The 115,169-nt window shown below is 37.9% G+C and overlaps 3 protein-coding genes across 3 annotated transcripts; 2 read left to right on the top strand and 1 right to left on the bottom strand.

Moving 5' to 3' along the window:
- Positions 1 to 4,287: 4,287 nt before the first annotated feature.
- LOC139143423 (interferon-induced protein with tetratricopeptide repeats 5-like) lies at positions 4,288 to 10,308 on the top strand. Its single transcript, XM_070713726.1, has 3 exons — positions 4,288 to 4,404; positions 6,472 to 6,575; positions 7,191 to 10,308. Exons 2-3 carry the CDS (start codon positions 6,492 to 6,494, stop codon positions 9,423 to 9,425), a joined length of 2,319 nt encoding a protein of 772 aa, XP_070569827.1. The 5' UTR covers positions 4,288 to 4,404; positions 6,472 to 6,491; the 3' UTR covers positions 9,426 to 10,308.
- Positions 10,309 to 11,355: 1,047 nt separating this feature from the next.
- Positions 11,356 to 86,704, bottom strand: LOC139143422 (uncharacterized). Its single transcript, XM_070713725.1, has 6 exons — positions 86,614 to 86,704; positions 86,392 to 86,484; positions 86,035 to 86,137; positions 27,061 to 27,319; positions 24,401 to 26,382; positions 11,356 to 23,626 (listed from the first exon to the last, which is right to left on the bottom strand). The coding sequence occupies exons 2-6, from the start codon at positions 86,424 to 86,426 to the stop codon at positions 22,322 to 22,324; spliced, it is 3,684 nt and encodes a 1,227-aa protein (XP_070569826.1). The 5' UTR covers positions 86,427 to 86,484; positions 86,614 to 86,704; the 3' UTR covers positions 11,356 to 22,321.
- A 16,174-nt stretch (positions 86,705 to 102,878) lies between these two features.
- Positions 102,879 to 112,241, top strand: LOC139143421 (uncharacterized). Its single transcript, XM_070713724.1, has 4 exons — positions 102,879 to 103,062; positions 105,629 to 108,525; positions 108,865 to 108,925; positions 109,722 to 112,241. The coding sequence occupies exons 2-4, from the start codon at positions 105,637 to 105,639 to the stop codon at positions 110,150 to 110,152; spliced, it is 3,381 nt and encodes a 1,126-aa protein (XP_070569825.1). The 5' UTR covers positions 102,879 to 103,062; positions 105,629 to 105,636; the 3' UTR covers positions 110,153 to 112,241.
- The last annotated feature ends 2,928 nt before the right edge of the window (positions 112,242 to 115,169 follow it).

Below are 115,169 nucleotides of genomic sequence, written 5' to 3'. Positions count from 1 at the left end.
GTTTGCCGCACATGACTGGACGAATTGCTCTGTACGCGCTCAATTTATGTATGGTATGGATCTAAGAATATTTTACAATGTATGTTATGTACCGATACTTCATACACGGGCTGTGCGGTGTCGTGTGTTACAGAGACTGTACTTGAGTGAATTTACGGCAAATTATAGTAAAAGTACCGGGATCCATACACACAATTTGGTAACATCTTGGTTAGAATGTTACGTCGATAAGTCGATTTTTTTAAATACTGAAGGTGATCTTATATACAACAACATCATATCAGACACATCATAGAACTCACGGTTTAGGGACATGAGGTAGGCTGACAAATTTCAATACTGCCACATACTTTAAACATTATAATGTATCTTGTCATGACTTAAACATTTCTTATATCTATGGTATTGCATTAACCCTTTGAGTGCTGTAATTTTTCCAATCAAAACTTCCGTGCAAGTTTTTCCAATTTTTATGAATTTTTCTGTAATTTTTGTGACAGTTTTGGACCAAATGGACACCACATTTCATTAATTTCAGTTTCTTTTAAAAATTTTGCAAAAATCTGGAGTAAATTTTACAAAGGCGGCACATATTGACTTTGGCGCTCAAAGAGTTAAACTGAAAAAAAAAAACACAACCCCGCAAAAAACCCCCAAAACGGCATCTTCAAAACATTTCAAAAATTTGGTCTTCAGTAATTTGCAATATTTTGAAAAAAATATTTCTGAGAACGACAAAACTGAATGCTACCTTTAACCGCTTCTATTTCCTCAAAACAACGGCTGCAATACATTTCTCCTTTGTTTCACATGTGTTTTTGTGCAATATTTCACAATCAATGAAACGCAAAGTCTTTCTAAATATCTGTATATTTAGGTCAAAACTTGCTACTTTTAGCTGTTTTTGTCAATTTCTAAAATCGTCATAATATCAGACTGTCAGACATGTCAGATAATAATATTGTCAATGCTATTTCAGACGCAATTTTATCAAGCTATACTGAATTACTCTCCAAGCTGGTTATTTTATAAATTACCGTTAGGATAAAAAGTATAATTAATATTGTCGCAAAACACTTACCTGAGAGAAACCCTGATGTTTGTCAAAGCATCTTCGCAAATATTGTACTTTTCAAGATTTTGACATAAGTAGGTACCAGTATGGCGAAATATAATGTCTTTCATTATTTGGTTCCCTACATGTGCCGTGATCTTTTATGGCGGTTCAACCATAGAGGAACATAGTACACAAATATTGGAGAAATTGTTTTAATTAGTCCCCGCGGACGAAGTCCGGCGGGGACTTATAGATTGGGTCCCGTCCGTCCGTCCGTCCGTCCGTCCGTCCGTCCGTCCGTCCGTCCGTCCATCCGTCCGTCCGTCATCAACAGTTTCTCAGACACTGCTTAACTGATTTTGTTCAAACTTGGCACAAAGGCATAGCACTATGACCTACAGATGCACGTCGATTTATTTGTGATACGATCCAATATGGGCGCGAGGCAGCCATTTTATTGCGATTTTTCATGTCTTTGGACCATAACTCACACATCCTTGAGCACATTCTGCTCAAACTGGGCACAAAGGCATAACATTATGGCTTTCATATCCATGTCAAATTAATTCGCGATATGTTCAATATGGGCGCGTGGCGGCCATTTTGTTGCGATTTTTCATGTCTTTGGACCATAACTCAAACATCCTTGAGCAAATTCTGCTCAAACTTGGCACAAAGGCATAACACTATGGCTTTCATATCCATGTCAAATTATTTCGCGATATGTTTCAATATGGGCGCGTGGCGGCCATTTTGTTGCGATTTTTCATGTCTTTGGACCATAACTCAGACATCCTTGAACAGATTCTGTTCAAACTTGACACAAAGGCATAACACTATGTCCTACATATGCATGTCGAATTATATTGCGATACGATCCAATATGGGCGTGAGGCGGCCATTTTGTTGCGATTTTTCATGTCTTTGAACCATAACTCAGACATCCTTGAACCGATTCTGTTCAAATTTGGCACAAAAGCAAAACATTATGCCCTTCATATGAACACCAATTTATTTCGTGATATGATCCAATATGGCCAACAGGCGGCCATTTTTTTGCGATTTTTTCATGTCTTTGAACCATAACTCAAACATCCTTGAACCGATTTGGTTCAAACTTGGCACAAAGGCAGAGCACTATGGCATACATATGCATGTATCAATTAAGCTTAGGATAGGATCCAATATGGCTGCAGAACTGCCATTTTGTTGGAATTTTGCATGTCTTTGAATCATAATTCAAAGGTCATTACACCGATTTTGTCCAAACTTGGCACAAAGATCGCACATGTCAATTTACTTCGTGACATGTTCCAATATGGCTGCCAGATTGTCATTTTTTTCCAATATCGCTGTCAGATGGTCATTTTTGGATTTTTTCATGTCTTTGAGGCTTAATCATATGCAAATATTCTTTACCCAATGTTGTTGAGACTTGGTACAAAGATAAAGTGCTATGGCATACATATGCATGTCTACTAATTTTGTACTATGATCCATATGGTCAATAAACAGCCATTTGATTTAAATTTTGGTGTGATTTTTTATGTCTTTGAAATATAAACATAAGTCACTGTCCCTCGATGGACTGATTTTGTTCAAACGTGATACGAAGATAAAGTACTATGGCTGCATCTTGTGCACATTAAATTGTTTCATTATATGATCCGAAATGGCTGATTACAACAACATACCCGATCCCATACCATTTCGAAAATTCCTGGAATCCACCAAACCATGTGTATAGTATGTGCCAATCACGACACTGGAGGCAGTAAGGGCATCGTTATGTGTGATGTAATCAAAAGTTCGTTGAGTGGTCATTACCGGCAGAGATGAGTTATTTATTGAACGTTCCTCAGATTACTTTATTATGCAAGTCACAGGCCTGATGCACCCGTTGCATCAATGTCATTCCACAGCTACCTAGACTACAGCTACCTAGACACCAAAGATTATAACAAAATGGACAAGCGGGGACTGTGTCATCAACGATGACTTGTTTTGTATGTTTCTGGTTTTAGTCTTTTATGTTCGTTATAATTTTAAGAATTCATTTGTTGCTTCCTTTCTTTAACATTATCCTATTACCACATTTGATAATATGCATAATAAATGCCCCTATAAACACTGCTCTGAGAGCGTTTCTGTTGACGTTATCAATATTAAGATAGCCCCTGTCAGCATCACGCGTCATGCATCCGCCGTGATCTCGCGCGTGTATCTCGCGTGATATTGACAGGCTGAATTAATTCACCGAAAAAGTCAACATATGAACAGAGCAGATGGAAGATGTAGGAAGAAGAAAGATGATGACCAAAGGTCACAATATGGTGACTAGAGATGAAACTGTTTGGAACAAATAGTTTCCATCGTGGAAGAAAAAAGGATGATTGTAACATATTACACACAACTTTTCGGCCTGATGATGTCCTACGTTCTCGTATTCTCAAATCCTCAACCAATGTCACCTCCAGCGACTAGCTACGTTTGAAATTGTCGTCTGTTACATGTAATTTGTATTACCAAACACAAAAACTGTAGTGAGAAAAATAGAAGTTAGAACGAACAACGACATAGATGCTATTGCACACTTTAGAAACATCAAAAGAATCATGAACGGTATTTTTTGTCGATTGTCGCTGTCTGTACTTGAAATTGGTAATTTAATTAAGATACTTCGCGCCTCGAAAAGCAAATACTTAAACTTTTGCTCCAACTTTCCTCGAGCAAACTTTCAACAATTTTCTTTCAAAATCAAGATAAAAATCGAGTGTCACCGTGTAAATCTTCTTACTTGAGAAACAAATTACCCAATTCTTACCGATATTTGAAATTCAAAATGGCCGCCATCTCTACATGTTGTCTGCATGGGGAAAAATCAATTTCCGATTTCCACAAAACGAATTCAGTGAAAACTTTAACTCCATAAATTTCAAAATGAGCACCCATATGCTAGGCCAGACATTTTTTAAAAGTGTTTGAGATTCCGAATATCTGTCCCCGAGGCGCATTCTACCTTAATTGATATTGGACAAGGAAATGAAACTTTTGTTGCCCTAGTGTACGATTTTGGAGGTATCGGTTGTAGACGCTGAAATGTCCATAGAAACAAATTACGTTCTCGGTAAACTGCCAGTAACGAGATAAATACATCTATCGTAGATGGCGCTATGAGAAGCATCGATAAGCCACTGAAACGTACACTGTTTGTTCTAAATAAAGAATATTGCACGTTAGGCTTGGTGGGGAAGTCCCCCGTTGCTGACGTCAGTGCCTCGTCTGGAAATACACCGTACGTAAGAAAGCAGTAGCCAAATGGTTATATGTAGAGGTCATTTACAAGGGTAAGTTCTGTGGTTTCAGTTGCGGTATCCCCATGTTACGTAGTTCAAATTCATCGCGCGGAGATCGCGATTCACATTAAGGTTGCTAGTGACGTCATTTAAACACAAATGTACTATAACCATGCTCCGTACTACCTAAACTGTGGTCACCAAATGGCGTCAATATGACGCCGTTATTGAGATATCGTATTTAATCTGAGACATCGAGATCAACTTGGCCTTACTCTGAGAATCATCTCGTCAGCGTATATGCCGCTATGTCTTCGTCAATTTTACTAAAAGTGTGATGAAGAGATCTCGGTGCGTGTCAGTACGGCAATGTCGCCATCGACCTTGTCATAGTATGCAGAAATTCCGAGAATGAACGAAACGAAAGTGGACAAATTCTGAAGAATATTTGAAGAGATAATGAATGAGAAGTTGTCACCGACATGTACACTTGGGTTAGCTGCAATAATTGTAGTCCTGGCCATGGTGGGGCTGGGCCGTGCGACTTGGGTTTTTGTCGTGCGGCTCGCGCTATGCCCCAACCTGGTTGGGGCATAGCGAGCCGCACGACCCTGCCCCACCAGGGCTACAATAATTGCAGCTATGGTTGAGTATGCTGAATTTGTGTGATTCAATTTCTATGATTTGTAAGTAACACACTGTAAAAACACGGCAGGTGAACGAAGTCACAAAGAAGCATGTGTGTATATACTACTTCACTAAACATCAGCGTCATAGCTAGCACTTTGAACAGGTCGTATTGTATGTGTGTGATATACCGAACTACAGCCATTCTGTAGCTGTCGCGGGTGCGGAATCACACGATACCGTGTTTGCTGTAATGTTGAGGACAAGGTCACATCAGGTCATCGTTTCGAAGCGTTTATATACAAGCAATCCAACGACACCAAATCCAATGCATTGTAAATACCAAGTACCTATTATCCTCTTATGCCAAATAGAAAATGGTTGTCGGATGTACACTATGTATGCTTATGTATGTATGTATGTATGTATGTATGTATGTATGTATGTATGTATGTATGTATGTATGTATGTATGTATGTATGTATGTATGTATGTGTTATAGTCGTACTCGCCGGTCTGGGGAGCGTACTCACTGCTGAGAGGTACTTCGAGATCTTTGACAGAGTAGAGACTCACAGAGTTGTTGGATATCAACGATGGTGGTTTATTACTGAAGTGTAAAGTTTACACATCAGATGCCCAGCTATCTCCGACTGAAAATAGTGGGCGATCATCCCTTTTTAACAAGAAATTCTAACATATTAATTAGATTAAAAGAGTCAATCCTCCAATCACTAATCAACTAATATTTCTTGATTGGTTATTGATCATATAAAATCATACATAATCTGCATAAGTGACATCATCGTTATACAACATTCCTTAACTTACGTAATCGTCCCAGGGTCTTGTCTGGAATTTTAAATATTGACTATAAGAATTTACTTTACTGCCTTGACACTGGTTGTCACAAACAAAAGTGTCTATTTTTGTCCTTGATAATTAGGTGTCACTAGATGTCACTAATAAAAGTGTCCATCTTTATCCTTGATAATTAGGTGTCAATGACGTCTATACATTAAATGTTCATAACAACGAAGTTTGTATTAAGATGTGTGAAAATTCATAATGATCATTAACCCTTACACAGATTTGAAAAGTTCAGCCCTTTCGTTCACTGACCTTTGTACAGATGCCGAAATTACACAAAAACTATATCAGTAAGTCAAAGAAAATTAGTCTGTAACATATGTATGTATGTATGTATGTATGTATGTATGTATGTATGTATGTATGTATGTATGTATGTATGTATGTATGTATGTATGTATGTATGTATGTATGTATGTATGTATGTATGTGTGTGCTCATATGCATATTTACTTTAATATGACACACAATGTTACACTCAAGATACAACTATCATAATATTAGAGAAAAATTGTTTACACATAATGCTTTTTGTCTGTCATGGCAAAGTATTCCTTCCGTTTTCATGTATTCGATTGATAAACTTTCAGGTAACTTTGTTTCGTTTCTTCCACCCAATAGCTCAGTGACATAAAGGCCACATGGACAGACTCGAAGTGAAGTTGAAGGAACTGCCGTGCCACTTTACCTGGAACTTTGAATCGAAGACAGAGAGAGATATTGAGGTGATCAGTTTGATAACATTGTCACGTTAAACCGACATGATGGTACACGGCCATTCAAAGAGCAATGTACACGCCTAAACCAGTGAAAGATGTTCACCACGTAACAATATGTCTATGACCGACGGTATGCTAACGTAGTGTTCGTGGTAGAATATGCCTACGGGACAGATATTCGATCTCTCAACTTGCCATATAATTTTATTCTAAATTGTATTCTGAATGATTAGTTTTACTCGTAGTTCTATTATTTTTTCCTGGCACACACTTCTTCAAAGAATTGCAGTTGAGCTTTATCCATGGAACAATTACGTTGTGGGTTTCGTTCAGTGTGACCCAAACAACACCAAGTCTGAAAAAAGGGGAAAAATGAATCACGCGCACTTTTTGAAACTGGTTGCAAAATGATTTTACCGTCAAGAGTTTCAAATAGGGTTTGTCAGGTTACCGGATACACTTGTTCTTTCCCTTTACCTTGCAAGTATACCATTGAAACAACATACTATTTTTCCACCTTGCATAGTCAGTATGGCGTACTTTTCCATAAAAATATATATTACAGCCCTACGATCTGACCTCATCACTGACGTCATCGATGTTCTTTCCCCAATGCTTCAGGATTTGAAGGGTCGTGTGTTGGACAGTTTGAGAGATTACCCCGACAAACAGGTGGTTCCTACGAAGACACTGATAGGCTATCTGTATATGTCACCCCTCAACAAGCCGGGCAAGAGGCAACACCACAAGGCCCTGGAATGGCTGGAACAGGCAATCGAGGCTAATGACGCAGATGTGAAGGAGGACCTGGGGGCGGTCGGGGATAAGATTGTCATCTTATCGTGTAAAGCATGGATACTGCGCAAATTGGGGAAGAATCCGGAGGCGCGAAAACTGAACACAGAAATCGGAAAGCTGCAAAAAACAGAGAACGTGACGGCATATCTATCAGCCCACGAGGCCTTTGCAGGCTGGTGGTTCGGACCGAGCCACTACGAGCGCGCCGCTAAACTTTACGACACCGCTTTGAAGGCATATCCCGATAAGGAGCCGTGGTGGTTTGAATTGGCTCTCATTGTAGGTCGGTTGGAACGGAGGGATGGTGCGACCAGAAGCCCGGAGGGTGTTACCAGAGAAGAACTGCTCCTCCGAAAAGTGTTGACGTTGAACCCAAACCGAAGTCTTGCCAGAGTGTTCCTTGGCCGACAGCTTGCCTACAGAGGAAAGAACGACGAAGCGAAGGAACATTTCCGAGAAGCGTTGGAAACCGACCCGCACAATGTAACTGTCGTTCAGAGAATTGGCGAGTTCTATCTGAGGCAGAAGTGGCTTGACACCGCGTTGTCAACGTTTGAGAAAGCGATCAAGCTTGCCCCAAATTCATCGTTTCTGGTGTATGAGCTGTCGTTAGTCTACAAACACAGGTACCAAACTGGAGGGAAAAATCCTAATGATGTCAAACAGGCAATGAAGTTGTGCGAACAAGCAGTAGAACTCTCTGGCAATGGACACTTCCCGGCGAAGTGCGACAGGGCATATTACACGGCGCTACTTGGAGAACCAGAAAAAGCACGTGGATATTACAGCGAGTTGGCAGAGACCCAAGACCCTGTGAACAAATTGAGGGCGCACTTCTATTTTGGTGGTTTTCTTGAACGATTCGCGAAGGAAGAGGACAATGCCATCGACCAGTACAAACTTGCAGTGGACACAAACCCACATAGGTTTCCAGGTACAAAGGCCGTGAGCATTCTAACTTCAAAAATGAACAGAGTTCTTTCGCTTAATGGAAATGACGCGTATGCATTGGAAACGCTTGGTTGGATGAACGAACGGAAGGGAGACTTTGTCAATTCTATCACCTACTATGAAAAGTTGTATGAGGTTGACAAATCCAACGAAACTGTTTTGAAACTTGCACATTTGCTGTTGGAACAGGCAGCGCCCAACAGAGCCGAGAAGTACATCACTCTTCTTGAAAGTGACGAAAATTTCGCGGATGAGCTTCGAGAAGTAAGAGGTAAATATCATTTTCTCAAGGGCCAACAAGTTGAAAACCTGTCAGACAGCAGACGACAATTTTCTAAATCCGCCGAGTACGGCAGTTTTGAAGGGGCCGAAGAATTACTTCGAGTCCTAAGCGAATGTGGCGACGGAGACAAATACCACCGATTGTGGTTCAATGATTTTGTCATACTCAGGCAGCAGATACAACATAGCAAAGACGACGACGATGAACAAATCCGAGGCAAGGCGGTGTCGATGGAATCAAAACTCGAAGACATTGTTGCACCAAAGTGTAAAGTGCTGAAACCTCTGTATAAGAAATATCTCTTGTTCTTATCCGAGCCTGGCGATGAAGATGCTTTGGTCTCTAAGGCCAAAGACGTTCTCCTGGAAGCGAGAAGCTTGCTCGATCGCAGCATGTCCGAGTTTCAAGACGAGGCATATCAGCTGAACTCTGACCAAAATCGATGCAGTTTCTTCTACGTCAAGCGCAAGAAAACTTTAAGCAGCGAAGTTCAACAGAAGTTGGAAAGTGAGTACGGGTGGAAAGACTTCAAATCTAGACATGCGAACTTGTTTAATGCTATATTGGAATTCCAGCCCGGTTCGGACTACACGCAGAAGAAGTGGGTCTGGTATCTATTTGCGATTGTTAATAGTGATAAGCACAAACGAACAACAACGCGACTTGAGAACGTTGGCCGCGATACAGTCGATGTACTTCAATTAGCAGATGCAGCTGTTATAGACGTTGCCAAATTAATTCGTGAATTTTACGTAGAAATTGATATAGTTAAAATGATAAACTCACCTGCAAATAGGTTTGGCCTTTCGTTCTTTGCCGTTTAGAGTTTTACCTCTGTGGTTTGACACATGTGCGTAGTTGCGGAAATGTTAGGGGGGGGGGGTTACTTTAAGGAGAAGTTTGATATTTCAATTGCAACGATGCCGGTTGTGTATGTGCGACAACTCTAGCAAAGTCTACCACTACATCTCCTGAGGGCGCTGTGCTGTCTCCACCACACACAGCATTCAGCACCATGCCCGGGCATACATGTAGTAATCATCTGTTGTGCAAGTCACAGGTGCTCGGAAATGACCGTGTCATGAAGTGACAGCGTTGGGATCTCCCCGTAATATCCAAAAACGCGACTTTTTCGAGGAAGGTACGAGTTGTTTTTCACACAGCCAGAAGAGAGCGCTATTTTAGGCAGAGAATATCAGCCATGGAATGCAAGTCATCGTGCGATATTATGGTATCCATGAATATGTCATAAATATATTTTATATAACAATTTTTCGATCATTGATTACAAATCTACCAAAACCTTGTATTTTTGTACAATTTTTATTTTCCGCTATTCGTAAACATTAAACTGATTTTCAGTGGCCCGTTTGCAACAGATCCATGACGTGTAATTTTTGAAAAACAAAAATAGTGCGAGCGTTACCAGATTGTTCACCGTCATATGTTCAAGAGTCTCGTTAAACTAAGAATTACATTTTTGTTGACAAATATATGAATATATTACTTGCATGTATGTGTGTCTTGCGCCATGATATTGATGACAACCGAATTTGAGTTAGGACTTGAATTAATTTTTAAACTGTTACAACTAAAAATTGTGACAGTTGAAAAATATTGTTATTATAACATTGCTGATGACAGTCATAGCATAGTATACACACATTGGGATGTGTTGACAAGGGCCAGTATCCTTAACTTTAATAATTTGTTCACTATTTTTGTTTTCAATATTAACGACGGTTTCTTGTTCCGCTCCCCACAGCTCGTTGAGATACACAGTGTCGAGCTTGTTAACCATGGAGGTATATAGACTTCCTTCACTAAGCGTGTGCATGTATAGACAGTTTTTATTGTCGAAAAGTGAATCCTGACCCGGAGTATCATTCAAATATAAACAATAACAGTGCATTTTACAGGTATAGGCGCTGTGTTGACCAGCTAAATACCATGGCAGGTATTTCAACATGCTTTGGGGAGTAGAACAGAACTTTCAAATGACATAAAGAGAAAATCAGCTATTGGCCCTTTTAAGTTGCATTTCAACATACTTTACTGGAAGAAGAAAGTGAGCTTGTTTTTCCAAAAAAAACCCAGTGAATTTAAATATCATCAAAAGTTACAGTAAGAGTTCCTTTTAGTGAAGAAACCAATCATGGGGAAAAACCTCAAGTTATAGCTATCAATGCTGACAAATCTACACTGTTAAACAAACGCTCTGAGTTGGTTTAAAAATGTCACCACCAAAACAAATATTATTTATTGAATTTTAGCACCACCTACAAATAGAATGGTTGTCCAAATAATATATGTAAAGAGTGTCAAGCTAGTAATCCTTTCACTTCTATCTGAGGATTGCAGGATGCATGAAACTTAAAGTTAATAGATTTCATTACTTTGTACTTGAAGTAATTTGTTTATTATAATTGCTCTGCTTAGTATCGAACACTGTAATTTCCCACGAGGACATCTGTATACTTCGATATATATATATATATATATATATATATATATATATATATATATATATATATATATATATATATATATATATATATATAGATAGATAGTGTGTGTGTGTGTGTGTGTGTGTGAGGCAAAATGGGAACTCTAGAGAACTATAGCAATAGCATGGAATGGGACATCTTAATTTTTTCTTTATGCAAAATTTCACTCCATACTAAGAAATTAACATGTTCACACTCAAATCACTCACACATACCATAACTCACCAGGGACACAGAAGAGACTTCATTTCTCAAGGAAAAAAAACAACGTCTAATTTATTTCACTCAAATAAATGGCCATGCACAGAAGTCTGCAGAAATTGTCAACAATCAGTTGATCCATTAAAATTGTCTCCTAGGTCTACCTGTTCTCAGTCTAATTCATTAAAACCTTATAAAAATATACACCTCCAAATTAGACTCCAATCTGCATACTAGAAATCTGGTCTCAGTATTATAGAAATGTTTCATTTGTATAAATTCTTTCTTAAATTAGAAATTCATCAACAAGGCAACAGAATTCTATTCTTATTCCTTCAAGGCAAGTGATCAGCACCCCTGATTTTTCAAAATGATTTGTAATGTTCTGAAGATATAAATATGTAGACTGAACCAAATATCTATTGGATAGGTTATGGTAGCATATCTATTATGGGTTAAACACTATAATTGATTTTACTATGTACCAGGGCTTTACATATCTTACTGATCACAGCTAGCTGACAATTTGTGAATATTTCGGTAATTTGAATATTCATTAATTTTTGGTAATCTTAATATTCATTAATTTAGGTAATTTGAATATTCATGAATATTTTACTCATTTGAATATTCATGAATATTTTGGTAAGTTGAATATTTATTAATATTCAATTAACGTTGTAAACTATTGCAGTCCTTTTAAAATGGTTGCTCCAGAGCCCCTCATACAACATGACTGTTTCTGACCATCCCTGACACTTTTATACAATTTTCAAATGACCTTGTGATTTTCTCTGGACTAACACTGTAACAACTGACTGCATTTTACAATCCATACATTTTCCATTTTGCTGGATAGCAAAACACCCTAAAGACCTTAATTGCACACTGCATGTATTACACATTATTTTGTGTAAGGTATACATATAAATATGATATATTACAACTGTGCACAAAATTACATGCTGTGTACTGTCCAGTAATGGTTGGTTTAATTTTCTCTGCTACACATGATGGCCAGATAGACCATAGATATGTTGCACTTTCCAAACATTTTACAGATTGTTTGTGATCTACACATTACAATGCTGAAATGCAAAGAATCATAGACCATGTATAAAGTACTTGATTGGGTGTTTTCACTGTTGGAGCAGGATGCTAGACAGATAATAAATTGCACACTGCATGTGTTTTTATGTGAGCCCAATGCAACTGCTGAAATTTGAACACATTCTTGTAAACCCTCTCTTTTACAACTGCCAAAACACACGGATCACCCTTGAGTGCCTATGGTCAGTGTAAAAACTCAAAGATTTTACAATGCTCCAAATTATTATACTACAACACCCTTTGTTAACACAATTCTTAGCTCATGTCAAATTCAAGCATGGGATACCTTATGGAACTTATCAGTATTACACATCAAAGAAAAATTGAAAATTTCAAAATTACAATGAGGTTGAGCATGTTCTTAAAAAACAAGAAAAATCATGATTGATGCAAAAATCTGAGAGGGCGGCCTGTCACTATAATCCACTGCTAAGCATCGCAACAGTTGACAATGTTCTCCAAGATTAAAGATAAGTTACATGTACTAAATCATCTTCTCATATATTGTGATTTGTAACAATTCCCGAAAAATGCTAAAAAAGCTGTCAATCAATGAAAATTTGCATAATCCAGCTTCATTGACACTTTGACTGAGTGATGTAAATATGGTTGATTTCAATGGCAATCAGTCCTACAGACCTTTAAGATCTCCATGGATACTGACTAATCCATTGAAATAGTATTCCCATTGGTTCTGTAATCACCATGGTTACTGACCTAAAAGTGATTCTCTTAAAGTCGACTTGTCTTGGTAAATTGTTAGATATTAGCTAGCTAGCTCCTTGAAATAGTTTCTTTAAATTTACTGCACATATAGATAAAACAGCGACCACAGTGGCATCTGCAAGGCATCTCTATACGACTTACAAGGTTGTGGAAAACACTCAGGCAAAACAGCAAAGCCCTAATCTGTCCATACAAAAACACTATCTGCCCTGGTGATGCCAGCAAGTGGGCCTGAAACTGATTTCATGGAGCATGGTTTCAAAATATTTCTTGGATCATTTAAATCAGGTCAATCAGAAATTCTCTTCCAACGACTGTGTTTCATTTATTGACTGAGCACTCAGTAAAATGATGTTGACAATGACCTTGATCAAGACCAATACAAGTTTTTAGATAGCTTTGTACGATGATAAAGCTGTCTTGGGATACCAGTATCAAATTTACAAATGAGTGAGATACATGCAGAGATGTCCAAGCTAACATGCTACTCTGGGGGAACAAGACCAGGTTTCTATGATGTTGTTACAAACACTGTCCATGAAATGAAAATCACACATACATGAAAACTTTGACCTTGAATGTTTCTATTGACCTCCAACAATTTTTTCTGTCTGTATAGGTCTGGCTACAAATCAACAAAGACTGATGACATCATTTGGGATATTTGCTGATAAATGCTGAGCTGAGGAAGGGGGAGGGAACATCACACAAAATGACGAATTCACGATGTAGTTCAAATAATATTGGACACTGTGTTGACTTTATAATATCATCACAGCTACATGCTTGTTTTCAAAGCATTAGGCCTACTACTAGCACACTTTCAGTCTAGCAGCCTTGTTAAGACCACATCTTAAATTCCTTTATATTCGTATATCACGATAGGGCAGGGGGTTGATCAATAGAAATTCCTTAATTTTCTTTGAGATGATCCCCAATGATGAACATAAATAATTCTTCGTTTCAATCAGTCAATTTGTACATCTATCATTTCAAACCAAATCCAAAGACAAAGTTTGGTTCACTTAGAAAACAAACAGAAACTTTACAAACACATGATGAGACCAGCATGGTGAAAGAGGGATACAGTGAAATTCAGAATGCTAAATAAGCCAATGGGTACTGAGGGATCCATAGGTATAATATCAGCACAATGATATCTTTAAAAAAATTTTGTACTTTAGCAGAGCTTAAAGGTTGTCACAACTGGATGTGTGTAACTTTCTAGACAATTTGTTTCCCTTAAGCTAAATTTGATGACAAAATAGGTGCAAAATTTTAAAGTTGCAGTGTCCAATACTTAAATAAATTTGCAGTGACTCTCCATTCTCTCAAATGTAAATTTGTGCCTCCCTTCTCTATAGTAGACAGCCACTGAGTGAAGGGCCGTGGTCCTTTGTACAAAAGTGTGTAAACTGCCTGTATCTGAATGGGAGGTTTATTGCAGACTCACTCTATGAATGGCCACCACATGACTTTGTTGTCATACATGGGTCCTCCCCTTCTCTGCAGTTTCTTTGGTGACTGAAATGATTGCTTAAAGTGGAGCACCATTTTGAAAACACATCATCGCCGGAAAGCTTACTCTGCAGCGAGCACTGAGAAAATTGAATAGTTTCTAAAACAGCCTGCAAGTCATGAAATATTTGGAAAAAAGTTTACAAAATAGTGTTAATGTTGGCTATAAATATGCATCATCAGAGTGCAAACATTGCCACCACAGCAAAGCCCCCAAAGCTTGCAAGGCTTGTCAATAACCGCTATATCACCATCGTGTGATCGAGCCAGAGAAGCTTACTGCAAAAACACAAGCAAATCCACCGCCAAGGTACATGCAAACCTTAGAAATACCTCCATTTACGGTGAAATGAACCAACTCCCAACACGGACACTGACAATACTTCTTCAGAAAGAGGTACCCATGTGTTCGACATATACTTGTAGTTTGATCACGCTATCACACAGTAGGGATGCTGTCATGCACACAGACCATTTTGGAAATGCGGCAAATAAGGGCTTTGGTTTGCATCCGTGACTCTCTGCTCTTTAAGCCATACACTACAGATGTACAGCTCTGGCCTAACTAGTGTATTACTATGCTCACAATGCCACACTGCACCTTGTGCAGTTTGTGTACAAACATTTACAAACATGGCACTGCTAAATCCACTTTTTTATCACTTTTCACATGAAATTCTTAACGTTATTCAACATATAGAAATAGCTAAAAATGGACTTTGATCACAATGATGTCGCTGTGATGCATATAACTCTAATGTTGGTTCAGGTTTTAAATTTAAATAAGATTTCTACAGAACTGAAGTCTCCATGGTATTTCTACATTAAATTTTAACAGCTATTGGTCAGCAGTGCACTTTGAATAATGAGAGTTCAATTGTGAATCATGCAAACATGAAAAGTTTTGATAGCTTGTCTCTGCCAAAAAAATAATCATTATTTGCAACTTCACCATTTTTTCTAAGACAATGCTTGCCAAAGCTTTGATGGTATAGATAATAGATTTCCTTGATGTCTTGATGAGTGTATGAAAGTTTGTTTACACAATTTTGGGTGAAACTACAGGTCACCAGGAGATCAATATTTCAGACGAACACATTTTTAACAATCCTTTTCTTTGATTCCTGCAGGATTTGAAACGATTCTGAACCTTTTCCTTGATGATAGACTTAGCGCAATACTACTACAAGTATCAGATTAACTGATTCCTAAATGAAAGTCGACTTATTTCTCTCACTGCAGAAAACAAAGGTACCATGTATGACAACCACACACCATTCAATTAATTTAAATAGATCAAATTTATGCACGACACAAAACATGAGTATTCACAAATTAACATAACATTTATGCAAATCACGTCATGAATATTCATAAATTACCACAAAAATTAAATCACATACACAGTGGCTCACGATCAAATATATACATCTACATCACTGACAAGGCACTCCTGGTACACTAAACTCTTTGATATTAATTTTATACTGGCCATGCCACGCCCTTTGGGCTCCAAAATATTATTTGATTATTAACACAGAACTTGCACAGATAAAAACCCAACATTCCGATTAAAATATAAAACATACTCATTTGGTTGACTGTGATGGGAAAAGTAGAGGGTGGGAACTAGGTTACTGGAGAACTGTACCTTGACAGTTCTAAGGTTGAAATACAATTTCTATTTGACAAACACAGTGGGAAGTCTATATTGGAAAAACCAGATATTTGGAGAAAAATTGAGTAAATATCCATATCTTGAAAATGCAAATACTGTATGATGCGTGTATACATATGTATATATATACCTGTCCACCTCAAAAACTTTGTCAATTATTTGTTAACACGAGGCTGTTTTTTTCCCCCCTGTCTCAGTTATGGAGAACGTGCCAGTGGTAAAGTTCATATTCAGCAAGGTGTACAATATGTCGTCATAGAAATTGCAAGAAAAGTACACATGCTACAAAATTCTTGAATAACTAGTAAAACACTAAAAAGGCTTAGTCTGAAATGATTTTGAAATATGTCAGTTCTCTTTACTTTCGCGATTCTTTTTTCAAGTAACTGGCCCTTTCGTAGCCACTTTGTAAAATCTAAGAAGCATTTAAGGAGTCACATGACAAATATCTGCCTTCTCATTGGTTGAGAGGGATTCTTCATCGTGACCCATGACCCATACTTGCTTTGAAGACAAAAACACCGTGCATAAAATTTGGCTACTACTTGTAAGGAAGAGAAAAAGATGAAAGGAAAAAGAACTTGCATATTTCACACATTTTTACAAGCGAGTAATCAACACTTCAACATCGTTTTTTTTCAATTTTTTTTTAGAAAACAATTCAAAGGTAATGCCCATTTGATGTAAAATCCTTTGATATCAATCTCTGTCTAAGAAATAAACTGACAAGCTAAATGTCTATGGTAATAGGAAATTATACACCTATGAAATGGGAAAAAAAATCAAGCATTTTAATCCCATTATGATATTCCTCCTGCCTTGATGGAAAAAATACCTTCAAACTCCCTACCAAATTACTTGCACGAGTTAAAGTTTTGCACTTTGAAAAAAACATGGAGGTGACTTTCACCTGTATGAGCATACTGCAGTGCAGGACTAAAAAAGTTATCACTGGCATTTTGCTTTAAAGAGACACTGGAGGAAAAAAATCATGGCTGATTCAGATCTGCAACAATGTTGCAGTATGATACAAGTGAGACGTTTCTGGCTAAATTTTGCACTGTGTCAGAATGCATGGACTTATATAAAATCTGTCAAATGCTGAATCTGAACAGATGCAAAAAAATCGCATTGCCATCATACAAAAATCCAATTGCCTTTCATCGACCTGTCATGAAACTCCAGCACTGGATATATGCCACAGAACATCAAATGTTCCAACAATATTGTTCCTTTCAATATTTATCGATATCAAACATGCAAATCTAATAATTTTCACACAAATTTCAATAAATCAAATACTGTTCCCCGCAATAAAGTCCCAAGCAAGTTTCAGATTCAAATTCGTGCTGCAGGATAACCAAATCAGTCACACTGTGACAGGATCTGAAGTATTTTCCACTTTTAAAAACACCGTAACAAGCCTCTCCTATCTACCTAAATCTGATAATGATAATTTACTCGGTAAAACATTGTAGCCAGTACAGATAATGTCTCGTTTCTTTTGAGAAAGAATGTTCTAAATATATATACTTGGTAAAGTTAGCATTCAAATTACATCCATTTCCTGAAAGGATATGTATACAGTCTATTCCCTGAAGTCCAATAAAATGTTTCATTTCAAATGAATCTATGGCTATATTGCCACAGAAAAGAACAAACAACGCTACCACTGAATTGTCTATAGTAATTCAAAAAAAAAATTTTTGTTACTATGATTTGGGAAAAAACAATGATTTCACTATATACATCTTTTTAAATTCTTCTTAACGTTTGAAGAAAAACTAATCAATGAACAGCAGAGTTCGCTATATTTGCATTAATGGAGGAACGTTGTCTCAATATATTCTATATCCTATGCTTTTTTCATTGGGATATTACCGATATTACTGACATACGGAAATAGAGAGTTATAAGGTTTAAGTACATGGCAAACAAGCAGCGTGGTCATTTCCTAGGACGCCTAGTCCTGAATCTACATTTGACATAAAACAGAAATGCTACGGTTAAAAAAAAATGAGTAATAAACTGAGTAATATGGGATTTTCTGACAGTACTGATATTTGATAAATGCACGGTTGCCGGTCTGTGTTAGCATGCATGTTCCACAATTCCTCAATTTTGCTGAACTGTGCCAGTCGCACTTCCTTTCAAAAACCTGCACTGACACCTGCCTCTGGAATGAAAGGGAGATTTTTGTGGAAGAGTACAATATTACCCTGTTGACAAGAAGTTTAAAGTTAATACTTAGTTTTAACTTCTTGTCAAATCCTTTTTTCTACATTTGCTGATTTAAATTCATTTGAATTTTATACCTAGCGCACGTTGACAGATACTGACAATATATATATATGCTATTCATTCATAATGATTATCTGCAAACTTTCTACAACTTCCTACAACTTTCTTAAAATTAGTAATTTTACGACTGCCCCTAGGAAGCAGTCCTAACAACACATATTGCACGTGTTTGTTCAATTTTGTGTATGCAAATCAGCTTATAACAAGTCATCGTTGATGACACAGTCCCCACTTGTTAATGGGTGCTTTGATTACAGGTCCTCAGAGAGGATAGAGTCCTTTTCATTAGGTCTGTGATAAAAATGCTTTTGAATAAATTCGCTTGATACATGTCTGAGTTGTAGTTCAGGAGATGAAAAAATCGTAATAAAATGGCCACATGGTGGCCATATTGGATCGAATCACAAAACAAATCAATGTGCATATGTATGACATAGGTCAATGTCCTTGTACCAAGTTTGAATAAAATTGGTTGAGATATGCCTGAGTTATGGCTCTGTACATGAAAAAATCGTAACAAAATGGCCGCATGGCGGCCATTTTGGATCGTATCACAAAACAAATTGATGTGTATAGCTATGACATTGGTCAATGTCCTTGTACCAACTTTGAATAAAATCTGTAGAAACATGCCTGAGTTATGACTCTGTACATGAAAAAATCGTAATAAAATGGCCGCCTGCTGGCGGCCATATTGGATCGTATCACAAAACAAATCAATGTGCATATGTATGACATAGGTCAATGTCCTTGTACCAATTTTGAATGAAATTGGTTGAGATATGCCTGAGTTATGGCTCTGTACATGAAACAATCGTAACAAAATGGCCGCCTGGCGGCCATATTGGATCGTATCACAAAACAAATTGATGTGCATAGCTATGACATTGGTCAATGTCCTTGTACCAACTTTGAATAAAATCTGTAGAAACATGCCTGAGTTATGGCTCTGTACATGAAACAATCGTAATAAAATGGCCGCCTGGCGGCCATATTGGATCGTATCACAAAACAAATTGACGTGCATATGTATGACATAGGTCAATGTCCTTGTAACAATTTTGAATGAAATTGGTTGAGATATGCCTGAGTTATGGCTCTGTACATGAAACAATCGTAACAAAATGGCCGCCTGGCGGCCATATTGGATCGTATCACAAAACAAATTGATGTGCATAGCTATGACATTGGTCAATATCCTTGTACCAACTTTGAATAAAATCTGTAGAAACATGCCTGAGTTATGACTCTGTACATGAAAAAATCGTAATAAAATGGCCGCCTGGCAGCCATATTGGATCGTATCACAAAACAAATTGATGTGCATATGTATGACATAGGTCAATGTCCTTGTACCAATTTTGAATGAAATTGGTTGAGATATGCCTGAGTTATGGCTCTGTACATGAAAAAATCGTAATAAAATGGCCGCCTGGCAGCCATATTGGATCGTATCACAAAACAAATCGACGTGCATCTGTATGACATATGAAGTAATCCTTGTACCAAGTTTGAATGAAATCGCTTCAGGCATCTCTGAGATATCTGCGTGAACGGACGGACGGACGGACGGACGGACGCACGCACGCACACACGGACGGACATGACCAAACCTATAAGTCCCCCCGGACGGTGTCCGTGGGGACTAATGAGCAATTATAATCAATGGTGAATATTCACCGACCTGAACTCTGTACTATCAAGTTCCGACAATACCTCACAGTAACGTTTTGTAAATTATTTATATAAATCTGTCTTTCTGAAGTTTATTTTTTTATGCGTTTTTACATTACAGATCTGTACATTCCACTTTCACCCCTGTACTGGGTGAGTGGAAACTGGGTATGAAATCAGGTTTAGAGACTGGACAACCAAATGCTGCCCTCACAATGTTCCTGAAACTCTAACTTCTTCACTCAAGCAATTGTGTTGACCCCCCTCTAGGGAACAAACGGTTCAACCTTCCATGCTAACACTGACCTGACAACAGTTAGTACTTGGAATCGTGTAAAAATAATAGCAACAAAACAAAACAAAACAATCATAACTGAATAAAAGCAATGTAAAACAAGAGATTTAATAGTATCACTTACAATCCTCAACAAAAAACAAAAGCAAAATATATATTATAAATTTTGACCAATTATTAAAATCATTGCTTGGTGTGGTTGTACACACTTATTGTCATTCCCCACTTGTTAAAGGTGGGAGAAAGAAAACAAAATTATTGAATTAAATCAAATATTACACGGCAATTCATGTGGCTCCTCAATTCAATTTACATAAATTTGGACTCCCTAAAAACAACATCTACGCTATACACTCTGGATAATCTACACCTTTTTGACATCATTTTTACAAAATAAAACTTCCCTACCTCCATGCTAGCATGGAGAAAATCCAATGCAGTAATTGTACAGAGCTAAGCCAATCAAAATCTCCCTTTAAAAAGTTGACCTTTGACCTGCCGCCAGAGGTCAATTAAACTGGTTGAAGAGAAAGGCAACATGTGTAAAGCAAGGTTTGGTTGATTTACATGTAAATGTTTTTCTGTTGTATGTGAGGTACAAAATTATGTTGTGAACATACTTGACTGGCTCAAAGTCCAAAAATACACGCCAACATAGTGTTTTCATCATTCAAATTACTTCCTTCCAGTTATTTTAATGCCCACAGTATATCAGGCTGTCGTAAATTTTTCCGTTCTCTTACATTGATACATTTCTGCAAGTTTGAAAATGACCTCACATTTTCAAGTTGGTGCAACTGCAGCCTGTACAGTATTGGCTTGCAATCTCTCCTCTGGACTAAAAACTTCTATTCGTCAGCCATGAGAAGTCATAACGTAGCTTTTTCAAAGCTATCGAGACTCCCCAAGGCAAACATAAAATCAATCCAAAACAACTACAAGAAACCAAGCACCATCCAACGTTCTCGTTTTTCAACTGTTCTGCTTTCTGTAAGAATTACAGGTACATATATTCAGTCAATATACCTTTACGTCCAAAACTACTGGAGAAGTGAAGAGACCAACTGAAATAGTCTGATAAATGTTTGGTAATGTTTTGCCCTCCTCATGGGAGTTACAGTGTTACACCTGTTTTCATTCCACCTTTCCAACAACTATGGACCCACTACTTTCAATGACCCAGTTAGACCAACGGGAAAGGGGTTTCGGTATTAAATCCTAACCCTTTCACCCCTCCATTTTATTGGACAGGTCTAACGGAATTCCATTGAAAATGGTTGGGTCAGACCAAAAGTGTAGGTTGAATGGGTAGGGCTGGTTGCACTGTTGGTGGCCATATTCTGATTCTACAGATGTGACTGGACATATTATGTACATACATGTACATAGCAAACTATAGTAAATGATTAAATGGTTTCACCTGTAGGTGCAATATCATGTGAATCTGACATTACCAAACCGACGTCGAACACAACAGTTTTTCTCTTCACATACAAAAACCTAGTCTGGTCATGCTCACCGACATAAATCCTGCCCCTTGCCAGGCACATAGCATCAAAAGCCATGATATTATACAAAACCTGATCTAAATCTCTCAAAATACCTGAATTTGAGATCAGAGTCATAGATTTAATATACAACACATACTCTGCGGTTTGCCTCAGTGGTTATGTCACCGTTATTTTCTCTGCCTTCGGGGTGTCTTGACTGTCAGGTCGCCACAGAGGGTTGTTCCCTGGTTGCTTCAGAGTTGCCACCACTATCTTGCCGTGATGGAGATGCGGAGGGCTGTCTGGGACTTTGGTGTTGCGGACTTGATTGCCGAGCAGGCGGGGAGGAGAGATTCAGAGCGCCGACCTTTTCAAAATTCTGATGCGCGTTCTCTTCTGATGGTGGTGCAGTCGGAGCACTCGTATACCCTGCTGTGCTGTGCTGGGGCACGAGACCTGATCCTGGTGATAAAGCCAGGGGTCTCTTGTCGTATGCAGATGGACTTTGTAAGTTTGCCATGGGGGCAGCTCTGGACATGGGTAACATATGCATGCTCTGTGGTAACGAGGCCACTGCTGGAGGGCTGCTAGCCATATGCTGTAAGGACATTACACTAGCTATCTGAGGACCATTGGCAACCGGAGACTGTAGTCCCAGAGAATTTGGCGGTGTGACAGGAACTGTGATGACACTGGCGCCTACTGGCAAATCGCCAGAGCTTGTCAGTATGTTACTTGGCAATGGCATGCCAGCCTGAGTTGCTAATGCTTCTTCTTTCTCTTGGAGCTTGTGCAGTCGCTGATGGGTTTGAAGATGAGAGAGTTCGGTGAAGACTTGCCCACACTTCTCGCACTGATAGAACAGCTTGCCCTCCGTGTTGACCAACATCGGCATGTTTGGCGGTTTATTATTGTCCTTGAAATGGGACATCTCGTGAACTTCCCGGTGCTTGCCGTGCACGAACTGCCGGGAGCAGAAGCGGCACTTGTGAGGGAGCTCGCCTGTGTGACAACGCTGATGCACGCGCAGACTGTCCAAGGTGGCAAAGGTCTTATCGCAGTTCTCACACTCGAAAGGTTTGGCGTTTGGATGTACCGTCGTCATATGCTGAAGAAGCAGGTTGCGGCGCGTAAACTCTTGGCTGCAGACTTCACATTGAAGTTGCTTGGGCAGACTGTGGACCGTCCTATGCTCTGTCAACTCAGCCATAGCCTTGAAACTCATGCCGCAAGTTTCACACGGATATCGTCGCTCACCGTGACGCTGCATGTGCGATTCGAGCGTTTCCCTGGTTAAATACCTCCGGCGACATATCGAGCATTCAAACGACTTCACCTCCTTGTGGTGTGTCATGTGAACATTACGATGCGAACTCGTTGCAAACGTCTTGTCACAATATTTGCACTTGTATGGTTTGTCAGACTCGTTGAGGTGAATGCGCCGGTGTACGTCAAGAGTATACGGATTGGCAAACGCTCGCCCGCAAGTCTCGCACTGATGGGGCCGGTAGTTGTTGTGGTTCATCTGAAATAATGGTAGGAAAGAAAATGTCAGCCACTAGTGTTTCTCACACATGACCATGACATATTTCTGTGGTTTTCTCTGACAGGTGATAAGTCATTATCATTTGGTACTCATTTTGCAATTCCAATAATTGAATGATTTCAAAGAAATCATACCACAATTTACACATCTTCACATACAACCAAGAATATTTCTATGATTAAAGGTGAAACTTTCCTCATGGAAATTTTCATCCATTCTCTCTCAAAATCAAGAAAAATTTTCCTTCTTATTTCATGGCTGGATCACAATCAACTTGTGCTTGCAAGGAAGTTAGCGAAGTTTGCCTCTCGAAAGGCAACTGAAGTAAATGATTGGCAAATTGCGAACAACATTCCAATATGTTAATCTTCTGAAATATGTATACATGTACATTTATATCTTATCCATATATCTCCTTAGCTCCGCGGGCAAGGATGAGCGACCAGGCGGCTTTCTTTCGGTACACTGCTACTTTTCCAATAATAGTATATATTTAATGGGAAAATAGGTTAACCCTGGAATTTTTGTGGATCGAGGTACTACAAAACCATGTGTACAAATGTGCATTCCATACATGTTTGTACATGTGGGTTGGTTTGTACTGGCACCACGTGATCTCCTGGGCATACGGAGTCTACAGAACATGCATCTTTTTATTCTATAGTAGAACCATTAATTTTTTGTGTTAGTAGAAAAATAATTGTGAACATAATTACAATCATGAGTTGTTTGATTGACAAATAGGCACTTTACCTTGTGGTACTTCAGTGATTCATTCTTGGCGTAGACTTTACCGCAAATCTCACACTTGAAGCGCCTCTTCTTTGGATCTTCTGCAATGTCTTTGCCTTGGTTGCTATCAGAGGAGTCTTTGCCGTCAGGCTGCGAGCTTTTATCGTCGTCTTTAGAAGATGCGTCATCTTGGTCTCCGTTATCTGTGGGAGAATTCTCACATGTGTCTATGTACAGTCTGCTGTCCGAGTCGTCATCGTCCATGTCCCCTGAGTCCTGGGTTGTCTTTGATGCTTGATCACTTTCTTGGCAAGCTTCCTGTTCGTCTGGGTCGACCGGTTCTTGTTTGACGCTTGGCAAAGGCTCCCTAGGTGGAGGGGATTCTGACTGATTTGGTGATTTCTCATCGCTAATGACCTCGTTGTTTTGGTTTGCCTGGCTTTCGGCGGCCTGTTGGGGACTGGCTTTTTCAGCCTGGTCTGCAGTGGAGGAGGAACTTCTCACACTCTCTTGTGCATCTGGATTCTCTGTTCTCTCTTTTGGAGGCATTGGCCTCTCTTTCAATCTCTCCCTTGGTTCTTTCTTGATCAGAGGAGGTGGCATGGACATTGGCATGCTGTGATGCCTGGACAAGCGTGGTCTCATGTTGGGAGGGTGGCGAGCGTTTTGAGCCAGTAGTTCCCTGACTGTGTGTGTTGACGTTTGCTGGTGTTGCTGCTGGTGTTGCGGCGGGTGAAGAGCCAGGGGCATTTGCTGATGCGGTTGAAACATGAAGGGTCTGTCCAGTCCCATCTGGGCTGGTGAGAGCGGTTGGAAATTTGGGGAGCTTGGAGAGAGCTGTCTGAAGTGGTGAGGAGGCAATCCCGTTGGACTAAACTGGCCGGGGGGAAGGCCTTGTAACATCATTGGTCTGTTGAGCATGTGAGGATGGAGGGGAGGCACCGGACCTATCCGCGTGTTCTGAGGGGTCATCTGCATGGGACCAGTGGGTACTTCCCCTGGGCTAGGATGTCTCACTTGTGGGTTGTAACCCCCTGGCGAATGGACGTTTTCATTTGGCTGTGTTCCATGGCTGACTTTCTGTTTCTTTGCCTCATGCATGAGCAGGTCCTTGACACTGACAGTCTGACAGTTTTGAAGAACTTTTCCGGTCGACGTCTCCCCAGATGAGGGCTGCTCGATGTGTATCCTGCTAACTGTGGTAACCGGGGTGGTGTTCTCCTCCTGCGATTTCACGGTGAGGTCAAGCGCTGCGGCAAAGGCCTGCTTTGCCAGCTCTTCTGCCTGCGCCGACTGCGGACCATTCCCAGAGTTGGACATTTGCAGAGCGTGGGCCTGTGCAATGAGGGCGTCCTTGTCGATGGGTTGGCGATTGTTCTGTGCCTGGGCCCTCTGCAGTAGTAGGGACACTGCCACATTGGCCAGGGGAATCAGGTAGCTCTTGATTTCCTGGATGTGGTTGGTCTGGTTTGGCTCACCTCCTGAGCTGGTTGACTGTTCGTGTGAGCCCCCAGGAGCGGGGCTACCATTTCTTTCAATGTGTATTTGAGGTTCTGTCGTAAGGGCAACTGGACCGTTTGTCAGGTTTTCCCGGTGCTGCAATCCAGCACTGTTAGAAGTCTGGTGAGCTCTGGTACCTTCCGAGTTATTCTGGGGATGTGAATAGGGCGGTGCGTCACCAAAACTTTCTTCCATATCCTCTGACATTGAGTGGTAAGATCTCTTGAGATGTCCCTGGGATGAAGGCACACTGGCTGTTTCATATCCTGAGTTGTTGCTACGACTAACACACCCCCCATCCCTGTCCTTCCCATTGCTGCTGAAATCATGAGCGCTGTTCCTCAGCGCCGTGGTTCTGCTTTTGGCAATAGCGTGTCTCGGAGACTGCTGGGCTTGTTGTGATGCTGGTGGCGGCTCTGGTTCAATGTGAATTGGATTGAAGTTAGTACCGTGTCGTTGAAGTTCATTATAGCTGCCAGACTTATTAAGGTCATACAATTCTTCTGTTGAGACAAAGTTTGGAAAAACACATAAAAAGAATGAATGTAGTAGCATACCAGAAAGTATTGTAAAAATGTGAATGTCTGAATAGCTGTTCCCAAGGCACATTCTAATTTAAAACATGTTCGTTTATCACTGACTACAGAGAATCTGACTCATCATATTCCCTATATTATGGATTAAGGTAGTACATGTATGCATCTCAAAACCGAAAGACTTAAAATTTTCCTCAAACTTTCCTCAGTGAAACTTTAAACCATTTTCTTCCAAAGCCAAGAATAAAATCAAGGTTCACTGTGCAAAATTGGTACAATGAAAACTAACTAATTTGACTTTACTGATATTTGGAATTCAAAATGCTACTATTCTTGTGTTAACTCTATGAGAAAAAATTCAAAATTTTGATTTTCAAAATATAAGCTGGTAGAAACTCATGTTACTCCATGCGCTCTAAAATGAGCCCCTACAAATGGTAGACCTAAAATGCATCATAAAGTTTGAGAGTCCAAATATCTGTCCCTGAGGCGCATTCTACCTTAAGCGCCTTGGTTGTCAAATGTTGATGTTTTATAATTAATGGTTTGTAGTGAAGCATTTTCATAACTGTCCAACTTCGCATTACAGTGTATTATGGCTGTACAAAAATCAATGGTGCTAGAATAGACATTCTTTATACATACCCAAAAAGTGATGTAAATTTTTCCGTGTAGCACCACTGTCGTCTCTTTTACAGCTTAAGTCTAAGGCCTCTTCTTGTTCCGAGGTTTCAATGGGGAGCCCTGTCGCACCTGAAACTGCCAGATCGTCTTCGTCTGCCTTGATGCCTTCCTCATAGTATTGGCGCATGAAGTACTCCGTACCATAAAACTGAGGGATGCTGGTCTCGTCAATCACTTTGACAAACACTTCACAGCCAGTGAGAGACGCTAACGTATGACCCTGCAAAGTAATGAAAGAAGATAGAGACATTTGTCAGAAATTCAAGATTGTCCATTTCACTGACTTAAAGCTTTCGTGAAATTTAGAAAAAGTGTAGCACTTTTATTCATGCCGTAGCTTACAATATCTACAAAGGCCTAAAAGGTGATTACAGATATTTCATCGGCATGTCTGTACTTAAAACTAATAAAAGTCATTCTACATCTGGACTATATAAAAGATTCCAGCAGATTTCAATGTTTTGTCTGTTGGTGGCGCTGTTCAAGTCCACTGTGCTTAAGGACAGCCAAATAGCTAGCTGCATGTACAGTTGCAGTATATTTCACACAGTCAGGAATTTCCTTCTCCATTTATCATTTGTCAGTTTCATTCCATTCGCAGTGCACCAGTCCATGTGTTCTAAACGCCTTCCATGAATGGGTTCCTTACTAAGTCTGACTACAGTACTGGATGAACTTGAAGTTACTTCAACATTGTCAATGGTGTGTCACTGAATAACGAAGTTCAAAGAAACCCCTTTGTCTTTAAGTTGGCACTGCGTGATATTGACAAGATTTTGAATTCTTTGAAGGTCACCATCTACCAAATTTCTGGCAAATTTTTTGTAGAAGCATATTTTTGAATGGGAAGGCATGTTGATTTTATCAAACAATCATTATATATATACTGACAGTACATTGGTCACATTGGCAGTTTTCACACATAGGACGCAGTTTGAACTTGTCTGGGGGGCTGAACACTGCAAAATTTTGATAGATAGGCTGATGTTACCATACACTGTACATGTATGAAAGGAATTTTGAAAAAGATCATATATTATGATTGATGGGAAAAAACCCATGTCGGAGAGTATTCAAAATACGTAGTCTTTGAATATCTCATCTAAGTATATGCAGCAGTGCATGATTTCATAAATGAATATTCTTCATTGATAATTGCTCAATATTATGTAATTTAATTTGCATACTTGTTTGTAAGCATTGCTCATTTATATTTTGCAGAGATGAATACATTTGTTTGGGAAATTGAGCATAATAGGCATACATGTATAAGGGCATATTACAACCATGACCTTTGAACTATACCCAATTAAAATTTCTAACTTTTTGTACGATAAAAAAGAGGAACTGTTTCCAGTTACCAGCACAGACACTTACGTTGTCATTCTATTTTGCTTGCCTTAAGAAATAGACCAAGTATACATTATTCTTTAACAAACCCCAATGGATTTTTTTTTTCTAAAAATCAGGCACCTTTCAGTTTCACTTCATGATTTTGCAAGCAAACAGTGTTAATATTTAAAACTCCATTAGCTGTAACTTTTGATGTATTTTTGTTGTTGTTTTTATTCCCATTTATTCCGCTTTGCATGGAAACTGCTGATTCTTGATCCGTTCCGACCATCATGTATATTTGTAATATTCAATATTATCATTGACAAATGAATTCTAGTCTGGACTAGAATTCACTTTTTCTGTAGAATTCACTTGACTGTACCGACGCTGCAGATTATATGCAGTGCACAGAGTTTGCGAGAGTAATGCATGTACTTTGTGTAACAACACACTTTAGGGACTACCGGTACACGCTGAAAATGTCCTTATCACAAAGACAACAGCCCTAAATACACAAGAACTAGAACTGCTTCAACATAAAGTAAAGCTTAAACGTGAAAAAAAAGGTGTATCTTGGTTTTGATCTGGGGAAAGCATGACAAAGTGAATAGTGTATAACTGCCATGATCTACTTAAAATCTAAAAAATGTTCATTTTGTAGGGATCACTTTTTAGTAAAAATTTGCCATAAAGACAATAACTTCAATGGCTAATGGCTGCACAACTGACTACAGTACATGGATACAACCTAATAATTTATAACTTTGAAACGTCAAGTCACAAAAAGCACATCTAATAATATTTGCTGAGGATATTTTAACATTCAAGTATGGTGGGCAATCCACTGTTGGACGAGCTTGTACACAGTGTGGACGATAGGTACCAGCAACTTCTTGTGCAAGGGGACAAGTTGATGTTTGGCATATGGAGGACACAGTTTTCTGGCAGTCGGTCATTCATCATCATGAATACTGGTATGCAAGCTACCACATGCATTCTCTGAATGTCTAACGCGGGCTGCTGTTGGTGGAGATCAGAAATCATGAGTTGTCTTGGAGCTGCACGAAACTCTAAAATAGTTTTCTTGGAACTTCTGAACTCGGCCGAAAATCACATGAAACGAGCGTTTTTGAAGCAAATTAAGTACCAGGTATGAATTTTGAGAATGCTAGGGAACGATTGACGGTTACATGATAGACGAACTTGCTACTTTTCACAGTAAAATCGAACCTTGAAGACGACATGGTGGCATAATCCCTATAGGAAATTGCCATTTGGTTTCCTGACTTGGGTTTTTCTCGCAAATGTACACACGTCTATGGGGCGAATAGTCCCAGAGCTGAATAGATCACAAGTGACTGTGATGCTGGTCAGCACGTCCATATTCCATGTACATGTACAGTATGATCTCCATGGGGATGCAGTTTGAGGTAGTGGCGAAAGTTCTCAATTTACATCTGTGCTCTCTGCATGTTTGCGAAATCCTACCATTTTTCTTGCTTTTCATGCCTCAAATTTATAGTGTTTTGCCACATTGAGAAATATTCACATCAAAGCCATTCATGACAGCACTCACTTTGGGGACAGTCTTTTGAACACTTTATATTTTCACGAGACTTTTCTGGTCGGCTCTCTTGCGGGCTCTCATGTCACACACAAGCGTTACCATCTTGTCTTCAAGAAAATTTAAAATTTATTATTTGTCTGCAGAGTTAACAAACAGAATTTTCAAATCTCAAATACCAGGACACACTCAGGATTTTCAATGTTAAAATTTTTTTTCCTCCAATCATAGCTAAAATTGGTCATACATGTATACATGTCTGTGCATGTGTATACTGTATGAGTAGAACTATTTTACACATCAAATATTGGACTTACTACTTTTTGTTGCTAAGAATAGAAACACCAACATTAACAACCATGATACAGACCACACCCAAGCTTGGGCCACAAATAGTACGGTATTTTTGACTAAAAAGGAAAACAAATTTGCTGAAAATTTAAAACATGAGAAAGCATGTATTCAATGCAAGTACTAACATGGTATCTGTTTATGGTGCAGTCAATATTTATCGGCTACAACGCTGAATGAGCTCTGCACCAGCCTCCTCTATCGAACATACATACATCTGAACCACTCAGATCATAAGTCCCTCAGAAGATTCCAAACTAAAACAGTGACAAGAATGTTCAAAATATTCACCTTTGAAAATATTGACAAATTTTGACCAAACATTTATAATTTTTGACAAATTCAATTTTGTTAAAAGTCTTATGCATTCCTATGATCACAATGCCTTCAAAATATGACACATATCAAAAATTACATTTTACACATTTATACTGAGACTGTTCACTGGCAGTTAACAGATAACTTTGTGAAATCAACTGGAACTTTTGGGAGATACTTTGGTCAATGAGTTCATCTCAAAATTATGCACACTTGCAAAAAAAATTTCAGTCTGGAAGTTTTGAAGCTGTAATGCCTTCAGAGACAAGAGTAACCCCTTAGGATCTACATGTACAGACCAATTATCAAAACAAGTCATTGACAATGACATAGTCCCCACTTGAAATAGGGGAGTATATTAGTCTTGATGGGGCAGGTAAATGTGGTCTTTAAGAAGTATCACTGGAGTGTATATGTTAAGATCTATGGGCACATAGGTCTATGTTGTTTTTCCCAATTTGAAACACATGAGGCATGTCTAAGTTATGGTTCTAAATCGGGAAAATAGATCAGACCTCTAGCTGTATTGGCCAGCCAAGAAATACATATGTGGATAATAAATGATGTCCAAGATGTGACATCTTAAGGTCTAATATCCTATCAAATTGAAGGGTATAGAACTTGTGGTTACTGAGTTATGCATATATATGTATAATCAAGGTAAAAAGTCATCGAGGTCACGTGACATTTTGAAAAAAAAAATATATTGCTAATTAATCCCTATATGCCAAAAACAGACATCTAGCTCGATTGCTTGCCCAGAATTAGATATGTGCATAATCAAGAGGTAAAGCGTGTGTTGTCATAAGGTCGCCCATCCTACTAAATATAAAGGACATAGCAATTGTGGTTACTTATTTATTGACAAAAACGTATATTTTAGGTAAAAGGTCATAGAGGTCACATGACATTTGATCAAAAAATTTCTATTTATAGTTATCCCTATATACGAAAAATCAGACATCCAGCTCTATTGGCTTGCTCAGAATTAGATATGTGCATAATTAATGAGGTACAGTATGTGACATCATAAGGTCTTCCATCATACAAAATATGAAGGGTGTACCACTTGTGGTTACTGAGTTATGGACTAATATGTATATTTCAGGTCAAAGGTCATTGAGGTCACATGACATCTTGTCAAAAAAATTGTATTGCTAAGTTATCCCTATATACCAAAAATCAGACCTCTAGCTCTATTGGCTTGCTCAAAATTAGATATGCGTATAATTAATGAGGTACAATATGTAGTGTCATAAGGTGTCCCATCATACCATACATGAAGGCTGTAGCACTTGTGGTTACTGAGTTATGGACAAATATGTATATTTGAGGTCAAAGGTCACCAAGGTCACGTGACTTTTTGTCAAAAAAATTGTATTGCTAAGTTATCCCTATATACCAAAAATCAGACCTCTAGCTCTATTGGCTTGCTCAAAATTAGATATGCGCATAATTAATGAGGTACAATATGTGGCGTCATAAGGTGTCCCATCATACCATATATGAAGGGTGTAGCACTTGTGGTTACTGAGTTATGGACAAATATGTATATTTGAGGTCAAAGGTCACCGAGGTCACGTGACATCTTGTGAAAATATCTGAGATATCATCGTGAATGGAGGGACATGACCCAATCTATAAGCCCCCTGGACTTCATCCGTGGGGCTAAAAACTGTGTCACCGCATCCTTTTTGCTATATGAATATGATGAGAAACTAATTTTTATTTTACTTGGCCTTATACATGGCATTCTATGCAGAGCTGACTTATACATGGGAGTCTATGGACTGCCTTATACATGGGAGTCTATGGACTGCCTTATACATGGGAGTCTATGGACTGCCTTATACATGGGAGTCTATGGACAGCCTTATACATGGGAGTCTATGGATTGCCTTATACATGGGAGTCTATGGATTGCCTTATACATGGGAGTCTATGGACAGCCTTATACATGGGAGTCTATGGCAGCTGCCTTATACATGGGAGTCTATGGAGGTGGAAACTAAAAAGTCCTCTAACATGGCCAAATTTGATCGCATTGTGAAACAAATCGACGTGCATCTGTATGGGGTAGGGTACTATCCCTGTGCAAAGTTTGAAAGAAATTGACCCGGCATGTCTGAGATATCTGCGTGAACGGACGGACGGACGGACGGACGGACTGACTGACGGACGGACGGACGGACGGACGGACATGACCCAATCTATAAGTCCCCCCGGACTTCGTCCGTGGGGGACTAATAAAGAGATCTGGTGGTATCATTCCATCGACAAATCTGAATAAGGTTGTCCATAGGGATACATACAGTATGTACATACATATTATCCGATCAACTGATCCAGTGGTTTTGGAGAAAAAGCTGCAACTTTATCAATATCAGTTTATGGATAAGCTAACCAGCACATATATTTGATGGCCTTGATTGCCGAGAGGGAAAAAAAGCAAGAATTTATTGGAAAAAAGCTATTATCTATTATTAGAGTATGCACATGCCAGCACATCATAGGACCAGGATAAGTTATGACAATGTCAGTCTGTTTCAATGACTGAAATAGTGTTTTGTCGTGACTTCATGCAGATTTTATTCTGTCAGTGATGATAAATTAACTGCAACTGAACAGGTCTCATTGTTCATGATTTGACATAGTGCTTGGTTTGTGGACTCTAAACACAAAATTTGTGCATTGAATATTCCAGTAAATGAGTGAATATTTATCTACACACAGCTGATAAAAACTGGGTGAACTGGTTGAAACAATCAAAGAACGATTTCATGTTCTGAATCCAGAAACCAACCGCTGTATGGTACACAAACTAACTGTGTGATATGAACTCCAAATTACATCTATGTCCCTTTGCAAAAACTGATCTGGTGGTGTTGTTTTCACTACCTATGATCTCCTTCCAGAACGTTTAGTTGTTTCAACTTTTACAGAGTTGATTTCTTGATGATCTAGTGATATTACTGCCGGTTCCACTTGACAGTGTTTGGCAACTCCTCAATTTAGACTGTGTGTCTACTTCCGGAATTGCCAAAGGTTCAACGCAAACCACTGTAAGACTGAAGAAACTATGTCTTCTTATGCCCACACTACAATCACTGATCACATTTTTCACTTCGAGAGTACAAAATTTCAGCAAACTTCAAACGTACAATACTTTGATATCTTTTGACCATCTTGGTTAGCCATCTTGGTTGTAGGCCTAAACTTGACGATTGACTGATACATACAAACATGCTCCAATCAACTCTAGAAGTTTGTATGAGAGACTCGGTGTTCTTTCAAACTTTGACCATTGTGGCATTGTGTTTTTCAACTCTGAGTTCAAATTTGTATCAAATAATCACAAGCTGTAGCATATCTTCCATGAATATTTTAATAAAATGTCACAACACAATTGTACTGATATAGACATGTTTGAATAGTAAAAACAAGTATTGCTGAGTAATTGTTACTAGGTAAGTGAAATTATTTGAGTTACTAGGTGAGTGGCATTTCCTTCATTGGTAGAACTTACATGTATATGAAAATGATAGAGAATATATTCAATATTTGAAGGATAACTTCCTCCCACTCTTTGAAAATTGCCCACTAAGCTTCTCATTGTACCACTAAAGAATTGAAAATGAAAAAAACACTCGCTCTCACCCACATGCTATACATGTATCTCATCTCTACCTTTTTTTTAACCCGTCCGCCTGACTGAATATAGAAACTTGCTATTAATATGCATCCATGTCAACTCAAACCATGTGATATGAACAGAAGTGATTTATCATAACACTATGGAATCTTTTTTCAGGGCAGAAGAGTTACAAGCATATGAAAAAGTGCGTGTACAGGGCCTGCTGGAATTAGATTTGAGTGACAAGTACATCCAGTAAAAGCTCTCTGCTCCTAAAAATGAGTGTTGAGAATGCATTTTAAAGCTTCAACAATCATCACTTGTCATTTTTTCTCATATTTTATATTATATTATATACATATATACATACACACACACACACACATATATATATATATATATATATATATATATATATATATATATATATTCCCAATTAGTCCATTTATTAAATTATTATATATATATATATATATATATATATATATATATATATATATATATATATATATATATATATATATATATATATATATATATATATATATATATATATATATATAAAACTGTATATATACCGTACTCTCTGTGCCCAAGTTCAGAGGTTGCCATAAAGCCATTATGGTGATAACCGTGAGGGCACATTGTATACATTTTGTGTGTGTGTGTGTGTATATATATATATATATATATATATATATATATACTTTTAAAAATATTAAAAATACAATAATAAAATAACTGAGTTAATATCACCATTACATTCTGTAATATTTGTTGCTATGGAAACAAGATTTCCTCTAGGAGTTTCAATTGCCCTTTGATGGCAATACACAGATGGAGACTATTATGTAATGTCAGGCTGATGGCCTTCGAATCTTAAGTTATGAGTTGTCATCCATCACTGGTTTGACTCCTTGTCTGATTGGCAACCTGGCTCTGTGTCCCTACTTCTGCTTTTAAGCGCATTTAATCAAATCATCAACACCCCAAGTGTTTTGCATCGAGGAGAGTCATTCACTTCTCTCAGTTTTCATTCTTGTACAATTATTGGCATTCCAGAGTTTCTGATTTTGTCTTCATTTTGTCAAGCTTCGTAGGATATTGAGTCTTCACTCAATGTCTGTGGATCTGTCTACACAAGTTTGTGTGCAGAACATTTGAGTAACGTTTCACTCAAACAGTAAATTTCGTACATATGTACTGATGGGGTGCATTTTGAGTTTATTTATTTCAGCAATGCATGTCAGGCACTGAGTTTTTGTTGTCTAAAGAACAGCGCCCTCAGTGTTCAGTTGACAAAAGTACTTGTTATGAAGTTACATACATAGATTGGTGTGTTCTTTACGCTGATCCCTACTAAATCATAGGTTATGATAATTTTACAATGATCTTCATTTGAACTACATAGCTTTGTTTGGCAGGTGTGTTTTCAGGGAGAGTCCAGAACCTGAGTAAACACCTGTAGCCAGTGAAATTGACAGTAATTGGTTTCTCAGTGATTCCTATGAATGTACATAAGTATCGCTGTGAAGACCTTATTCAAGTTTGTTGATGTGAGCTGGTGAGTTTTGAAGGCTGACTGCATACATGTGGTACCAAAATAGTTCTCCCGGCGTGTGTGTTGTACAAGAATTGGTGAAAATAACATAAAACACCAAATGAACAGCCCATACAAGTACCAGTCTGTACCTAAAAGTCTTCAACGTGAGCTCACTCAAGAACATAAATAAATTGCAACATGTTCTCCCACAGAGAAGTGGCAAATTGGCATGAACTGAACCAGTAAGCATTGTCATAGAGGCAGTTATTTTATCTCATTTCCATGAACCTTGCTTTATAAAATGTGTCACAAGTCCCTTGTGGATACCTACATGTAGCACTATCATAGTCTTGCAATGGTCTTCAATTCAGCTACAACTTGATATTAAAACTGAAAAACCACACCTCTAATTAGGTACTGGAAATACATTCATACTGAAGGACAAACATTTTAGAATTTCCTAGGTCCAGGTGGCAGTGTAGTTTTCAATAGAACATTAGGCCAAATAAAAGATATATGATTCCAGTAGCCAACTGATTAAAAAAATAATCAGCTGACCCTAGACACTGTTTCTGCATTTTCAAAAAGGTTCAGGTAAATTCTCCAAAGTTTACTGTATTTTATGGTCTCAGCAAACAAAATGAAAAAGTAAACCAAATTTTCCCCAACCAACCTATCCCATTTTTTCAGAAGCATGTTAACAGCTACATTGAGGATAGAAATATGTTGCAAGTACATGAAAGGGTCAGAGACAGCATCTGAATCAGCATTATGCCCTGTCTATTGCATTTTAATTGGTCGAGCTGAACCATGTGACTGCTCACAAATACATAATTATACTGGTTTGTTTTCATGCCCGGGAATATGAATTTTGAAAATATGAGTATATGAATATAAAATATGAATATGAAAATTGTGATTTGTTCAAAAAACATAATCAACCACAAAATAAAGTGGAGCATTTGTTGGCCAAGTGTAGTTGCTTTTTTCAGAAAAATCTCTAGATTTGCAAAATTTTTGCAGTGCGCGCACTACTCACCGACAGGTTCTTGGGCCCCGTTGTCGTTCGCACGGGAAAGTTTTGTAAATTTTGACAGTTTTTTCGGGGTTCGTTGATAATATAATTGAAATAACAGACTCCGCGCTGACCGTTAACATTTATTTATGGGTGCGGGCGAGAGGAAAGCCAAATTAACCGGCTTGGCAAGCCTCGCCCATTAATTTTTGGCTTTCCTCTCGCCCTTGCCCATAAATAAACGTCCGTTATTTCTATAGTAAATGTCATGACTTGAATTGGTAGAATGGTAGATGCACACTTTGTGATATAACAATATGGTACATGTCTATAAATTTACAAGCATTATAGGTATCTTCTAGGAAAACTACAGACCATTTTTATGAAGCTACTGCATGAGTATTTTTGGATAGAGATTTCACTGAAACTGGGATAATCTACATAAAAGTTCTATCAACAAAATTTCATCATGATTTGAAGAAATCTAATCAAGTCACATATGTACCTGACAACCTATACGCCAAAGTTCACAGTTATCAGACAAGTCTATTCATAGGAATAAGTAGCTTGACCTAAACTGCAATCAATGAGTCAAACACTTCAGAAATGCAACCTAATCACTATTTGAAGAAATTTGACAGATATCAATACAAATCAACACAAAATTTCAAAGCTATCCACTGGAGGGTAGCAGAGTACGTACCTAATAAGTTTATTTCTTAAAATTTTCATATTAAATGTAATGCTCAATTGAACAGCATGTCTACAAAAATTATTCAGCAAATGCACAAGAAGTTTCAGAGTTTTTAGCTTTTAGACCAGTTTTGGACTACACTGTCTGAGTTCATATGTCATGAATATTTTGGGTTGAACATGATTATTTATTATAAAAACAAAATAGTCAAACTATGATGCATCTTGTCAACAATTACTGTATGGAGGCAGTAGGCAGTCTATATTGAACTACTGGCATACATGTACACTCAAATCAAGGGATGGAAATATTATTCGAAACTGAAAATTGTTTTCAACTTTGTTCCAAACTTCACTGATATGAATTCCATTTATGGTATTTCATTGGTTTCTCAATATAAACGTGTACTGTGTTCCACCTTAACATGACAATGTAATGTTATAGAGTATTATGAATAGAGTGCTGCAATTTTTACGCTTCTTTCCTGATCAGATAGTTGAAGCAAAAGTCACTAATCCTGCAGAACATCTTAAAGTGATAGGTAACAAAAACCAAGGGCCAAAGAAAAAGACACTGCTGACATTTGGATGCCAAAATAATCTCCTTGCTCTGGGCAAGGTTCAGCGAAAAGTACTTGGATCAAAGTGAGCCATATCATAAAACAACACTGCTCTACTGGCATATCATATCACTTTAATATGCAGGGCATCCTAAGAGACAAACAGACAATATGATCCATATCAGCTGGATAGAATTGAATATCTTGAACTATGACGAGACAATATTCATCCAGACACACAATTCTCCAAATCCTATGCCGCAGACGTGTTTAAACAAATCTGGCATGGAATTGAATTTTTTTGGAGGGTAACTTTGACCCAATTGCTTGAAAGCTGTCCTTGATATCAGACTGAGAGTAAATTCATGCTGTTTATATTTGCATGCAGTCTTGTAGAAGTAATCCTGAGGATACACATCAACCCTTTGAGCACGAAAGTAAATTTTTGTGCCCTTTACAAAATATACACCAGTCAATTTCTTTCAGAGTTTTGCCAAAATTTTGATAAAAAACAGAAGCCAATGAAATATGATGTCCATTTTGTTCAAAATTATCCAAAAAAATTACAGGAAAATTGAAAAAAATTGTAAAATGTTGCACTAAAATTTTGGTGGGAAAAAATTATGGCACTCAAAGAGTTAAAATATGCACAGTGGAATAATGGCAGTGCCGTCAGGAATGACACTGAAAATTTTGTAACCTTCTCTGTATTTCATCTGCCACTGAACTGCAATGTAACTATATGGATCCTTACTGAACATCAAAATAAAGTTTTTTTCCTCATTGACTATCTTCAGCGGTTTAAAAACATTGTGAATCACTTGCATGATGACATTACAGTCTCAAAACTTACCCCGCAGAGATGTCTCGGTGAAAAATACGAAGGCATGTGCATACATGTAGTTCGCATCATTGTAATGCTAGTGCACGTACATGTACATGTACTATCCAGAAGAACAGCACTTCACATGACAGAGAAGCAATCCTTTTAAGTTTGAAAACTGTGTGCAGCCTATCACAGCAGCCTCCGAAGTCCAAGCTCTGCAGGTGTGAGGTGTGTGAACAACCTTGCCTTTCAAAACAACAGGTTTCTGCAGTCCCTGACACAGAAATCCCTTGCACTGACTTGCATACCAGTATATGTTCAACAACATACAGTCCACATAGGAATTCTACTCGAATGCACTATTTACAATGCAATGATTGATATAACAGACAGTTCTGTCCATGCACTGTACCAATAACACAATAAACTATCTGCTCTGTAACAGCCTCTTATACCTCACGTAAACTACAAACATCCCTGGGAACTGTTCCCCGAAAAACAGACATCTTTCACTTTAGACAGGTTCTGATCTTCAAATTCCAAATTTTCTCTTTCATTTCCGTAGCCCAACCTTGTACTAGGAAGTTCCGTCTGGGTAAATCCCAAGCAATCCTGGAATTCAACTGAATTGATGCACATTTCTATGAACTCATTTGCATATGCATGAGCATTAGTGTTTCCAAGAACTAAGTAGCAACACTGTAACACTTTCATTCTGTTGGTGATATCAGATTCCTGGAACGCTTCTTAGAAGTTGCAATCTGTCTGGGGAATCAAATTAACCATACAAAATAACTCGAATATCATTTTATGTTGAACTGTAGCATGCCAGAGAGTGACATGCTCCTTATTACATGTACATGTACCATAGCTTGAACAGTGTTAAGTATAACCTTTTCCATTGTATACACTAGTATTTGAAAGCAATGTGTATCTATTTACATCACAATTAGAAAACGATTGAGTATGGGATTACATTAGGAAATATGTCTACCGTAGAGTAAGGGTTATACCATTTAACATCCAGGGATGGAGGGGGAGGGGTTACTAAGGGGAGGAGGAATCATTTTACCGTGGCCATTTCAAATGACAGTGTAATTTTTTTTATATTTGCAAGGACGTCCATGCTTTTTCTGTTTTGAATTCTGAAACAACTGTATGCAGTCACAGCAGCAAGAATATTGCAAGTATCAGGAACTGAATGTAATTGACACAACCACAATATGTGAACAATACATGTATGTATACCAGTATGTATATGTACGTGTACAGCTGATGACAGGTCAGGGGTCCTGAACTGCATTTCAAGCTATAGGAGATGTAGCTACTATTGGCTATGGCACTGTTAGAAGTACAGTTGTAAGATCTGATGACTAATTTGTGGGTAATGAGGGTTAATTCACATTCACAACTGAAATTTACAGTGAGGCCATTTATAGAAAATTCTTTGCCGTCCTTGGATTTTTGAAAAAACCTACCAGCCAGCAAGGGAAAAAAAAAAACACAGATAAAAAACACAAGTGTATTAACGTAAGCTCAATTTCTATTTGGCTTCCTTTGGAAAAATAATATATTTATTTGTAATAGTTTTAACATTGTGTTTGTTTTTTAATTTTCTCTGAAAACCTACCGATGGCAAACAAAGAATTTTATTGAAAGTGCCTAAGGCCTTCGGCTGCTATGGTTTAAGTTCAGGGATATACTGTATTTGAGGTCTGAGTGAGATTTCGTGGAATCTGGGGCATACAGCACTGGATATGAAACACTGCCCACCAAATAGGTCAAAGGAGTGGTTGATAAAACACACCTTGGCTGGCCATTGTGATACATACAGACTGAGAAGCACTTTGTACATATGTAGGTATCAAAATATGACCTGATTAACAAATTAATATGCATTTCCCCTGTACGACTGTAGAGAGTTCTGTTGCATGTTATTTGCACCTGACCACCGCCAGTCTCTCAAAGGACCAGTACTTCAAACTTTTGATGAATTTTAATGATTTTAATTTTGGACATCAATTGTACAAGTTCTTGTTCAACTCCCAAAAGCGTGTTGAAACATCCACTATTTAGCTTGTCAACACAGCGTCTCTGTGTAGAATGCACTTTTATTGTTTACATTTGAATTCTAGTCCGGACCAGAATTCACTCATCAAAAATAACGATGCAGTCTTAACATGTCCAGGCTGAGCTGACAACCTGAATACTGTGTAATTCAAAATGCTTTCGGTAGAAGCACAAGAAATTATGGCTGACTTTAAAAACAAACAGTGAAAAAAATCATCACAAGTTACAGGCCCTTTAACCTGTTCACCCCGAATTCCCTGTAAACAGGTCCACAATCACCATTGATAACAATGGGTTTTGGCCAAACCATGGTGGTGAAAGGGTTAAGTAGCCCAGGTGTTTTTCATATGTAGAATCTCATGTGCGTTTGCACCCATAAAGATACATGTATATGCATACATATATGTGTGTGCATATGTGTACATGCATAAGGTGTGTCTACATACTCAAAATTTAATACATGTACACAGTTGTTTCTTCCAAATTTCATGATTAGACTGGAACTGCTGTTTAACATATCTTATCGAATTATTAATGATGGTAACTTTACGACAAAAACAATTTTCAATGAATCATAAAAACCAAAGGTTACATATTAGTACGTGCTGTTCTACTGCTGATATAGTTTTCCATTTACAGGATTTAAGATTTTCTTCACCTTTACCAACGCTAAATGTCATAGGGTTATCATTGACAAACACATATTGATAACATACAGAAATTCATTTTTTTCATTATAAGTGGATAGTGGGTTTTCACGGCATTGAAGTCGTGATATGGATAAACACCTGAACATCACAAAAATGCAAAAATACTACAAGCCATACAAGTAGAGTCGGCGATAATCGAGCGCCTGTACGCGCCGGTACCACGAAAAAGAAAAATGCCGGTCGCTACATGTATGTTGAAACATCAATCTAGTTTGATATGATGGGTATGTATGATTCACGCATTAAAAATCTGCAAAGCCTTTGTGTTTTGGCCTTTAAATTCATCCATAATGAACAATGTAGGTATCATGAAATCGATCTCTTGTGACTGAATGTGACTGGGTAGGAAAGGAAAGTACTTGGAACTTAAGCCACAATTACATTTCTGTGAATTTAATTTTTACAATCAATGGCCTCTAAAGTGAAAGGTTCAAATGAACGTAGACAGATACGTACCAATGTAATGGCCGACTCGTAAATATTGATTCTACACCTGTACTACAAACATACTTGATTATGTCCTTCTAAGCGATCTGTGAGACTAGAAGGCTTTTGTACAGTAGGAGTCTTTTATCAAAATAGACTTGTAATGTTAAGAAGATATTGAAACTTACACTTGCATTGATGACTGTACATGTATTGGCTGAAACTACCTTATTGGGAGGGGTCATTCTGTCTGTGTCTGCGCCACTTTCTTGTTGATAAACATATCCGCTTCCTAGAAATTGGCGATGAATGTCGAACAAATGTATGATGAAGCAAATTCAGCATTTCATGCACGTTCATAGTTAACCAGATTTGTAGCTTTCCAATCACTGCAAAACCCGTTGAATGGGTCCCATAAGCACAGCCTCTGACAGGACAACCCCTCTTTTTAAGCACAGAGACATGGAACAATTCTCATGATTTTGGAGTAAAACAATTCTGACAACATTTTGAGTCCATGTTGATAGTCATCCGATTGCTAAATTCATGTTGTTGAGATAATAACTTATTTCATTAGGCAATTTTTCTTTGACCCTTTGACCACAATAGTTTGACCCATACCCATTGCTACAAATGGTGTGTGTGTGGACCTATTTAAAGGGAATCGGGGTGGAGAGGTTAATGTATGATGTCATTATAAATATTTGAAATTCTGAACATTAGCGATGATGTGAGACTCAACAGCATTCAAATTTTTTTACTTTTCATAGTAATGGGAAACCATGAGGATTACAAAGTCAATTTCCTGCGGTAGTTTGTGCTTCCAAACTGAAAATTTTAACATTTGCTAAACTCCCTTGAAGGAAATGAAATTTTACAATCCTCCTTCAAAGTCAGGACTAAAAATTAGGGGTCATCGAGCAAATTTTAGAATAGGAGAAATAACCTGAAATTTACCGACACACAAAATTCAGAATGGTCACGATCTGTATGTTCACTTTCTGAGGAAATATGAAATTGCCAAGTTTCAAAAAACAAGATGAACAAGATGGTACTTGGGGATTGGGGATTTGGCCGAGCGGTTTTGTCTGTGGCTTCTCTGCTAGGTGACTGGGTACCGTACGTTGTGAGTTCGAACCTGTTTGAAACCACCGTATTTCATAAGCTTTAAAGTGAGTTCACATATTCAGTATACCAGATGTAAAAATGTGAGTCCAAATATCTGTTCCTAAGCCACATTTTACTTTAAAAAATGTACTTCTGTCGCTGATTACAAAGAATCCTAGTTCATATTCTGTATATTATATGAAACCCTACAACATCACTGCATGGATTCAGAAACCTAATGACTTTTAACTTCCTTTGACATTTTATGGCTGTTAATAGTATACATGTATAGTATAGTGTTCATCCTTTAAGCTGTCAGGCACCTGAGCTGTTTGAACCCATTTTATCAAATGATTTAACCCAAATTCACCCATTGTAATGGTGAATATAGACCTGTTCACAGAAAAATGGGGGTGGGGGTGGAGGAGGTTCAGAATTTTCCTGAGGAGAGGTGAGAGGTAATGTAATCCTTAATTGAAATGGGAATCTCACCCCTTACAGAAGTAATATTTTTGTTGCTTTTATTTTTTTAAATTTTATTTTAATTTTATTTTATTTGCTCATCAACAGCGTGATCAGGCAGCCACTTACAGACAAGAAAATAAAAAAGAGAGGATAAAACACAGTACACTAAAATAATACAGCTTGTTCCTTCATTTTATAACAGCTGTGAATTTATTTTCCTAATCCTTTTAACATCTATCTTTTAGTTGTCATGTACGTATTACATGTCGCTTTCACTCCTGACATTGAAGGGATAATTTTACAGCCATGCTGTGTTCGATGGTTACATGACGTTGGTGAAATAGACACATTAATGGACACTGAATCAAAAGAACTTGTCCCCCCCACCCCTCCTCCTCACACACACCTTGGAATGGAAGCTGGTGATGGAAATGAATGAGAATATGGCCGTGAGGGAGATACGCTAGCAAACAAGTGTATGCTGCAGTTTTCAAGGCCAGTATTGACAAATGCAAGACAAAATGTACCATCATATTTTTTGCTGACGGAAAGCACACAATTTAAATCTGACATCCATTTCATGTGTTAGAAATATAATTTTGGGTATGTAATTTTAAATTTTACTGAATATCACAACATGTATTTTGTGTTCTGTTTAATTAATACACAGACTGAGCATTATTTGCGTTGGTGTTCTTCAAAATTTCTATATACTTTAAATGAAAATTTAAATTATTTTTCTTGAAAAAACCCATAACTAATCAGCTATGTCTTTGAAGCAAAAAACGGATGGTATGAGAGCTAATGGGGACCCACTTGAGATGTGAAATTACTAAATTCATGATTAATGAAGGGCTTGTGTGTTTTACAAGCCAGCATCTAATAACAAATTGCAATAATATGAATCAATTTGTGGTATTATGCACACAATTGAAAATGAATTCACAAGAAATCGTGTGATGATGTTATAGTCTGAATTAATCAAATCAAAGAACTCAGTGGGGATACATTTACGCTTGTTTCTGTTAGCCTACGGGTGAAAACAAAATCGCTTTTTGTGTGTACAAGTAAAACAAAGGATACTTTTCAGGCTAAATGCTCCCAAAGGAGATGGGGGTGGGAGGGGGAAGGCAGATGTTCAGACCCCTAAAATTTCTTCAATCCTTTGCTGGTCTGCTTTCTGTGTGGACTCAGTTGGTTGCCTGAGAATTCAATTAAGTTTTCATCATAGTGTTTTGTTGTGCAAATCAAAAATTCTAATTTTCTCCCCGGTATGTCTGTTGTAATATTATGCATATCGCTCAACAAGGCCATATAGTTTTTAGCATACTTGTAGTCTATTTATCCTTTTTCTAAATGAGCTATCAAATAAAAAAAAAAGGAAGGCTTTGTGATGTAACACATGGATAAACTCAGTCACCTGTGAATTATGTCCGACCAGATAAATGCTCGACAAATGTAAATACAGTAGCTGTTTCAACCTGTTACACTGACAGAATTGATAGAAAATACAGAACAATTGCTGTTGACTATGCTCACCATGTATCTGCTTTACTGTTATCCTACTGCATGTAAAGTCTTGTACAGGATTAATTATGGCTTACATAATCAAAATCTCCTTGATATACATTCTATTTCTGTTTCATGATGATATTTGCATTTTTTTAAAATCACAGATACACTCCCCCCTTTTTGCAAGCACATTTTACTTTCATCCCACCATTTTGTTTTTGTTGCAACAGTTGGTACAGTGTATGTGGTGAATATGAATGGTGAAAGAGGGATTTAAATACACACTTCTGAGCTTGGAGTTAACATCCATTGTCAACGATGACAGATATTTCGCACATTAATGGCATGTACACAACACAAACAAAAGCGGATTCACGAAAATGACACCTCTGCTAATACTATACAAACATGACTGGCTATTAAAGTCTACATGTTAACACCTATTTTTTGCGCTAGACAAACGTTAGATGCACAATTCTCGGAAATGAAAGCAAGAGAATTCTCAGAAATCAAAGCCACTTGAACGGTGCAGTCCATAATGGAGGGATAAAACTTAAATTAAATGTATGATCATTTGCTGCTCAGAACTGGTATGGAATACATATGATAACATAAAGCTACTTTCTTCATGAAACATTGTTAGCTTCAACTGCTTCAGTCACGTATGAGGTATTGATTTCCAGGAAATGCATTGGTGGCGCTGAAATTCCAAGAAATCAGGAAGCTGGTCTGCTTTCCTGGAAATGGGCTTGGTAAACATGTAAAGCTAACATATCAGTACATTGGGGAAATTCACAGACGGTATTAAGGCTACAAATACTGACAGCTAAAGTCGAATAGTTTACTTACGAGTAAGCTTGTGTAAACCAAGGACAACACAACAGATTAATCTGCAAATTTTGACACAATGGTTACAACAAGACCAATCATTTTCACAAACTTTCTTTCCGTTTCAGCCAAGAACTTGCAAAATTTTGATATCATTGCTAGACAATGTCACAAAAAATATCATTTTCCGCCACAGAAAATGCTATCGACATAAAATAGGAACTTGCTTGATAAACGAAATGAGCACATGAATTTGATGAAATGAGATTTAAATCTTCAAAGTTTGGATTTATCTAGAATGAGTTGTAATATTATGAAATTGATAAACGAAACATCTATGGTCATAAACTCACTATTCTAGTCAAAGAACAAATATTTCAAGCAAAAATTTAGCTCCGAGGTGCTTGAGAACACAAGTGTATTTGTGCTACCATAAGTGTCTGTCTGTGCATACATTTTTACAAACAAACTGTGCATAATTCAGATGGTAGGTCTATCTGTCACAAAATTCAACATGCAGATTAGTTTGGCCTTGTTACAAATCCCATTAAATACTATTGATGATCAATTGCTGACATTCTTCTTTAATAATTATATTAATTATATCATTTATGCATACTGAAGGATATAAGAACAGCGCCCTCAATAGTCTATTATGCATTGTCCGTTGATTACTATTAAAGCCTAGCATTTAAAGGTATACAGTCACCTGTAATCTAAATATGCCCATGTATGGTCACCTGTAATCTAAATATGCCCATATATGGTCAAAGGGGCGTTCTTGGCATTCAAAATGCCCATGTGAGGGCGCTGTTTTTAAAAAGTGGCCACCCGCTTAAAATCTGTGTGTGATTGGTCAGATTTTCTCTTTCCATGGTAACTGTGGCAAAATTGGAACAGGTGACAGTATACCTTTAATTTTTACAATCCATGGCTACGCTGTTGCTTGCCCTTCGTTTATTACTTTCACATGACCTTTCGATGAACAAAGCTCTTGAAGTAAGAAAACTTTTTACTGTCTTACTTTTTAGAATATTGAAAATTGTATTTCTCTACCATAGTGCTAACACAGGGATGGCAGCCATTGTGAATTTCAAATATCAGGAAATGTCTGGTAATTTGTTTCTCCGGTGTCAAACTTTGCATGGTGACCCCTGATTTTTATTCTTGATTTGGTGAGAGAATAGTTGACAGTTTCATTGAGGAAAGTTTGAGCAAAAGTTTACAATGTTAGTCTTTAACTTTGGAGGCATGTACTATGTGTACTGTACCTTAACTGAAACATGCCTATATTTTTTAACTAATTTTTGTTAGCAGTTTAATGTTTTAAGCATCAGCCAGTTTCTTCTCCACTGTGTTGAGTCAACAGGGTATTTGAATATACATGTACACATCATTTAAAGGCTCTGCCAAATTTCTTATCTCAGTACTTGATAGATTTACAGCTCTGAACCTTTTACAGGGTAATCTTTGAATGGGCAGAGAGGGCAGTGTTTAAATAGGAACTTCCCCTATGAAAGCCGGATTATCATAAATCCATGCAAATGTAAAAAACCATGCTACTGATCGGACGTGTCGTGTTTGGTCCTGGAATCCCATAATTTTGCCATGTTCCAGGCGCTCATTGTCATTGAATCTTGCATATGATATCTGTGAATATATAGCGACTAAACTTGAGTCGAAAATAAACTGAAAAAATGTTCCGTTTTTGTCAGATATGTTTCAAACTGTGTTCCCTGTACGACCGTTTGACCTCTCTTTGAATATGTCACGAAAGTGCCCATCATGATTACTCAAATTTATCATATGGTCAAAGCGATGCTATGAGAATTCAAAAACTCCCGCCCAGTATATGCAGATGGCTGCATCATCAGTAATCCCCCTATTGTGCGCCCACGGTCCTGTAAGTTCCTGTTTAAAGGTATACTGTGACCTGTTCCAATTTTGCCACAGTTACCATGGAAAGAGAAAATCTAACCAATCACAGATTTTAAGCAGGTGGCCGCTTTTTAAAAACAGTGCCCTCACATGGGCATTTTGAATATCAAGGAATGCCCTTTTGACCATATATGGCCATATTTAGATTACAGGTGACTGTATACCTTTAAGAGGGTGATTCTCTCTGCTTGAGATTCAGAGCAAAGGGAGCATATTTCTTGAAGTTGTACACCCATTGTCCTATGTGTGTATACCTACCGAATTCATACCCTACAAAATTTTTTTTTTCATTGAGTTTAAATTTGGTTGAAAGAATTTGCTTTCTGTTTGATCTCATCTGGAATTTACCTCTTGACATCAGAAGGACAGACAGACAGATGGTACACACACACATGCATGACCACACAACCATGCCGAGCTTTGGAAATATTGACAGATAGTTGCCCTGAAACAGAAGTCTTGGCTGCTGGGTCACTCACGACTCAATCATTATTTATAATGAGGAAAACACTGAGCATAAAATAATGAAACTGCCATTGTTTCTCCACAACTCAAAACACTTCTGCAACCATAGCTATGGTCGGTGTTTCCTGCTGGGAGGAAGTAAAAGATGAGATGTATTACTATGGCAAAATGTGAAATATTGGACGGTATTCAAGGTCCATTTTGAACATATTATAGGTCAAGATGGCTTTCTAAAACATAACGGGTCCATTCATTGTGTGTGTTGATCAAAGGTGGGGCACCAGTTGAATAGGAAGGCTGTCTTTTTTTTTGGCATACCAAATGGCTGATCATATGATATTTATTGAGGGATGACATCAACGCACTCCCTCTCATGTGACTTCAAAATTGCCGAAATAATGACCCTACAGTACTCTGAAAATAATGACCCTACAGTACTCTGAATAAGCTCTTTTGTGTTTCATCGATAAGGAGACACTAAAGTGATTCAATACACTGCCATAAAAGGACAGTGCCTGGCCGATAAAACTATTTGCGTCAGTTCACGGCAGCCCACCTGATTTCTAGAACTGTCCTGCTTGAATTCTATACTTGTCATAGGGACGACACGTACCTTAATTGAACGCGTGACAGACTGTATTCAGGGAAGTTTGTGCTATTTAAGTTTATCTATCATTACCTTTGGTAAATGGTTGGATTTTTTACTTGACACGCACTGCTAATCAGACATAAATTAAGACAAGCAAAGGGCAAGGGTTGACAGTTGACCATGTTCCGAATACCTGGTATTCTGTCCAGACACCGTCATGCTGCCAAGGGGCTGTGACTAAGCAGTTTCTGCTCAGGTGTACGGGCAAGTTTTAACCTCTATACTGTGAAATCAAAGTTTAACCTGCTAATTTTAGATGAAAACGGCACACAATCTAGCTCTTGCAACTTTGAAGATTTTTTTATGTGTGCCAAGCTACAATGTACTTCCAGCAGAAGGCCCCATCACAAATTTCAGCGACTCACATACATGACTATTAAAATACATCTTGAGATATTTTACCTAATTCCAAGTTTTATAAAGAGTGTGCTGTCAACATCCGGTATAGAAATAGTTGAGTGGGACCCGCATCTCATGTATGCTCGACTGGTGACCCATGCCCTTTTAAAGGGCAATACAGCTGTAACTTTTGAGAGCTTTTTTAACTTTTTGTTTTCATTAGATGGTCAACTCAGATTATACATACATGTATGCATGTACATGTGTATAGAAAGCACTGTTATTGTTGACTGGTCCGGACAGGAATTCAAATCTGAGCATTTTCAGTGCTTTAAACATTTAAAAGATGCTGTGTTGTCAAGCTATAGTTAGTGTTTTTAACATACTTTGGGAATAGAAAATTAAATTGCAATTGGCAAACAAAAAAACAGAAGGAAAAACATAGGGCCAAAGTCCCTGAAGCTACTATAGACATGGATACAAAATTAAGTATTTCCTATCTGTATGAAATTATCTCACTAAGGTCATCCTAGGGACATGTAAACCAAATATTAATGCTGTCTGACCAGCGGTTTTGAAAAAACAAGTGACTCAACAGTTGACAGAGCTCTGCTGTGTTATGTAGAGAATAACCTTTGTGACACATGTATTGATGAAGAAGGTGGATATCTTTAATTGCTCATTTCAGGATGGCCTGACCAAAAATGGGAAAAAATTCTGTAAAAATACAGATTTGCTTATTTCATCAGACTATATTAGTCAATAATAGCAAATAAACGAGAGTAAATTACATTCTAATTAAAGTAAACAAGACTTGCTGAAATCAAGATTTACATCATAAAACAGCATACATGTATCTGTCAGGTTATAAAGAATCTTGAGCTGGTTATCTTTTAATATCAGTAGTTTCATCCTATTAACCAAGCACACCTTAAATTTCAAATTAACATTGTAAGTAAGTTCTGTTGAATAAGTTGAGACTGTACTTACTCAGAGAAAGCACACTGAAGAGACAAATGTTTGAAACTTAAGACGTTCAAGTCATCAAAAGCATAAAAAGGAATCATGTTACACTTTCATTGCACTGTTTACACAGATTGCATAATTGCTATAAATAGCACATGAGGAATCTTACAGCCTAGCTTTACCATAAAAACCCTATCACTTTGACCACTCTTTAATTGACCACTCTAGTTTTTTCCTCAAAAAGTAATCTTATTTTATCCTTACCAAGTCAACCAATGGAAATTAGAACTTTCTCTATCTCTATTTATTTGACCACCCTATCATGACAAACTATTATGACCAATTTCTTTTAGATAACGTAAATGGTGGTTCAGAATATATCAAAGTTGGGATTCAGGAAAGTTGCCTTTACATGTTTTAATCCACCAAGATGTCAAAAAAGTTAACTTTCTGATAATTCCACACTAAAATTATTTTGGCTTTGATAATTTTCTAATTATTCAATTATTTAAAATCATATTAATTATTTTTTTGTGGTGTGAATTGATAGGGTTTATACAGTACAACAATTACATACAATGTAAGTCAAGTTTTTACCAAAAATGACAAAACAATTCCTTAAAAATACACATTTGCATATTTCATCACAATTTGAACAAATCTAAGTTGGGTTGTCCTAGGGACCTGTATACCAAATAACAAAGCTGTCTGACCAGCGGTTATGAAGAAGAAGATTTTTGACCAAAAACACCTTTTTTAGCATTAATTTGCCTATTTTCAACAATATCAAAAAATTAAAAAAAAACAGTTTCTCAAAATCATATTTTTCATCTACGCAAAAAATATCAAATCAGTAAGTACTGCGGTTCTCAAGATATTTGAGTGGACGGACGCCTCACAAACGGACATACATACATACATACATACATACAGACTGACGCCGGACGCCGGACGGATACCCATCCCAATAGCTTCTATAGACTATAGTCTATAGTAGCTAAAAAATCACCGAAAGCTACATTTAACTCTCTGGCCCTTTAAGTTAAGTAGTTCGCTCCTCGATATTGAGAGACTTCAAACTTTTTGCTCAAACTTTCCATAAAAGAACATTAAACTTATCCCATTGGAAACACAGAATAATCAAAATCGGCGGTCATCGATCAAAATTTAGTATTAAAGGAACAAATTACCCAGAACATGTATTTACTTACGCTTGATAATCAAAATGGCCGCCATCCCTGTGTTAACTCTATGGAGAAAAATATAATTTTTTCTTTCCATAGAAAACCTGTAAAAACTGTATTTACTCACAAACTTCAAAACGAGGCCCCATTTTTTAGTGGTAGATCAAAAAATATTGTACAACTTTGAGTCTAAATATCTCTCCTGGAGGCGCATTCTTCCTTAACTTTGGACAAATTGGAAAGAAATCACTGCACCGTAAATACATGTTGGTATTTTTTATCTGCAGGGGCATCTATCGATAGAAGTTATTTCTGAACAGCGTGAACAAGTGACCTAGTTGCCAGTGCAACTCTGCCCATCATATTTCAAGGAAATATGATAAGATTCTGATACTGCACCGAATACTCTACGTGAAAATGAACAGGCACTGCAGATGGATATTGTGACATTTTTCAAATGACATCGAGAGCGTCAGGAAATTCTTCCTTCCAAGAACAAAGTGGCTGATGATCAGCATGGAGGGCTGTATGACCGGGGCAGCACGGATAACTGCCCGGAACAGTGTGTGTGAAGTGACCATTAAAGTGCCCTGAGAGTTCTTGTACAGTGCCCTTTGTTCACCAACACCTCCCTATTTTAATACACAGGGATTACAAGAGAGTGCATTGACATCTGTAATAAAACAATGTCCATAAATAAGATACTGGTCGGCGCAATGTCTATACAAAGAAGAATTCATTGTAATTACTGTGCAAACAAAATAGACCTTTGAAACATACCAGAACAGACATGTCCATACATGCATCAGCATTTTTTTCTGTCTAGGTTGGAATTGTGGATTAGGCACTTTAAATAAAATTCTTTGTTTGCCGTCCGCATGCTGGTAGGTTTTCAGAGAAACTTAAGAAAACAAACACAATGTGAACATTATTGAAAATAAAATATTATTTTTCCAAAAGAAACCAAATTAAAAATGAGCTTATGTTAATACACTTGTGGTTTTTGTCTATGTTTGTTCTTTTCCCTGGCTGGCTGGTACATGTAGGTTTTTCAAAAATCCAAGGACGGCAAACAAAGAATATTCTTTAAATGGCCTTTGTACAGTTGATGTGTGCTTTATTTCTTTTTAATTCCTTGAAAACTGGCGACTGTGATGGCAAATGCAGCAGCTTGGTATTGAGGGATAGGAGGACCAGAACCAAAAAGTCAAGTCCATGGGTGACTTCAAAAGACAAGCAGCTCAAGTGTGACACAGCTTTCCACTATTTTATCATAGTTTGGTGTACGTGATCATGACACTGCATGCATTTCTTGCCAGCAGGGTACCGGTAAAGCACATGTGCCTGCAGATACAAATTTTTTGAGAATAAAATTTATAAAAATTGAATTTTAAAATTTTCTTAAAATTAAATCTGCTCAAATTGAACCTAAAACAATGCAAAACTTAGGACAAAATGGGTGACACACAGTGTGTGTATTGTATATGTTACCATATCCAACATTGGCAGTATGAAAGTTATGGAGTTGGAAACTTAATCGTTCAAACTGCAAACTATCCAGCAAATACAAAAGGAAACACTGACGACTGCCTCTGTTTAACTCAAATTCATGTTGCTTTTCACTTTTGGGGTTTTTTCTCTGTAAGGTCATATGAATACGATAGACATAATCTTAATACGTGGACAAATATAACCTTGCCCTTTCCGCACAGAGAAAAATCTAGAAAGACATTCCTTGCACATTGAGGCTGATTTTATATGGTTGTATTCAAGGTTATCATATTGGAGATCTGGATGCTGACACAGAAACAGGGCTGAAAGAGTTTGTAAATCACGGAACAAAGTGAAACAGCATTCGAGAGTGTCCAATGCGGTCGGCCAATATTTAGGTCACAGACAACAATGGAAGAGTTCATAGTACGTGGGGTGACCTGCACATCCAGTTAGGGCAATGCTGAGTAGAATTTGCCGACAATTCAATATTTCAGGGTATGGAAAGTGTTTTTTCCAAGGTTAAGTTTGATTAGGCACTGAAGGCGTTAATGAATTAAAAACAGTAGTTTTTGCTGTGATTGCATAATAGATTGTGCAATAGTGTTTCTTTAAATACATCACACTTCGTACCTGCCTGTGCTTTGAAATCTGCGCATTGATCAATTTCTGAGACAGACTGCCTGTAGTGTACAGTTAAAATGTACATTGCCAGTGGTGCTCAAAGCCATGTACAAACAAAATTTTGGAAATCCCCAAAGTTGGATCAATTGTGTGGTTATAATTAGCATGAGAAAGCAGGATTACTTTACAACCTTTTGAACACTTGTGAAACGTCTCCATGGTTCCTGTAATTTTCAGGTTTACTTCCGTCAGTAGCACTTTACAGGGGACACACCAAGGTCATGTCAAGGGGAGTTTACACACGTACTCTCCGGCAATCACGCCAAATACTTGAATCACCAAGGCTACTGTACATGTTGTCCAAAAGTTCATTGTGCAATACCCCGTGCATGTTGCGACACAGAACTGCCATTGGCTGATCTCAGCAAATCAGTGAAACAAACACGTGGGTATTGCTGCAACATAAAAAACTTGTGTGCCTTGTCATGCCAGACTGTTTGCCTTGGAGAGCTGACCATGACCTCCTTTTCCACACTATCACAGGTGTTATCGATACCGGGTGGCATTTTCTTTTCAGCAACACTTCCCTCCCCCTCCGGAACTGTTCTGGGCGAAGAAAGAGACACCAAGATCTCTATACTTGCATTACATATTAATCTCTTAAAGTACTAATCTGTTAAAGTACTGTATTTGCAACTAGACAGATACTGAAATGAGATTGTGGAGTGGCTATAGTTCCTCTCGTAGCTGAAATTTTCACAAACATCTGAAACATGCCCGACAAATAATAGCCAATCTTTCTGTGAAGGTTTACGAACACTGGTATATGCCATTTAGTGATGCCATTCCATTACCTTGATATACTTATCGGGATCTCCTGTCACACGACATGGGTACCATGGTAACATCTACTGGGGTGTTGTCTCTGGCAGAAACCGATATTTCTCACATATTTTATGTGGAGTAATACATACATACATGCCATTTTCTTCCGCAAAAAGGTTTCATGATGTAATTATGCTTTTGAGAGAGAGTTTGTATATGTGTATATGCCCTTTAATTTTGAACATTTCATCACAATTTGAACAAATCTGATTAGGGTCATCCCTAGGGACCTGTACTCCAATTAATACAGAGTGTTCCTTAGTCCCCCTTCACCTGTTGAGGCCTTCTACTTATGAGCTGACATGAATTATCTATGTGCAAATAGCCGCTGCAATTACACATCCTCCCCTCCAAAAAAATCACATGAAGTAATATCAGAGTGATGCCTGCAATTGCCTTTGGCATGCTTGGTGATAAGCCGATTGACTACAGAGTGTCGGCTGTCGTGCAGCCTGCATATTGACAGGTATCAAAAAACACCGGTAGCATCTGACATTTTACCTGATGGAAGGCTGCTCCACCCTGAATGTATCGTGTTTGAAGTAAGAGATACATCATCTCAAGGGCTTGAGTTCACGACTCGACCGTAGCCTTCAAAATCGTATAGCAACTTTCTGTATGCACACAACCTCAAGCAAATCCAAAATCATAATATTAATTAGAATGCAAAAATGAAAACAGTTCGTTTATTGCCCTTGATATTTGTCAGGGAGTGATGCAATGATATGATTTTCCTTTTCTTTTATTCCTATTAAATGGCTTTGGTATCAAATAAGATGCAAACATTTTCCCACTGGATGCAATATGGGAACACGAATCCTTTCTTATTAAGATAGTACATGTACAGTGTATCTGTAAGTGCCTTGAAAGTGAAAGATTTAAATGTTTGCTCAAACTTTCCTCATGAAACTTTAAACCATTCTCTTAAAATCAGGGGTTACAGAGCAAAGTTTTGTACTAGAGTCTATTAACCTAACATTTACCGACATTTGAAATTCAAAATGGCCACTATTCCCAGTATTAGCTCTATGGGGAACAATAAGGGTCTATGGAAAGCTAAGATGCTGAAAATTTTTTGTAATCCAAAAGCTTTAAAATGAGCGCCCTCCTCCCCCAAACAAGTGGTAAATCAGGAAGGACATTTGTAAAAGTGTGAGAGTCCGAATATCTGTCCCTCGGGCGCATTCTACCTTGTGAATAATACATGTATGGGTGTGAAGGAAAGCAAACATCACATATCTAATGATATCACATAATGAATCACTGAAGCTGTGTGTTTGCCACTTGTTTGAGAATACAACAAAGTATGGCAAGATTTTTGGGAACAACCCTGTGACCTAAAATTAAGAGTTGATATGCTTAACTCAAAGAGATGAGGGTGATGAAGAGACACGATACTGACATTTTTTTTTTTGCATAGACTCTGAATTTGGTTTGACTGAACATTTCGAATACTGGATCAAACTTCAGCTTTCACATGAAGTTCAATTTAATTTTTTCTGATTACACACTACATGTAGATAAGTGGGGTGAGCTAAATGGGGTTAAGTTGCCACCATCCAAGAGGAGTCCGGCATGATCAATATATCTTGTTTTTTGTCAGATTAATGAAATTACTATTTCAACTTCCCTTTTATACTACCTGATTCTAATCTTAACGTGGGATTACCAGTAATACATAAATCCTAGTATCATACATGTAGTTGTTCAGCACAGAGCAGCTAAAAAGCCTTTATACACATTATCACACAAACTGGTCAACATGTACGCCTGTATGATGAATGAGCTGGTGAAACAGAAATTTTGATCAAAATTTCCTTCCATTGTTCTTCATCCCCCTACCCCTAAATTCTCTATATGGAGGTCCACACTCAGATCGCAAACATTAAACAGTCCTTTTCAAATGCATAACTGTTTACTGCCATGGATATTGGGATCTTTCCATGGAATTCCACTCTGTATGGTTTTAGTCTAATTTTACCATATCAGGAAACATGCAGGAAGTCGATGGTCTATATTTAATGATAACAAGTTTTAGATCTCGTTTAAGTACAAAAGAATTACCTTGAGGAAAGAGGAAGGTAGCAATATATTGACACTAATAGCTTGTTTCCTGAACTGCTAAATACATCCGAGTGCTGGACAAGCACATTAGGGCTTAGCCAAAAACGATGGATATAAGTCATTCATTAACTTGGCTGGAACGCACAACTGTTGTAATGTTGAGTTCATTGTATGTGATGTCGCATTTATCACCGTATGGGGTAATGGTACATTGTATAGTCAGCCATATACACATAAACACACACACATACACACACACACGCTGACTAGAAACTTTCTGAACCATCAAAGAGCACTTAATGCTTTGACAAGTACCTGGATCTCAACTGGATTTAACTGTGTGTTAAGTTTTTACATTTGTACACTGATCATTTTACAACAGAGCGCATTTCTTGACATAATACACAATGTGCTTACAGATGCTATGGTGTGGTGCATGATGTAATATATATATATATATATATATATATATATATATATATATATATATATATATATATATATATATATATATATATATATATATATATATATATATATGTATAGGATAAAGCCCGAGTACGAGGGCTCTTCTGGTATATAAAGTCCAACCCAACGATAAAATGTCGAGGCCGCAGGCCGAGACATTTTATCGTAGGGTTGGACTTTATATACCAGAAGAGCCAGAGTACGAGGGTTTTATCCGACTTAAAAACTATCGCCCCTAACTGATATATTTTCGTTTTCAATGTGTTTACGTCAACCGTCCCCTTTGTCAGTGTAACATGTTTAGGATATGAATTAAAACTTTTATTTGTGAAATAGCCTTCCAATGTAATGGAACATTCTACAAATGCCCTAGGGCACATTATATAAATGTCCTAGGGCACAGCAGATTTGTGTTGCAGCTGGTTTCCGCTGTGTCACCAAATTTTAATATTAAAACGTACCAGATGTCTACAGAATATGACATGTTCACTTTTGATTGGACAGTACTTTACTACGGCGCTGTCATTCGTTTCTGGAATTTGGTGACCAAGGCTTTATGAGTAAATAAAGCACCCTGAATTGAGCACTCTGACTGGTCAATCAACAGTAGATAGTTTTAAATATATATATATATACAGTTTAGTGAATACTACACATATATACAGTGTATTGATAGGCTAAATTGCTGACATTTCAACATGCTTTGGGGAGCGGAAAAGAACTTGCAATTGACAAACAAAACCATAATTTTGCATGAAATGTCGGACGTACTAACAAAGTTAGGGGTACATTTGGACACTGGCCAGAATAGGCAACAAGGGATTCTTATGTCTTACATGTCTCATACAGATAAAACGCTATCATGCTTGAAAGATATTGATAAAATGTTGTAGCTAATATTGCCATTCCGAAGGCAGGGAGGTTTCTAAGTTTACTTATTGTACAGTGCAACACCTAATCAGTGACTTCAAACTGGTGGAGACTCATGGCTATCATAGAAAATGCACCTTCACAGTAGGGCTTGAAAACGTTGTTTATCAGTTGTGAACTCACACTAACAGATAAGATTTTTGGCACTGGATCCAGCGCGACTTCGGCAGGTACACCATAACACAGGAATAAAAATTTATATACTGTGCACCTATACATGTACTGTAAGCTACATGTATGCTGAGAAGAGTTTTTATATCTCAGCTGCCTTTCTTGGCCCAGCTGGAAGTACCAGTAACTGATACAATGCATGCATGTTGCAATAAACTTTAAAACGTCCTTTCCCCGGCCATCTCAATGTCCATTATAGTATTAAGGGTAGCGAACTGGCTAATTTTGAGAACTTGCAGCCCAGAGTCTTTCATACATATATGTAAGTATGTCATTCTTTATGTGTTTAGAACAAAATTGAAATTGGGAGAGAGAAAATTACTTGTAACTGCTCTCCTGCATGGATATGAAAATTTTCCTCTTTCAATCCATGAGGTTCCCCTCTCCCCATTGCCACATGATCTTGTCCTTATAATTTGAAATACTTGAAAGAGATGAATCATACTCATTCAGTGGGCTTCTTGCAAGGTTACTGTTGTCAAAAGGGAAGAGCGCTTCCCATCTGTGTCAAATTAAAAAAATTGCACAGATTAGAAATCCCGTATGTATAGCTCTTTTCACATTGAAATTGTTTGCCACCCCTTGCATACGACATGTATTGAATGTTGGTTCCTGCAGGATTCCACCATGGTAGAAGCTGTGCTCCCAAAAACCCAGTGCTGAAACTTGCAAGTTGAAAAAAATATTCATTTTGTATGTAATTTCAAGAAAACTACATACGTCCCTGCCTATAGTATATCACATTATAATGTTAGGGGGCAACCATTTGATTTCTGGGGGAGGGGTTAAAGGATTTTTGGAAAAAAAAATGTCGGCAGGTGAAGAAGAAGAAGAAAAACTAATCCAGTGATGTCTTAATGTCCAGTAATGACATATTATATATAAAAAAAATGTTGCCATAGTAGAGGGACAAAAACATTTGCTGCCATACCCATTTCCTCTAGCCCCCCCCCCCTCCTAAATCAAATGGTTCTCCCCTTAGGTGCTAGATGGTGTGGCAGGATCCTGACCAAATGGGGGAGTATGATGAGGTAGATGAAGGGCAGGGTATATGGTTGAGTGTTAAAATAAACATTTACTTGTAGTATTGTGGGTGATTACTCAGCTACAAATAAACATAGATTCTGAACTGTTTTATTTATATCTTGATTTTGACAGGTTCGCATGTATTTTCATCTAAATTTGGACAATTTTTTATGGTTTTTCTGAATTCTATAAAAATTGTTGACATACATCCTGTGCCTTTTTCCCCTAAACGTTTTTTTTTTTTACCAGTATTTATTTCATGGTTGGGAGGCACATATGGATGTGTGGGCAAAGATTGGATGGGGTGGTTTATGATTTATTTTACATGTATTTTGAACATCTCTCTTGGGATTCTATGCATTATTCATGAAAAGTTTCTCGCAAATTTACGATGGACGGTATAAACTGTTGGCCAAAGAAGTGACTGTCACGCAGTGATCGTTGGTTTTACTGGTACAGGTTTTTACACAGGGTGGGGGTGGGGGGGGGAATTTTGCCTCTGCTCGGTAAAATTCATGTCAGAGGCTTTTTTGTTTTTTCCATAGAGAACGACTTAACCCTTTGAGTGCTTTAATTTTTCCCACCAAAATTTTAGTGCAACATTTTACCAATTTTTATGAACTTTTCTGTAATTATTTTGATAATTTTGGACCAAATGGACATCATATTTCATTGCTACAGTTTTTCATTAAAATTTTGGCAAAAATTTGAAAAATTTTGACTGGGGTACATTTTATAAAGGTGACAAAGTTGACTTTGGCGCTCAAAGGGTTAATCACCATATTGGGTCTGACTCTAAAGACTTCATTGGATCTGTGAAATAAAAAGTGTCACTGTACAAAAAAATAAAATACTACGATCAACTATGTATACTTTGACAGACTGTTGGCACACATGTACTGGTATACAGAGGATCGTAAATAAAAGTTTTTCAATCTATAATTCAAATGAGTGTGGTTTCACCTTGTGGATGCATTGACCATAAAATGTGTTGAACAGTTGTAGCAAATTGAGCTTGAAGCTATCAATAACAACACAGGGATACAGGGATAGAACCTTTTTTTTATCATTTTGTGTGGCAAAATTTTTTGGCCAACAATAAAATTAGGAGGAAATCAGGAAATCATAAAGTTTAGTCGCATTTTCAAGTGTACATTAACGCGAGAGCATCCATTTTGCTGCTTTTCACTGACATTTTTTGGCTTTTTTTTATAAAGGTAGAACACGCCTCTGGGACAGATATTCGGACTCTCAAACTTTTACAATTCTTTTCTGATCTACCACTTGTGGGGGTTCATTTTAAAGCTCTTGGTGTAAGAAAACTTTTCATTGGCTTAATTTTTTGAAAATCGAACATTTTATTTTTTCTTCATGGAGTTAACACAGGGATGGTGGCCATTTTGAACTTTAAACATCCCTAAATCTAGGTTCACTTGTTTCTCTAGTACCAAAATTTGCAGAGTGACCCCTGATTTTTAAAGAGAATGGTTGAAATATTTCTTAAGGAAAGTTTGAGCAAAAGTTTGTCTTTCACTTTCGAGGCGCGTACCACCTTAACGCAAGAGCAGGCAGTCTTTTTTCTACATGTAACATCCATTTTGCTGCTTTTCACTGGCAGTTTGGCTTAACATTTCTGTCAGTGTTTATATTAGAGGGACAGAACCTGTAACTTTTGATGATTTCTTTTTCGCCATTTTTGTTTTGTATGTCAACTTTGTATGTCATTTGCAAGTTCTTGTTCTACTCTCAACACCAGGTTCAAACCTTTCGCTATTCAGCTTGCCAACAAATCGTCTGTACATGTACACGTAAAATGCACTGTTGTTTTTCACAATGCAATGTTCAGTTGCTTGAAAAACTCTTAGGCTTGAATTTCTGGTAACGTAACGTAACTGAATTGCCTTTATACATGTATATGGGTAGTTCAGACCTTAGAGAGAAAGGGTTAACTCTTTGAGTGCTGTGATTTTTCTGATCAAGATAGCCCTGGAGACATTCCTTTTGAAACTTTTTCTTTTCCTGGAATACAAACACACAAAGCTATTCCCGATCATTCCTTTCATCGTTGCATACAGATAAATTACATGGCACTTCCTGTGAAGATTTGGTCAACAGCCAGTAAGAAAAGCTGTCGTCTATTAATAGGAATGAGCAGCAACACCACCTACAGTATACTAGGTGAAAGAATAGCTGGTCAGATCTAAAATAAGTTTTGGGGGTTTCCAGTTTCTGGGCACAATCATCAACATGTTGACCTCACGTAGTGGTGATCGACTCCCAATTATCTGAAAGTTGGCCCAGTTCCCAAACTACATGTACATCCTTTTTGTCACACAGACCACTGCTTTCAATTTACTCAACAGAAACAGTAGTACAATAACTTGCCCCAGTGCAAATGACAATTCTTGTTGTGAAAGCAAAGTTTTGAACTCAAATGTGATCAGCCACAACGAGTGACATAAAACAAAACAGAGTGATTAATACGCACATTTTTGGAAATGCAAGCCACATTTGCGATTTAAAAACCTTCAGAAAAGTAATTTACTGCATTTCAAAATGTACCTGTGTCATTAATCACATGTTCACATCTTTACTGTTTGATGAAGTTTCAAACTATTTTTGTTCAACTTTGACTCTTTCTTGATCAAAAAAAGTATTTATAGTTCAACAGATCTCACAAAACTTACTCAGAAATACATCTCTTATACGAAACAAAATTTTTTTGTCAGAACATCTGAATTGAGAGATTCGTTCTATCTTCTTGGTTACGTTGCTGCTGTACTGTAGTTGTGGGGCGATGTCATTCAAACCTTATTCATTGCAATTTTTCACATTTGAACGCATATCCCTAACAACCTTGTGCCTCCTGGCTGCGCTACAATTTTGGTAAATTATTGGAAATCCATACACTAAGTATGTGCCTGCTTGTGCACCTTTGAACTACAATAGAGCATGACAAACCTGCTGGTACAAAAAAAAGGAGATCCAGCGCCAATTAACATTTGACGTTTGCCTAGAGCGTAGTTGTTTGAAGTGGTGCGTGTAATACTGTACTGTCTACGACAAAAACTCAACTGTCAGGGTATTGTTAAAACATGCTTTATCTCGCTTGACTACTGAACTTTGTTGTGTGGCGGAGACATGAGGAACTAACTTCTCTGAAAATCTTTGCAAAAATTGACGGCTGCATGCTGTCCTGGCAGTGGCTATGACATTGTGTCAACGAATCCAACACTCACTTCCTAACCCAGACTTCTATGGAATTTCACGCGAGTTTTACCAGAGCTATGAAAAAAGCTGCACACCAAATCTGAGACAGACTTCAAGTCCTGCAAGTCTGTAGGTTGCACTGAATGTAATTGGTGGTGATCCCCTTTGCTTCAAAAGTACAGGCAATGATTGAAGCACATTATACTGCTCCTATCAATGTTTATAGCTATACGGTAGTTGTGCATGGTACAGCAGGGCAGAGGGTAAACAAATTGAGATATGCCTGCTGATTTTATTTCAGTATTAAAAGGCTCGGCTATAAACAGTCGTACATGTAAATTCACATACCATATATGAATCTCAATGGAATTGATAGATTTTTTGAGTATCGTCATACAATTAGCAAATTGCTACTGTGTAGTCTGATTTTAGTCTGAAGGTTACACACTAGGGAAAAAACACAATCCTGGGATAATACTTTTGACCTAGTCCCACAAAAAAGTTATACACAGACACGGGCAGTTGAGATGTTTGTGGGTCATAAAGTTTATGAAAATTTCTAAACAAACACAACAGCTGTGTTACATCGACGGGTGTTTGGATAGTCTGAGAATGAGCAAACTCAAACATTGCTGCTGATGTGCAGCATGCTCTGAAGGTTATATCTGATTGGTTGATTGTCACTATTCACAGCAACTTAGGGAGTATTTTTGTGTTATTTAATTATAACGGTTAGATTCCGCCACCCAATTGGGCATCAGCTTCCGAGATGCTGCACATCTACCAAAACATTGTGGCGATCAAAATTACTAAAGTCAGAAAATTATAAACATCTGTACGCACATGCCTCATGTGTAAAAAATATGTTGTGTTTTTACAGTAAAATGTATTCTTTGGCACAAATTTTGTGTAAGTCGCTGCATGTGATAACTAATATCACACACTCCACAGGTGGATATCAACACTTTGAGTGAGTGCTTTCTAAACAGCCAGGACAAACAAACTGTCATGCATCATAGGGAGGAGCAAGTCGAAGTGGAACTACATGTACATCTGACCCTTCACTGTATTGATTAAATTTGAATGCGCCTCAGGGACAGACATGCAGACTCAAACTTTTACAATTTTACATTTCTCTTCTGATCTACCACTTGTAGGGGATTAATTTCAAAACTCTCAGAATAACGAAAATTTTCACCATCTCAGATATTTGAAAAACATAGGGCCAAAGTCCCTGAAGCTACTATAGACATGGATACAAAATTAAGTATTTCCTGACTGTATAGAATTATCTCACTAAAGTCATCCTGGGGACCAGTAAACCAAGTATTAAAGCTGTCTGACTAGCGGTTTTGTAAAAACAAGCGACTCAACAGTTGACAGAGCTCTGCTGTGTTATGTAGAGAATAACTTTTTGTGACATATGTATTGATGAAGATGGTGGATATCTTTGATAGCTCATTTCAGGATGGCCTGACCAAAAATTGCAAAATTAGCTGCAAAAATACAAAATTGAAGATTTCATCATAATTTCAATACATTACATTAAGATACAGCCTAGGAACCTGTATACCAAATATCAAAGCTATCTGATGAGTAACTTTTGAGAAACAAATATTTTGACTAAAAATGGCAAAAAATTGACCCAAAAATACAAAAATTGAAGATTTCATCAACTTTCAATATATCACATTAAGACAACCCCTAGGAACCCGTATACCAAATATCAAAGGCATCAGACAGGAAGTTTTTGAGAAACACATTTTTTGACCGAAAATGGCAAAAATTACACCAAAAATACGAAATTGCAGATTTCATCACATATTCAATATATCATATTCAGTTCATCTGTAGGAACCTGTATACCAAATATCAAAGCTGTCAGACAAGTGGTTTTGATGAAATAAAGTTTTGACCAAAAACGACAAAAAAAATTCCTTGAAAATACAGATTTGCATATTTCATCACAATTTGAACAAATCTAACTTGGGTTATCCCTTGGGACCTGTATACCAAATAACAAAGCTGTATGACCAGCGGTTATGAAGGAGATTTTTTACCAAAAACGCCTTTTTTGGTGCTGATTTGCATATTTTCAACAATATCAAAATATTAAAAAAAAAGGTTTCCCATAATCATATTTTTCATCTACACAACAAATATCAAATCAGTAAGTACTGTGGTTCTCCAGATATTTGAGTTGACGGACGCCTCACAAACGGACATACATACATACATACATGCATACAGACTGATAACGGACGCAGGACGGATACCCATCCCAATAGCTTCTATAGACTATAGTCTATAGTAGCTAAAAATCAAAAACTTCATTTTTCCCCCCATAGAGTTAACACCGGGATGGGGGGGGCCATTTTCAATTTCAAATATTGGTAAATTTCAGGTTATTTGTTTCTCAGTGCCAAACTTTGTGCAGTGACCTGTGATTTTTATTCTTGATTTGGTGAGAATAGGGTTGAAAGTTTCAACGAGAAAAGTTTGAGCAAGGTGATTGCTGATTGCTAAATGTAGCTTTCTTATTGATCATCAGATTGATGAATTGCCTCTGTCCCTTCATTGAAATAAGCACTATCATGAGTTTGATCACCAAAGTCAATTTTCGCCAAATTTATTAAATTTTTTCACCAATTTTTTCCCAAGATTTTTCCAAATTTTTGATCAAACACTGTAGTCATTGAAAAGTATCGGCCATTTGGTAAAAATTTATCAAAAAAAAAGCAAAAAATTCAACAAAATTGGTAAAATTTTGCACTTAAATTTTGGGCAGGAAAATTTTAAAGCAATCAGAAGGTTAAAAATATTTTGACATATAGCCAAACATCTTCATTCAAAAATTTCTTGCAGCGAGCAGAAGAGCATGCATTTGCAGCTCTAAACAGGTTCAGGCTGTGATCAACTTTCCAAAATGCTACCCTGGTGCTTGCCTCATTCTCTAGGCCATTTCTTCTGAAACACAAAACACTTACGGCCATGAGAATGTAGACTATTATGTATTTGCCCATGGATGCTATCCAGCTCAGCTCAATGCAACAAAAGAATTTACAGACCTAGTGGTGAAAATTTCCAATGCTAAGTATTGTGCTAATTCATTTTTCCCTCCTTCCAGCTCATGTTGTAGCAGGTATTACAGGAGGGTTAGTGCTACCCCTCTGAGGTTGGCCTAGTGCCAGTCTGGGGCTAAGCCTTGTTACAAACCTAATCCACATTGGTACAGAAAATGATGCTGTGTGATTCTGTCATGATGCTGATGGTGATCAAATTTGGATAATTATAGCTAAGAACGCAAGAATTGTTTCGTTTCCATAAAACTTTTATTTCTGTTTCCAGCAATAACAATAAGGTCTCTCAATACACAGCACAATTACATGTACATGTACATGCAGTTGCCAGTTGGTACAATCCAATCAACTGTTACATTGAATGTGCACAACAACATGGAGATCGACCCACGGCAATGTCGTAGCTGATTACAGACTCTTCAGATTATGAAATATGAGCACCTGACAGCGAGCTTCACTCAGGCCTTGAGAATGAATGGCACCTGGATATGTAGTACACGAGACATATGGACACATGTAACATCTGGTGCCTGTAAAATGCACTTCTGTGGATGAGCAGTGTATTCAGAATTCAACGTTCAGAGACACACTACTGTCCGTATAAAGGTACTGTACTGCAGTCTGCTCTGTTGCGATGGAATTTTTCCAGTCTTCAATATGGAGTACAGTGTAAACATGGCTTTATGAACATTTCTAACTTTTCTTTAGAGTTCTTGATAAGGGCAGTACCCAAGTATATTTAACCAGCATCCCTCTTTTACTGGGGTTCCCCTATATCAATGTACCCAGTAATCTTATCAGGGCATGAACAACAGCCATGGTTTACGCATTCACAAAACATTTACTTATGTACCAACAACCTACAGTAAGCAAAAACATTATTCATTCAATAATTTTTTATTGTGTTTCCTACAAGAAATGAAATGAGTTCTGTCACTTTGGTTACCATGACACAGATTTCAATCATTTCATCAAGCGGCTTTTTTTTGTCATGCAATAATAAACTCACACATTTCATAAGTGGTTGTTGTTATGGAATCTGATAGCTTCCTGTCGAGATTCGTGCTGTATTCCTGAACAATTATCAGACTTGTAATTTGAAGAGTGCATGCAATATCCTAAAGAGTCCTAGAAAGTGTGCTCTCATGATGTAACGCTGAGCAGCTAGGGAATCAAAACTGCAAATACATGCAACAGACAATGGTTGAGCTTCGTACGCGTCACAAGTTCAGTGTATCTCAACACAATGATGTACTGATACAAAAAGTGGTTCCATGCACTTGAAACTTTCAAGTGCATGGAACCAGTGTGTAAGTGTGTGTTTTTATATATATCTTTATCTATCTATCTATCTATCTATCTATCTATCTATCTATCTATCTATCTATCTATCTATCTATCTATCTATCTATCTATCTATCTATCTATCTATCTATCTATCTATCTATCTATCTATCTATCTATCTATCTATCTATCTATCTATCTATCTATCTATCTATCTATATATATATATATTATATATATATATATATATATATATATTTATATATATTATTATATATAATATATATATATATATATATATATATATATATATATATATATATATATATCAGTGTTCTCCCCAGAGCTATTATAGAGTGGTGGCTGCCACTCTATAATTTTTGGTAAACAATAGAAACTCATTACCATAACAATTACATTTATTGTATGCAAATTAGCCGCCACTCTATCAGAAAATCCTGGGGAGATCTCTGTATATATATAAATATATATATATATATATATATATATATATATATATATATATATATATATATATATATATATATATATATATATAAATTGTCATATAATTATATACATAAATTGTCATGTCATAATATACAAAACACTTTCTTTTATGAACATATCTGGTATAAGGAAAACAGCATTGAAAATATAATCGCAGCAAACTTTACTGATGAATAAAATATGCTAGAAGTGAAGTAACAATAATGCTATCTGGAAGCCATATAGACAAAAAGCTGCAGATTAAATCTGAAAGACATTTATATCAACAGTGGAATAACTGTGGATATGCATTGTACCTAGGACAGTTTACGAGAAATGGGTTTACATGTCCGATGACTGATTATAAGAGAAAACATCAATACTGAAACAGAAATGATACAACAAGGCTTGGTCTAAATTCTCAGAGAGTCGTTTTGTAGTCTGTCACGTTATCAGAAATTTCATATTGAATTAAGATGGAGTCAAGACACACATAGGTACAAAAATATAATCAACTAACTTTTTTAAATTCTATTTTGTACACTGTAAGGTTCAATAAAATAAATTGCATGAAATCATACGTAAGACACATGTACATTGCCGATATTTATGCCATGAACAAGCCAGACAAATGTCACATCTGGCAGTAGCATTCCGATATTGTATTTTTAGCAATTTTCTACTAATATCAAAGATGTTCCATTGACACGATGAACTAACTACTTGCTCGCAGCTAACTCTGGAAAAATTGAACATTTTTACGAATCTTTTCCCTACAGGTTGTTTGTTTTTTAATTTTTTGTTTCTGCCAGTTCTCAGCAACAAAGTGTTCCTAGAGATACAGACAACCTGACACGTTTGCGGCATCACATCTCGACGTTTGTCGTCAAAGCATTTTCTCTACAAACATCTAAACTGTTCAAATTACATTGAAATACTTACTAAAGATGATCCCTAATGGGGAAAAAGCTTTTTTTGACTTTACTGCCTTGCACTAATGGCTCAGACCTTTTGTGCAAGTCAACATTTTCCACAAAAATGTTTTCATTCCTCACTATATTTTCATAAAATTTTGTTTCAATAGTCTACTAGTTCTAAACTCACAATATTCCCAGATACAAGCCTGGAGATTTATAATTCTGTATTTCAAATACAAGCATTAAACTTGGAGAATAAAATTTGTCTATGTCACCAAATTCTCACAATTCTGCATATCGTATTTGTATAGAATGAACAAAACACCTAACGGTATATTACTACATACAAGGGAAACCGGACACCTGTGATAGATAGAAGAAATTGGGTAAATACATGTATCTATAGGCCGTTTGGCTATCAAACATTGTGAAAATTTCTTTTCCAGGGATGGATGTATCATTTTCAGATCCACTAGCCCCTAGGCAAACTAAAATCACAAGCCTAGCACAAGTTTCTGACACTTTCAACGAACAATCCAGTCAACACTTTCCTTATTGATTGAATAAAGCACCAGCCCAGTTGGCTAACAGAAATAAAAAAGTTTAGTAATAAAATTACCACTTCCAGCCAATGAGCCTAGTCTGGAAGATTTGCCCACTCTTGCTCTACATAGTTTGAAAAAAAAACTTGTTTTCAAATATTTTATCATCCAAGACTCCTACATAACACAGCATAATTGATGACTCAAGTAAGATTCTGGTAAAAAAATTCTGAGATAATTCTGTTGTGTAGACCTACAAGTCAGCAAAGGCAGCCATATTGAATCTTCCTTCACCGGTCTGATGTCTGAAACTTTCAATTTTCAATGAGGTGATTACTATGTAAACACTATAAATACACCACTGGGACCTTGCAGACAATCATGTCCACAGCTCTGTGTGAACCAGCTACCTAGACAAACAGCTGTTACAAAGTCCTTATCAGCTTCATTAGCATGTTTGTTTAGCCAAGTCATTAATGTGAGATCATTTTCAATATTGACATAGCAGATGTGGCTTCATTAGCTGTTTACAGATGCACTCTGTTACAGTGTGTTGGAATAACAAGATCTCACGGTTCATTTGCTCCATACACTACAAACAATAGGAGGAAACAAGGGATGTAACTTTTGATGATAATACTATCATTTTCAGTTGGTGGGGGGGGAGGGGAAATGTGTATTTTCTTGTTCTTTCCTCCAGGGTATGGTGAATTACAGGAGTATTGGCCAAGCCAAGGTACCACATTGAGTACAATGTCCGATGTCTTGGTTGACTTCACTGGCCTTGAATAAAATTCAGTGGTTGACATGAATATCAGATATTACACACATGCAGACTGTGCACTGGGCATTTCAACATAATTCTTCAAAGTAGAAAACAAAAGTGCTTTTCACAAACAACACCAAAAATACTGGAAACTTCATCAAAAGCTACTGCAAGTAATGGAGTATTTATTAGTCATCGACTGGCAATGAAGAGGGACCATGAACTGTACTTACTTATACACGACACAGTGCACCTGACCATAGATTTACAATCAAGCTGTATTACATTGGAGTCATCAAGCTGCCAGTGCCATCAGCACGGCACACCATGCTGGAATATTGGGCCATGGACAATCATTTTTCAAAAACAGGAAAGTGGGACCGCTATGACATATGATTAAACAACATGACATTTATGATGAGAAAGCTGTCAAATCTGTCATGAACATCATGAATCACACACACATTTACGTGTACACATACAATTGACCCTGTAACCTGAACTGTTCCTTTCCTGTGCAAAAAAAAAGTTTATGTAGATCGCAATGAGGAAGTCCTTTCTCAGAAAACAAAGCCACTTCTCAAAAACTCACGCTAATCATCACACACAAGTACTTTTGACATTATAAAGCTGCAAATAAAGCCAGAGTCTCATTATTAAGCTAAGTCTAGATCTGTTCCATTTGAGAAGACAGGTCAATTCCCTGAGGACCGGATATTTTTGTCCACTGCAAATGTTTAACTTCTTTTCACCCCAGATGCCAGGACCTGTGTTTGCTCACAAAGCTTTGCGATTTTCCTGATTTAGCGATACCAAACAAATGTTGCAGTTTAATATTTCCATAAATTACAATTCGCATGATGACATGCCACAGTTGCTAAAGGCCTGTGATTGTCTAGACCACTCAGCTTGCAGACGCTTACTAATGAAGGAAACCTTGATTAGTGAGCTAACGAAAGACCCTTAATTAGAAGTGTACATAATTATCCATATGATACAAAGAACTTTCTGTTCGGGATTCCAAAGTCTGCGTCAGCTGACCAAACGTTGATCAGACGATATCATTCAACAAGATTGATTCTAAACCTGCCACCCGGCAATTGTGATATCAACCGAAACCTATGGATTAAACTTTGTCCTATGCAAGAAGAAATAAGTCCAGAAGATCAAATTTCATGGTGCTAAACATTGTAATATTGGACTTAAGTGGGGATCATGTTTATCAACCTTGCACCTTTTATCAAAGGGAAGCTGATCAGCAGATTTCAAGAAATTATAATCACACGTGTTTTAGGATGTAACTTATATACATGTATCATTAAAGTTTGGATTTTCTTGAACAATATTAAGATTAGATATGAAGGGAAATGCATCAAAGTTGTTTACAGTTAATTACCCCCATCCTCCCCAATGATATGCACATTTTCAACTCCAACCTATGTAGTAATTCCTCTCGCTACATCCCTACATCCTGCGAGCCCTCTCTGCACAGCAAAAGTTTATCATAATTTTACACCCCTCTCTATAAAAGCTGGACCAAACTGTCCTTGCCAACGAAGCAATTTTCCTCTGACAAACCCTTACAAACAACAACACTCTACTCCCTGCCTACATGTCCCTTCAGGGCTCTTTCCATAAATTGCTAGCCGAGCAAAGAAATGAAAATTTTCCTGTCTGTAACAGTTCAAGTGATGAAACATGTCTCCACTGGATTTATCATGCATGCTGATAAAAATGTATGAAAACAATCACCTGACTGTCAAGACATTGTTCATAGAATCCTATCTATGCGTACAGTTCCATCAGCTGCCCATGAACCTTTCATCATATGAAATTTTTGGTGTAGTTTAACTGTTGTATGACTAATCTTTGAGCTCCACTCAAGGAAATGGGGGTTGGTAAGGCCTGTTAAAAACTGCCAGAAATGGCTAGCCAGACACACCATGAGATGTAGATAATAATTAACCACAATCAGCCGTAATTTAGTGGCCACATTTTTATACGTTACAGAGCAGGTTGACTTTGACTGTGTATATAAGAGAAGTCTTTTGTTTATTAAAAGTTGTAACTGAGTTATGACACTATTATTGCTCATGGCTAGTTCCAGGAACACAACAGAACTTGCTTTCATGGGAAAAACAGACATGGCCGCCTGACTCAGTGCATTGACCTTTCTGAGAAAGCCGTTAGCTCTTCTAAGTATTGCTGTCGTCATGGAAACTGGGCTTGCCCACACAGCGGAAGGCTGCTCACGATCTGATCTGCGCTGCACTTTAGAAAGAAGTAAACAGGAAAACAATAAAACTGCTAACTTAAGATAAAATAAATTCTAAATTCAATTAAATTTATACAGAGGTTTTTACATTCCAAGTTGCATAAAATGTTGAAACTGCTTAAAGCACTCTTTGTGCCCACGGAGACTGGACACACTATATGCGGAACAATTTATTTTTCATGCCCTGATCAAATGATTTGTACCTGTGAAGGTAACAGCTCAGGTTTTGTGTTTGTCGGAGGGTGAAGTAACCCCCTCAATCATCTTTGATTGCATATTTTTGCAAGGAATTTACAATCTTTCAAACATTTATGGTTGGATTGCAGTCACGTGTTGGGCCATCAAGAGCAACAGTTTGACAGTATGCCAAAATCGTTTAAAAATTCAGCGACGTCATCATATCTACCACTGCTTGGCAACATCTACAGATGACATGTCTAAAGACAAAATTTTGCTGTTTTTGCTCATTTTGTTTCTGTATGAGGGAAACTGAAGTCAATTGAATCAGTCTTTAATAAGTTGGGTCAGACAACCGTCTTTCTATGATGGCTAAGCTTTACAGAGCAAGAGTACAGTTAAAAGTGTGCGATAACATTTGTAAGTGTAAATCTTAAAGAGATGTTACCAGTTGTCTGCAGTATACATGTAATTGATGCAAACCTCAATTCAACACTGTTTCATGATGTGTTGTTAATGGGACACTCAGCTGCATGTGTCCTTATGATCAAGGGAGACCAAGGGTCAATCGTGGCAGGACCTACACAACATAAGTTATTTCGAGTGGTTCGGGTAATTCCAGCGACACTGGGACAACTCTGCAGTTTTTTCACAGCAACCTGAACAAAAAGTACCAAGTCTAAACTTCAAAAAAAAAATCAACTGACCAGATTACACAAAAGAAGAGATATTATTGACATGTGCCCAAGACATGAGCAATACTTACACTCTGCAGTGATAAAAAAAAGTGAATGAAATGAAAAAATAAAAAAATAAAAGACATGATTTCTTAAGCATGAGCCCCTGGCTTACTGCCAATATACTGTATACAAACTGACATGTATATGTTATTTCCCATATAAGGATATTGCATTGCATTGTGATACAAAGATACAGTGAGCAGAATTAACAGGATAAGGCCATTCACCCATTGATGATGATACATCTATGGGGAAATGATTCAAGCGTTCCAAAGGGCCTGTAGCAGTAACTTCTGAAGACTTTTTCATGATTTTTGTTCTGTATGTCAATTACTGCCTCTTGCTCTACTCACAAAATTAAATTGAAACACCCGCTGTTTATTCTGTCTACACAATATCCATATGTGTAAAATACATTGTATAAATTACAACTGAATTAGCCTGGAGTAGCATTCACTTGTCGACAATTACAATGATTTTACACATGTACAGGCTGAGTTGACAAGCTGAATACTATCTCAACATAATTTGGGGAATAGAACAAGAAACCGTACTAGCTGACATTAAAAACAAAAGAAATTACATCTGTTGGCCTTTTAAAAACGACACAAATTACATGTAGACCTGGGTGGTATAAGCAAGGTTGGACATGTGTTGAGCTCAAGTGGCTGTCCCTTTTGATGTTTTTTCAATCTTTTTTAATCTGTTTGAAAGTCATTTCTGTGGTGACTGGCATAAAGCAATGCAAATTTTCTTTTCCCTCAAGCGGATATTTCACTGTGATTTTGAGTTTTAAAAAAAAATCTGTGTCTATCCTACAGATGTTGTTCTGGCCATTATGGCATTTTTTTTAGGACACCATTCCCTTGACGCTCTTCTTTTTTCATTCATTTGCTGTAATGATGACGCCATGATACTGTTGTTACCATTCCCTGGACACACATTTCAGCAACACCTGCCTAACTAATTATACCAGGAGGCATTGGGCAAATGCGTCATTCGTAGAAATCATCTGGATAGCAGTTTGGGGAAGATACAGCCTTACGGTGGTGTTGCATATAACCAACACAATTTTTTTCAAAGCAAAAAAAGATGACATGAAAACCTCCTCATACTACATATTTTCAAAAAAGAGAGATACTAAAGCTAAGCATTTTAGCAATAGTTTACTCAAAGGATGACGGTAGCATATATTTGGGGTAGAAAACTTCAACTTCGGTATTAATGATATAAGTGACGTAAGTCAAAATCTTGATACTACGTAATGAAATTTAATAACTCATTTGAAACAAGACTATATGTAGAAAAAAGATAATTCCGTTTAGCATTATCTATTCGCATTCTGAAATGGCAGGGGTTGAAAGACTGACATTCACAACGGAAGTGATTAAAATCATGATAAGCAAAATTGAAATGAGTCTTTTTCAAACTTTAAGCACTTTCTTACCAAACAAAATTGTTGTTTTGTTAAATACTATTCAAGAAAACAAAATATGGACATTTTCAAAAAATTAGACCCAGCCAGAGTGGTGTTAAATGTTTTTGAAATGTTGAACATGGGAGAAAAAGCCAGGAAATCGGGTGATTTTACACACTGTTACAATATCCGGACTGGTAGGTGATAACATTTTTGCCTGAGTGGTTTGAAAACTGTGTCAAGTGAAATATGAAAGAGAGAAGCAAATTATTGTAATTGATGTGCATAACACATTGATGACTAGAATTTATCTACACGTTATGACTCTCGTGGAAAACTTTCCAAATATCTGAGGAAGCCTGCCTCATCTGGTCACTGCTTTATATACAAACATAATGTTACAATCCTTTAATCCAAAGATTAAAGATACCAGGGCACTTGGGAAAATGGAAAATTAAAAAATTTGCACTGAGCTTTGCCTTCATATTTTGCATATACACATGAAAAACTATGATAAACACATCTTTTTTGGATTTACGGATTCAGGCTTTCTCAAATATACGCTGCTGGCTTTCATGATTCGGAAAAAAGTGTGAAATTTTTTTTGCTTTTGACTTCATTGAAAAAAACATTAATGTCTGGCTTTCTTGAATATAAAAATAACGTACATCAGCTATTGACATTGTAAATTATGTTTGTAAGTCCAAAAAAATCTGTTGCTAATGTGCATTATATTATTAAAGGGAAGTCTAAACAACACTCAGAACAGGACAATAGTCACACATACACAAGTATCCACTCTCTGTGGAATCGGTTTGATCCTTTCTTTACTCCAATGATGCAGTGCTGAGATATCTTTCCTAGTGCTGGCCACTAGAGTTGAAAGTTGATTCATACAGAGCCATGACAATGCTGACGCAGATACAACTTTTAGGAAAGTGAGCGATGCATCAAAAGGGGGAAGGCAATTTTGAAACATGAGACAAATCTCAAGGTTTCGCTGAACCGAGGATGACGTATTTAGCCGATTAGAGTGGTCAAGTGTTGTAGAAGTGACGTCTAACAGTCATGCAATAATAATGCTCTAACATACTGCTAGAGGGTATCTGCTTTTCCGTACATGAATTAGTGAAATCTTCTCAACGTATTAAGAAACCTTGCAATCTAGAAATTGTTTCAACCATATGCACAGACTAGGCCAAAAAAACTCATGACACTGACATTGATTAGTCAAACAAACCATGCAACAAAGGCTTTTTTTTTATATACACATATAATGATTTGTGGGCAAGCTCTTGTATATGTGTAGGTGCATGGTTGGTACACCACTGTACATACTGTTCACTTATTGCAACTGTATTCATGTGTATACATGTTCCAGGGCATTTGAGAACTTTTCTTGAGTGCCCTGAAACATGTATGCACATGAATAATATCTGAATTGCACATAATGGCATTTTGAAAATGGTCCAGTTCACATTGTCCTGATATGTTCATATGACAAAAGCCACACTAGCATGCTCAACTGCCAATGTTTTTAATCAAAAGCCTGGCCTATTGTACATGTATTTCTATGGTTTCACCATTTCAAAATACAGTACGTGAAGCCTGTGAAACTAATCACCTGTACCGGTAGTTGGTAGTAATCTTTTTTTTTTTCATTAAAAATACAACATAACCCGAACTTCAAGGCTACATACGCATAGCTGCAATGATATGACTGTTAGCTGAGGTCACTGGCTAGACTCTTGTATGTGACTCTGCTGCTACAAGGCCATGCCAACGTGATACAGTTCTGTGTTACTCTCCAGTTGTTGGGTTTGGGCAACGCAAGATTCTCTGCTTGGATAGACAAACCAAAAAAAAAACATTCGAAGCCTTAATTACAATTTCAAATGTCCTCTTCCATTAAAAATGCCAATCATTCACCAAAAATTATTCAAAATTTATCAAGATGAAAAAAATGAAAATTATACCATACATGAACCTCATTAGCATAAATTTATTGTCAAAAACTTTTCTCATGTGAGATATAGACTTCAATACACTGTAAGTGTGTAGTACACGTACTGTGTAATCGTTTATGGGATTTCAAGGTTCTATTCTCTGGTATATAGTTTGGATGTATTCATTACCAAGGACTTTCAAACGCCCATACTGACATGCAAATTATCTTTCTTGACAATTCTTTTCCAGGACATGCTCTTGGCAAATGGCATTGAGAGAGGAATTTGGCATGCAATGCAAAGAAATTGGCAAAAATTCCTGCAACTCCCAGTTCTTCGACTCTTTCAAACTTTGGTTCATTTACCTCATTTTGCATGCAAAACTGACAACAATAGGAAAACCGGATGATATAGTTCTGTCCACTTGAAACTTAATTACACTGACGTCGTCCCGTCAAAGTCATTTCAAGATCCTGCTTGATTTTTGCAACTGTATGTAAGGGTGTAATAAATGCCTCAGTTTGAAAGTTTTGCTGAAACTTGTCTCATGAAATTTTGAAACCATTTCCTCTTATCATCAATAAATTCAAAGGTCAATACACAAATTTAGAGATTTAATAGCGAAAAAACTACCTTAAATATACCAATGTGTGAACTTGAATTTCCAATAAAAATTGGCAATAAAAATTTAATTTTCTCGACAGGCTTTAGAATGAGTCCACAAAAGCATTAGATGCAGAAAGCATTGTAAAAATTTCAAAGTCTGAATATCTGTCCTTATTAATAGCTTATACCAAAATCAGCCCCATTGTACTATGACCGTGTGTAAAACTATATATAAAAACTCTCTAACAGTGGGTACTGGTACAAAAAAGAGCCAATATAGTAATTACTTTTTTATTTATAACATTTATCTTATTTATAACGTTTATTTTCATTTATAACATCTCTTTTATTTATGACGTGTCGTTACAATGCTGTCGTTTGCGATAAGAGCCAAAACTGCATGGAATTTTTCCCCGCAAGACTGAAAGTGTTTTTTTCCAAAACAGTGTATCAAAGTGAAACTGTTGGAATTGCGCACTGGCAATAAATTGACTCTTTTGTTCGGAGTGCAGCGTTTATTGCCGTTTTAACAATTGCATTTTGTAAAATCCATTTTTAGATTATGACACTCTTTGAATACTCTCATAAAGATTTTGTAACAATGTACATTGTAGCAGTGTGAGTATGACATTTAAAACAGTAATAAAGCAATAATTTTTTTGTAACTCGATCTTTGGAATTTATTTTACTGCTGGCTCCATTTTTGGATGGCTGAGGAGCTGCTAGCCCCAACGTTGCTGAATAAACAGTACAGTGCTATATCCAATTCTAGTTAAAACTCTTATTTTTCACTTCTACATGATTTCACAATGGCCGGCATGTTTTGAATCAGTATGTAACACCCTGAATATTCGTATAAACTCGCAGCAATAATGCGACGACTATTTTTTTGCACAGCGTCGCTGATGTTCTGCAGTCAGGAGGTCATCATTGCATACGCGAAGCCTCTGGCATGCTAAAAATCCGAAACCATTCCAGTGGATTCACAGAAGAATAATGCGGAAAGGTGATTTCAAATGGATTAGCTCCGATCGACATGTGTCTGGATATACAATGCAGAAATCACCACCAGCTGTACACCTAATGCTGGACTCAGAAACTCAAAGCCCAGCAAATCCTGGACAGAGATATTAAATTTTAATCCACTGGCAGATTAAAATAGTATACGGAAAGACAGGCATCCTAAATGCGTTTGTTTTTTTTTCATTATTTTGTGATGTCTGAAACAACTTGATCAAATCAATTGCTTATTTGAATTTAAATGCAGAGCGGTGTCAGGATCGTGACAAAAGATCAGAATACCTAGTGTATTTAAAGCAGATTTTGATTTTTGCATTGAGTTGGGAGAGAAACAAAAAAAACGGGAGTTCCAATCATGTCTTTCAAGCAGAAGGACATACCCAGGCAAAGATGCAACTACAGGCATCATCTTTCCATGATTTGGCACACCCAATGCACGCATTCAGTTTCATTTGTGTTGTAGCGTTTGTAGATTAGCACATATGCCATGTATACTACAGTTTCATATGTCATATTAGGATGTGACTAATGATTTTATCTTCAAGAACAACTTGACAGATTTCCGGGGAAGTGGGGGGAGGGTATCTTAACAGCTTGGGGGGGGGGATATCTTTACAGCTGACTCATCAAATATTTCGTTTGACTTGATCCTTTTTCAGTGCCATGGGGTTAAACTTTACATCTATCTGTCTCGGATTTTTCATAAACTTGTAGATTATACTGTAACCTTGACTTCAATATGACAGCCTGAGTCTAATTCAGTTGTTGAACAAATATTTTTCTTTTTTTCACCAAGAGAACTTTGAAGTGTTCCTCAAACTTTTTTTAAAATTTCTAATCTCTTGAAGTCAATTTGAAGGAGCTGGACTTCTTGAAATTTCCTCATGTAAGCCCAGCATACATGTAGATGCATGCATGTACAATTTTTAAGTCAAGTAGAACACCCAGCCTGAGTAAGTGGCACATCAAATCCTCTCAGAGGTCACAGTGCAGACAATGGTTTTATTTCACAATCTGTAAGTAGACATTCATTAAATGTTGACCTGGTACCAAACAAAATGTTTTACTGCAAACCCTCCTACGTACAAAAGTCAAGTGACTTAGCTGCACATACTGACTGGTAAAATTCCTGTCGTCAGTAATATTTAAAATTTCATACCCCTGAAGATATAATTTTGCTAAATTCATGCCCATGCCCATTCTCACATCATACTCTTTGAATCCTTGTGGTCAGACCTAATGTAGTGACAAACAAGCAGGCAAACAAACAAATAGATTTAAAAGCTCGTCTGCAAAAGATTTAAATAAACATGAATTTATTGAGTAATAGTGAACCTGGATTAGTTGTGTCTTAGATATCTCGGAATTTGGGAAAACAATCCAACAATGTCAACCTGTTCACCCCTGGGTTTCCTGTGAACCGGTCCACAATCACCATTGTTTACTATGGGTTTGGGCCGAACCATGGCTGTAGGTTTTGCGTTGAAGGGAATTAACATGAGGATCAGCACACATCATCTGTGTCAGCTTTGTGAAACTTGCCTGTACAGTGAGAGCTCCCTTCAAAACAATCAAAGTACAGGAAACTTTGAACCCAAGAGTTTTTCAGTTTGGGCCCTTTTATTTTTTTAACCATTATCTATTATATAGTGTGGTTTAAAGTCTGTCTTAATATCCAATTTTCAGAAGTAAATCACAGAATTGTTTTGAGATTCTGTGTATCAGATAAGATGCCCCTCTCTCCCTAACTGGGTGCTTTGACACTAGCTGACTTGGTCAAGCACTTTTGATATCAGTGACTGACGAAATGTTCATGCAATTTTTGTGATTGATTGATCAAAGTCCCACATACATTCGCAGTTGGTCAATATGTAAATAAGCCCACTTCACTGAAAATCAAAACATATCACAGTGATGCGGGTCTCTCTTTTTTTCAAACGCCAGTATGTTTGCTCGGAGAAGCTGGCCGAAAGACATGTCACCTTTTCACATAGATGTTTGTGATGGAATGTTCAGTCTTGTCTTTGTTTTGTCTAAGCAGGAGTTGCTGTACCACAACTTGCCAATGTTAGTGCTTTATCGTTGCCAACAACGCTCTGGTCCATATATCAGTATTTTGCCAGAACAAAGCGTCCGCCCACGCAGCAACATCGGAACTGCACCCTTGACAGACAATGGGTTTATTTTTTTTTGTTCAGCACAGCATTTATCAAAATTGGGTGTCCAGTAAGTCCGTTGCCGCTGTATCGACTTAGGTGAGTGGGCATTTACTGCACACACTCACGTGAGTGTGGGGGTGTACTTCTTTCCGCTTACCTTGCCGTACTGCATAAAGAAAAAAAAATCTCGTTGTTCATTTGAACTTTCGCTTTCACTCATGGATTCTTACACCTTAGGGATTTTATTGCAGTCGATAGCTCTTCAAGGCCAGAAAACATCAATTGCAGAAAAATGTCTCACAATATCTTGATATAGAATCATGTAGCACGGTACATGTCAGCAAGCCATACAAATGTACATGTACCTTGCTCAAGTTTTATCAATAGAGGAACAGAAATATCCTTCATATATTCAATTTCAAAAAAAGAGTGGTTGGAATTTTTGGTCAATGTCATGTACACCTCATCTAAGTTTGCAAGTTAAAGGGAATCATGTTTTCAAAAAAATTTACTGTATATATTATTACATAAACCGAAAATCCTTGAAAACTTCACATTTGAACTACAGTGTCGACTCTCAAACTTTCAGGTTTCTCTTGACAATCTTCTCTTCCTGAGAAAAGCCAGACAAGCAACTATTCTTAATCTTGAAGACACCATGTATGGAACAACTGTTGGCATGGTTACATGTACCTGACATGTCCACAAGCGCTATTATCACCTGACCAATAGTTCAAAGGTCACGTTCATGGAGACGCTAAGACTCCTCTCGTCACAGAGCAAAAAGGGTCGCTGAAGCTGAATGAAACGAAAAAGGCCGACCAAAATTCTTGACTTACTGTACTACGATGCAACTAAAATACAAAACTAAGACTTCATGAACAGGTCCAGTGTGTCCTTGAAACCATATTGATGATACCATAAAGTTATTTTTTGATACAAGCAAGTTAATATATTCAAACTTCCAAGTTAATATACTCAAACTTCTGTAGGGCTGATGCATACAGAAGTTCTTAAATATATTCTAAGAGCTTAGAAAAATTGTACCATACACGGCACATTGAAACTGAGAAGACCACCTATATTACCAGTAAAAGGGGAAAATAGAATGAAGCACAAACATTAAATTTTTTAAAAATCATGCGAAGTAGCAACAGATTGAGTAATTTTCGAAGCAGCCACAGTGCTAGATGACCAAGATGCCTTATTTGATCACAAAGTCTAGTACTTGGAATATTTCACAGTGATTAAGGTAGTAGACGCCTTGAAACTGAAAGACTTCAACCAGTGCCCAAACTTTCCTGCATGAAACTTTCTCAACTATTCTCTTACCAAATCAAGGATGACAATCAGGGGTCAATGCTAAAGTTTTGAACTAGAGAAACAAACTACCCAACGATTGACTGATATTTGAAATTCAAGATGGTTGCCATCCCTGTGTTGACTCTAGGAGGAAATGAAATTTCCATTTTCACAAAAATGTTAGACGGTAAAAACTTTACTTTCGCTTTGAGCTTCAAACTGAGCCTTCACAAGCGATAAACCAGAGGAGTATTGGAAAAAATTAAGAGTCCAAATATCTATTCCTGAAATGCATTCTACCTAGACATTTCAAAGCAAGTTGCCTACGCATATTTCACTATGGGTGTACTGGTTACCATAGGTGAGGTTCTTGTCTTTTCATACAAATATTTGGTCATTTCAGAAGAGGGTATTGTTTGTTATTTTTTTCCTCCACACTGTTGGCCAAGACGATCGCTTGGAACATTTGTCTCTCCATTTAATACATGTTGATCGCTTCTGTTAAAATGGGAAAAGATCTTGGAATTAGTCCAAGGCACATTACATAAGAACACCACACACAGACGCACAGAGAGCAGGATGGGACATGTCTATGTGATACAACAAAAAGAAATTGACTGATTATACTGACAGAGTGGACTATATGCATGAAGTACACTTCTTTCAGCGGAACAAAAGTCAGGTATCGGAAAGTGCCACAATGCATGTGATAATTGAAAGCCTGGCTGGCCAGCTAGACAGCAAACAATTCCCTTTGTTGTGGTCTAATTTCTGAGAACACAATTCAGGCACAGCACTCGCTGTTGCCTGGAGCTCATGGTTGCAGTCCCTGCACTGTTTCCAAAAAAAAAAATGACCTAATCGTGTGGAACATGTGTGTCAAACGGGAATATTTTACTCTTGCACTGAGGCAAAATCTGACGCTCTTTCCCCTGAACCCTCAGCTACTACATAGTGGCCTTCAAGTCTTTTTTGGCACTGTGATTTAGGACCACACAATGCATGACAATGCGCAAGGTTGCCACCGTGGAATCACAATGCAACAAGGACAGGACTTGCTGCTGTAATAGACCGACCACCTGAATACAAGAACCATTAAATCAAACATATTCTTCCCTTCTTTGGAGAAGCAATCAACCAGACATTGAACCTATCCCATCAATACTCATGTACTGCTTGAAAAAATACTCCCTCCTTCCCCCTCCTTCAAACAGAACATTTCACATTTTATGACTGGTTGCACCCGATACCGTAATTTTCACGGTTAGCATGGCATAGGCAACAGTGGTGCTCTAGCCAGTCAACTAGCTAGACAATACAAGACGATATTATTGATAGTATAGATATTTTCTAGTTTTGATACTGGACACTATATATATAGTGTTGTTTGTTTGTGCAATGTCCCACATTCATGGAACTTGTGCAAAATAGTTTAACTGGTTTTGTTCGTTGTTTATTTACCATATAAAGCCATTTCAAGCTATTAATGCTATGTGCTATAACCCTCTGAGTGCTGTAATTTTTCTCACCAAAATTGCAACATTTTACCAACTTGTGAATTTTTCTGTAATTGTTTTGATAATTTTGGACCAGATTGTCATCACTTTTTGTGGGCTACAGTTTTTGATCAAAATTTTGTGAAAAAATCTGAAGAAAAAGTGTCTGGATCTGAAAAACTTGGCTGGATTATAGGCAACAAAAATTGACTTTGGCATTCAAAGGGTAAATCATAGATTTTTGACAAAATAATCACACAGATTGTGTGTCTTATGGGGGAGCGGCACAAACCTATGATACAATCTTCATGCTTTCATAATTGTTGCACCGATAAAACAAAGCATCCCAGTAGCTTTTGTGATCACCGTTCAGCCATATCTGCACATATTTCTAAATTGTTAAAAAAAGTTTTCTTGTTGAGGTGTTGGTCATTAGCGTTCAAGAAGTCATCCTTCTCTTTGTGTATTTTGTGTGAAGTGGTTTGTTCAGATGTCACTGATTGTCAAATTAGATTCAGGGAGAGCAGTTACACAGCTATATAAGTTCTCCAGCAGTTCAAGAAATGGGAATACATGACCTGGGTGACATGTCGGATTGTCTTTCCGTAACCAGGAAAAATTGTGATGAGGTAGAAGCCACCCTAATAAAAGAAAGTGGGAGTGGAGTGTGCCTTTTGCATAACCCACGCCAACATTTTTATAAAAACCTGAACGGTTCTGAGCTTCTGACCATGACTATAATGGAATTCAAAGTTGAAGTTCACTGACAAAAAATCAATAGACAAATAAAAAAATGCTCTGTTGGAACTGATTGTGTTTTCATCAATATTTAACCAATCAGCTTGTTCTGGCAAAGCAAAAAAATCCTTGAAGTATTTCAAGAGGTGAGCTAACGACCCGCACAGAGTGAACTTTGGATGGTACGGGATTGTTAAACAGTCAGTTTACAGTCCTCACAGATGGTGAAACCCTATTGGTTGAAGAAACAAGGTCAATGAGAAATATGGGGATGAAAGTCCACCAAAACCACTGTTTTATAATGCTTGGGTCAAGTGCCTTTTTAAAACCAAGAATCATACAAACCAACAAAACTTTACACAAATATCCATTATCAACAAAAGTTTCTAATTTGCACCATGTCAGGGTAAGTTCAAATCCATGATTATGCGAACATGAAAACTTTCACACATTATCACAAACTGGTAAAAACTGTAAGAGCTAACTCATGAAACACACACACAAAAAAGGAATACTTTGTGAATATTCATGACTATACTGTACTTTTACAATTGAAATATTTGAGCTATTAATAGCTTGTAGTAACTCACAAGGCATTTTGACGACTCTACGTCAAATTTTGTATCTGTGAACAGAACCTGCCATGTGTCAGACAGATTGTGCTGTTTGCTTTTACCTGTTCTGGGATAATCATATAGTAATTCTGAAAGCTGAGGTCCAACTCTATCCAAGCATAAATTGACTGTACCACAACGTGACAGGGAAGGTGCATTTTTCACATCAAGTTTCCTCAACACCTTCTGTCAAGACCAACATGTCAATAATTATTGCCAACATATCATTGGATTAGACGGTTTTAAAAACACTCAACACAAACAAACAAACAAACAAAAGACAAAGACTGAAGTTACCAAACAGAAGTTTGTAAGTCCTTTTCAAAAACTAGTTCCCTGAAATCTGTCGCGCATTTTGAAAATAGCTGTACCCTGGAGTGACTTGTGGAATTTAATCTGCCAGGAATTTCTTTGAAATTGTTGACACAAGGCACCTTACACAGACATGAAACAAATACTGCAAGGGCATATAAAACAGACTCGTGAATCAACATACAAGACTAAAACTTCACAAATAATAAATAGGGGGGGTGGGGGTTGGGTGGGACAGGTTGCAACACGGCAGAATAATAAATATTATATTGTTAATGCTAATTCGGATTTCATTGTGGTAAATTTCATGTACCCTTTAGAAAATGCATGTCATGTTCCGTGGTCGGACAGCCAAAATCACCACTCCAATGCATCTCTAGTTTTACGGGTAACTTTCAGTTTTACAATACACTTTTACGTTAAATTTTCTACACTTGCCTAAGACTAATTTTAGTTTCAAAAAAAAGTCAAAAACGAACACATACATACACACATATACATGTTCAAATTGACAATATCACTTCTTTCACTTGCTACATATTTTGCCATTTTCTGGCAATTGTCTGGTCTGATCAGGACCAAATATCAAATGTCAAAATTCAAGAATACCAAAGGAAATCAGTTGGCATATCAAATTGATGGGATTTTTTTTATGAACGTACAGAGTTAATTGTAAACAAGTCATGCGTGATTGCAACCACAAGCCATGAGGGTATCATTGACAACACATGGCGGAATTCACCAAAAAGTATAATTTATCATTTTAGTTTCTGTTGCTACTTTGTGAGAGGTCAACCAGATGCTCCTGTGATATATATATATATATATATATATATATATATATATATATATATATATATATATATATATATATATATATATATATATATACACATGTATGTATATAATCCAGGTGAGAACTATTAAAGGTGTGTTCATGTAATATGTGACTTATTAACCAGATTACCGGGCCAACTTTTCATGATAAACTCAGATCTCATGGCAAATTGCATTTGCAAATGTATATATAACCTCAGGCAACGTGAACTGATTATGCAACATCTCACGTCTGAATGCTGTTATGTTTGGCTCCTTGTCATATATATTACTGTCAGCTCTGTCAGAAAGCCATGGCTGTTTGGTCAACACATTTGCATTACACACTACGGCAAAGTAATAGGTATTTCAAAACAGAACATACGAAGTGCTTTTACCGTGATAGAAATTACGATTTGAAATTCACTTGGGCAAAATAAAGACACAAAATAAATATGTAGGCTAGTTGAATGTCTAGTATGGATTAGCGTTATTGCAATTATATCACCTTGATACATAGGCTGTCTAACACAGCATGGTTTACCCTTGACAAGATGATCTCCGCCCCAACTTGTCGTAGTACATATTTTTGTCCGATCGAAAATGTTTTACGCCTTGCAATCTGTCAGCCTTCGAAATTAACTTTCAAGAGTTCTATGAAGTATGAAAAATGTCTGAGAAATACCTCTGAAAATAGTTTTCTCGATCGAACCGAACGCGCAGGCGCTTTACGGCGACACGCAGCTAGAAACCAAATAGTTGCCAAGCGTGTTGTGACCCCAAGTGTATGTCTTTTCTAATATCGACTCGCCCGTGACCTACTTGGAAACTTTTTTCCGAACGGCCTCAATTAGTGACTTTCAGCTCTTACCTTTTTGAAAACAGCTCTTCTGAGCTCGTGTACGACTTGTGTTCTTAGGTCTGTGTTTTCTATGTACTGCATCCTTGGCGTGAGACGTTCCTCTCCCTCGTTCCTAGAAAAACAACAACGGCGAGGTTTGCTCAGAAAATCCCAAGTTCCCGGACTTCGCGTTCGTGTGCACAGTGCGGCATTTCACGACCAGACTTGCACAGACGCCGTTTGTCTTGGACTGTCAGTGCGCTTAATATCGCGTTTTCATCACCATAAACACGTTGCCTTATAGCTCATTTTCCCATGTTTCATTTCTGCCGAGTGAACAGCCAAACTTCAAGGTGACAATAAAATGACTGGGAATTAAGTACAAACCTGTCGGGAGCGCTCACTCCGTCCGTGTCCGCCATGTTGAAACCACTTAGGTTTGTAAACTTGCAACTAGCTTGTCTACTGCGAGGTATTGGGCTGAAAAAATAACACAGTTTGAGGTTAGTGACCGTACAGTACCATGAGTTGACCGAATCACACAAGTAGTGACCGAAACTTGTTTTTCGGGAGTGTCAGGAAAGGAAAATCAAACTCATGCATGATCACCTTCCTGTTGCATTGCTGTGCTGAGGAGTCGTATGACCTCTGACCCTCAGTTGGCCCGAAATATACGTATCGGTACGGGTTGCATGGTGAAATTGCCGTCCTTGAGGGGGTGTGACCTGACTTGCTTTGTTCTCCAAGAACTGCCTTGAATCACATGAATGTGTTCAGGGCGTAGTGATAGTATTTGTACGGTGCAAACATGCACGTCTCAACAACTCCCGGGAAATCGCTCTCGTGGAGGGATCGCGATGTATATGACACCATAGAGGTGATCTTTCTTTTACCTCCATGATGACACGAACTATCACGAATATATGACTATATAGTTCCGGTCTTCACTTTCTCTTTCGTAATCAGTTTTTTGGCACACTACACGATATACGCAGAATTTTTTTTATGATGAAAGACAAACTCGGAGAAATTTACTCTCATAATATTGCTGCATTTTGCTCGGATTTGGTTTTTGTTCGCATTGGCACCCAAGCGCGAAGTCTCAATGCCATAGCCTATAAGCCTACAGCGGGTATGAAAGCGCGTACATTGACTTGTTCAGAGCACTTTGTACCTTAGTCAGTGTAACTTTTCCCGCAATTCCAAACTTCAGGGTTGCATTTGTCAAAAGTTTCTTCCACAAGGTGTAACACCACAGCACGACGACCTGCCTTTTTCTACATACCAACCTACGATGTCGTACGCGACCGTCTGGGCATGTCTACAGAGCAATGACCGAACGGATGGGCGTAATACTAAGGACTGCATTATAAATCAATCCTATGGCTTATTTTTAAACTTTAAGGCTTTGTGTTGAAACAGATAAATGTTCGTCGTCGTTAATATTGATATTGTGTTGAAAGTAAGTGTGAGAATATGGCACTTGTTTCGTTTTCCAGAGAGAGAGAGAGAGAGAGAGAGAGAGAGAGAGAGAGAGAGAGAGATTTAAATTTGGCACCATTATCCAGTAGCTGGACAGGAATTTCTCAGAAAACGGACTGAGTAAGCTCATCTCTCTGGTATTAAAACGCACCCGAGTTTCTACGTGTCAGTGCGATAAAAGGTGCCTGAACGGCCGCCAAAGTGGTAATAGCCTAATGAAATTTATTATTTATTATTATTATTATTTATTTCAGACTCGGTTGTCCATATACAGAAAAGAAATTAAGTAAATGAATATGAATATAAAACTCAGACTGTTTGGAAAAAAAAAGAAAAACTACTTCAAATACAGTTGTTTTCTCCAGAACTTGAAGAATGCACTATCAATTACTCTATCTGATGAGGAGATAGCGGCAATAAGTACATTTGTTGATTTTTCAAGTCTACATTTAAAGCTACAGATATTTCTGCGCGTAACTTCTCCAAGATACATGATATGATTTGTAGCATACATCGTAGAAGCACTACTTAATGAAGGAAGACCTAAAAGCTATTATACAACACGATTGGAACTAATTTGGGATAATTGGATGGTGAAGTAGGATCGTTTTAACCAATTGCTCCGTCAATGTTGTCAGTAGACGAAACCTTTCTACAATTCTGTTTTTGCACTTCCTTCCAGAAGTTATTCTGATTGTGGCACCTGAGACTATCAGCCATTTTATCGGCCCTGTTTTGATTTTCTAGCCTCTTACAAATCATGCGAAGGTTGTGTTTAAACTGCAGGCACGTGATTTCCGCATTATTTCAAAAAGGGGACCCTGTTTAGGTTTTCCTCCCTGAATGCAACATCGGACTTTAAACACGACAGTGCACATCCGGTACCACATTAGTGGCTCAACAAATCTTTGAAATCCCAAGGACTTGGAAAGGGAAGGGAACGGAACGTTAAAACGTACGAATCATGGATCGATGCCAGAGCACGGTTTTCCTCCACGGCACACCGATGTGGTCAATGGTGCGAAGATCAAAAACAGCGATTTGGTGCAACTGGTAGAACACCACAATATGTAGCATATATACATATTATTTATTTATTTACTATTTTACCATTTTCAAGTTAGAGCCCGGTTCTTTTCGGTGGTTGACAACGCAGAAGTAAGAGTATTGTCATGCTAGTCGCATGCGTTCGGTTTTGGGTGACAATGAGTTGACAAGAAATATGATGGGAAAAATGGGTGTTCCTATTTAACTATGTGAGACACTTCGCATTGTCGTACATAATACCTTTCGATTTTATGCAGCTCACATTGTTTATGATAAAATTCAGAATCCGAAAAAGAGACAGTTGATATTATGACGGAGACATTGCCATTTCCCTTCGGTGTAGATTTCCAGAACACTCCTTTTCTAATGATTTTCCAAATGTACGAAGACACGCTGATGCGCAATGATATATTTATCACAAGAATCAATAAAAACCCGGGAGTCAATATTTTTTTCGTGTTTCCTTCGGCGAGAAAGAAAACAATTTTGCTTATATAAATGTAGCGCGGTGACACAAGATTTTTGTATACATTTATCAAAATTGCTTTGTGAAGTTTCAGGAAAATGACAACACTACAATATTTCCTTTTGTTTCTCCAAGTAACTCGATGGTATTTGTTGGCCATCACTGCACTACTCATGAGTGGGAGTTCTCTATAGTGTACCTGAAGCTTTCACTGTCTAGTCGACACTTTCGGTCATCACTTTTCTTCTTACCATCACTTTTTCGGAGAAAAAAAGCTCGATGAGAGACGTTTACGTTTCCGTGGGGTTTTTTTTCACCCTTTTTCTCTTTCTCCGTGCATCGTGTAGTAAACACCAAGATACCAATCATCTCCTGGGGGACGAATTTTGGAAATTCCGAAAATTGAGTCCGGATCGAAAGTACACGAGTTGTAACCTTGCCAAAAAGTAAACCGTCAGCTAGCCGATGTGGACAGCGACCGACATGATGACGCACGTTCGTTGGGACAAAATATTGAAATAAATAAATAAATAATAAGTATATATATATATATATATATATATATATATATATATAATATATATATATATATATATATATATATATATATATACATATATATATACATACATACATACATACATACAAATATATATATATATATATATATATATATATATATATATATATATATATATATTATATATATATATATATTATATATGTAGTTCTATGATCTAAATGAAACATGCTACACCCGCAGCCAGTTTATTTCGAAGTGACGTGAAGTTTTGACAGAGACTGAGAGAGTGACGAACGTCAACCGTGACACGAACGATAATTCTCTCATACATGCCCCTAAAAAAAAATCGTGCGGGTGTTCAAGGGATATTATAAAGTTTAAAATACAAAACTTTCTTTTGCATTTAACTCAACTCGACATCACACCATCGCCTCGCCTTTGCCTCACTGTCTCCTGGAAGGTCAAGGACGGGTTTCATTCTGAGTTCCGCTGTCACATCAGTTGTAGGGAAGCACGGCGCGAGAGCGGCTTCCTCGTACAGGCCTATTAAAATGTCATTGTCAGATCTCAAATTTCGTCGTACCAAAGGGCCATGTCGCCAAAGGTCATACGTGTGGCATCCAAGAGTAGCGATACATGAGAGATTTAAAATTCCCCAAAGGGGTTGCTAATAAGTAGTGCGTCAGAACGGTAGCTGCGCGAATTTCAAGTCTGAGCGAGATACCGTTTATAAAACACGTTTATTTTTAGCTAGCATCCTGTTTATCAAATTCAGCTATTAAGCGTTTAAATTTGCTAATTAAAGATGCCGCTAATTTAAAGCTCCATAAGCTGTATCTTATTGCTATTTTTTCAGAACTTTTGTTTTGTGGTTTTCCTACACTTTCTGCATTTAATCCCTAAACTGTAATTTAATGCCAAGTATTTAGCATACCAACACAACCTATATGAGTATAATCTCCATTGTTATTATTGAAAATTGTATTCAAGTCCGGACTAGAATTCATTTGTAAACAATAAACAGTGATCACTGCACACATACAAGCTGTGTTGACAAAAAGAATACTTGAAATTTCAACATGACAAACGGATTAGGGTCAGACACGGTAGTTGATATACAGAAGCAGAATACTGAAAAACTTGCCACAAGTTACGGCTTATGTCCCTTTAATCTCTTTTCTCATGTTTACTATGGTCAGGATATCTTTTCAGCTAAATTAGAAACCTGCTGATTGCAATGAAAATCCACAATCGCTAAAAAAAAAGAATGCATCTAATTCAAAGTGTTTTACAGTAATCTAGGTTCTAGACACGACTGTAGACTAGCTCTGCATGGCAGGGCTGTGTGTTACCACACAACCCTGCCATGCAGAGCTAGACTGTAGACCTACACTATGATCGTCCTCATTGATTTCGACCACTCGCTTGACCACTCGCTTGTATTAGCGTGACTTTTAAAATAAAATGATCGTTGACTTTTAACCCTTTGAATTTTTGTCATTTTTTGTCACCTTTAGAAAATATACTCAAGTCAATTTTTTTCAGATTTTTGTGAAAATTTTAATAACTAACTGAAACGTAATGTTCATTTGGTCCAAAATTATCAAAAAATTACCAAAAAATTCATAAAAATTGGTAAAAATGTTGCACTAAAATTGTGATTAGAACAATTACAGCACTCAAAGGGTTAATAGCCGCGTGACAAATACGAAACCAGGCACAATCTTTTGTGAAAAGGAGCATGCTTTGAAATTCGGGTGACAAAACTCAAAGAGATCGTCGCAATTATTTTGGTCTTTTTCCTGTTCGGTAGCACAGCATCTGTTAGGGGGCGAGGCTGAAGGTCTAGGGCATAACATCTCCCAAAGTCGATTATGAGAGATGGATGATTCATGCACTTTCTGAGGAGAATCATTGCCCCTGGGACCCCGGGCCGGACAAAAGGAGTTGGCATCTGTCTAAAGGGTTAAAATTCGGCGGTTCATGGCTTAATAGAAGTATCGTGTGTATTACTGTAAAGTATGACGGGCTTGTTTCAGGGTAGAACCATCGCACTTTTGAAGAACGCATGCGATACTTTTTCTCTCCCATCTACCGTTAATTCTACAACTAACTCATAATTATACAAACTAATTTTACTCAGTTGGATTTGCTCGCGCGCACACAGACACAGACAGACAAACAGACACACATCAATTCTATTAGATCCCCTATAGTTAATTTGCTAAATATTACTCTCCTAAGAGGTTTGCGTGACGGCAACCTGTTGGAAACAACTTTGAGACCGGCTATCTAAGCGGAACTCAGCAACACACTTGCCGAGCGCCTTCAGCACACGACCGCGGCACGGTAGCACACGAGATTCCTACCCCCTCACGAACAGTTTCGAAATTTTGCGTGAATCGGTAGACTTTAATCAACAGACCATCGTGAGTAGGTGCTTAACGTGACGACCGGGAATAATTAAACGACATATCGTCGTTCTTATCAGCAACTACTACTTTGCTCTCGGTGACATTGTGCATTCTTTCAACCACAATTAAAACCCCGCCGCAACGTTGAACGGGGTCATGATTTGTTACGACTCTTGGAAGACAAAGGGGACATTATCAAATAAATAGCATCGTCGACGTGTTCTCGCGGGGATTGGGTCATGTCCTTAATTTTAACATCGGTGTGTAAACCTGCTCCCACTCCTTTCGCGTTCTTTCGATTTGAACAATCTCTGTTTGACGAAACGAAAAGTTCGATTCAAAGTTTACCACAAATTATGTAGTTTCATACCCCGTAATTGATGACTTGGCATTCTCCAAAAGAATGCGTTCGGAGGCGTTATATATCCGCCCAGAGCAAACAAAAGTATGGAAGTTTTGACGTCATAGTGCGCTCTGAAATGTTGGTTTGACGGGGCGAAGTCTGACGCTGCGCCATACATACTCTGCCCATGCATCGATCCAAGCCGTAGATGAAGACGCCCTCACTGTGAATATTTCTCTTGGGATGATGGCCGATTCACCTTTGCTTTGTGTTCATCGTATAGTAGACATTTTGAGAACATTGATTTCATCACCAGCCCCCTCCCCGCTATCTCTCTTAGAACGCCCGTTGGATATCCCTGTCATGCGTCACTTGAATTTGTTCATAGTCAGTGTCACATATTATTTATTCCCCTCCCCTACAGTTCGATGGGCATCAAACGGAAACGATTTTTACAAGTGGCCCAACTTTCATGTCACTTTAACTTGATAATGTCCCGGAAAGTTCATGAGTCTGTCTACCAACAAAGCGCTGAATTTGTCGACAAAAGAGCGACACGCGGCGCTTATCGTCGGAACATTCTCATCACTGCGCCGAGATCAGCTCGAACCAACTCAGAGTAGACGGCCCATGTCCAGACGGCGCGGGCCTTCAATGCACCTGCTGCGCTGACGTTGGAAAGTACCAACACGATACAACGCTCTTTCTGCTCTTTCACGAACTGCAAAGTAGCGTGTCATGATCACCGAATCTGTCACCACAATACACGAATTAATGTTACCCTGACTCACATATGGAGTGGCACTATAGCTAATTTTTGTAATGTGGCATTTCGATTTTTTATTTTTAGATGTTTTACTGGAAACAGTAAATAAGTGTTACAGAAATGTGTTACAAGACATTTTTCAACTATCATTTATCGTTGGTGTAGTATTTAAATCTCTTCACAGCAATAGTGTCTCTAACTTGTCTCTTCCCAGAGAAATCTTGGGTGGTTACTTTGTTTAACTTGCGGCACTGATACAGAGCAAATAAATGATGGTTTCCTATTATTCATTTATTGATTTTCAATTTGCAACGTTGTATATTGCATCACATGAAAACATTATCGAAGTGAAAATGGGACACTTAATCTTCTTTATTTACCATAATGATTCCAATGGTAACTTTAATTGTTGAATTCTACAATTCACCGAAATTAATGCGGATGCCACGGACTGCCGGTTTGGCAAAATACCTGACGAAACTGTTTTAGAAAGTTGAATTTTCAGGAGAGCTACTTACATACGCACGTTCAAGCACATTCATACATACATACATACATACTATTGCAATATATATATATATGTATATATATATATATATATATATATTTATATATATATACTTACATACTTACATACGCACGTTCAAGCACATTCATACATACATACATACATACTATTGCAATATATATATATATATATATATATATATATATATATATATATATATATATATATATATTTATATAATCGGCTTGTGCCAGTGTGTTAGGTACATACAGAAACTGACACGGTTGAAATGAAAATTAAGAAAGAGTAATATCCCCCGAAAACCATATTGGGTTGTCCGTATCGAGAAAAAGCGTCTCATACGATACCAATTCTTGGTCAAAGTTGCATGAGAAACAAACATGGTGACTTACATCGGATTTCTAAGAACAAGATAATTGAATAGCCAAGTTATCGAAACTCACCTGATTCCCTTGAAAGAAGCGAATTTAGGATGGAGGAAAGTTTTCTCCGAATAATAAGTGTGGCGCGGTCGATTGCCTCGCCTCAGTTCAGGCTTGACGCGACCGTTACGTGCGAAACTGACTGGACCACTCTCCATGACTGGAAACAGTGGTCAGGCGTGCGTAATCTGTATAGAGTTTTTCAACAGGCCACGGTGCGATGTAGCCCCGTCGATGATTAATGTGCGTGTAGAAACTGCAACTTTGGTGTGCAAGAGTGTGCACACGACCCCCACACACAGTGGTTGCCCAGAGAAGCCGAAATCGTCCTTTTAAACTCCCGCGTATGCAAATAGATGGTATTAATAAATTTTGTTTCGAAACCAGCATGCACAGGGGGAAAATACAAAATAGGATAAAAGAACTGCGCATTATCTGAATGCGTTTACAGAACTTGATGAAACATTTTTGTTTGGGGAGGGCTAGTAATATCATCCCGTATTCAAATGTGCACATGGCATTGCTGTATAGGCCCAAAAAACAAATTTTGTCGCGATAATTTTCGGTACTTTTGACCATCTAATACTTTTGACCCTATTTCAATATTGTATTGAGTTCAATTCAAGCCCTCTCCCCCAAATTTAAAATAGAATTTGGTACGTATATGGGCAAACTGCCTTCACTGGTCTGGTTGTGTCAGCGATAAAACTCACATAAATATTTATGTAACTCCAGGCCAAAATATCTGTTGTCTGTACCATACATATATAGTTTTGTCGTCATCGAATTCAGCCATAATATCTGCCTGGCGATATTCACACGTCTACGGGCCAAATCTAGAGGGGTGACGATTATTGGTACCATTTTGTTTGTTGATGTTTCTCTCGGATACATGTTTGAAACGCAGATAATTATTGGTTGTCGCGAAATCCTATCTTAACCCCGCTCCAAGGCATGTGTTAAATGATAGTAGTACAAAAGAAGCCACGCGCGAGCTCGAGAACAAAGGTTTGATGACGGTGGTATATATATACATATATGTATATATATATATATATATATATATATATATATATATATATATATATATATATATATATATATATATATATATATATATATATATATATATATATTTACCACTTCTTTTGACCGGATGACGAAACATTTTCCAGAAACCAGAACAATAACTTCCCAAAAAGAATAAAAAATTAAAAATACAGTAGAAGATGACGTCAAAACCTAGTGCCTGTTCCCCCAATTGTTGCTGATGTAAACAGTACGCGCCTAAAAATTTAAAGAGTTTTAAACGTGTGTCTCGAAGAAAAATTAATTTAATTGCAACCACTGTCTGTCATAATCAAGAATGGTAATTAGAGAGATTAAACTTCTGTACCATTTATACAGAATACACAAAAATTACCGATATTTGACATTTAAACTTCTAAAAATGGCTGCTTTCCGTAAGTCTCAGTATGGGGGAAATTAATTTTTCGATTTTCACAAGTTAAAACAAGACAACGGATAATTAATTTAACCTTGCTTTAAAGTGAGAGTAAAATTTTGTAAAACTTTGAGAGTCCCTAATATGTGTGATTTTATTTAATATTTGATATTAATGTCACTGTATAATAGTACTGTTTCTATTTTTTTATTGTGTATTGTTAATCTCGTGTGAAATCATGGGCATCTCTAGTAGGCAGGCGTTGTTGGAAGGGATGAAACGAACAATTAAGCTTAATATTTTTCAGTGCACAATTAAATTGATTTGCCTCCTAGATGCTGTGCGATTCTAAAAGCGTTGACTGAAGGCTTCAGAAATTTCGTGCAGCACACCACTTGGACCCGTGGTTCACACAATAGTGAACATAACCGCATGTTAATCTTTCATCGCTGCCATTTTTGGACACAGCATCATTACATTGGATTGTCTGTGCTACTCCGCAGCGAAACCGTCCCATGTTACGTTGCACCACTACATGTCTCGACGATCAGAACTTTTCAAAATATCTCAAATCTACGGAGATATCCAAATTCCCCACACCCTGTCGACCAATCATTGCCAGACACGTCGCTTGGTTAATTCGGGATGGACGTTTCCAATACAGTTTCCTTACTGGCGTCGTTGTTTACCAAATATTTGTCAAACTACACATACAATTTTGGAACCAGCTGTAGGCATCGATGGATTTAAATGCAAAGTGTTTCACGGTGTCGGCGTGATAAGTATATTAATATTTTAATCATCTCCTACTGTGTTCGGACCGATGTTTTCTCTAATCGCGTGCACGTACATCAGCCCTTTGAAAGGATTGCGGATTTTATATTGTCAAAGAGAGAGAGAGAGAGAGAGAGAGAGAGAGAGAGAGAGAGAGAGAGAGAGAGAGGAGAGAGAGAGGAGAGAGAGAGAGAGAGAGAGAGAGAGAGAGAGAGAGAGAGAGAGAGAGCGCTCGGGACAGGCCAGATGTTGTGTCGAGAGACACGTACACAGCAGAAAGAGTCGGGCGAGGAGACAGTAACAAAATCGAACTGCCGAACTGCATCAACAACAGAGGGACGGTCAACACAGGCATTGGCAGATGGAGGCAAGATCAAACAAAAAAGATGCCTACTCAAACTGACCAACTGACGTACAATGCGTAGCAATACCATGAACACAGGAGTCAAAGCAAGAATTAAAAAAATCGAGGAAAGTCGCAGACAGACGCAAAATACTACCCTTTCATACTCGGCCTTCGTATAGACCTTCGAGAAAGTTGTCCCTTGCTTACAAAAACTATTGGAACACTGATAACCCGTATACGTGTCCAAAAGATTTCAGGCGAAACCATAAAGGCACAAAGATCATAAAAACGGAAAAAAATATGGATCATAATCTTTGTTGTAAAGTTAACAATAATGCCTTTGTCTGTTTTGAACCGAAGCGTAAAATTGAGAGACGATTACTGAAAAAGCAATAAAAACAGATCTCACTTTGAAAATACAAATTTTTAAAATTGAGAAATTGATCTGACTTTTCATTAAGTTTGAGGAATCCGATGTTGTCACGATTCCCGACATATTTCCATATTTTGGCATGGCAACCGTTGGTTGCCCGCGTATGCGCAGCTGTTACCCAAATTGCTTTTTGCTCTGGGGATGCAGAATTAGTTGACTTATATACTTTGGGATATTTTATGTATAGTGATTTTTTCCTGCTACGTGAAAATCATAGCTTTTAATTGTCGTACTTTTGAAGTCATCGAAAGTTTCGGTCGATAACTGCCTATAATACACGTACAATATATTCGTTTTATACGCCACACTCTTCTTATCTACGCATAATTCTGGTCCACCTGGGGCCACGTCAGAAATTTATGTGCATTTTGCGCTCGAAGCGAAACTGTTCCCAGTGTTAGGAAAAGACAATCTCAGGTTAGCCTCCATTTTTAACCCTTTGAGTACTGTAATTTTTTTCCCTCAAAAATTTTAGTGCAACATTTTACAAATCTTTATTATTTTTTCTGTAAATTTTGTGATAATTTTGGACAAAATGGCCATCACATTTCATTGATTACAGTTTCTTCTCAAAATTTTGGCAAAAATCTGAAAAAAATTGACCGGGGTACATTTTATACAAGCAACAAAAATTGACTTTGGCGCTCAAAAGGTTAATGATTAAGAGTGACCGGTCTTTTCTTTTAGCGCAATGATATGACCGTGGAAAGATATGACCAAAACGTCATTAAAATTTTGTTGCCAGCAAATGACCAACAAAAAGCGTCGGTTACCACAATGGACATATGAATTTTAGTATATGCTTCCAAATGTGGAATACGAAGTGTGAAAGGGAACACGGTATGCTATAGAATTCGATTTGAAATAATTAGTGTCTTTAAAGGGAAAATGTGTATTTTTTCAAAACATCGGGTGCAATAAGTCGTACAGAAGACAGTGTGCAGTATTTATCTGTCTGTCTGTCTGTCTGTCTGTCTGTCTGTCCCAGCTGTTTTTCCCGTTTCCTCTTTTATGTGGGAAGGGAGTTTATGATCTGTATTGGACAAATCCGACAGACCGATACGCTGGCAAACAGAGATAGCAGACGGTCTGCAAAAATGGTCTGACAGACAGACAGACAGCAGACACACAGACACACACACAAAGATGAAGTTCTCTTCTTGGACGTCTATCTGTCTGTCTGTCTACCCCTCTCGGTTGGCCTGCCTGGTTTCTGGGACATGTGCACCGAAGCCTAATATGATGTTAAACTAAAAATCAATAAATCAGAATGACTTGTGGTAACACGCGGCGGCGTGACTCCGTCAGCCAGAGATGATTTAAATCTAGCGAAAGTAATGAAACATTTGTTGCGATGCTGATAAGAGGAAGCGATTACATGCACTATGGTTATGGATTTTATTTGAAAAGGACTTCATCGAAAATCGACTGGTAAACAATTGCAACTTCTACCGATGGGTTTCCGCCAAATCTTCATCGTCTTGGATGGGACAGTCAACTACTATTCCTTGTGGTGCTTAGGCCCACGTTCCCTCCGTATGAAGACTTCTACAGATAAAAAGTGTGAAAGAGGATAAATTCTTTATTGTTTACATAGGTTGAAATAGGTTGAAATATGTCAACTATTGGTCGGTGTGGGGGGAAAAAGCCTACGAGTTGGCGCCACATGGCACAACCATGTCGATACTGAAAAAGCAGTGTAACATCGCTTGACGTAGAAATACACAAAGATATTTCGTATATCTCACCAAAACGACGCGAGCATAAACACTCAAGTTTACTGATACACATTCCTAGCAAGCGAAATAATAAAACAATATGCACGTTTCTGGTCTTTTAAGTCACAAATGTTCCATTTATTCGCAAACTACAAAACATGTTCGGTTATGTTGGAAGACAACAGTTGCATTGAACTGGTTCAATGTTTGAATGTTCCTTAAACATGATAGGAACTAATTTAGGATAATTGGAGGTGAAGTAATGTCAGTTTAATCTGCAAATGTTACCTCATCTGCTTTTCTTTTTAGTCAAACACTTGTTTTTACGAGTAATTTGTAATATTGCCACATTCAGCTATAGGACGCCTAACAATTTTGAGAAATTTGAAAAATATGAAGATCCAACTATCAAAAAATTAGTTCCAATCGTGTTCTTAAATGCAACCTGTGAATTTCTCGTACCTGCAAGATGCCAGAATTATTACCCGTCGTGTACTGCCTATGCCAGCCATAATATATACTGAATTGTACCCCTTTCTGCAGGCCTTCCGAGAGAGGGCGTGCTATCGTTCAGTAACATGTCCGTACACACGGAACTCGATGTGCTATAAGGGACGGACCATTAGATCCTGGGAGGGGGGTGGTCAAAACAGAAAAAAAAAATTTTCAGAGCAGAAAGTTAGGAAAAAAAAATCTTCAAACTAGTTTGCAAAATAAAAAATAAATAAATAAGAAGACAAAGGCGTAAAAAAAAATCTGCAAAAGTCTTTAAAATTTTGAATTTTTTTTAGATTTTACCGACAGAAAGCAACTTTCTGTATTTTTAGTACATCCACCCGGCACATTTTTAATTTTAATTTATACATTTAGAGTGACTGTATCCCTTATACTGGAAGTTGTGATTATCTTATCTTTTCAGGACTTTTGTATTCTGATCACTTGAAAATTATGAAATTATAGAGCCTGTTTTCTACTTTTTCCTGCGTACAAACCAAGTAGGTACACTAGGTAAAACATTGAAACTATGGTATGGTTGTCAAGACGGAAAGTTGTATTTGCCTTTTAAGATCAAGGTAAACAGATGCAGGCCACATCAGTTTCATTTTTTTCACAGCATTTCATTGCAATGATGAATGCAAGAATGGGTGAACAAGTAGAAACACATCAATAATGATAAAACAACATATCAAGTCATTATGTATTATTTTGCTTTTAAAAGGCATTTTCAATTCTTTTTTCTCAAAAAACAGCCTCAAAAAACAACAGCAACACATGTTTTAACATTCAACAATACACTACGTAGAATGCCATCTATCCAACAAATCCCAACACAAAAACACACAAAAGGGTTGAACTTTGAAAGGTTCTCGATAGCAAATACTGAATAAATCTGCATGAATAATCGTTTTTGTGTAGCAAATTTCAAAGAAATTGGACAAGCCCTTTCAGAGAATACAGATTTTTTGACCATGAATGGCATAAATTGCCCTAAAAAGACAAATATTGAAATTTCAACACATCTATACACATTCAATCAATTTGGACATGCTGCTACAGAGAAATAGATGTTTTGATCAAAAAAGGGCAACAATTGCTCTAAAAACACAAATATGCAAATTTAACTATATTATTTAGCTTATTTTAGCTTCTCAGCTTGTCAAAATCAATTGTAAATCATGAGATATGCATGATGTTTGGTGGGGTGAATGTAGGCATTTCACCACGCAGTAGAAAGGGAAGCCAGGAAACCAAAATAGTCAATTTTCAAAACTATAGGAAGCTACTGAGGAGCAAGAAGACCATGTTTCAGAGGAAGATGTGTAATCCGAAAAAAATGCTCCCAAAGTGCCACCAAATAACACCATTTTTCTCTATTTTTCGAAAGCTCCAACAGCAGGAGGGGGACACCCCCTCCTGACCTCCCCCCCGCAAAAATACTCCCCAAGTGCCACCAAATAACACCATTTTAATCTCCATTTTCAAAAGCTCCAACAGCAGGAGGGGGACACCCCCTCCTGACCACCCCCCCAAAAATACTCCCCAAGTGCCACCAAATAACACCATTTTAATCTCTATTTTTCAAAAGCTCCAACAGCAGCAGGGGACACCTCTCCTGACCTCCCCCCCCCGTGACCACTTGCGTGGCCGCTTGTGGTGCTTGGCACCACATCTTTGCCCTCTTTATCTTCAGACCACGACGAACTAAAAAAAAATATAAATCTGAAAATTTACTCTGAAAAAAAAAATTTGCACAGCTAATCTCAATTGAAAAAAAAAAATCAGAAATTTACAATTGTAAAAAAAAACAATTTCACAATTTCATTGTGACCACCCCCCCTCCCAAGGTCTAATGGTCCATCCCTAATGATGATCTTTCAGCCACAGGTCGAAATGTCATATCCACTATATAACCAAGGGTGTAACCGTGAAGAAACGAGCAAATACTAACCAAACGTCATTGCAGTAGCGACATCAATGTTCTCCTGTTCTGTTTCTGACAATTTGAATAAGTCATCTTTTTAATTATTGGCCTACACTTAGGAGAAAGTGCCAAAATGTGAACATCGAAGGAAAGTTTTAGCCAAGTACATATAACTACATAAGACCTTTTGCTATCATTCTTATCATTTATTTTATTTTGGACTACATGTATCGCATGTGTTGGGAAAAATATTATAGCGCCAGTAAGTATAAAAACACCGATGAACGGTAGAAACGTGCTTTGATATCAAAACGACAATACAGCCGAGAGAGACGGCCAATGTACCCATGATGCAACGCTACGCAAAATCATACAAACAAGCCTACAAGCGCAGATGTTCTCTAAGATAAGAATTGCCATAATGATTCAAACAAACGTGTTCTATAGCTTGACCCTCTCAGACTTCAAACACTGTAGGTGACATGTACAACGCGCAAGTGTTTTGATACTCACAGTCTTCGTTAAAAAGGGGGTCCGCGGAACTGCGCTCAACGGTCGTATGGGGTGTAAAAAGTGTGAAAGAGGCTCCCCACCTAACTATCCAAAATGTTTTTGTGTCGCGTTTGTGTTTGATTCGTTTCAAAAATATGTTTCTACATTCTTATCCGATTGTTTGTGTTAATAAAAATGTTTTTTTCGCCTCGGATATTTGTAGGGAAGTTTGGATTAGTGTGTACGGTAATGTATTGTTTGTGTGGGGAAAGCGTATGGCGAGACGCAGCCGGACCTATTGTGCACAGTCGCTCGAGAGCTATTCAGCTCTGGGACTATTCGCCCCATAGACGAGTATACAGAAGCGAGGGTTATTTCTCGCTTCTGTATACTCGTCTATGGGGCGAATAGTCCCAGAGCTGAATAGCTCTCGAGCGACTGTGTATTGTGTTACAAAGTTGATAGAGTGGCCTTTGACGCTTGCGTTTCGAAACCCGAGTGTGGTTTCTCATCAGTCGCAGTGTAGATTCTTTCCTTAGTTTGTGTTTGTGAAAAATTATTTTAATGCATTTTAGTGGTCTTGCTCTTCGAGTAGCGAGGCAAGTATATTAATGTTTGGGTCTCGTTGAGAGTCCGTTTGGTGGTTCAGTTTGTTTGTTCTATGTTTCTTTACTTCAGTAAATTTTGTTTTGATTAGTGTGTCTTTTAGATTTTTGCCGAGGTTTGTGAATTTTTAGGCAAAAGTACCACTGCGGGGTACGGATTTTATGTTTTCTGGATCAAGATACAAGTATCATGATCGATGTGTTTGTTCTCGTACATTTTGTTTAATAGTTCGTGTACTTTGTTTACTGTTTGTTCTTTTGGATAGTTAGGTGGGGAGCCTCTTTCACACTTTTTACCTTGTAGCTTTCAATTTTTTGAGTGACCCCTTCCGGTTCCTCCGACCCCCAGGCCGTAAATAATGACGGTTCCCTTAGGATGAAAAGATTTAAATACGATAATGGATCATGAGTACGAAGTCATGCGTTTCACCATGGGCATGGTAATGTACATGCATTTTTCAGCTTCTGCGCCCCCTTGACGAAATGCTACTCTCTCTCCTCATGGCAAGTTACCATTGAATTTGATTTAATGTTTCGAGGTGCATACAGTACACTATGATGGCTGAGATGACGATCCCAGGCATGCACATGCTACATTATCATCTCAAGGCAATGGCGCCCTCTATGACAGAAACGAAAACGGGAAACAAAACGAGGGGATTCCCCTCCAGAGAAAGTGGAGTGCAATAGCGTACTTCCACGATGGAGTGACCGTCGTACTTCCATAGGTTTGAAATTTTGACAGAAGAAGTAGAAAAGCATACATGCTTCTGATGTAGGTGAGATCACGTCGCAACCAGGCTACGGACGCCCGTAGGTGTCAAAGTTATTGGTGAGTTGTTTTAATTTCATGTTGCTTGGCCATAGCATGGCTCCATGGCCAAAGCAATCTGTCGCTGACAACCAATAGCCTAGGTATGTGAGTCATTGTCCAGGTGGGAGGTCATTCATTGTAATTCGGCATCGGCAACAAAGGGCGTCAGCTTCAGGAACGAGAAGATAGCATTGTCGAGTTCATCGTACGTCAAATCATGGTTGATCACGATCCAACCGCTGTGTCGGTTCCAGGTTCCATTTGTCATTGATAACCTTCAACTTGAATATTAAGGATTCAACCGTTATTTCGTTGTCGGCTGCAATATCCACGACACTGTCGTCATTGTCTCACTGTGAAAGTTCTGCTTGAACGCATACCGACCCTTGCAAGTTGCCTTGCTTTTGACAAAGGCGCTGTGTAGGCCTATATCGATCGCAAACTATCTGCTGTGTCTCCGATCAAAATGTAGACCAATGTTTTATGGTTCTTGTTTTCTATGATAGATTGGTTAAGCTTACTGTTCATGCGCAAACAAATTCAAATCTTGATGTAAAATACGTTTTCGGGCAGGAGTGGAGATAACTGAACGTAAGCCTTTTGGTGCTAACTGAAAGGCTTCACTTGGGACATATTAGTACGTTATCAATCACTAAGCCAAAGCCATCTTCAAAAGCTATTAGGCAGAACGGGGCCACAAATGGTGTAATTGATAAAGCGTATCTTACGGTTGTTAGATAGCCTGTGAGTACCCGTTCACGTATGATCCATAGTGCACGGAGCTTTGCAAATTTCAAGACAAGTCTTTACCCTTTGGGTTTGTAGCCAGAACAACGAATAAATCATAGAATGTAGACCCTGTAAAATTTTACTTACTTTTGGTCTGTTCTCCCGGTCGCATACTTCCGGTTCTGTAGGTTCCTCTGTGTTTATGTCTGTCTTCGTTGCTCTGTCGCACCAAGGGCGCCTGTGGTACGGTTCATGGTCGGACTGAAGTGAAACATAGAATGTGGTGCGCATTTTGCTCACTATAACAACAACAACAGTAAAGTCAATCGCATTTCCAGAGGAGATCAGGCACAACACTGTACGTTCTCAGTTAGGTTGCGAGAATAACATCAAATATTCAAGTTCCTTTTAGCACGATGTCGTTGAACAGATACCGTAGCTGTATTTATCCCAGACGATATTGATGAACGCTTTCTTGGCCTTCATAGTGATGGCATGCCATTTTCTCGAGTTTGTTGTAATATCAGAGAGGGCCTGTGGGTTAGAGTAATGTGATAAGGCCAAAGTAATTGAATTCTTTGTATTGTGTCCTCTCTAAATGGAAAAAGGTACGCGTCTGAGCGGCTGAAAAACACACACAAGAAAATTAACACAATGCAATTTGATTGCAGCAAATAAAAAATTGCAACAAAATTTTGGTTCAGAAAAGCTAAGCGGTCATGTCCTAAAACTTCCTACTCAGATACACTTTGTGTTTTTCATGAAAACCTTAAAAACCTAAGCGGGTGGGGACGCAAAACAAAGAATTTAATTACTTTGGCCTAATTAAGATCTATGGAGTGGAGTAAAGAGTGAGTACATTCGTGACTTCGTCCACAATTGTACAGGAAAAATAGCTGTGACTTTTGGTGACATTTTCATCATTTGTGTTTAATGAAATAAGTACATTTTATTCTTCTCTCCTAAGTTTATGCATTGAAATAAATATTAAACTTTCTCAACACAACTAATCGCGTCAATTATGCAATGTTATTGTTGACAAACGGATTTATCAAAACGCACTTGTCGGCATCAAAAAAAACCAAAACAAAACAAAACAAAAAAAACAAAACTACGGACATCACACGTACATATTTAAATAGTAAACCACAGCAAACGACGGTATACCACGAGACTTTGACGAGTTCACGACAAAGTATGCACGAGCTATAGCGAGTACATATTTGGAGTGAACTGGTCAAAACTGAGTTGTATCCCGTCGCCGAGGGGGTTTATTGCATATCGTAAGAGTATGTAGAAAACCTGCCATGAAACGTCAAAACAAGACTTTTTCTCTGTCTGAGAGCTCGCGCGTGTTTGAATTGTGCGTTATCATGAACATTAGCCCGGTTATTTTCAGGTCTCTATACAATTAGATGGCTGTATTTGCGCCAACAATAAACTAGTATGACAAGACTATTATAGAAAATTTAAACTTCGATATGAGTTTGGGAGTGGAACAAGAAACCGTCCTTTGCAAACTAAAAATGCTACGAAATGCATCAAAAGTTATAGCTTATGGGTGATGGAGCTACAATCTTTGATATGTGTAAGTAGTACATGAATTAGCACACCGTCCCTCCACCCACGAGGGGTGGAGGGAGGTGGTGGAGGAGGTGGAGGGACGGTGATTAGCATAATGTTACACGTTGAGTGAACCTTTGACAATGCATTGCAGTAGTCTGATATAAAAATTACAATTAATTTGTAAATCAGACTACTCTCGTTAATAAAGTGTAAATAAATAAATAAGTAAGTAAATAAATAAATAAATAAATAAATAAATAACGTTTCTTATTTAAATTTCACATCATAGACCAAGGCATGACAGAAACAGCAAGGCGTTGGGCTGACCAACTAAGACTCGTCGACCCCCACGACGTCCCTAGCTTGGCAAAGAATTGCAAGAGACTTGAGGAGTTGATTGAAGATGCAGACGTTCATGCTTCCCTCCCGAGGTACAGAATACAGATACAACTGCTTGGAGATTCCAGGGTGGGAAAGACGAGTCTCCGAAAGAAACTCATGGGAGAGAAATTTGATCCCAACGAAGGCAAAACAGTGGGAATTGACACGGAGATATGCGAATGCACAGACGTCGATGAAAATTGGCGACGCCTGGGCGACCATCACGACGACTACGAGGACGGCATGGCTTGGTATGTGGCAAGAAAGTTAGTCGAGGACTGGGGTACTACTGAGAAAAAATATGCTTCAATGACATCAGACTGGGGTTTCCTGCCTTTGCTCAAGGTCCTTATTCCCGTTGCGACATTGTTTGTGTTCTTTAAGTACGTTCACCATGAGAATAAATTTGTCTTGTCTATGGTCACCATCACTGGTATTTGCGCAATGGCCACAGACAAGACAAACGCGTATAGGATGGGATCTTCGTTTGCGGTCTACGTGACATTTGTTGACATGCTGTACCACGTCGGCATTCAAAAGTTTGCCATCGAAGACGTTTTTGCGTTTCCTTTGCTTAAAACAGTCGGCGTATCATATGCAGTCAGCTCTTTCGGCTTTGTCCTGGGCATGGCTCTCGGTGCAGGTTTTCGCAGGAGTATGGCTTTCGCGTTCACCTTGATGTTGGCTCCTTGTCGAAACACATGCGATACCCCCTCTGCTGACAGCTGTCATTTTTCTCAAGGTAGCACAGATAGCTTCTTTATAGCTCTTGGTGTTTTGCTTGCAGGTGCCATGTATTCGGTATACAACAAATTTCTGGAGAACGTCTCTCTGTCTGTACCGCTGAGGTCAGTGCTAAAGGGTGTGGCGGCGGCAAACGTTTTCATTGCTCTCGCTTTCTCGGCTATAATTACCTTTGCCAACTCGCCAGCCATGTACATATTCTCTCTGTCTACTTTGATGGCTTTCGGAGCCTTGACTGGCCTGTTCTTTGGGCGACATGCTGGTCCAGAACTTGCAAATTGTCCAGTGCGGGTTGCAACAGTTGCTTTTGCTTGTGGCTTTGCTTATCTTTGCGGGTGGAAATTTCCATATCAGTTAGATTACAAAACAACTTTAGCAGTTCTTGGATGCTTAAACATAGTTGCTGTCGAAGTAATTCGCAGTAAAACTTATAGAGAATGTCCGGTTCGATTGGATAAAATCTCAAATCACTCATTCAACCAACGAGCGAAAACAAAGAGTTCCTCCTTCTTACCCATAAAATTAAGTCTTTGGGATTTCGCAGGTGATGAGTTGTTCTACAACACTCACCAAGTATTCATCGCAACACATGCAATTTTCCTACTCGTGTTCAACCTCAGTGACTTCTCGGAAACTCGCACAAGGGAGGAACGTCTTCAGCGAATTATCTTCTGGCTTCATTCTATATGCACGCACTCGGAACAAGCTCCATCATCAGTATTTCTCGTCGGCTCCCATAGAGACCAGGTGCCAGTCCAGGGACAAAAAGAAATCGCTTCGTTCTTGAAGAAGTCTCTCTATGACTCAAACTCATTGTACTGCAAGTGGCTCATTATCAATGACGATAACACACCGCTGTGGATGGTTGAAAATTCAGCTGACAGAGACGGAGATCTGTGCAATTTACAGGCAACCATACGGAAACTGGCATCCGCGGCTGACAAAAAGGACGGTCAATACCCGATACGTTGGCTAAAATTTCAAAAAAGTATAAATAAAAGATGTGGTAAGGGGACGGAACGTACAGGTCCCTGGTACAAAACACTCACTGCCAAGGTGTTTGGCGAGGGGCAAGATGTACCGAATGTTATGAAAAGAAATAAGCTGAAGAGTGTGGTGCCGTTTGAAGAACTTTACACATATCTGAGAAAATCCCGTGACGTTGAAGACAGGGATGACTTTGTCCGAATGCTTCAGTTCTTCCACATTTCCGGGGTAATAATTTACGTCTCGACTGATCCAGTTTTGAGACAATTCGTCGTTCTTCGACCCGAGCTATTGATTGATGCCGTGAAATCCATCGTCAACGTACCGAACGAACGGGAAAGGGATCCGTCCTTGGCAGAACACTGGAACAACCTATCTGCTGGAGGCGTCATCCACCAACTACTTCTACAACACATACTAAAAAAATTGGACGAAAACACTATAATTCTGATGAAGATTTTACAGTGCTATGACATAATTTGCCCATTGAAGAGGATTACTAAAATTCCTTACGGCTTCTCAGTTGAGGAGTACATAGTCCCCTCAATGAGACCAGATTATGATGGGAAAACCGATCAGCTAGGTCCTGTCAGGCCCTATAGGATGTTCTACTTTGATTTCGGATTTTTCAGGCCAGACGTGATTTTGACCAGACTGATGGCTAAATGTCTTGCCCTTTCAAATCATGTACAGATATTCCGAAATGTTGGACGATTTACCAGAGATGGAGCATTCTCAGTTAGACTTGAACTTGTTAATCATCTCCCAGAACAACATTTTATCAAAGTCGTCGTGGCCTTGGTGAAGAATTCAAACCCTTTCACATTCTTGAACAGACTGCATAACTACGTCGAAGCTATTCGATGTAGGGAGTTTCCAAACCTGAAATTCAAATGTGGCGTTCTCTGTGAGTTTCCGCCCCCACACGATGGATGTTCCGATGGGGACATTCTGCACATTCTCCCAATCTGCAAACAGGATGAAGACTTCCCTGTGATCGGGTCAACAGTGGTCGGTTTCTGTAATGGAGTGCAGCAGGATATACAACTTATCGCATCAAGAGTTACTTTCGATGTAAGTAATGAAGTTCATTGTTTTCACATTTCGTTAAATCCTTGGAAACAGCGCCCATTCGTTTTTTCTGTATGATGCAGGGCCACATATCAAACCTCAATATTACAAGGCTTTAAACCTTTCCCTCAAACTTTACCTTTTTGAAAACGAAATACTGAAATCCTGTCTTATTTCCGAGTGTTTAATAAAAATGTGAGGTTAAAGGTCAAATACTGTCAAATAACAGCCAAAGTTATTGACCTCCGCGTCCAATGACACAAAACTTTACTATGGGATGAAACTTCATATATTACATACTTTGGTGTAAAATATCTTAATTTATGTTTTCCATTTTGGCAGGGTACCAATGAAGGCGACGAAGACACAACAACTGGCGTTATGGACATTCCATCAAAAGACGGTAAACCTTTGTTCGTCGATTTCTCGGTTTCAACTTAGCATTCATGACTGCATTGTCAATCTTGACCATATGATTAGTTTCAACTAGTGACTAAATATTCATCGGTGATATTCTTCAAAAAGTTCAGGATTTATAAAACTTCCTCATAAATGTTTAAGATCCATAGACCTCTGCAAGATGATCGTGTTTGTTTCTCCCACTGAGTTTATGATTTCATGCATACTTATATCTGTAAGACATTGAAAGAATCCTGATTATCAGTAGAATCTTATGGTGTATATGCATTTGCGCAAAATGATATTAATTTAATCAGACACATACAATTTTAAATCTTTCATGCCTATTAATGATACTTATGTCACAGAATTTACAACAATTGCATATTTATCTTAATTTTTAAATGCTATCTCTTTAACCCTTTGAGAACTGTAATTGTTTTTCACCTAAATTTTAGTGCAACATTTTACAAATTTTCATGATTTTTTTTCTGTAATTGTGTTTGTAATTTTTGAGCAAAAGGACACAACTTTCCATTTACTGCAATTTTTATCAAAATTTTCGGGGAAATCTGAAAAGAAATTGTCTTGATCTGAAAAGAAATTGTCTGCACTACATTTTATGAAGGCAACAAAAGTTGATATTGGCATTAAAGGGTCAATTAGGTAGATAGGTTTCTACTAATAAATAGTGCAAAAGGAGAATGTATAATCCGACCCTAAAAACCATGAACAAATGTTTTCTGCAGAAGGTACACGGTCCCCGCTCAAAGTACCATTGTTCTGATTTCTTTAAGCAGACGCTGATCCGAGTTGCTTTGATATCTATGTGATTTGTAGCCGACGGGACGATGTCTGGGTACAGGACAGTCTTGTGCCCCTTCTAGAAAACGGACCTCACGACGTCGCAGTCAAAGTGAACGGGTACGAGAAAGACACGCACACAAACATCAACTACCTGAAGAGGTGCCCTATCAATATCGTTGTCATCAGTAGACATTCTGTCCACGACGAACGGTGCTCTGAGGAGAGGGAGTTCGCCTACCAGCACCATCCTTTGGCGAATGTCATTCACATTTTCAAAGACCGATCTCGAGACGTTCTGGAAATAAAGAAATGCCTTGCGTCTTCTCATGGGTTTCTTGATTACTGGGAGCACAAAAGCAAAGGCGAAGACGCCTTGTTTAGCAATAGACTGTCGCATCTCGTTCATGACTTAATTTCGGTGTAAGCACCTTGGTACCATTCACTCATTTGTTCATGTACTATTCTTCATTCAATAACCGGGGCATCATCACCGGCAGCTGAGACACTTTACATGTCGATAACGGTTACCAGAGAGAAGTCCTCACACGATGTTCCTCACATGGAAGCATCAAGTCTGAAAAATGCGATTTGAAAAACTTCGGATAAGTGTTAATGGAAATGGAATAATCAAATCCACTGTAACTTAGTCTAAACATGTAAAAGAATGCATATGAGGCAGTTAGAACTAAATGCATCACTGTTTTATGAAGATGATTAACAGTTGTTTGTCGGCTACAGTGTGTACGCTATCTCTTGTTTTATTTATGGATTGAATCATGTCACGTGTTCCACAAAATTCCCCGATTGTCCCACTCTGTTCACAGTATATGTTAATGACCTGCCCAACGTTCTTAATTCTCAAGGTTCTTCATGCCTACTGTATGCTGATGATTCTAAACTTCACCGTACGATCACGACACAGAATGACTGCTTTGCTCTTCAATGAAGCATAAATATTTTGTATAGATTGTGCAGTATTTGGAAACTTAAACTTAGTGTCAATGGCCTTGGTACTTTACTCACGTCTATAACATGAGTTCCAATTATCACATTAATAATTAGTGCGAGAAGGGCTTTCAAAATGTTAGTGTTTATAAAGCGTATGCCCAATAACTTTTCTAAGATTTCAACACTGAAGACCCTGTATATAAACCATATGAGAAGCCATGTGATTATTGTTGTGCTATCTGGTCTCCTTGGCAGAAAATACACATTGATAAAATTGAAGGTGTACAGCAGAAATTTGTGATTTTTTTGTTTTAAAAATTGTACAAATTAAATAAGAGTTCATTATTGTCTTTGTGATAGATTTTATCTTCCGTCTCTCGTAGGTAAAGGAGATTTTTGGATGTTTGTTTATTCATAAAATTATTAACGGTCAGTACAACTGTCCGTATTTTCTTTCCAAGTTTTATTTTAATGTGCCTAGCAGACATTTGTGTCTTCAGCAGTAGAATTAACTTGAGAAAGTTCTCCGTTATTTTCAGGTGTACAAGTAATTTTAATGACGTCTTCAAAGCAAACCCACTCCTTGATTGTCCTGTCTATCTTCTGGCTTTTGTAGACTGGCCTGTAAAGCCCACTTGTAACTTTTTCTGTTTTTATTATCTTATCCCTTTTTGTGAATATCGTTGCTTATTGTGTCCTTGTTATTTTTGTTTTTCTTTGTTCATTGTACCTCCGGCGGTTTTACCTTGTAAAGTCGATTTTACGGCCCCTGCAAATTTGCCTCCGGTCCGTTATTACCATTACTGACGAGATTATTTAGTTCAGAGTGATTGTGAATTATATCATAGTTTCCATATCCAATGTCTTTGCAATGTCAAGGTTTATTCATAACTTTAAACTTTGATAGCAGACATGCTGACCAGCAGCATGAATATTCATGCCAACATACGTGTGAGTAAGAGGAGCGGTCGATTATTATGGCCGGGTCGACAAGTCTGTTTCGTGATGTCTATCAAAAATAAGTAGCCTCTTCAAACTGTCAAAAATCCACGACGCCCTTAGTAGACGGCACTAACTTTATGACTCCCTTCACTCGCCATTGCCAGAGTAAATTTTGATGACTTTTGTCAATATACAGTATTTTGTGCTATTTACAGTTTATGTTGAGATGAGCAGTATTTTACCCGGCATTATAGTCTGTTCCGGATGAAACCAATTAAAAGTCTGCTATTAAACCAAATTTCAATGATGGTTGCTACCGGAACATAATGATCTGTACACTTTAAGCTAACGGTAACATCAGCGTTTAAAAGCTTTTCTTGAGCATATACAGTGTAATGTGTCTCCCAAAGTTCAAAAGTCTTTCACTCCATCAGAGCTTCCGTTAGGATTTTCAAACTGCGTAAGGCTGTACGCAAATAGTTTTTTTATTTGCGTAAAATGTCTCAAAATGCTTACATTGACAACTACATGTAAGTACCTATAAAATAGCTGTATAAGCGATATTGAAAAACCAGTTCAAAAGTCGATGAATTAGTGTTCAATAAATATCAGCAATGACAATGTTTTTTCTTTGATGAGTTTTACATTCTTTAATACTGTTCTGGTCTATTCTCTGCCGACGGTATTCAATTCTACTTTTTCTGTCTACCACTTCCGACGATGTCTTTGCTGCCTAAACTCTATCATCGCTGCTCTGAAGTCAAATTCGCTAAAGTCTTGGGCCTTCCACGATTATCACCACTAGATTTTTTATGACATCTTCAGTCAGACAACATTTCGATATTTTGATCCTGTTTTTGGCACTGAACCCACTTGCACATGGGAGAGATGAGACTGGAATCACGACTGCAATTATGGCCAACTGCAATAGTCGGAAAAAGTTCACGATATTCGTAAAGAAGCGTGCAGACGGCCATAACACTATTGTTTCTAAGTCCGTATAGCATCATTCTCGCAGGCCAGAGCACAGTCCTCCACCAAAGGACTGTGGCCAGAGCAATAATTTCCGCTCCTCTGACCTACGCAAAAATCAAGCTCTGGCAGATTACGCCGGAAACTGCGGAAGTATGAATGGGGGTTAATTAATTATTCATGAGAACATATCATCAGAATTAGCCAATCACGAATACGTTTTACAAAGTCATGTCGGATCGTAAGCTCCTCATTGTCTGTGTGTACACAATCGAGCTTTCAGGGCCTGAGATCCTCTGGTTCTGTTGCACCTCTTCCGAAATATGTTGCATTAAATCCGACAGCTTTCAAAATTTGACCGTTTTTCTGTCATGATCGAGAGCAACTGCGACACCATGTGAATACTATGGCTTCGATAGGTACACAGACTACGGCCATCAACGAACCCTACCCGGTCCCACTGCAAGGTCGTCCCCGTACATTCAGTGTGACTATTTTCGGACGATCTCGGTTCGGACATTCAAAGACATGCTGTCCGTTGTACTCACTTTGCTCCGTATTGATAGCGTTTTACAAGTCATGATACGGCATATTAAGTCAGGTGACGCTGCTGTCCCGTTTTGAATAGTTAGTTTTCGGTAGAAGCTATTTCGGGCGCTATAAAACTTCGCGAAGTTAACACACCGTACGATCTAAAGCAACACACAGAGACAGCCCATATCCGATGTAAGCACCATACACGTCGAAATATAGTTGCGTCGTCCATGGGTTGAACGTAACTAATTTATCACAAAATTTTTACAGTTTTCTCAACACATCGAAATTGAAAATCGAGGGTTTGAAGTTTCAAAATATCAATATTTAGCCCCTATAATCACATTCCAAATACGACGTCCGATTACTACGCACTCACTATGGAGTCAACAATTTGGCAACTTTGACCCCCCAAACTATCACTTCCGTCCTGTTAAGAGTTTTAGGATAAACACAATAAAGTTTCGAAGGGTATGGTAATAAGATTTCGTACTGCTCGTTATTTGTGAAACGGCTTTGGGCGAAATTCACTATACCCTGTCCGAAAATTGTCACCAGGTCACACTGAGCGAGTGTACGCATAAGCTTATTCGTACCCCGCTGAACTGCAAACCCATGGAACAAACTAACCTCTCTTGGTTTGATTCCGTTGTAAGCGTAACTTTTGTGATGAATTAATGAAACATAATCGGACTTGAACAACTACGCAATTTCCCGAGATCTGTGATTTCGGCAGTGTTGAGACGATCGGGAGCCTAGCGTACATTTGTGATTTGTATCGCGGAGCACCAGCTCGAATGAAAGGGCCCAATATACCATTCATACGTTTCTAGCTCCATGTATACCCACAGCACGATAAGAAAGCTTTCAGTGTGAAGAGATCGATACATAAACGTTTATACATAACTTGTGGTAAAGTAAATTTATGATCAATAGTTTTGACCAACGGGTTTTACACAGCGGTGTTGTTCTACGTCTGGGTCGGACACTGTGCATAGCGAGGCGTGGGGCCAGCTGCTCCAGTTATGCGATACCTTCGATATAAACATGGATGTAAAAATTTTTTACATCCATGATATAACGCCCGTGAAACACGATGGGCCGGACGGCCTGCCATGCCTGGTAGCATACAGACTTGCCACCGCTGGTCCTTGTTGTGCAAAGAAACCCATCTTTTCCTTGTAAAATAATTATCAATGGCGTCTTTTTGGTGTGAATAGAGCGGTTGAGTCCAAAAACATTAAACATTTACACATTGCGCGCTCTCCGTCGACAGTGAACGCTGTGTGGTAAACACCAAGATCAGCTCTGTAACGGGCAATCTGATTGGCTCGTAGGTTTTTCCTCGACTATTATAGAGCCTTGCAGCAATGCGTGAATGCTAAACGTGGCCAGTGATACCACGGCCTTTTCGGCGTTGGGTGATAAGACTCGCCGAAGAGGGCGTGGTGTACGACGATGTATAGCATTAGCTTAATGTTGATATTCGACGCGGAGATCTTCAGGATTTACAAGTACAAATCAGTAGCAATGGAAAAAAGAACATTTTTTTGAAATAACGATGAAGTCTATTGAACATGTTACATTTGTATTGGTACATCCTCGAAGGAAACAATTTACGCGACGTGATTGACAAGATGTAGGACAAAATATTTCAAAATCATGAACATTTTTTGTCAGCAAACATTTTATTTGTAGTCATGGATAAACTACACATTGGAGGGAAACCACGTGTGCTCATGTATTGTTACGGAGACTGTTTTTGTCGATGCGTATCGGATTACGCTGATGTCAATTTAGTTTGCGTACTTTAGAGAAATTGTGTCAAACAAATTTCATCCATTATGGTATCATCATCATCATCATCATCATCATCATCATCATCATCATCATCATCATCGGGGTATATCTCTGGCTCTAATGTGTCACTGTGCACATGATTCTTTGGCTCAGTTTCCAAATGATTTAAAATCTTCATTTTCCTGTTCCATTGGCGTCGCTTTATTTGACAGATTCCAACCATATTCACTGAATTCTGTACTGAA

The sequence above is a fragment of the Ptychodera flava genome, chromosome 11 (assembly GCF_041260155.1).
Source record: "Ptychodera flava strain L36383 chromosome 11, AS_Pfla_20210202, whole genome shotgun sequence".
Lineage (NCBI taxonomy): Eukaryota > Metazoa > Hemichordata > Enteropneusta > Ptychoderidae > Ptychodera > Ptychodera flava.
This window is presented reverse-complemented; position numbering and strand designations above follow the sequence as displayed.

Excerpts from the sequence above, each read along its gene's own strand:
- LOC139143423 (XM_070713726.1), top strand. The coding sequence starts at position 6,492 with ATGGACAGACTCGAAGTGAAGTTGAAGGAACTGCCGTGCCACTTTACC. Across the intron at positions 6,576-7,190 it reads AGACAGAGAGAGATATTGAG|GATTTGAAGGGTCGTGTGTT; the intron begins GTGATCAGTTTG and ends CCAATGCTTCAG.
- LOC139143421 (XM_070713724.1), top strand. The coding sequence starts at position 105,637 with ATGACAGAAACAGCAAGGCGTTGGGCTGACCAACTAAGACTCGTCGAC. Across the intron at positions 108,526-108,864 it reads CATCAAGAGTTACTTTCGAT|GGTACCAATGAAGGCGACGA; the intron begins GTAAGTAATGAA and ends CCATTTTGGCAG. Across the intron at positions 108,926-109,721 it reads GGACATTCCATCAAAAGACG|ACGCTGATCCGAGTTGCTTT; the intron begins GTAAACCTTTGT and ends TTCTTTAAGCAG.
- LOC139143422 (XM_070713725.1), bottom strand. The coding sequence starts at position 86,426 with ATGGCGGACACGGACGGAGTGAGCGCTCCCGACAG. Across the intron at positions 26,383-27,060 it reads AAATTTACATCACTTTTTGG|AAGAATTGTATGACCTTAAT; the intron begins GTATGTATAAAG and ends TTGTCTCAACAG. Across the intron at positions 23,627-24,400 it reads AATCACTGAAGTACCACAAG|ATGAACCACAACAACTACCG; the intron begins GTAAAGTGCCTA and ends CCATTATTTCAG.